General features: G+C 41.1%; 2 protein-coding genes and 1 non-coding gene across 3 annotated transcripts; all 3 read left to right on the top strand.

The window, feature by feature from the left end:
* Positions 1-52,883: 52,883 nt before the first annotated feature.
* On the top strand, positions 52,884-89,757 carry matn1 (matrilin 1). Its single transcript, XM_072246609.1, is given in 9 exon segments — positions 52,884-53,022; positions 53,025-53,142; positions 58,381-58,724; positions 70,765-70,987; positions 73,944-74,066; positions 76,608-77,012; positions 82,489-82,638; positions 84,213-84,299; positions 88,767-89,757. Coding segments are annotated over 9 exon segments (1,551 nt in total). The 5' UTR covers positions 52,884-52,977; the 3' UTR covers positions 88,823-89,757.
* An 8,777-nt stretch (positions 89,758-98,534) lies between these two features.
* LOC140190072 (nuclear inhibitor of protein phosphatase 1-like) lies at positions 98,535-135,288 on the top strand. The gene is given in 8 exon segments (XM_072246535.1): positions 98,535-98,556; positions 98,559-98,664; positions 114,551-114,611; positions 117,933-118,086; positions 124,985-125,202; positions 126,029-126,173; positions 127,448-127,512; positions 134,665-135,288. Coding segments are annotated over 8 exon segments (1,131 nt in total). The 3' UTR covers positions 135,025-135,288.
* On the top strand, positions 115,816-115,976 carry LOC140190326 (small Cajal body-specific RNA 1). The gene has a single exon (XR_011883588.1).
* Positions 135,289-144,179: the final 8,891 nt, after the last annotated feature.

The following is a 144,179-nucleotide window of genomic DNA, read 5'->3' as shown; positions in this document are numbered from 1 at the left end:
TAGTGAGGCCCATCTAATCTGTTAATTCCTGGTCATTTCCTTTTTACATTATTGAAGGAATTTTAGCAAAGTTTATGAAGAAAAGCTGTCCTGTTTAAAATAACTGCAATTAAATACTTATTGCTCCAGATGCCAACTTTTTAAAATAGTTCTGCAAGATCAGATATTAACTTTGCTTAATTTTAATTCATTCATGAGATGGGGTTGTCACTCGAAAGAACCACAATCATTGATCATAATTGTCCATGGAAAAGTAATGATGAATCCTAACATCCTTTTCCCTTGCTTGGATCTTCCAAGAGGACCTCAGCCTTGTCGCAGGATTTGGAGACTTGCGTGCCTCAATGACCCGCACAGCTATGTTGGCTGGAGTCAGGGCTTTATGCTTTGGCTCTTGGTCGGGTCACCCATGCCACACAGGTCAAAGGGTAGAGGACGGACTAAGAGTGGCCCACCAGTCCTCCAGGTTTGGGGGTTCGGCTCAGGGTTAACAACCTTGGCTGGTAAGACAACACTGCTATGGGAGCATCAATGAAGAAGTCTTCAACACCTGAATGCAATGGTATTCCTGAGTCTCCACCCGGGACAGGCATGACTCACAGTAGTGAAAACCAAGAGGAAGCTGCTGGCACAATGAAGGAAGCCCTGGACACTACCAGAGATGGAGGACCTTCATTGCTGCCCTGAACACCAACAGCATAGCAGGCAAGGTTCTTCTCTCTCCTTGCTTGGATATTGGATTCCAATATATTGTTTCCTTAAAGCACTGGGATTCAAATTGCATTGGCAAGAGACAAAATGGTGTGATGTGATTAGCACTGCACTGGACAGTAGACCTAGAAGTTAGTGCCATTAATGGGTTAATGGTGGTAGTTATAGGAGGGGTAGTATCATTTTCCATTTTACTGAACTCTAAATCTCAAGCAAAAGATACAGCTCACATTGTTTCACCACCTAGTTTTTACTGATAGTGATTTATTTCTTCTTGCAGAACAATGCTTTACTATTTCACATCATTGCTATTGTCAAAGCCAGTTTCCTGTTACTGTTTAAAACCTGAAGGTACAGAACTGGACCGCAATACTCCACCTAAATGCCTGTGTCACTACATAATGTCTGCAAGATCTCACAAACTCAAGTGTGGAATTCCATCCTCCTCCCCACCATTGACGATATCTTCAAAGGGCAGTGGCCCAAGAAGGTGGCATCCATCATTCAGATTATTAAGGACTCTCACCATTTGAAGCGTACCTTCTCTTGTTACTACAGGGGGGTACAGGAACCTGAAGACCCACACTCAATCATTCAGAACAGTCCTGTCCTGTCTATCACCAGAATGGTTCATGAACCCATGAGTGCTACCTTGTTATTCATTTATTTTGGCAATATTTACTTATTTTGCCATTTATAAGTAATTTGATATCTTTGTATTGTCCTGTGTCAGAAAACAACTTACTTCACATCATATAAGACAGTGAAAATAAACATGACTCTAATTCTCAGAAATTTGATAAGGGACAGGAAAAGGACTACAAGGCCTCTCAGGATTCCTGATGGCTCTCCTCAACAATCAACATCAAATACAAATCTATAATTTCCAGTCTATACGTTCAAACTGTAGCTTCTTCAATATCTAAGTGGAGGGATGGGTTAGTAAATTTGCTGATGACACAAAGGTTGGGGGTGCTGTGGAAAGTGTGGAGGGTTGTCAGAGGTTACAGCGGGACATTGATAGGATGCAAGACTGGGCTGAGAAGTGGCAGATGGAGTTCAACACAACTAAGTGTGACGTGGTTCATTTTGCTAGGTCAAATATGATGGCAGAATATAATATTAATGGTAAGACTCTTGGCAGTGTGGAAGATCAGAGGGATCTTGGGGTCTGAGTCCATAGCTGCTGCGCAGGTTGACTCTGTGGTTAAGAAGGCATACAGTGCATTGGCCTTCATCAATCGTGGGATTGAGTTTAGGAGCCGAGAGGTAATGTTGCAGCTGTATAGGACGCTGGTCGGACCCCACTTGGAGTACTGTGCTCAGTTCTGGTCGCTTCACTAAAGGGAGGATGTGGAAACTATAGAAAGGGTGCAGAGGAGATTTACAAGAATGTTGCCTGGATTGGGGAGCATGCCTTATGGCAACAGGTTGAGTAAACTCGGCCTTTTTTCCTTGGAGCGACGGAGGATCTGATAGAGGTGTATAAGATGATGAGAGGCATTGATTGTGTGGATAGTCAGAGGCTTTTTCCCAGGGCTGAAATGGCTAACATGAGAGGACACAGGTTTAAGGTGCTGGGGAGTAGGTACAGAGGAGATGTCAGGGGTAAGTTCTTTACGCAGAGAGTGATGAATGCATGGAATGGGCTGCCGGCAATGGTGGTGGAGGCGGATATGATAGGCTCTTTTAAGAGACTCTGGACAGATATATGAAGCTCAGAAAAATAGAGGGCTATGGGTAACCCTAGGTAATTTCTCAGCATGCTCGGCACAGCTTTGTGGGCCAAAGGGCCTGTATTGTGCTGTAGGTTTTCTGTCACTGGCAAAGCCTTCCCCACCATTGAGCCCATTTCGAAGGAGCACTGTCGCAGGAAAGCAGTATCTATCATCAAGGACTGCCACAATCCAGGCTATGCCCTCTTCTCGCTGTTGCCTTCAGGAAGGAGGTATAGGAGCTTCAAGTCCCACACCACCAGGATCAGGAACAGTTATTACCTCTCAACCTCTCAACACATGACATACAGAAATTCAAAAAGTGAAAAAACACCAGAGGAAATTGTAAAATGAAGGAACATGAACAGGAATGTATATCTTATTCATTCTGCTTTTAATTCATCACATTTCTGAAGTTTTTTCACTTGTTTAATTTCTATATGTTATATATTTTTGGAATGGCTATATCTATTAAGTAAATTGTTCTTGCTTGCTTATTCTTTTATATTATATCCAGAGGCTTACTGTGGATTGTCCTATCTGTATTAATGGATCAGTTATAATACAATTTGTAGGACTCTGACTCTAAAGCTGGATCAGGCTTGTATTTAAAGTAAGATATGGTGTCTTTTATGAGTTTGTGTTTTAAAGAAATATTTTGATGAATGATGTTTGCCACTAGATTGTGCTTGTGTAAGTAATCAGATTGAGTTAAACTGCTGAAGGATCCTGTAATGTGCTTTTGGTTTCTCTTGGCATTTTCTACATTCATCACCTTGAATTTGTTTGTCATTTATTATGTTAAACACCTAGCCCCGTGTATTTCCATAAGGAACCCCTCTGTTTCTGGGAAGAGGTCTCCAACTCTGAGCCAGGCGTCCTTGTCGACATGTAGTCTGGTCAGATTGTGGGGATGTCTTCCATGGCGGGTCATGCTCTTCCATTGGTTAACTTTTTCTTCTGTAGTGATGATTTCTTCATTTTTCTGGGTTGAGCTTTCACCTAAGTTTAGTGGTGTGTACTCCTTTCCAGAATTGCATATGCTCCCGTGGAGTACAAAATCCTGCTTTCGTTGATAAAAAATATCCTTGGAAGTTTTATCTGACTATTGTGTAAATTTGTCATGGTTGTTATTTCTCTTCCTCCTTCTGTCCTAGGTGTTGTTAATCTAAGAGTGTTTGAGTGTATATAGTGTTTTCTAAAAGTTGTCATTTCAGCTCTTATTTTTCTTAGTAAGTTTTCCAGATCAGTTTCGGACCAAGATACTACGGCAAAAGAATATGTTAATATCGGTATAGGAAAAGTATACATTGCCTTTGTTATATTTTACTATTGAACTCTGTTTAAGCCTTGAAGTAAATTCTGTCAGGAGTTTTCCCTTTATCACAATATAATCTATTTTCTTTGCTTGTTGATATTCCAGATACTTATATGTTTCATATTCATGCATTGGTTGTATTGTATCCTGCTGCTCTGTTTTATATTCTACTACCTTATTATGTTTTGTATCTTCAAAACATTAAACTATTTCAAAGGAAGACACAGGAGTCCAGGAATGTGCTTCCTTTAAGTGAGGCGCACAAGATTATTCACTTATCTTGAGCGATAACATTTTTCCTGATGAGGGGAGTCACTCGCTTGGCAGGTGAGACATGTGGCTGTGAAACAACCTCAGGTTCTGGATCCTCCTCCATGGTGGTTGTAGAACTTGACTCTGAGACTGCAGGAAGTGTTTCTGACAGTGGTAACCACCTTTCTTCTTCTTTCTTTTTCTTCCTCTAGTTTGTGCATCTTGATCTTGTGAAGGTGCACTTAATCCACTGGAGTATTCCCTTATTGTTCCTTTTACAATCTCTTCTCTTGGTTTCCTCATCCACAACATCATCTGACAAATCCTCTCTTTTTGTATCTCCATTCACTCCTTTCTTTTTGACCTTCCATTCATCCAGCTGGACTTTGGTCTTTGCATCTACTTCGACAAGCAGCTTTTTCATCTTACACTTGAAGTACTTGCAATAACCTTAATGCACGCGGAGTAGATTTTGGTACTTTATACTCACAAAAGCCAAATGCTTGCAACTTTCCGAAAGCTCCTTTATCTCTCTCCCAGCATAAAACCAAGCCACATTTCGCAAGCAACTGCCTGATTAACATATTACAAGCCTTCTCAGGTATATTGCCTACAAAAACTGTTGTAGTCACACCACTGCTTTTGTCACTTCTATACTTCCTCTGAGCATCATGGCCCTTCCTTGGTCCAATATGCTTTCTAACCAGAGGCACAGAGATTGGAACCAACACTTGCTTGCTCGCTGTTGAGGAATAGTTTATGGTGTACACAATGGAGTCAGTTGTGGCATCATTCAGTATCCTTCTTATTTTGCTTTTAGTTGGCTTCATTGCAGAGGATGTGACATGCAAATGGTGGATGGATTTCCGACCAAGTTGTGGTTGTTTCAGCCAATCACGTCCCTATAATGCTGGCCCTCCTGTTTTTACCACATACAAGCTCAATGTGATTTGTTGGTTGTTGTATTTCACTTTCGCGAATGTTATTCCAACATGAGTTACCTTTTCTCTAGTATAAGCTCTTAGTTGGATACCCACAGACTTCAGTTTACTATCTTTGAAATGCTGTTCAAACTCATTGTATGGAATGACTGAAGTAACTGAACCAGTATCTCAATCTATTTTAATTAATTTGTCATTTACTTCTGGCTTAAGCAATATTGCTTGTCTATTATTATTTTTCATATTGAAAATCTCAAGGGTACCCAGTCCTGCATTGCTCTCATTCTCAGATTTTGCATGCGGATTAGTGCTCTTTTTGAAACTGCAAATTGACCTATTAGCATTTTTTCTTCCCTGTACAGTCCATTTATTTTTGTCTGCCTGACATGCTCTTTGAATGTGTCCTGGTTATTGCACATGGTAAATTATTATTGCATACTGTATATCATTATTCTGTACTTTATTATTAGTTAATATTATTATTATTATTATATCTATTGTTATTATTTATTATTATTGCTAAGTGTGTTTTAAATGTTGCTGCTATAATAATTTCCCACTCGGGAACAATAACGTACTTATTATTATTATTATTACCTTGTTGCATTTTCTGTGAATTTCACCTTTGAACCTGCATTTGTTTGGAGTATGTGAGCGTCTGGCACAATATGTTTTGCTCCTTTCTGTTTAGACGTCGCAATTTTGTTCTTACTCACTTTCATTCCTGGCTGCACTCAATTGTGTCTCTGTCTGCCGTTTCCATTGAAACGCAATTTCAACTGCTCTTTTAAATGTGAGCTGTGCTTCAGTTAGGAGCCATTTTTTGAATGTTTTATTGTAAGATTCCACAAACTTAACAATCTCTCAGTGCATCACACAGCCCATTACCAGACTGACAATGCTCAGACAATCTCTTCAATTCATCCAGGTACGCTGAAATAGTCTCCCCTTCTTTTTGATTCCACTTATGAAACCTAAAGCATTCTGCAATCAACAATGGCTATGGTTCTAAATGTTCCTGCATTTCTTTAACAATATCAGCAAAGCACATTTCTGCTGGTTTTGCTGGAGTAGTTAATCCTCGAAGCAAACTGTACACCTTTAAACTCAATGCACTCAGTAAAATTGGTACTCATTTCTCGGCTATTTAATTTGCTTCAAAATACAGTTGAATTTTCTCACTATATAAAATTGCTATATGTTATGTAATCAAATGTATCTATCTTTCTGATGTAGCCAGCCATATCCGCTCTTTTTAATGATTATTATCTCCCAGTACTCACTCTTTATGAACCCATGAATCCTTACGTTTACTGACGATTTTTTAAACTCATTCGTGTCTTCCTTCCAAAGAGCACGTGCTGTGCTGCTTTATTTTTACTCAACAGACTCTGCACATACTAGACTGTGTTTTACCCCCCATTCCTCTCGCTGCATCATTTTTTCGTTCAAACATCTCACTGCACTTCAGCAGATCAATAGCCATCCTGAGTTTGTTTTAAAAACACCTGATAGCTAGTATTATGTTTTCCAACTTCAAAATGTTAAACTGATTCAAAGGAAGACATGGAAGTCTGGGAACTTTGTGTTTTCTTTAAGTGAGGCGCACATGTATCACGGATGACATATTAAAATCTGTCACGAGCCTTGTGGCCCATCAGGCCGGTGCTTACGCTGGTTTCCATGGCGTGAAGCGACTGAGAGTACGAGACTCCCCCTCCAGATAGGATGCCTTCTTAACCACAGAGTCAACCTGCGTAGCAGCTTTCAGTGTCCTATGGACTCAGACCCCAAGATCCCTCTGATCCTCCACACTGCCAAGAGTCTTACCATTAATGCTATATTCTGCCATCATATTTGACCTACCAAAGTGAACTACCTCACACTTATCATGGTTGAACTCCACCTGCCACTTCTCAGCCCAGTTTTGTATCCTATCAATGTCCCGTTGTAACCTCTGACAGCTTTCCACACTATCCACAACACCCCAACCTTTGTGTCATCAGCAAATTTACTAACCTATCCCTCCACTTCCTCATCCAGGTCATTGATAAAAATCAGAAAGAGTAGGGGTCCCAGAACAGATCCCTGAGGCACACCACTGGTCACCGGCCTCCATGCAGAATATGACCCGTCTACAACCACTCTTTGCCTTCTGTGGCAAGCCAGTTCTGGATCTGCAAAGCAATGTCCTCTTGGATCCCATGCCTCCTTACTTTCTCAATAAGCCTTGCATGGAGTACCTTGTCAAATGCCTTGCTGAAATCCATGTACACTACATCTACTGCTCTATCTTCATCAATGTGTTTAGTCACATCCTCAATATGATGTACGTATACATATTCACTTATTTATACGTATAACCCATAATAACTTATTTAAACAATCAAGAATGCTTAATCAGACTGGTGGAGGTGGATACAATAGGGTCTTTTAATAGACCCTTGGGTAGGTACATGGAGCTTAGAAAAATAGAGGGCTATGTGTAACCCTAGGTAATTTCTGAAGTAAGTACATGTTTGGCACAGCATTGTGGGCCGAAGGGCTTGTATTGTGCTGTAGGTTTTCTATGTTTCTGTGTTTCTAAGATTATTCAGGTATTACTGAAATATTAAATACACAACATAGCTCTTTCAGCATATTTAATGTTCTGCACTTTTCTGATACAAAGGCCATGTTTATATCTTTAGAAAATAGTTCTACTACTTTGTATTTGAATTAATAGTTTTTTTTAACTTTACTGATGAAGGAGCGTATAATTTCAAATTGTCCATGTATAGAAGTTGTGTCAAGGTATAATTTATCTGGTTGGTTCTTATTTGGTAGCCTATTTCCATCTAATTCAGTAAATTAGAGTGGATTTAAAGCTAGCCAAAACCATAGTAGGTTTAGAGTCACCCTGGAAAATGCTGTTATTATTATTATTATTATTATCGCAGTTTATGTTTTCTCAGCTCAAGCTGGTAAAACCTGAGGTATGGGCAGAGCCAAGCACACTCATTTTTCAATTGCTAGGAACTTTCAGACTATTACAGAAGTATTTAGTATTGTGGCTTTCTGAAGATTTACATAGATATTGTTGCACAGCCCAAATTGTTTAATGCTATTGTGTAGTGCCTTTGGGGTGATACCAGTTGTAGATATTACTATTGGGACAATGTACACCCTGTTCATGTTCCATAGTCTTTCAATTTCCTCTTTTAATTCAGCATATTTCTGGTGTTTTTTACTTACTGATTTCTGTAAGTTATGTGTGTTTGGAATGGCTGTATTTATTAAATAAGTTGTTCTTCCTTGTTTATCTTGTATTATTACATCCATACGGTTATTATGGATTGTCCTATCTGTAATAACTGATCGGTCATAATAAAGTTATTATTTTCTTTTCTTTTTGCAGTTGGATAGCTTGTTGTCTTTTGCCAATTGTTTTTTTGTCCATAGCTGTCACATGTGGTTTTTCATTGATCCTATTGTGTTTCTATTTACTGTAAATGCCCACAATAGAGTAGTATATGATGATGGCATATATGTAGCTTGATAATAAATTTACTTTGAACATTGAACTTTGTCCTCTGGCTCCACACACAGATTGCCCCTTTGGTCCTTGGTTTCCTTTTGTTCTGAATAAATGCCTTGGAGTTTACTTAGCTTGTGACTATAGGTAATGGAAAACACCTGAAGTTTCATTAGGTGAAACATTCATTGCAGGATATCTGGTGCCTGAACAGCTCTATAGCCACTGTATTTATCAGGTTGGCCCATTTGGGGTCCTGGTCAGTGATGATGTCCAGAATATTGGTGTAGGACTCTGCAATAGAAATGCCGAATGATGTATTTGGTTGAATTACAGAACATGTTGCAGAACAACGAATTGCCATTATATGGTGTCTTTGTGTATGACAAAATGTACCATATGGGGCTGATATTAAGCAACATTTGACACAGTCACGAGCAGATATTAGAAAAAATGATGAAAAAAGGAAAGTGTCATGTCAAGTTTCAAAAGAGGACTCTAGAGATGGAAATATTAGAAAAGCAATTCTTGAATTGAAAGCCTAGACACTAACATACACCCAAGTAACAATGGAGAAATCAAAACCAGGAATGTGTGAAGGGTTACAATTGAAGTAAAATGGCCTTGGAGGGCTGTTAGGCTCAAGGTGGTTGCAGTGTTAAAGAGCTGTGAAATCATGAAATATTTTGAAAGTGATGAGAATTTTTTAAATGAAGTTGGATCCAAAATACATTAACAAAAACAGACATTTGTTTGACAGATAGCACAGGACAAGTTTTGGATGAAAAGTTTATAGAAGGTGCATGATGAGAGAGTGGATAGCAAAGTTTTAGAATAGTGAAAGGTAATGATAACAAGATGACAAATGTTTATGTAATTGTTATCATGCTATTGTAATAACTATATATTATTGTCTGTGGATGTACTTCAGTTTAGTTATACCAATAATGATTAAAATATGAATACTTAGAGAATTTCTTTGTAGATCATCATTTAAGTTGCAAAAATAATGCAGATGTATCAATAACTGAAGACTTTTCTTAATAGTGTGATTGAAGCAGTGTTTCTGGATCTTCAGGAGACAGGTCACATATAAATGGAGTCACAGGAAGATATGGAATTTCCTGACAAAATAAAAGGTGCTTCATGATTTTAAGCTCGTTGCCGCTCATTACTCCGTCTGATATTCTCAGTGTGCTGCACAGACAGAGACCTACTGTCCCGAAATCCACTTGAAAACAGTATCAGCGAAGTTGGTTTGAAAGGTGCAAAAACAAATAGAAATTGTGGGCCATGTTCTTTATAAATTGCAAATCCCTGAAACTGTGTGTGGAAGGTATTCACTATTTTGATTGCTAGTTTTTAAGCAGTTCTCAGGCTCAGAATATGACTGAGTACCCTTTGACTACCTTTGCATTCCAAAGGTCTGCAAATACCTATTAGGCAAATAGAGGTACTGTTGCAGAATCTTCAGTGTGGTAGGAAGCAGTCATGGCCAGAGGAACATGATGCTGTTTTTTTGTAAAACTGTGAATATGAGTACTCACTCCTAAAATTCCTGCTTCAGAATTTTGGTTAAATTCAAGGAGCTTACTATGGTACAGTTCCATTTTTATAAGGAAAAGTTGTACTGATATTGAAGGCATTGTTTTCATTGTATTTTTTCAGTATGTCTGAGGCATTTTATGTTATTACAGAATATTAAAATGAAGTAATTTAAAATGTATTATTCGATGAATAAAAAAGTCAATTGTGTAAAGGTTCATAAGTATTCAGAACTGAACAATATACTTGTCTGTAATAGTTGTAGAGCACAAGCTGATAGAGAGTAAAATGGGAATAAAATTCTTCTTCCAATGACCTGGGATAATTCCTGCCTTTCTTTATAACTAATAGTTGGCATGCAACATTCCAGCATTGGAGGTCACACATTGTTCAGCTGCAGTTTTTGTGTTTTTCTTCAAGTTAGTTACTGAGCAACTACACTGTATTCTTCCGACATGTCAATAAGAAGTCTTAAAACCTGACTCAATAATAAAATAAACTTAAAATCCATTACTAGACCCACTTAATATTAGCAGCAGTATTAAATAACCATATATTTGTAGAACAACGTTCTGTCTACAATGAAAGCTTGACCTTTAAATCAGTCAATTTGAGATTAAGGTAGGTGTTTAAAAAAGAAATAGATGAATTTATTGTTTTATAAATTCTTATTTCTGATTAAAGTGCAGGACACATTTAATATTAATGTTTCATTGGCTTTCATATTTCCTCTCTATAAGGATTTCTACTGCTTTTAAGCTCTATTGTGCCTTGCAGGTATCCTTAAATAGAAATTCCAACGACCCGGGGCTTGCAATAAACTTCATATTAGCATTAATTTATTGAATCAAAACACTCACTATTGCAAAAGCTTAAAAAAGTGTGGATTGATATTCAAATGCTAGATCAATGGCCAAAAACAAAATCTGTAAAGGTATTGGTCCAAAAATAGCTGCGAATACCTGGGGTGAAACAGAGATGTGTATAAAGGCCAGTCAATGATAATCTAAAAGCATAATTGAAGAAAGATCAAAAAGATGCAGCCACAAAGGAAATAGTCGTACGGACTGCTGTGGTTTACCAGAAAGCCACAAGGAACTCACCGCAGTGGATCTTAGAGCTGTTGGTTTAAGTCATTTCATGTATTTATATTTGAATGCCATGATAATGATCTGCTATAATGTCAAAACTGTGGATTCCTAAGCATAACTAACCAAGGCAGCACATTTGATGTGAAGGAGAGACATTCTATTGATTAATAATGACAACCAACTAGCATCATAGGGTCATACAGCACACATAAAGGCCTTGTGGCCCATTGTAACTGCACTAACCACTATGACCAATTACCCTAATCATACCTACACACCCCAGTTCCATAGTCTTCTCTACTCGACTGAATCAAACATTTACAGAGATGCTTCTTAACTGCTTTGAGGGTATCTGCCTCCACACCACCCACAGGCACTGCATTCCAGGTTCCCACCACGCTGGATGAAATCAGTCTTCATCACATCCACTCCAAGCCTCACACTTCAAAAATATGCCTTCGGGCCATTTTTTCTGTGATTCCTTTCTCCACCCAAAAGAGACAAAATGTACATCCAGATTAGAACCCTGTCACCTTAACCAATGTTATTTCTGCTTCCACATAAAATTTCAGGAAGAAACACTCTAGCTTCATGCCAGCTTCCTTGAACAAATGACTCTTCTCTCATCAAAGTTCAAAGTAAATTTATTATCAAATGAGATTCATTTTCTTGCAGACATTCACAATCGAACAAAGAAATACAATAGAATCAACAAAAGACTACACACACACACAGAGCAACCACTCTGCAAAAGAAGAGAACATGTGCAAGTACAAAACTAAATAAATAAAACTGAGAACATGAGTTGTAGAGTTCTTGAAAGTGAGTCCAGAGGTTGTGTTTAGTGATCAGTTCAGTGCTGAGGTGAGTGAAGTTATCCACACTAGTTCAGGAGTCTGATGATTAATAACTGCTCCTGAACCTGGATGGTGGGGAGAGTTTTTCCTGTGATTGACTGAGCTGTATCCGTATTTTGGAGGCCCTTCCATTCTTCCGTAGTTTCCACACCAAGCTATGACCATATGTTAACTGTTTCTTTTTCTGAGGGTGCTACCTGACATGCTCCCTGCAATCTTACAAGTTTATTTTATCTCCTTTTCAATTCTGACAAAGGACCTTCAATCTGAAATGTTAACTCTGTTTTTCTTCCTTCAAGATTTTTATTAACGACCTGGATTTGGGGGTAGAAGGGTGGGTTGGCAAGTTTGCAGACGACACAAAGGTTGGTGATGTTGTAGATAGTGTAGAGGATTGTCGAAGATTGCAGAGAGACATTGATAGGATGCAGAAGTGGGCTGAGAAGTGGCAGATGGAGTTCAACCCAGAGAAGTGTGAGGTGGTACGTTTTGGAAGGACAAACTCCAAGGCAGAGTACAAAGTAAATGGCAGGATACTTGGTAGTGTGGAGGAGCAGAGGGATCTGGGGTTACAGGTGGATAGGCTAGTTAAGAAAGCTTGTGGGGTGTTAGCTTTCATAAGTCGAGGGACAGAGTTTAAGAGTCACGATGTAATGATGCAGCTCTATAAAAGTGTGTCCAGTTCTGGGTGCCTCACTATAGGAAGGATGTGGAAGCATTGGAAAGGGTACAGAGGAGATTTACCAGGATGCTGCCTGGTTTAGAGAGTATGCATTATGATCAGAGATTAAGGGAGCTAGGGCCTTACTCTTTGGAGAGAAGGAGGATGAGAGGAGACATGATAGAGGTATACAAGATATTAAGAGGAATAGATAGATAGAGTGGACAGCCAGCGCCTCTTCCCGAGGGCACCACTGCTCAATACAAGAGGACATGCCTTTAAGGTAAGGGATGGGAAATTCAAGGGGGATAATAGAGGAAGGTTTTTTACTCAGAGAGTGGTTGGTGCATGGAATGCACTGCCTGAGTCAGTGGTGGAGGCAGATACACCAGTGAGATTTAAGAGACTACTGCACAGGTATATGGAGGAATTTAAGGTGGGGGGTTATATGGGAGGCAGGGTTTGAGGTTCGGCACAACATTGTGGGCCAAAGGGCCTGTACTGTGCTGTACTATTCTATGTTCTATGTTAAGTACGGGCTGACCTGCCAAGTATTTCCAGCTCTTTGTTCTTGTTTTAGATTTCCAGCATCTGCAATTTTGCTTTGATGTTCAAGAGCTGGAGAAGTATCCAGATATAAACAAATGCAGTGCTTTGTGATATTTGCAGGGCTATGTGATGGCTAGCTGGATTTCTCTTAGATTAATCCAACACAGATTCATTGGGCTGAATGTCTTTGTCATAACCTTTCAGTAAATCTTTCAGTGTCCCAGATGGCAGGGGACAGGTTAACAAATCCAGTTCAAATATATCCTCTCTCCACTGGACCAGATTATTGAGCATGATAACCACAATAGTTGACATATCTGGAATAATTACTTTCACTCTTCACTAATTCTGCCTCTCTGCCCCTGTTAACCATTGGCTCTAGCTGCAAGACAGAGAGAAAAGTTACCATAACCTCACTTTAGTTCCAAAGAAAATTCTTCATTATCAAATAATATTTATATTAAATTGATCTAAGGCACCAAAATTTAAGTCCTTCTATTCCAAAGCAATTCTATACAGTAATTTTTCATTTGTATGGGTTGGAAAGAAATTACCATAAAATATATTGAAGATAAAAGTAAATACCAGACAGTTTAGGTAGCATCTGTGAAGAAGACTAGATCTTTCATCTGAGAAGAGGTCATTGGCTGAACATTAACTTTATTTCTCGCTCCACAGATACTACTTGACCTGAATAACATTTTCACAGAGAAGAATGTACAAACTCCTTACAGACGGCATCAGAATTAAACTCTGAACTCCGATGCCCCGAGCTGTGATGTCATTATGCTATCATGTTAGCATGGCTTGTTGTGTTCTGCGTTCTTCTGCCGAGCATTGGGGCGTGCGTGGCAGCCTCTGGCACACCCTCAGGTTGTTGGTCGTTGGTTGTTGACGCAAACAGCGCTTTTCGTTGAATGTTTCGATGCACATGTGATAAATGCATTTGACTCTTTGACTTTCTTATAGATCATCAAGTTGAGGCCTGTTTGGAAGAAAAAAGAAAACCATACTCCTGACGAAGGGTCTCGGCCCAAAACGCCGACTGTACCTCTTCCTATAGATGCTGCCTGGCCTGCTGCGTTCACCAGCATTTTTTGTGTGTGTTACCATACTCTTAGTGACGGTCTTAGAGTCCTAAGCAGTTAACAATAGCAAAAGAATCAGAAGGGAAATATTTAGTGTGAGACCATGAAATCATTTTGATTGCGCATATTCTGGGCATCAAAGTCTAAAAATTTCACATTGGCATGACTGCTGTTGTTAATAAAAATAATGTAATTAATGTTTGCATGAATAAATAATACTGATTCTGACATCAGGATTGAATCATAGAACTACTTGAACATAAATTCAGCTCATAAAGAACATAGTCAAAATGACTGATCCATATCCTTATTCAAGGTATAAACAGGTTTTTTAACTAAAGCAGTGAATGATAGCTGAGAAGAAGAATTTTTTTTGCATAATTCTGAAATAACTTACTTACTGCCCATCACACCACTGGTGTTTAGGGCAGCAGTGAAGGTCCTCCATCTCTGACAGTGTTCATCGTGTCAGTAGCTTCCTCCTGATCTTCACCACAGTCAGTCACGCATGTCCCAGGTGGAGACTCAGGAATACCGTCGCACTCAGTAGAAGGATTCGTCATTGGTGTTTCTGTAACAATTTTGTTTTACCATTCAGGGTTGTTAGCCCTAAGCTGAACCCCCGAACCTGGAGGATTGGTGGACCACTTGTAGTCTGGCCTCTGTCTTTTGACCTGTTTGGTATGGGTGACCCTACCAAGAGCCAAAGCATAAAACCCTGACTCCAGCCAGCATAGCTCTCTGGGTCATTGAGGCATGCAAGCCTCCAAAACCAATGACAAGGTTGTAGTCCTCTTGGAGGAAATCAGAAATGAAGTTTATTTTTTAACATGGTGAAATCTTAGCACTCAATATCATTGAACCTGCAACTTTAAGACCCTAATGGCTCTGCACCAAACTATGTTTCTCTATAGCTAAACTGGGAGATTAATGTGCATGATTTAATTGATATGAAATCATTACATCTATGAATAAATTATTGCATTTTATTCTTTACTGAAGTCTTTAATCCAAATTCTGAAGTTGATCTCTAATTGTTGAAGTATGAGTGTGTAGACACAAGTCATCAAAGTTAATTAGTCAATTACACAGTTGCGTATAGTAAATGCCTTAATTAATGCCATGCTCTGATTTTGTGAAAAACGTAATTCGTTATCTATGTTGCTGGCAGAATCTCGGATGGTGACAAGGTGATGTTCAGGAGAGAGATATACCAGCTAGTTGAGTGGCGACACAGCAACAACATTGCACACAACGTCAGCAAAACCAACGAGCTGATTGAGGACTTTGGAAAGGATAAAATGAGGGAAGACACACCAATCCTTATAGAGCGATCCAAATAGAGAGAGTGAGCAATTTCATGTTCCTGGGGACCTAACCTGGTCCTAACATATTGATGCAGCTATAAAGAAAGCAAGACAGTGACTTTCATTAGGAGTTTGAGGAGATTTGGTATGTCACCTAAAGCACTCGCAATTTTCTACAAATTTACCATGGAGAGCATACTGACTGGCTGGTATGGGGGGAGGGGCTACTGCACAGGATCGAAGTAAGCTGCAGAGAGTTGTTAAATTAGTCAGCTCCATCATGGGCACTAGCCTTCATAGTATCCAAGACATCTTGAAGTAGCAGTAGCTCAAAAAGGCAACGTCCATCATTAAGGACCCTCACCACCCAGGAGATGCCCTCTTCTCATTGTTACCATCAGGAAGGAGGTACAGAAGCCTGAAGGCACACATTCAGTGATTCAGGAACAGCTTCTTCCCCTCTGTCATCAGATTTCTGAATGGACCTTAAACCTATAAACACTACCTCACTACTTTCTATTTCTGTTTTTGCACTATTTATTTAAATTAACTATTTAATATACATAAATATATACTTAATGTAATTTACAGTTTATGTTATAAATTATTTTGTATTGCATTGTACTGATGCTACAAAGTTAACAAATTTCACGACATATGCCAGTGATATTAAACCTGATTCTGATTCATTATATGTTTGATGCCCTATCCATTTTCTGTGCAGTTTTTGAAAATTTATCATTTTCCTATAAAATAATAATCATTTTAGGATTATTTCACACTTATAATAAGGTGTATAAATATACTGACCACTTAGATTTTGACATCATTTAAGTGAAGTCTAGACGATCAAAAACATAGTCTCTTTATATTATGTTTCCTACCCAGACACCAGAATCAAATGATCTGGTTTTCTTCCTGCTTTTCCTTGTACTATCATGCTCTCCAAGGGTATGGGTAAAATCTGCACGCCAAAAATATCTAGTTGCTGCATAAGCTCCCTTTCAACAGTGCCATCAAGAACACACAGAAATCTTGTACTTGTCAACCTTGTCCCCCATTCAGATTCTAACAGCCACAGAGCAATAGACATTCTAAGGTCAAAGCCACAAAATGTTCCATGTATCGGATTACTTTTCCAACAGACATCTGAGGGTCAAAATTACAAATAACTTTTTCAGTAGAAATTTGTGATACGTATTTTAAGTTAACTTGCAACAGTGCAACAGCTGAATCGTTATTTTCTTCTCTACGGTCAGCCAGGTATTTTCATAAAAAACAGAACATTCAGATCTCTTTAGGTTCATTGACCACCACCTCCTATTTTTGCTGGTTTATGATTAACAATCCGACCTCAATTGATATTTTAGACATTATACACTATCATTATTGTTAAGTATACAACTGGCATTTTTTGGGGGGGCCAAACTGGAGAGAATTAGAAAGCAGGTGAGTGAATTGTAAATTGTAATTCAAAGCAGTAAACACAAAGTGATTTTAGTGATGTTCACTGGTTTTTAAAATAATACTTTTTATAAGATATGTACTTTTTAAGAGACCCATATTTTTCACACTCACTGGCAGAAAGCAGTATAGAAGCTAAACTAACGGTTTATTACCTTTCTCATTTTTCATTGGCTAAGTATTAACACATTACCCATGCGATGTAATTGTTTTAATTATGTAGTCTATTAATTCATCACTGAGGAATTTTCTTTATCTTATCTACTTTTATAGAAGTGCCATCTTTTATTTCTTTATTCCTTTGTCTTACACCTCTTAATATTAATTCCTCTCTTAACATCATTTCTCAGCTCTTTATTTAGTTTGCTTAGTACTTGTATGTATGTTTGTACCCTAAAATAAACTGAAATCTTGAACTAAGACAGCTCGCCATTCTTGACTCCTGAAAGAACTCTAAGGATCAGAAATTAAACAAAGATCCAACAGTGACTAGCAAGTACTAATTGATTTGTTGTTCCTGTCTGCGCCTTGGGTGGCAACTTTGCCGTTTCCTTAGAATTTGTCTGTTTCTTACAAGGCCAAGTTGCTATCAACGGTCAACCCAGCATAGATGGAAAGTGTGCAAGGAGCTGGCTGGATTCGAACCCGGGACCACTTGGCTCGAAGTCTGGTGCAGATACCACTGCACCAGCAGCTGGCTACTAATTGGTTTAGCAAGCATCATTCAATTTCATGGCTGGCTATCACCAGTTTAAGCTAGGTGGCACTAATTAAAGTTTACTATGCACTTCTTAGAGTGGCACTTAAGGTCAGTATTGTAAATAATCATAGTTAGACATTTTTGGTTTCTGCTTTCTGGCCAGAAATGGTCCTCCAAAATTCCCTCTCTTCGTTCTCCCTGCCATTCTTAAGGCCACCAAAACCCCATATCTGTCAACAATTGATCTGTGATAAAATTAAATTGCGACCCTCAGCCAAAGACTTCAAACAAAAAAAATCACAGGTTTATGACACACAAAGACATCAGCACGTTGTGTTCGTGCCTCATGTGCTACCCAGTTTGATCCTCACTTTTCAGTAGAGCTGGAGTTTTGCCGGTGCTGTAAAGTTCAGATCTCCAACTATCCAACTGCTTTATTAAAGCAGACTGGGAACAGTTAAATTAGGTCTGATATGCCTCTTGCTATAAAGCACTTTTCAGTCTACTTACTTTCAATGCTCAGTGCTTTCTTCTTGTTTTCCATTCTCTCTGCTTTCTTCCCTATCTCATCTTTCATCGAGATCTATTGTCATTCCTCCCAACTTCTCAGTCCCCACAGCAGGTTTTCCTGCTTTCTCTTCATGCATCCCTATAATTTAGATCAAAGTTCAAGGTTCAAAGTAAATTTATTATCATAGTACATTTATGTCACCATATAAAACCCAGAGATTCATTTTCTTGTGGGCATATCCAATAAATCCATAATTGAATCAATGACAGACCAGACCAACCAGTTCAACCAGTTTGCAAAAGAAAAAAACTACGCAAGTAAAAAATAATAATAATAATAAGTATCAAGAACATGAGATGAAGAATCCTTGAAAGTGAGTCCATAGGTTGTGGGACATTTCAATGGTGGTGCAAGTGAGGTTGAATGTAGTTATCCCCTTTGGTTCAGGAGTCTGATGGTTGAAGGGTAATAACAGGTCCTGAACCTCGTGGTGTGAGACCTTAGGCTCCTGAACCTTCTTCATTTCAAGTTGTGGAATCTTTATTTCCTCTGCATGCCATTATTATGACAGCTCTTGTCCAGCTCTTGGCTCCATCCCTCTCCCTCCTGTCTTCTCCTATCATTTTGGATCTCCCCCTCCCCCTCCCACTTTCAAATCTCTTACTAGCTCTTCCTTCAGTTAGTTCTGACGAAGGGTCTCGGCCCGAAACGTCGACTGTACCTCTTCCTAGAGATGCTGCCTGGCCTGCTGCGTTCACCAGCAACTTTGATGTGTGTTGCTTGAATTTCCAGCATCTGCAGAATTCCTCGTGTTTACATTATTATGACTCTGTTTTGTTTCCTTTGGATACCTTCCTACTCTCTGGCTTTGATTGTCCAGAGCTTCTACCTAGCTCACTTTCAGTCTAGATTTTATTTTTTCATTTCTACCATCTAAGTAAATCCTTTCCTATGACTGAGCTGGTGGTTAGCTACTTAAGTAGTCAACATTCTGATGAGCCCAATTGCCTCTTCCAGAATTAAAGTTTTCTACCTTTCTGGGTAGGCTTAATCTCAGATCAGTCAGTCCAAGAACAGTTTGTCCATTTCCTTGAACTTGCATTTACTGGTCGCCTTTCAAAGTCTTGGAAGGAAACCATCAACAAACTTATTTGGCTCTCGTCTCAAGCATTGTAATTCATATGTTTTCAGCTCTCAGTGTTAGATAACTTCTTCAAAGTAGTTTATTTTCTGGCTCACTTATTTCCCAGCTACTGTAAAGGTCTTCCACTGACATTCATAAACAGATGTAGCTACACTTGTCTATATTATAGGTACGTTTCATTACATTGTTAAATGTCAGTTTATGACAAATTGTCTAACACCTCCACAATATTGCTGGCTAACCAAGTTATTTTGGGAAGGAATTGAGCACTTTGGGCACTCTTCACATACTCAGTGTGTCACAGGATATTGTTGCTATATTTTGTAATGTACAGATCTATTTCTTCCAGCACAATGACTCCCCTTAGCCCTAATTATTGACTGATAACTTACCCATATGCATTGATTCGTAGCTCTCTCTACAAAGTGAATATACAAGTTAACCTCCTCTGAGTGCATGCCTTTATTCATCTGATACATAGTTGTACAGACACAACAAATTGACGATGAGTACAAACCTGAATGTCAGTGAATATCACCAATTGTGAGATGACAGAGAGAGACAGCGAGAGGAAAGAGAGAACCAGTACAGACAAGGCAGTCACAGATGCTAGCACAGGGATGTTTGAGTGACAGTGCACAATACACAATGAGAGACGTACAACTAGCAACGCTAAAGTGAAAATAACATGACGATGGCCTTTGTTGGGAAAGTTTTCACATTTGATAGTGCTAATGAGGACTGGGAATGGTATATTGAGAGGGTTGAACTGTATTGTAGTGCTAACAATGTGGATGAAGAAAAGAAAGTCTCCACACTTCTTAGTTTAATGGGTGCTAAAACATTAGATTAGATTAGATTATGAAGACACTCAGTCCTTGTTTATTGTCATTTAGAAATGCATGCATTAAAACGTTCCTCCAGAATGATATCACAACAAAAACACAGGACAAACCAAGACTAAAACTAACAAAACAATACAGTCCCTTACTAAATTTAGTAACTCCTGAAAAGCCAGCAAGCAAGATGTTCAACAAAATTGTTGAAATTTTTCAAAATCAGATGAGTTCAAAACCACTAGTTTTAGCATAGGGATTTAGATTTCACAAAAGGAACCAGTCAAAGGATGAAAGCATTTCTGAATACATTGCAGAACTGCACAAACTTTCCCAATACTGTGACTTTAGAGATGGACTTTCTGATGCATTAAGGGACAGGCTTGTATGTGGCATGCATAGTCAGAGCACTCAAAAAAGGCTACTGTCAGAAAGAAACGTAACCTTAGAGTGGGCATTGACCATTGCAATGTCAATGGAGACAGCAGCAAAAGATGTGTCAGAACTACAGAAAAAGAGTTTAGAATGTGAAATGTACAAAATGGCCATGAATGGTGCAAAAAGGCAAAAATGCTATTGATGTGGCAAATCCTCTCATGATGCAAATGATTTTTGGTTCAAAGAAAAAGCTTTCAGAAAGTATCACAGACAAGGCCACATAGAGAGAGCGTGCAAGTTCGACAAAAAGCACAACTAAAGAGAAAAAACACACAGAGTGAAAAATTTCAAACACAAAACTAAACGAATGCATAAAGTGACTGAAAGTGCAACCGAATCAGACAACACAGAATCTGACAAAGGTGAGCTGTCATGCCAAGAACTGGAAAGAATTACTGAAATCAATCGCAAAATCATATAGATCAAAACAGATATATCTGGTGTAAAACTAAAAAGGGACCTGGATACAGGGTCAGCTTTGTATGTAATTTCAGAGGATGACTACAACAGACTGGTTTCTGAGCTACCAATAGAAAAGACCTCGGTGATACTAAAGACAGGAGAAATACAGGAGAAAATGTGCCTCCCCAAAGACAAACAGGAAGTAAATGTGACGTACAGAGGAAAAACACAGCAGTTAGAGCTTTATGTGTTGAAAAGTAAAGGGCTAGCACCATTTGGACATGAATGGTTGAGAAAAATCAAAGCTCTCAATGCGTCATCAACTAGCAACTGCAGCCCAAATGGCAGCACTAACCAGAGACTGCCACACCTGCTTAATGCTAATGAGATGTTTGAGAAGGGAATTGGTAAACTCAAAGGCATGAAGGACAGAATTGAACTGGAGGAACAAAACCAAGATTCTATAAAGATTCTATAAAGCGTGTGGAGTGCCTAACGCACTACTTCCCAAAGTGGATGCTGAACTTCAGATCTTCGAGGCATCTGGCAAGGTTGAGTGGAGCAAATGGGCCACCCCTTTTTGTCCTGCTGATCAAGAAAGAAGGCCAGAGCTGCTCGCAAATGCGGGAACTTCAAAATGAGCATCAACCCTGTGCTGCATACTGTGCAGTATCCCCTGCCGTGAATAGAAGACATTTTTACATCTTTGGCAGATGGTGAGAAGTTTTCAAAGACTAACTTGTTACGATTCTATCTGCAAATGGAGATTGAAAGGTAAAGCAGGAAGTTCCGCACAATCAACACTCACAAGGGACCATTCCAGTATAATCACTTCACCTTTGGCGTTACATCAGCTCCAGCAATTTGGCAAACAGCGATGGACCAAGTGCTCCAAGATATCCCAGGAGTACAACGTTACCTTGACGATGTCATCACGGTGGCAAGAATGTCGAAGAGCACCTCCAGAACCTTGGTCAGGTGCTTACCAGGCTGAACGAGTACGGTCTGTGTGCAAAGAGAGAGAAATGTGAGTTTTTCAAGAATGAAATCTCATATTGTGAACATGTCATTGACAAGCAGGGCTTACATAAGTCATAAGAGAAGATTGAAGCAGTGCTATAGGCACCCAAACTGGAAAGTGTCACAACTCGGGCCTTGTAAACTACTACCACAGGTTTCTCCCAAATCTTGCTACGGTGCTGCACCCATTGAATGCACCGTTGCAGACAGGAGCAAAGTGGGAATGGTCAGAAAGATATGAAAGAGCATTCAAGGAAACAAAGTGACTAACAACATCAGATGAACTGTTCACCCATTTTGACCCATCTCTGCTCATCAGACTGGTGTGCAGTATTTCACCTTATGGCACAGGTACCATTTTGTTACACACTATGAAAGGTGGATCTGAACATCCGACTGCATTTGCTTCATGATCACTGACGAGCTCACCTCCTCACCGACGAGCTCAGAATGCAACTACGCACAAATCAACTGAAAGGCCCTTAGTCTAGTATGGGGGGTAAAGAAGTTCTACCACTACCTCTACGGACAAAGGTTTACTCCAGTGACAGACCACCAGCCCCTTGGGTCCATTTTCAATCCCAGCAAGGAAATCCCAGTGATGTCTGGTACCCAGTTGCAACGTTGGGCACTTTCCCTAGGAGCCCACTCTTATGACATAGAGTTCAAGGATACCAAACAACAGAGCAATGCTGACAGCTTGTCACATTCTCCACTGTTGACAACTGAAGAAGAAAAGTCTTCATTCTGTGACCCAGCAGAGGTGGACCAACTGTCGGTAGCAAATGCTGGAATACAAAGAGAAACAAGGAATGACCCAACATTGTCAAAAGACACCACCATGCAAGGATAGCCAGCTCATGTTAATTTTATGTTTTCAGGGTTCTTAGTGAGATGAGACCAACTGTCGGTATTTCAAAGAACCCAGTTGTGTGGATCTTGTGTTGTGGCTCCCTCTAAAATGCGCACTAGAGTGTTAGAGGATCTGCATGAAGGACACCTGGGTACAGTCAAGATGAAGAGTCTCACCCAGAGCTATGTGTGGTGGTCAGGAATAGACAGATTGAAGACCTAATCAAAAGCTGTTTGGGATTCCACAAAGTTCAAAATGCACCCCCACCGGCACCTTTCTACCCGTGGGAGTGGCTGTCTTCACCATGGCAAAGAGTGCATATTGACTTTACTGGGGCATTCATGAACTCCATGTTTCTGATTGCTGTGGATGCTCATTCAAAGTGGCCTAAGATCATATCAATGAAGCCAATCACGTCAGAAAAGACTGGTTCCGCTCAGGAGGTTATCTTCTCAAAAAGTGGCTTACCCAAACAAATTATGAGTGACAACAAACCAGAATACACATCAGAAGAGTTCAGACTATTCATGAAGGAAAATGGCATCAAACATTTCAAGTCAACTCCTCACCACTCAGCAACCAATGGGTTAGCTGAAAGGAACACACATCAAAGTTGATGGTGAACGCAGCAGGCCAGGCAGCATCTCTAGGAAGAGGTACAGGCGACGTTTCAGGCCGAGACCCTTCGTCAGGACTAACTGAAGGAAGAGTTAGTAAGAGATTTGAAAGTGGGAGGGGGAGGGGGAGATCCAAAATGATAGAAGACAGGAGGGGTAGGGAGGCTTTTCATTCCAGGACGAGGGAGATGTCCTTCTTTTTTAAAGAAAGGGCCTTCCCTTCCTCCACCATCATAACTCTGCTCTCAAACGCATCTCCCCCATTTCACGCACATCTGCTCTCACTCCATCCTCTCGCCACCCCACTAGGAATAGGGTTCCCCTGGTCCTCACCTACCACCCCACCAACCTCCGGGTCCAGCATATTATTTTCCGTAACTTCCGCCACCTCCAATGGGATCCCACCACTAAGTACATCTTTCCCTCGCCCCCCCGCTCTGCTTTCTGCAGGGATCGCTCCCTACGCAACTCCCTTGTCCATTCGTCCCCCCCATCCCTCCTCACTGATCTCCCTCCTGGCACTTATCCTTGTAAGCGAAACAAGTGCACCACATGCCCTTACACTTCCTCCCTTACCACCATTCAGGGCCCCAGACAGTCCTTCCAGGTGAGGCGACACTTCACCTGTGAGTCGGCTGGGGTGATATACTGCGTCCGGTGCTCCCGATGTGGCCTTCTATATACTGGCGAGACCCAACGCAGACAGGGAAACCGCTTTGCTGAACACCTACGCTCTGTCCGCCAGAGAAAGCAGGATCTCTCAGTAGCCACACATTTTAATTCCACATCCCATTCCCATTCTGACATGTCTATCCACGGCCTCCTCTACTGTCAAGATGAAGCCACACTCAGGTTGGAGGAACAACACCTTATATTCCGTCTGGGTAGCCTCCAACCTGATGGCATGAACATTGACTTCTCTAACTTCCGCTAATGCCCCACCTCCCCCTCGTACCCCATCCATTATTTATTTTTATACACACATTCTTTCTCTCACTCTCCTTTTTCTCCCTCTGTCCCTCTGACTATACCCCTTGCCCATCCTCTGGGTTCCTCCCCCCCCCCCCGTCTTTCTCCCTGGGCCTCCTGTCCCATGATCCTCTCATATCCCCTTTTGCCAATCACCTGTCCAGCTCTTGACTCCATCCCTCCCCCTCCTGTCTTCTCCTATTGTTTTGGATCTCCCCCTCCCCCTCCCCCTCTCACTTTCAAATCTTTTACTAACTCCCTCCTTCAGTTAGTCCTGACGAAGGGTCTCGGCCTGAAACGTCAACTGTACCTCTTCCTAGAGATGCTGCCTGGCCTGCTGCATGCACCAGCAACTTTGATGTGTGTTGCTTGAATTTCCAGCATCTGCAGAATTCCTGTGGTTAGCTGAAAGGTTTGTCCAAACCTACAAGAAGTTCATTAAAGTGCTGGACAAGGAGGACATTTCTTTACAGCACAGGATGGACAACTTCCTTTTGGTGTATCGGAACTCTGTTCATGCGACAACAAATCAAACACCTGCAATGTTGTTCATGAACAGGAATCTGAGATCTCACACAGACCTCCTGAAACTAGATCTACGGTGGGAAGTGCAGAGTAAACAGTTCAGACAGTTGCCAAGTAAGTCAGCAAGGAGCTTTGAGGTTGGACAGGAAATCCTAGTGCATGATTACTGAGAAGACAAGTGGACACCCGGTAGGATAGCTACAAGTACCCGTGGATATCGGTGATCGTACATGGAGATGTCATGTGAACCAGACACTGGATGCCCAGCTGAAGAACACACCTGGGTCATCTGCGTCCAACAAGACGGACACATTGCATCCACCAGACTTACCTCTCTGTGATGACCATGTCACCAACAGAACGTAACACCTGCAAACAGAGAAAGTTGTCTTTGACAAGACACCTGCCAAACCTGATGTCCAGAGGCACTATCCTGAAAGAAACAGAGCGCTACCCAAAAGACTGGATCTTTAGTATAGTGAAGTTAGTTATGGACTGTTATTTTTTTAAAAAATCAAGAAAACACTGCTATTGTGAAAGCATGTTTATTTGAACACGGTCTGTTAAAGGGAAATTAATCTTTTGTTACGTGCACAGTTTTACATTACACTAACCTAAAGGGGGAAGAAAATGTAGTGCACGGATCTATTTCTTTTAGTGGAATGACTACCCTTAGCTCTAATTATTGACTGTTTATTGACTGATAACTTGCCCGTGCGCATTGATTCGTAGCTCTCTCTGCAGCGAATATACAAGTTAACCAGCTCCGAGTGTGTACCTTTATTTATTTAATATGTAGTTGTGCCAACACAACAACTTTTCAGTCAAATTCATAATTTTGATGACATTTTGGTTTTATGTTTTGACCTAAGAGGTGTTTCTTAGGTGCACTTTGAGACACAGATCTGTGGCTGACATTGTTTTTATTTTCAGGTTACAGGATAAGTGCTGCCTGGGTACAGTGTATATTTTCTATAAATAATATTATTATCCGGGTTAAAAGCAAATGACACCTTGTTTTCTTGGATTATTGTCTACAGTTTTCCTTATAGATGCCTTAATCATTAGATACAAGTATTCCCTGAGTCTAGTAGGTAGACTTCATAGAAACATAGAAATATAGAAAACCTACAACGCAATACAGGCCCTTCAGCCCACAAAGCTGTGCGGACCATGTCCTTACCTGAGAAATTACCTAGCGTTACCCATAGCCCTAAACTTCAGGTTATGAATAATATTCCACTCGTCTTTCCAAAATTCTTTAATGTTTAATAATTGCTCATTAAAATGTCTCTTGTCTTCAGAAGATTGCAAAATTCAGACCATATCTGGAAAAGTATTCCAAAGGCACATCAACATATTTTGCTTCATTTCTTGGTGGCGGGTAAGGTCCCTATGAAATCTATTTGTCCACTTTGCCATTTTTTTCCACTAGTTGTGTCCCAATTGTACATTTCAGATATGCATCTGAAATTTGCCACATTCTTTCTCTTGAGGGCTGTGGTACAAGTACAAATGGTAACTTGCTACCCCAACAGCACTTATCACTTGCTAAGAGTGGACCAAAAAATATTACCTCCTATCATAAGCATCCCAATTACAGCAGACAACACTCCGAACAAAAACTTGACTTAGCGGCATTGCCAACAGTTACAGACGGTGTCATACAGTCAAGGTAGAAATAGTCATATGTCAAAGTACAAATAATTTTTCACAAAAGATAAAGTTTTGTAAATGCAGTCATGGTACACGCTGAGGTCTAAGTGAAGGGATAAGGACATTCAAACCGTTTCTGAAGTTGGTCTTTCTTTTCTTTGCAGTGTCATGTGATATGAGGGAACGGAATCAGGAAAAGGCGAAACTGGAAATTCGATGTTACGCCGTTTAACGGACATGAAACAGCCTGACCTACCCGGTTTCACACCGACCAACAGTTCGGTTCGTGGTCCAGAGGAAGGGGAGCGAACATCAACGAGGAACATGGTGCGATTCTTCTCCAAAATGTACCATGGCAGCCACAGGTTCCTGTGCTGCCATGTCCGAACCGGGAGCATCATCCTGACCGCCTCGTACACGGTGAGTAAGAAAAATGAAAACAAATTAATCTAGTGAGGTAAATGTGAGGAGAATCTCACCGCATGAGTGAGGTTAGTGAAGTAAGGGCTTGAAGCGCCGCCGTTTTATAAATTTTTACCAAGGGTACATTTTAAAAACCTTTCGGCAAGCATAATTTCGTTTTAAAAGTAGGCAACTAACAATAAAAAAGTAAATTTTGTGAGGAAGACGGTTTATTTTTGAAGTTTTAAGAGTGCCGGCCTTTATATTCCCTTCGTTGGCCTTTTCCCGCCGAGTGCAGCGAATAACGGTCCTTGGACGCGCGTTCCGGCTAATTTAGAAAATTGAAATGTGTTTAAAACATGAAATTTAGTTTTTTTTAAATGATAACACGTCTTTTCAATATGGCTATACGTGGATTGCACCTATTTTTGACCCAGTATTGCAGCAGTTAAATATATGGTTTGTTCAATTTTTTAAGTTGATCTCCCATGGTGATCCCTAAAGGGGATCAGACGCTGAGATACTTATTTTCTAATACTTGGAGTTGTGAATATTGTCTGCTATTTATCAGCCCTTTACTAGGTCCTGCTGTAGACTACATCATGATCTGCCGAGTTGAGAATGAAATGAATTATTATACACTCATCAGTGACAAAATTGCTAAAGGTATAGTTGGAGATAGGTTGGTACTTGGAATTGGTTTATTATTGTCACCTTACCAAGGTACAGTGAAGACTACAAGCTTGTCTTGCAAAATGTCCATACAGATCAGATCACTAGACAGTGTACTGAGGTAGAACAGAGTAAAACAATAACAATGCAAAATAAAGTGGAACAGCTATAGAAAAAAATGCAATGCCTGTAACCAATAAGGTGCAAGATCATAAGTAGGTAAGTTGTGAGGATAGGAGTCTTAACTTCTGGTATGAGGGGATTTAATAGTCTTAAACCTCAAAGACCTCTATAGTAATATGACTTGGCAGTATACGTGTGCACAGTTAAATGACCATAAACTGAATTTGAACTTCAAAACAATGTTGGCAATTATTGAAAGAAGTACTGATTCACTTTTGATTTGTGGTACGGCTGTCACTATCATTCTGTTAGAGACTTCAGCCTTTAAAATGTGAAAATTCTCCCTGAATGTAGCAATATAAATTTGTATTTGTGCAAAGCCATGTTTTAATGTAAAATTAAGCCCTCGAGCAGGCATACACTTTCAGGTGTTATGACTATGACTATAGAAGTGTAACTTGAGCTATATAAGTAGGCTATTTAAGTCTTTGGTGCTTTAGGTCCTTTCATCTGGTGAAGGTGATCAGTGCTATAGGGAGAATCATTTAATGCTTAAACAAATCCTGATCTTTGGGGTATACCTCAAAACAAAATCTGATTAAAGATTTTTACAATGTTGAAGTGACTGGAAGAAATCCAGTTAATTTTCTGAAATGGTAAGATTATAAGCCTCTACTATGAAGTCCAAGAACAGGGAATCTATATTTTTAGACCTATCACACACTACACCAGCTGCTGACCACAGAGGTAAAGTTTCCTTTGATCTGTAAAAGGAACTTGGCAAGCACTTTAGAGAAAAAGTCATTGGCAGTTATTGAAAGAAGTGCTGATTTACTTTTGATTTGCGATACGTTCAAAGTAAATTTTATTATCCGAGTGTATATATGTCACCACGTTCAATCCTGAGGTTCTTTTTCTTGCAAACATACTCAGCAAATCTATAGAACATTAACTATAACAAGATTCAATGAAAGATCAAGTAGAGTGCAGAAGACAACAAAACTGCGCAAATACAAATATAAATAAGTAACAATAACGAGAACATAAAATAACAAGTATGGGTGTCACTGTCGCCCTCATAGAGACTGCTTCTTAGCTTTAGAATCTGAGGATTTTCCTTGATTATAGCATCAAAGGCTGCATTATTGACTTGGTCTGTATTTGTGTAAAGCCATGTTTCAAAGTATACTTATGCCCTCAAGCAGACATAAAAGATCCTTGGGTACGATGAAAAAACAGATGCATTCTGCTCAGTATTTATCACTCATAATACATTAAATCTGTACATTATCTAATTGCATCTTTGAGGATCTTGTTGTGTGATGTTTCACTATTTGTGTCTTGCACATCTTAACTACAGCTGCAAATTGTAATCCCTGCATTGCCAAGAAGCACCACAGGCCATTCAGATAGCATGAGATGGGATCAGCTTGGACGTTGATACATATTTTTAATATCTTTTTGTCATATGATAAACCCAAGATGCTTGCATGCAAATCATTGCCATTATATTTAATGAATTTTTAATATGTTGAAAAATATTTCTGCCTTGTGTGTCTACAGCAGACATCTAGAATATCTTCCTCCCAATATTCCCTCTGAATCTGAATCAGAATCAGGTTTATTATCACCAGCATGTGACATGAAATTTGTTAACTTAGCAGCAGCAGTTCAATGCAATACATAATCTAGCATAGAGAAATCATAATAATTAATAAAACTTAATAAATAAACAAGTATCAATTATGTATATTGAATAGATTTTTTTAAATGTGCAAAAACAGAAATACTGTATATTTTTTAAAAAGTAAGGTAGTGTTCAAGGCTTCAATATCCATTTAGGAATCGGATGGCAGAGGGGAAGAGGAGGTGTGCGTGTGTATGCTCACACACATCTTTTTCTAATAGCGCACAAAGGAATTTAAACTGCACACAAACTAGTTGGCTTGTTAAGTATATTTCACAATCGTACACAAGCACATTTCCTTTTCCGGTTTCTGATGTGGACAGTGCTGACAACGTGGAGTTTGCCATGATTTCTCTGCCGATTTTAGAACTGGCTTATTTATACTGTTATTGAATAAATTATTGATTCACTATGTCAAACTCTAAAGAAACAAAGGGCATGAACCGCAAGAGAACTGCTTGTTCATTTAAAGCAGAATGGCTTATTATCCTTAGAACAGCTTCAGGTTTACTTCCAAGTAAAAATTTAGTGTGCACGTTATCAAATGAGCAAAAAATTGCACAGCACAAGATTTTTGCGCACACTGGTGGTCATTACAAATTAGAGGGAGCTTCTATTTCAAATGAAAATTTGTCTGCTCATCTCTCATTTTTGTGGATGTTTGATAACTGTCTGCAGAAGATCCCTCCCCACTTTTTGTTGAGTTCTTGAGGAAGAGTTTGCTATTTTCTCTCAAACAGGACAGCTGAATGGATACATGTCCACTCTTGCCCAATGTTTGCCAAATGACTGCTATTAATGTACACAAATGCTTTGTATTCTGACAGGTCATTTGGACAGTAATGGCTGGATTTGAACTAGTGAGATTATTCAGGCCTGAGTCAAAAGTAGATGTTTCTTTGATTGGTTTGCATTTCAAAGGTGCTTTTCACAGAGGTAAGTAAATGTTTTGTGTGCTTTATCTGGATTTTTAATGCAGTTTAGGTGAGAAAATCTTCAAAGCTTATTTGCAAGTGAACTGTCCATTTCTTCTATAATTGTGAACTATTTGGAGAAAAAAAAGTTATACTAAAGTGACTAGTTTTGGCAGCAGTTATTCAATTAAATGAAGGTTGATAAAGCTGACCTGAGTAGCCCTGTAGCCTATTCAGATCATTTCTACTCTGTTGAGTAACCTTTTTCTTGGCCCCGGTAAGCACAAGTTTAAAAATCTGCTAGTGGTAAAACATATAAAACAGCTTGAGGATTTAAGTACCTCTGACTCTGAGTCAAAATTGTAGGTTTGGAGACCAATACATTATCCAGACTGACATTTTAATGTAGTATTAGGAAGGTGCTTTCCCATCAGAGTTTCTGATTTTTGGATGGGATTGTAAACTGCAATCCCACCTGCCCCTTAAGTGAGTTAAAAAAAATTTCTTCAGCAATATTTCAATGAATAGCATGCATTTAGAAATAAAGCACAGAAGCAGGCCCTTTAACTCAACTGACCAAGAAGCCAATCAAGTTTGGCTGATATCCCTTTTAAACATTCCTATCCATGTATCTGTCCAAGTATCTTTTAAATACTACTATAGTGCCTGCCTCAACCAATTCCTCTGGCAGCTTCTTCCCTATGTACATTATGTTCTGCGAGAAAACATTATCCATCAGGTGCCTTTTAAATCTTTCACTTCTCACCTTAAACCTATGCCTTCTAGTTTTTGATTTGGTTAACCTGAGAGGAGAAACTGTACATTCACCTTATCTATGTCCTTCATCATTTTATATATCTCTATATGGTCACCTCTCAGTCTCCTATGCTTCAATGAATGAAGCCTGTCCAATCTCCTTAACCTCGAGCTCTCAATTACAGGCAGCACTCATCTGAATTGTCTTTGCACTCTTTCCAATTTAATGGCCTCTTTCCTGTTGCAGGGTGACCAAAAATGTACATAATATTTACGTGCATCCTCACTAACATTTTGTACAACTGCAATGTGACGTTCCAACTCCGGTACTCAGTGCCCTGATTCGTGAAGACCAGCATGGCTGACACTGCCTTCATCACTCTGACACCACTTTCAAGCAATTACGTAATTTGTTGTACAGCACTTTTCACTATGAAATTCTTGCCCAGATTTGATTTCCCAAAATCTGTATGTAACCTAATGGGCGTTTAAGGGAACCTAATCTCTCCTTGGCCACCCTTTTGCTCGTCCAATATACCTGTGGAATCTCTTCAGAATTTCCCTGGCTGTGCTTGCCAGAACCATATCATGCCCACTTTTTGTCCACCTGATTTCCCTTTTCTGTGTACTCATCGAGAGATTCATTTGACCCTGCCTGTCTAAATGTAATCCTAAAGTATGCCTCCTTTCTTTATCCTGACCATTTTTCCAATGTCTAGGACAATATTTGTCCCTAAATTAACATTCCTAAAGGATTGCTATCAAAGCTTTCCTGCATTTCATTTAAAGCACTTAAGGACCATCCTGTGGTTGGGAAAGGTGCTATATAAATGCCAGTTTTTTTTCTTTCAAGTACAATTTCAGTCCTAACCTAAGAATTATTAAAATTTAAGCTAATTAATCTATTGCATTGACTAACTCAATTAAAATGTAGTTCTGTGGATGGGACTCTGAGTAAAATTGAATTATTGTCACTTTGCTCTAAAATCGAATAGTAGTCCATTACTCCTCGGTCGGTGTTCCATTTACAGAATGCTGACATTTCTCACAAACAATTTCTATTAATGTATAAAAATGTACTATTGTCTTTCAGTGGATAGTTGTGCATCTCTTATTCTTGACATTTCCCTAACTGCTGTCAGCGGCTTAGGAGTTTATGGAATTATTAAGGTAAGGATCTGTCAGGTTTAGGGTAAAGTTGGGAAGAAAATGTCTGTAAATATTCAGTTTAAATTGTGCAAAGCCACAAACAGTTTTATATAAGATAAAAGCTATATTATCATCAACTAATACAACTGGTAAGATTACCAGGATGAAAAAGCTATGAACTTTTTAATCATGTTGGGGGCATTTCAAAGATGTTGGGCTACCAAGAAAGACCATTGAAGTCAGGGGTTCCCAACCTTTTTTTTTAATGCCATGGAGCAGTACCATTAAGCCAAAGGTCTGTGGACCCCAGATTGGGAACCCCTGATCTAAATTAATCTGGTGCAAAGCTATCTCTGTAGAATGGTAATACTTGGCCTCCATTTTTCTTATGGGTAGAATTCAACAGGGTATTTAGCTTTCAATAATACTAGAATTAACAACAACAAATGGTTCAGCTTTGTTGATATCCTTCACTCCATTTGCAGCAAGGAAGATTTCCCATTGGCCAATCATTTTCAAATGTTCATTTTATTTAAAAAAGTATCATCGTCACCATCATCAGGTGCCATGCCCAGTTTGAGCTTTGACTGCCATGGCCCACACACTCCTGTTTCGGGTCAAGTAGATCAATTCATTGGTATTCATTTCCAGTTCTCTGGCTGCTGTCTCCATTATCGTTTGCCTTTGCCTTCCTCTTTCTTTCTTCCCTTCAATCTTTCCCATAATTACCGTGCATTCTAACTCCGCTTTCCTAATCGCATGTCCAGTGAAATCATGTAGCCTTTTCATGATCTCATACATTATTTCTCTTTCTGTGCTTGCTCTGTTCATGACATCCTCATTAGATATTCATTTTGTCCATGATATTGTTTGCATCCTCCTCAAAAACCATATCTCTGCTGCTTCAATTCGTTTCCTCATGTTACTAGATATTGTCCAACATTCTGAGCCATATAACATAACTGGATAAACGTAACATTTCAGTGCTCTGAGGCGAGTTGTCATGCCTAGTTTAGTGTTGGTCAGTATAGTCTTCATTCTCGTAAAGGTGTCTTTTGCCATCCTTATTCTTCTTTTGATGTCCAAGTCGCACCTGCTGTCTGATGTCACCCAGCTTCCTAAGTAGCAAAAGTTCTGTACTTGTTTTACGTCTTCCCCGTTTATTCTCAGCCTGCAGATAGGATTCTCCTTCTTTTTGGATATCACCATACATTCTGTCTTTTTGCAATTGATAGATAGACCCATTTTTGCACTTTCAACAATTATATCAATTAAGTTTTATAGTTCTTCCTCCGTACTTGCAATTAACACAGTGTCATCCGAATATCTGAAATTATTGATGTATAAAAAAGTATACATCTCTGAAATTCTTCAATTCTCAGGGTAACCAGAAAGAAAAGAAGGCAGTAGGAAAAGAAACCCCCAAATTCCACCTCCTACACAAAAACCGAGCAAAATGGATCAGCCACATCAACCCCAAAATCCCACCTCCAGCACAAAAAAAATGAACAAAATGGATCAGACACATTGACCTCCCCCTCCAAATCCCACCTCCAGCACAAAAAAAATGAACAAAATGGATCAGGCACATCAACCCCCAAATCTCCCTCCCCTGCACAAAAACATAACTGAGAAGATTGGGCGATAAAACACAGAATATAAAAACTATGAGTGGAAAAAAAATACTTTATCGTCCAAGTCTATATCCAAAGCACAGAAAAAACCTGGGCAACACTCCCACAGCGGCAGGCTCTCCCCTCTCTGGCAGCGTAGCAGAGCGATCAAAAGACAGACAGCCGGTGCTCACCCTCTTCAGTGCTTCATTTGCCCTTATCACTTTCATCGGCGAATAATGGAAGCTTTAATCGGTGAAATGGAGTCAAATATCAGCTTGCACCCCGTTCCGCAGTATGCCCACTACGAGGTTCGCGCATGCCGCCTCTGTCTCCTGGAATCTTCTCAGAGAATGCAGAGCAACTCCCAAATGATCTCCAAACTTCCAGACTTACCTCGATGCTTCACTCACCCTTGTTGCTTTAAACGGTGAACAATGGAAGCTATAATCAGTGAAATGGGATCAAACATTGGCGCACACACCATCCTGCAGGCTTCTTGCCACAAGGCTCACTCACACTGCCTCTCCCTCCTGAAATCTCGGAGACTACAGAGCACTGAAGCACCCAAACGATCGCTAAACTGCAAAGTGCAGTCTCCAACAGCTCCAGAATCACATCCAAGACAAGAAACAAATGTAAAAGAAGTGAAAAAGATGGTTCCATGATCTATCCAGAAGATGTTGATCTAAAGAGTGTTGTACGCAGTTGGGGATTTTAATTCCAATTCCAATTCCAATCCCCACTTCCCATTCCGCAACGACCACGATGAGGTTAGAGGATCAACACCTCATATTCTGTCTGGGTAGCATCCAAACTGATGGCATGAACATCAATTTCTCTAACCTCTGGTAATTTTTCCCTCTCCTCCTTTCCTCTTCTTCTATTCCCCGCTCTGGCTCCCTTCTTACTTCCCTTCTCCTCACCTGCCTATCACCTTCCCCTGATTTTCCTTCTCCTTCCCTTTCTCCCATTATCCACTCTCCTCTCCTATTAGATTCCTTCTTCACTGCTTTACCTTTTTCACGTATCACCTCCTAGCTTCTCGCTTCATCCCCCTCCCTCACCCACCTGGCTTCACTTATCATTCTCTAGCTTGTACTGCTTCCCCTCCGCCCAGCTTATTTTGGCTTCTTCCCCCTTCTTTTCCAGTCCTGATGAAGGGTCTTGGCCCAAAACTTTGACTATTTATTCCTTTCCATGGATGCTGCCTGACCTGCTGAGTTCCTCCGGCATTTTGTGTATGTTACTCTGGATTTCCAGCATTTGCAGAATCTCTTGTGTTTATTATCTGTTCAGCTATCCGTAAATTCAGAGAATTATGTAGTTTACTTGACTTTCACCCCAGCCATGAAAACAGATTGTCCAGAAAATTACATATGTGTGGCCTTAATTTGTTTAAATTGTCAAGAATATTTCCAATTTTACAACAATGTTTGCATTTCAGAATACTTGATTAGCTAGTTAAGCTAATCATGAAAAACTCTGTGATTCTAGAATGTGAAGAAGAAAATTGCATTTAATGAACTGGCATTTAAAAAATTGATTTTAATGTACTGACATTCAATGATTTTGAGGACAGGGTCAAGATACTTAGATTCAGTGGTGGATTATTCCTGACCACCCACCACCCACCACCCCCACCCCCTTTCCCCCATGAATACCTTGAGTCTGTATCTAGCTACTAAAAAAACTCTCAACCAAATAACAATCGCCTAACAGCCATCTTCTAATCCTTTAGAGATTATGAAAAGAAATGGCGGGGGGAGGGGGGAGGAAGTGAATTGTTTCAAAACTATGTGCCTAGTGATCTAAGTTTTGTCTGCCTTAAAATATAACCGTTTTTCTTTCTAAGAGAAAGCACTAAGGTGTACGGGTGTCTGCAATTAATGAACACTCAAGATTTAAGTGTGGCTGGTTTTGTGGGTAGGACGTGTTTCTAGTGCAATAACAAAGCATATAGTACCTATATGTTCAGTGACCACTTGATTAGGTACAGGAGTGGAGCCCAGTGTGGTCTTCTACTGCTGTAGTCCATCCAACTTCAAGGTTTGACATGTTGTTCATTCAGAGATGTTCTTCTGCACATCACTGTTAAAACGTGTGGTTATTTGAGTTACTGTCACCTTCCCACAGGCTTGAACCAGTCTTCTCTGACTTTCTGTGTTAACAAGGCATTTTGCCCACAAAAGTGCTGCTCACTGGATGCTTTTTGTCTTTACACCCTTCTGTAAACTTTAGAGATTGTTGGTACAAGAAAATCCCAAGAGATCAGCAGTTTCCAAGATACTCAAACCACCCTGTCTAACGCTAACAATCATTGCCAGTCAAAGTCACTGAAATCACATTTCTTCCCTATTCTGATGTTTGGTCTGAATAGCAATTGAACCTCTTGACCTTGTCTGCATGCATTTATGTTAGGGGTTCCCAACGTTTTTTAATGTCATGGACAGATCCCAGACTGGGAACCCCTGTTTTTTGTATTAAGTTGCTGCCATGTGATATTTGTATTAACAAGTAGGTGTACCTAATAAAGTGGCCTTGAAATGCTAGAATATTTTGCATGCGTACTTATCTCATAGTCCTTAAATTTACTAACTTTTACACTTATGGGGAATGTATTACAGTTACAGTATTGATATCTTCCATTTTTACTTTCTGACCTAGTACTATACGCATTTTCTGATTCCATTCATAATTTACCTGGTAGTGGACTTCATCATCTATTGCATAGAAGTACTTGGCATCTTTGTTGAGCTACCAGAATATATGCATATCACGCATTATGTTCAAAATGTGGTAAGTGCCTATGTTTCTTGTGATTTAAATTGAAAATGAATGCTTTTGGTTCTTCACTAGATTGTGGTTAATGTCTGGGGTACTGTTCTCCTTTAGAAATGTATCACACATTTGTCAGAAAGCCACCTTCTCTGTGTTCTTGCACCCCATTCTATCTGCTGTTACATTATTATTCCATGGGCATATTCCCTGCAATTTCTGGTTGAATTCCTCCTGTACTTCCAGCTTACTCTAGTGCTCATGTTTTCCAAAACAAATCACAAGTAGTATCCCTTGTGACTGAGAATGATTGTGATACCTTTTTGGCCCAATTGATTTTTGTAGTCTCCCGCAAAACATCTTTTTTGTTCATTGCTATCTTTTGGTTCAATCCTGTTGTAGAAGGAGCTCTTGCAGGGTCTTCTTTCAATTGACAACTGACATCGGAAATTGTCAGTGACTATATCTTGGTCTCCACCTATCTTGCATATTTTCCTCCATCTGAAGGTGAGATAAGCAGGTAACAAATGTACTCCTGGACCTACCGTCACTTTCTCAATCATTCAACAGTGCTGTCTTTTCCTTTGGGCAGGTAGCAAAGCTGGGAATAGTGTGTCCTTTTTGGGAATCTTTTGTGGGACAGGCAAGCTGTAAGGAGTTTGTATGTTTGCCCCATGACAGTATGAGTTTCCTCCCACAGTCCAAAGATGTGCCGGTTGGTAGGTTAATTGGTCATTATAAATTGTCCTGTGATTTATTAGGGGTTCCTGGGCAGCACGGTTCAAAGGGCTGGAAGGGCTTATTCAGCACTGTGTCTCAATAAATAACTAAATAAAATTAACTACATGACCTGCCAAATATAGCCAACAAACTCCCCAGGGAAGTGGAGCTAATCTGCAGAATCAATAGGAAACTATTCAAACTACTGGGACTAAAGAATCATTAAGTATTAATTTCCTTCATTTGAACAAAAACAGAATGCAATTCACTTTGCCGTGTCTGACCCTTACTCTCTAGAGAAGCTGATTCCTCACAGTCTGTTCTCAAACTGACTTAGAAATGTGGTGGGTTTATCTGATCTTGAACCAAGTCCCTGAACATATTACTTCCTATATCACAAAATAACTACTTCCAAATGTGTTTTAACACACATCTCTATTGCACTTCAGGTGACCTACTGCTGAACCCCTCTTCCACATTTGTATCCCTCCAGCCTGGAAGTAAAGATGCAGTGATCGTATCCTAATCCCTGTTAGGCCCTGCACGTTTGTCAACACTGTGGTAGTAGATTTCTGCTGATTCAGTGCCTCTCTTTTTAAAATCTCAACCTTGTTAAGATCATCCAAAACTTTGCTGTCTCCAATCCTGCAACCCTGCAATCCTCCAAGAACTTCCTCCAATTTAGCTACATATGTTCTTCCTCCATATTAGTGGTTTCTTCAGTTATCCACGTTCCCCAAAGTGAAGTTCATCTGCTCCTCATTTCACTCTGATACACTTAATGGCTACCTTTTTTTGTTGCTCCCGTTTATCCGTTTTAGACTTGCTGTTAATTTCCACTTGTACAATCTTCACTCCTGTGAAATAAGATAGAATTAGGCCATTTGGCCCATTGAGTCTGCTCTGCCATTTCATCATGGCTGATCCATTTTTCCTCTCAGCCCCAATATCCTGCCTTCTCCCTGTATCCCTTCATGCCCTGACCAATCAAATCTGTTAGATCTTTTCCTTACATTAAAAATGACACAAATACTGGTTTTTGAGATTTCCTTAAAGGTACGTAATCTCAAATTCTTGATTTTACAATTGGATTGGGTTGTTCTGTCCTTGCGACATAATGCAGGGATTCTAATCTTAAAATATATCTTGGTACTGTGTTGCAGAAAAAAGAAATGCTTACCACTTCTTGTCTGTAATTATGGAATTTAGTTGCCCAAGTGGAAAAAAAAATCAACTTAAAGTGGTTCACATGTTTATTTGATCACAGGGAATCTTTATGGCTGGTGTACAGAGGGGATATTCATCCTATCAGGCTAGGTTGGGTTTGACTACCACTGAGTTACAGTGCCCATAATTAGTAACTCTGTTAAACTGTTACTGTATTAACATCCAAAGGAAGAGCGGAATGAAGAACTTGTGCCATATTTGTGTGACTTGTATTTTTAAGTAAATGATATTTTTCTTGCTAAGTTTTATTTCCCAGAAAGAGATGCTATTTCTGGCCCAGGCTCCAGCAAAGCAATGGTTATGTATTCACTTATGTTCTTAACAGTGATGCTTTTGAAGGTAAGAAATACAGATGTTACTGAATGTAAAACGTATGTTGGTGTCTTGATAAAACTATGTTAATCTGAACAAATTTGGAGATAATCTATTCTTTTAATAGTTTACAATGTATTACATCATATGGAAGCAACAGGTTGGTGCCAGTGGTAAACTAGATGAATTGTAAAGTCCAGTGATTAAGTCTACAACAGCTAAATGTCCTTCTGTGTCTGGTGTTAGTATTATCGTTCATCAAATACTGTAACTCCGAAACAGCGAGCTGTTGGCAGAAGCAACACCTCTCTCCTCCACGTTAGGAAGAGAGAGAGCCTGTGGCATATCAGACTGTCCGGTGAACAGTAATTTTTGATGGACTCTAGATCATGGTCTCTTTGGGGGCTTGCTGTTCCTTGCATAGTGGGTGGGGAGGGGGGGGTGCTGAGTGGGGAGGGGGGGGTGCTGAGTGGGGAGAGGTTGATGCTTTTGCTGCTGCTTGTGCGTGGGGTGAGCAGTATTTGGGAATCTAACGTTTACCTGTCATTTATTCTTTGGGGTTTTTCTTCTGTTTCGTGGATGTCTGGAGAGTAAGAATTTCAGGTTGTATACTGTATACATTCTCTGATATTAAATGGAACCATTGAACCATTGAATCTCTTACATACTACTCCATATTTCTAAATATTCATCTAAACAGCCTTCTGAAAAATAATATAATGTGTGTGTCTTAGTTAATGTTTTCTTTAAAACTGAAGAGCCACTTGGCCATTCAAAACTTTTTGAAAGCATCGTGGACTACTCGTGCTTCTCTTTCTGGAACCTCTTCAAGTCTTTTCTGCCATCTAACATGTCATTGGTGATCTATTATTCACTGCACTAACCTGCTTTTTCTTTAACCCACTTAATATCAAAAAATTATCAACCTTTGCCTTGAATATACTCATCCCTCTTGGTTAAATAAAAAGTCCTTCTTGGGTAAAGAAAAATCCAACACTTCAGTTCCTCCAGGTGAAGACATTTTCCTCTCTCAGTTCTGAATGGCCTATCCCTCATTTGGATAGAATAAATGCTAGTTGTATCCACTCCATTAAGGGGAAGCAACAATTTTATACCTACCTTGTCAAGCTCAGTAAAAATTTTGGTACTTTTCAACAAAATCATTCTTTCATTCTTCTAACCTAGAAGTCTGATCAAACGTTCTTCAGGGGAAGCAACTGCAAATCAGAGTTCGGTCTAGTGAATCTTTGTTGAATTCCCTCTATGCATGTATATCCTTGGGTAGGAAGATCCAACCTGTGCACGTTTCAGGCATGGTCTCCCTTACGGTCCTATATAGTTACAGTAGTACATTATTTCAGGATGAATTGAGTACTAGAACAAGAGGTTACTACTGATGTCAAGGTAACTCTGAAATTCCTAGTTTTTTCCTTCTCCTGCTTTTGAGAATGAATTGGATTTCCATTTAACTCTGTTTCTTCTGGAAGAAATGTGTTGGCGCGTGGCCAAGTGGTTAAGCTGTTGGTCTAGTGATCTGAAGGTTGCTAGTTCGAGCCTCAGCTGAGGCCAGCACGTTGTGTCCTTGAGCAAGGCACTTAACCACACATTGCTCTGCGATGACACTGGTGCCAAGCTGTATCGGCCCTAGTGCCCTTCCCTTGGACAACATCGGTGGCGTGGAGAGGGGAGACTTGCAGCATGGGCAACTTCCGGACTTCCATACAACCTTGCCCAGGCCTGTGCCCTGGAAACCTTCCAAGGCACAAATCCATGGTCTCATGAGACTAATGGATGCCTATATTTATTTCTGGAAGAAGGGAGGCAGAAAGGAGTTCTTTCTGTGTAACTACAGTGTACCCTTGCATTATGGCTGTTTGAATAACAGAAATTTTACCCCTGTGCAAAACCACAAATTACAACCAAAAATGTGGTGGTTAGCACAATGCTTTGAAGTATAGCAATCTGGGTTCAATTCCCACTGCTGTTTAAAGGTTTGTACATTATCTTTGTGACCACGTGGGTTTCCTCCAGTTGCACAGTTTCCTCCCATGGTCCAAAGACGTACCGGTGTTGGTAGGTTAATTGGTCATTGTAAATTGTCACGTGATTAGGCTAGGTTTAAATCGGGGATTGCTGGGCAGCATGGCTTGAAAGGCCGGAAGGGCCTGTTCCATGCTGTATCTCAATAAATAAATTTTTGAGATACAGAGTTTATGTGCGGGGTGGAATAACCAAGTAAAACAACCAATTTTGTCAAGGGTTCACATTTATGGATAAATCACAATACATTCTGCCATAATGTTGGTGTGTGCTGTATAACCTTTTCATTTCTAGCATAATCTAGGAGAGTCATTTTAAATATAGATTTTGGAAGAGCCAATTGGAATGAAGAGATGCACAAAGTATAAATGTCATCGTATAGTTGCATGAAATGCTGTCTTTTACAACTGTAAATTCTAAGTGAAGTCTTAGCTCTTTTTTTGGAACAAGTTGCAAAGTAGAATTAATGGTTGCTGGAATACTGGTATTCCAAGTCCTTTCTGTCTGCCTTTAGAGTAAGTTATCTACTAGATGTATTGAAATACAGCAACACTTCAAGTGTTCTGATGATTGCCTACAGTACTGAAGGAGACCTTTTTGGATGATTGGACTAATTTTCCATATAACCTATTCTTGCATTGCCATCAACTCCCCTCGATGCCCCTCATCTACCCATTGAGCTCAATTTACAGTGAGCAGTTAACCTACCAACTTGTATGTTTTTAACCCTGGAGAACTACAGGAAGAACATTCAGTCTCCATACAGCACCCAAGGTCAGGTTTGAACTTGAGTTACTGGAGCTGTGCAACAGTAACTCCAGTAGGTGTACCACGGTACTGCCCCACTGTGGTAAATCTAGGACATGCATCTGTGCTTTTCCAGTAGAAACTCTCAACAAAATTTCTTTTTAATATCTTGATTTATCTAATAAATCAAGTAAGATGTTTTACTGAAGCACTACGGGCAATGGACATGTCATGCAACTTCCTCTGAGAAATCAAATAGTTCGTTTTGTGAATAAACTTTTTTCTCAAATGGAAAATTGCTCTTTACTTGCAATATCTAATAAGAAAAGAACATTCCAAAAGATTAAAATACAAATTAATTCTCAACTACACAAACTACTTGTTGTTTATCTGCCACTGCAAAGTTCAGAAACTTAACAGCACCAAATTTAAAGAGATTAACATGTTGGTGCCTACCAAACCATGTACTTTCATTTACTGCTAGGCAATCTCAAGTAAAATTATCAAGCTGTTTTTTTAATCTGCCTAAGTTCTGATTTTACGGGAGTAAACAAACTAAAGTCTCTTGTGTCTCTGTACTGTGTCTAAGTATTGTGATCCAAATAATTTTCTGATTTTTGGCCCTAGTGGTATTTAATCAATGCTGTATGCCGATGCTTCAAGTTTATTAAGGATTTGGAAAAACAGAGCAGCCTGGTGGACACTCTCCTTGATCTTCGTTCCCGGGTTTGTTGAACTTGATGATCAATAAACTGGAAATAGATGAGTATATTAAATGTGCTGCCTTCATTCATTGGGGGTATGACCAGTAGTTGTACTTCTCATTACAGAGGTTTTGTTTTGAACTATTTTTTTAAGTATGTGGTCTGCAAGTAATAGTACTTCTATTAGAAACTAAGTGCATGGTGATTTTGGCTGTGAATTATGTTGATGTGAACCTGCTGGCTAGTGTTATAGGGTTTGTTTTTATGAAATTGTTAAGAATTTGTGGTAGTGCGCATGGTTAAACAGACAGTAATTTGCCCATTATTAGTAAGATTTTTAATGAAAACTTTAGATTGCTGTACATCTCTCAACTCTTCCCTTCCTTCTGGAAGCTAAAACAGAGAGATCGGATACCTACCCTACTGGCAGTCTGTCATAGTGGCATGTACAGGATGTGTGTTACTTGAGCATCAAGGTTATAGTAACAACGCCAAATGATGAAATAGAGCCATTCAGTGAACCTGACAACCGCAAGGATTCCTCGAGGTGTTCAAAGCCACCTCGGCTTCATATGTGTGGTCAAGAACCATCTTTGGGGATTATGAGACCTTACATGATTGGTCAATCACACTAACAGGAATAGTTTAAAGGTAGCTTATCAAACAGCAGCTCTATCCCAACTGACGTTCAGATTCCAATCTGAGTCCTTGTCAACATAATTTTCACTCTTGCGATTGTCTTCATCTTCGCTTCGCCGTTCCTTTGCGTGCCACTACCATCGTTCCATCTATGTGAACTCATTGCTGTCATCAACATCCGATAGGCATTTCCAGTTTGTGTTAATTTTTAATTTTAATTTAGCCCTGTTAGTGATGGATAAATACAGCACAATCTCTGAGGCTCGCAGCAGAGAAGCCTTGAATTCTAATCCTGCTAAGAAACAGAAACTACAGAAGGTGCATCAGTACAATGTAACATATGTGGAGTATGATTTTATTCCATTCTTGTTAGATCAGGGATGCCCCTTATGTCTTATTTGTAACACTGTACTGTCTAATAGAGCTGTGAAACCATCAAGATTGCAGGAACAGTTCCATAAAAGACACCCTAAAAAGGCTACTTATGGTACTACTCAGTTCCAGAAGATGAAAAAAGCATTTGAAAAATGTTGCATACGAGTCATTTGCCAAGAAGGCTAAAAATGACGTTGATAGTGGTCTCAATACTTCTTATAACATTTCCAAAATGATAGCAAAGTGTGGGAAAAATCTCGTACAATTCGTGAAAGATTAATAATGACTGCTGTATCAGAAGTATTCACCACTGTTCTCAAAATGGATACCAGTGTTTTAAAATCAATTCCTTTGAGTAGTAACTCTGTAGCTCGTCATATTGATGAAATAATTGAAGACAATATGTATAACTATGCAGAGAGCTACAAGAAACAGAATTTGGGATACAACTGGATGAACCAACTGTGTGAGACAATGAGGCATTGCTAATAGCATATGTACGGTTTATCAAAAATGGAAAAGTTTATGAAGAGATTCTCTTTTGTAAAATGTTAAAAACAAATATCAACGGAGAATCAATTCACAATGAGCTCAAAATGTATATTGAGGATAAAAGTATTCTGATTAGGAACATGATTTCTTGTGCAGCAGGTGGAGCACCATATATGACAGGTCACCATGCTGGTTTAATGGCATCTATGAAAAAAGAAATTCAGAATCTCTTTGCGTAATCAATTGTGTAATTCTTCATCAACATCTCACAGCCAAAAACCTCGACCAGCGAATTTCTTTCAAGCATAACTCTTGTAATATCTACTATCCATTAAATAGCAGGATATTTTACCAGTTATGCCAAGATAACAAAGGGAATTTTGAATGCTTGCTTCTTCACACTGAAAGGCTGCTGCTTCTAGCATTTCTTTGATCTTTTTGACAATGTGGTTGAATTTTTCTTCAAAGTTGACAAGAGCTTGGGAAACAAGATTGAACTTCTATATGGAGATGTGGCATACCTAGTCAATCTGTATGACAAAATGAACATTCTATATATGAAACTGCGGGGTGAGAATTTCAATTTAATCCCAGCAAAAAGTACAGTGTAATTTTTAACAGAAAATTGGAAATATATAAGCAAAACATCAGGAGAAGAATGTTCTCACAGTTTCCCTGCATGGAAAGTATGGCACTCTCTTTCACAGACGGTACTGCTTACACCTGCAGTCACTGAAGAAGGGTTTTCAGAATTGATTCAAGGATTTCAACAATCTGGAAATTCCGAACTGGGTAATTAATCCACTACTTTGCAAGGTGGAAGAGCAGGAAGAGAATTTGTAAGAAGAGATCATCAAAATTCAGAATGATGAAGCAAAAATGTTTTTCAAAAATGTCAGCTTTTGTGGTACGTGGCTACACTGTCATGCAAAGTTTCCTGGTCTTTGGAGAAGAGCTAAACTATTCATTGCATTTCCATCCGCTTTCCTTGTTGAAAGAGGCTTCAGTCCAGTGAACCACATACTGACAAAAAACAGAAACTGCTTGGTCATTGTTACATGTGGGGACTTGAGGCTTTTGGTGCCACAACTTGAACCAGATATTTCAACTCTTGGTAAAAGACATCAACCTCAACGATCACATTGATATCAAAGTTGTTGACAGCACACAGGTACTGTGTAAGCTAGGTTTAAAGACAAATAAAAATTTAAAGCAGAATCATATGGTAGACATGTTTTTACACTATGGGGGTACAAAAAATGTATTGTGCCTAAAAGGGGTGTTGGCAAGAATGAAGGTGCTTTAGGGGGACATTGGGCTAAAAATGGTTGGGAAACACTGGGTTAAAGGAAGTGTGAAGTGGCATTGGGAACACATGGAAATGATAAGTGCCTGTTCAATTTGGAAGCAATTTATGTTTTTTGGATATCAGTAAATTCCCTTTGTTTAGTACATAGTTTCAGTCTTGAAGATGTAAATTATTTTTTTCTTGGGTTTTTCAAATAGGAGGCATCTTCGCAGGGAAGTAAACCGAAAAATCAATAGTGAGTATAGTTTAGTTTAGACAGTTATTAAATTACTTAAATCATGTTTTAAAAATCTGCTGATGTATATGATTTCTTATTTCAGGATAGCTATGCAACTGTAGTGTATTAACAGTATTTGTTTTATTTTGGTCTACATTTGTTTACATTTGTGCTATTTGAAATGCATTTGTTTCATGGTTCTGTTGAACCAATGCATTTTGTGTTTACAGGTTCTATCATGATTCGTTTTGGTACATTGACTTCATGATAAACTGTAACCTTTTGAGAAGTCCGTCCATTTTTGCACTTGCATGAATAGATTCATTCTCTCATTAGTTTAAATTTTATTCACTAATATTGGTGTGTAATGAAAAGTTATTTCTCATTCAGACCCAGCTACCAGCAAAAACAGATATCATGAAGTTGTGATTATACGAGGAGGATGCAAAGAAAGCACTGGAATTGCCATTCAAGGGATCTCCACCTTCCTATACATCAATGTAATTTACAGTGGCCTGATGTGAACATTTACATATTCAGTACCTATGAAAAATGTCAGCAATATTGTACTCAGCTTTGAAAGCAATATTCCATTTGTACTGAATGTGTTTTATAATTGTAACTTGTGAATTTTGAGAGTTTTGTGTTGTGTAAATAGAAATAATAATCTCAAAACCTACACAAGTGGGGACAGTTTGGGTTCTTATAGAATTGTCCATTGTACTTGTTTACTTGCTAATTCTAATACAGCAATTGAAACCAAGCTTGTGTGTGTAAATAGAGTTAAAGCCAACTAGCCGTACTGGGTGATGATTATCCATTCCTGGATGCTGCAGGTGTTTTCCAGATAGTTTGATAGGTATTATTTTAAACAATGAGAAGCTACCTATAAATCCTGAAGCAAAAGCAAGAGAACCCTAGAAGCGGCAAGCAGATACAGCTGGCTATTCATTATTGACAGTGGAATCCATCCCACAAATTCTAGACCAACTAGTGTAACTCCTTTTAAAAATGTTATCAAAAAGTTATTGGGAATGAATTTTGAGTGGATAATAACTGCACAGCTTATATCTTTCCCTTTTCATGTACTAAAACATTGCCCCACGGGGCACTGTAGTTTTTAAAACTAATACTGCTTTGTCTCCAATAATGTCAGTCATCAATCACAATTGGTATGTTTGCAGATATCAGATTTTGTAGCAGATGAAAGTTTCATTGGATTTTTGTTTAGTAGGAAACTCTCAATCAGTTACCAACTGTGACACAATGCAACAGAACACATTTGTCAAGTGAATTCCTTGTGAAGCAATTCTTATGAACCAGCTTCTAACTGCTAGCTGAGTGAAAGCAGACCTGAAACATTATAATCTGTTCATTCAAAGTAATAAAGCTGCTCATGTTTGAATGACTGGTATTAAAGATAGTTATTAAATATTTGTGCTATTTATTGCACATGATAGATCAGCAAGGCAAAACAAGACCATCTGAGCTGAGAGCTTTTCTGTAATACTGATTTAATTCCTGGTGAGTTTGGATCAGAAAGAAGGGAGAAAGATTACTTTGTGTTGGTTATTTTGAACAAAAAGTTAAACCACATCTTTTGATCATATTTGACTTCTGCAACATGTTTATAAGGGAAGGGGTATGGGGGAATAGGAAAATCTGCTCCCTTGAAGTTTGATGTAGTTAAATCTTTTTCCATTTAAAAGTTCTATTTATGAAAGCTTCACTCATTTTCATTATCTATCACAATTTTCTGATTGGGTGTATTTTAGTGTTAAGAATTTATATAAAGAGCAATTGTCTCGTATTTTACTGTTCTCTGTTTATTGCCCAACGCTTTCAGTTTTTTATAATATGCATATAATATATACATTCAGTGAAGTAATTCTGATTATTAAAAGTCCTAATTTATCAGTGGTATAAACCACTTCAAAAGGAGCGTTAGCTTTAGAATTAGTTTTTAATTGTTCAAAACCCCTACCTTACGAAGAAAAAGGAGGAGCATTGAAATGGTTAAGACTTGTAAGCTTCAAATGTGTCATTTTAGTTTTGAACTGTAAAATTGTGCAAACAGAATGTCATTTTTTCCTTGTGTATTTGAAGATTCCCTATAACTTTTTGTTATCTGTGACCTCACATTTAGTGCAATCATAACAAATGATTTTTTTAATGCTGGCTCTTCTGTAAAATGTGCTTTTTCCATAAATAAATTATACAATCAATACAATTTTGTTTGTGTTGTGTCTATAGTTTTTGAATCGTGTAGCTTATCGTAAAGGAAAGACCCTTATGTAATAACACACTAATTATATATTATTTATGTTATTCCTATGTTATGTTACTAAGAAAGGAGCTATTATCTTCCATTGTCTGACAAGCTGTTCAGTTGATTTCTGTCACAAACCACTATTAGGAAAATAGTTACTGGTATTTTGACATTCCTTAATATTTTACATGCCTATTACAGGTGCATAGAATTTAAGTGTCTGGTTTGGGTGCTTTTGGACATCTAGGGGCAAATTACACCCAAAATTACACTGACTTTTATAAAGTAATTTACATTCCCAAGTTTCTGATCAAAATCAATTTCACATTTAAGATTTTTAAACATGTAAAATTCTTCCAACATATCTGTGACGATTATAGTATTGTCTTTGTTCCAATTTACTGATTTTCCTTGACATCTGACAAAGTAGTGTTCAGCACAACGCTTTACAATACCAGCGACCCGGATTCAATTCCTGCCGTTGCCTCTAAGGAGTTTGTACATTGTTCCCGTGACCGTGTGAGTTTCCTCCCACAGTTTAATCACCTACCGATTGGTAAATCAGTCAGTCATTGCAAATCGTCCTGTGATTGGGCTTGGATTAAGTCCGGTGGGGGGAATGATGGGTGGTGTGGCTAGAGGGGTCTATTCCGTGCTGTATCTCAGTAAATAAAAATACATTTTAAATACATTAGATGCCCCAGTGTTTTAAGAATGATTCCACTAGCTGTATGTTTGACCATAAAGCGATGTACGTTTGTACAATCTACTAAACTAGGAAAAGGTTGCATTTTCTTTTGAAAACTAAAGTGTCACCATTACATTTACTTAATGATAAATTATTTCCTTAATGCATTCAGAACCAACCTGAAAAACGTGTTTGTTCTGACTTTTCCTTGCTGCCAACTTGCATATTTGTAATATATCTTTGAAATTTAATGCATCCGGCCACCTGGGCACTTTTCATTTGGATTCCAGTCATTTGCCTAATTTGTTAGATGAAGGTCGATTTAAGATTCTGGTCAGTCTCCAAGTAGGAACCTGATGGAGTCAGAACTGTTATACTTGGTGGTAATGAGGGGTTGAAAATCAGGGATTTAAAAAGGGCTGGAACTGTAGACTCCAAAGGTGAGAAGTGGTGAGAGTCTATTGGATGGAGCTTTAGAGTACTAGCCTGAATGTGCTTAGTTATCAACTAACAATGTGATGCTAAATCCTAAAGTATTACAGGTATCCCAATCATTCAAAGCACTGTAACTGTAATCGACAGCTGCCATTGACCATAAGATGTAGGAGTAGAATTGGAAACCATTTGCCGCGTTGAGTCTGCCCCACCATTTCATGATGGCTGATGCATTTTCCCATTGCCCCAATCTCCTGCCTTCACCCCCTGTGTCCCTTCGTGCTCTGACTAATCAAGAATCTCTGCCTTCAATATACCCAATGACTTGGCCACAACGGCCATTTGTGGCAACAAATTCCACAAGTTCCTCATTCTCTAAAGAAATTCCTCTTCATCTCCAGTCTACAAAGGATGCCCCTAAATCCTGAGGAGGTGTCCTCTGGTCTCAGACTCCCCCACTATGGAAAACATCTTCTCCACTTGATGGTAATCCCAGTTTTGAGAATCAGGGATTTAAAATGAGCTGGAACTGCAGACTCCAAAGGTGGGATGGGGTGACAGAGCCTACTGGATGGAGTTTGAGTACTTGGTCTGAATGTGTTTGGTTATTAAATATCAGGTTGACGCCAAATCCCGAAGTGGTGCAGGTATCCCAAACACTTACTGATTCCACGGTAACTGTGGCTGTACCCCATACTGTCAACAGCTGCCATTGCTTTTTCATTTCTCTACCAAATCAACTTTGAGCAATAGAAGGTGCAGTTGTTGGAAAGGCAGAGGTCTGGTTAGATCCTTTGATCAATTATACATCAGCAAACATAGAAAGTTCGGCACCTGCACTAAAACTACTCTCTGCCAGACCTTGAAGCGTGCCATTTAAGGAACCATTTCTCACAGAGACCATTTTTCACAGTTGAAGATCTGTTGTAAAGTAAATTCTTGGAAAAGGACCGGAGTAAGTAAATATTTACTAAGTCGGAGCTTGTTCCTGCGTTAATCAGTAGTGGTCCCAAATGCTGGGTATGAAGCAATGTTGTGTTTGCCTTGCGGGTTTGTCAGATTTCACGGAATATTTGTTGAAATTGCATTCGCTGGAGCGTTCGGTGTGTGTGTGTGTGGTGGTGGTGGTGGGGAACGGTGGTGAAGAGTTAAACATTTTAAACACCCCATTCAGACCACTTGTACTTAATAAAGTTCATGTCTCCGTGCTACAAAAAAAGAATATAGAACATGCAAAAAGCTATTGCAAGATCTTAGAACCCAGAGCTTCCGGCGATCGGAAAAGGCGACGACGGCCTGGTGTTCCCGCCAAACAGCAGGGCGAGGGGCCGAATATCATCCAAAACAGTGAAGGGTTTGTGAGGAGGTGGGCTCCAAAATCACCCGCCATAAACCATCCGGTTTTCAGGCTCAGGGTGAATGTTGAACTGTACGAAGTGCTTGAAATAAATTTATTCACGCAAGTTCAGCACCGGGCATAGCCTGTTAATGGTATGCAGCGAGGGCGGGAGCACGGATGCTCCCCTGCAATATTAATACCACACACACCCTGCATCAAATCTTGTTGTTGTGCTCTTGTGTCAAGTATTTATATCGAATAGGGGGAAGCGGAATTCTTAAAATCTACGGTCGTCTTTAAATGCGGTCACATGGACCCATTTTTCGAAAAAAAATTCTCCGCGTCTTATCAGAATCAGGTTTAATATCTGTCGTGAAGTTTATTAACTCTGTGGCAGCAGTACAATGCAATACCTGATAAATATAGATTTTAAAAAAAACTAAATTACAGTAAATATATATATCAAACAGTTAAATTAAAAAAGTAGTGCAAAAGCAAACTTTAAAAAAGTAGTGAGTATAAGAGCTGGAAGAGGTTGTATAAGGCATTGGTGAGGCCGAATCTGGAGTATTGTGTTCAGTTTTGGTCACCAAATTACAGGAAGGATATAAATAAGGTTGAAAGAGTGCAGAGAAGGTTTACAAGGATGTTGCCGCGACTTGAGAAACTCAGTTACAGAGAAAGGTTGAATAGGTTAGGACTTTATTCCCTGAAGCGTAGAAGAATGAGGGGAGATTTGATAGAGGTATATAAAATTATGATGGGTATAGATAGAGTGAATGCAAGCAGGCTTTTTCCACTGAGGCAAGGGGAAAAAAAACCAGAGGACATGGATTAAGGGTGAGGGGGAAAAGTTTAAAGGGAACATTAGGGAGGGCTTCTTCACACAGAGAGTGGTGCGAGTGTGCAATGAGCTGCCAAACGAGGTGGAAAATGCGGGTTCTTTTTTAACATTTAAGAATAAATTGGACAGATACATGGATGGGAGGTGTATGGAGGGATATGGTCCGTGTGCAGGTCAGTGGGACTAGGCAGAAAATGGTTCTGCACAGCCAGGAAGGGCCAAAAGGCCTGTTTCTGTGCTGTAGTTTCTATGGTTTCTAGTGTTCATGGGTTCAATGTCCATTTAGAAATTGGATGGCAGAGGGGAAGAAGCTGTTCCTGAATCGCTGAGTATCTGCCTTCAGGCTCCTGTACCTCCTTCCTGATGATAGCAGTGAGAAGAGGGCATAATCTGGGTGGTGGGGGTCCTTAATGATAGATGCCGCCTTTCTGAAACATCGCTCCTTGAAGATGCCCCGGATGCTACGGAGGCCAGTGCCCGTGACGGAGCTGACTGACTTTACAATTCTCTGCAGCTTACTTCGATCCTGTGCCCCCTTCCCCACTACCCCCCCCCATACCAGATGGCGATGCAGTCTGTCAGAATGCTCTCCTCATCTGTAGAAGTTTTCGAGTGTTTTAGGTGACAAACTAAATTTCAAACTCCTAATGAAATAAAGCCGCTGTGTTGCTCTCTCCACGGCTGCATCGATATGTTGGAACCAGGTTAGATCCTCAGAGATCTTGATACCCAGGAATGTAAAAATTCTCGCTCTCTCCACTTCTGATCCCTTGCTTGTGTTCCCTCGTCCTACCCTTTCTGAAGTCCATAATTATTTAAACGGTTTGTCGGAGATAACGAGGGAAGGGGGGCCATTGGCAGGAGACAAACTTCTAGATTTATCAGCCGTGCGCCGCTCTTCACCATTTAAGTGTTCAGACTAGTAAACTGTGTTTTAAAGCGTTTGTTCCCTGCACCCTGACCAGTCTGGAGACTGGGATGCAACCACAGAGGAGAATCATTTAGTTAAAATATGGAAGTCAGTCAGTCCCCCTCTCCCCTCTCCCCCGTGAATAACGTGGATAGGCTGCACAGTAAAAGGCCAGGGTCTCCAAATATCTGAAAGACGGGTAGTGCCGCAAAGGGGAGACGAAGGCGAAATTGAAAATGCAAAAGAAAACGAGCAACGTTGCTGGAGTAATAAGTCAAATTCGGGCTGATCGAATCGGCAAAACTCACAGTTGCCGATTGCAGCTAAGTCACACTTAACCTCAGTGAAAATAATTAGTCAAACAACTGTATCGTCCCAACCCCTACAGAGAAAGTTTATTTGCTCCTGATGGGAATGGGAATGTTCCACTCAAATAAAATAATCTCCAGAAAGCTGAATAACTATGTAGTTCTGAGCAGTGTTGCTTCTGCTGCTATATCTTATGGTCTTATGGTCATGGTTTTTGCGAGACGGAGTCGCCCGCTTTCTAATTAGATCCCAACACGGTTGATTGCAATAACTGTCAACGGGAAAAAAATGTTAAAATATAAATTATTGAGAGAGGGAGAAAAGCGTAAAACCAATGGGCTTAAAAATAAAACGCATTCAGAAATCTTTATCGAGACTTCTATCGGTTGACAGAGGAGGTTGATGTAAGATCAGTCAATCGACTATTTTCCTGACCTTCAGCCTGTTTGAGTCTATCCGTCTTCCTGGCTGGATCATTCCCCCTATCTATAAACCGCGGCGGTCCAGAAGACGCTGGGGACTAAAACTTTATCAAAGGGTTCAATCTCAACGCATTTCCTGGAACTCGGTGTGTGTGTGTTTCACACGTGTCAGGCTGCGTTCCAGCCTCTGCGAGGGGTAGCATGTTAATACCTGGAGCCGGCCCCGCTCTCTGCCACACTGCAGCCCGATCTCCTGTAACCGCTCGCTCAACAAGATGAAGGGACTTCTCACTGGGCTGCTCCTTTCCGCCTTGATCCTAGTTCAGGTTAACGCGGTGCCTAATCTTAAAGCAAACCCTCCGGCAGGTAAGAACTACGTTCACTAAAAAAGTAGAATGTCGTCGGTTTCTTATGTACTTTATAGACTCAACATTAAGTATAGTAAATAACCAGTGTTTATGCTTTCTTCAAATTTGTGCTTAAAACTTTTCACCTTTTTTTGAAGAGATTTTTGCATCCACACCAGTACTGTACATTCCTGATGGTATTTCAATATTATGCTGGAATTATAAGTATGGAAATTTAAACATAGAAGAGTACAGCACAGGGACAGACCATTCAGCCCACAGTGTTGTGCAGTACTAGCTAAAATACAAATCAAAAACACCTAAACACTAATCACTTCTACCTATTCCTCCATATCCCTCCATTTTCCTTACATCCATGTGTCTATCCAAATGTCTCCTAAAAACATCTAATGTATTTACCTCTACCATCATACCAGGCATCCACCACTCTCTGAGTAAAAAACTTAGCCCTCACATCACTACACCTCCCCCCCCTCACCCACCTTTAATGCAAGCCTTCTGGTATTAAGCATTTCAGCCCTGGGAAACAGACACTCTCTGAAAACTCAATGCCTCTCATGATCTTGTAAACCTCTATCGGATCTCCCCTCAGCCTCCGCTGCTCCAGAGAAAACAACCCAAGTTTATCCAGTCTCTCATAATAGCACATGCCCTCTAAACCCAGGCAGCATCCTGGTAAACCTCTTCTGCACCCTCTCCAAAGCCTCAACATCCTTCCTACAGTGGGGTGACCAAAACTGTACTCAATGCTCCAGATGTGGGCAAACCAGAGTTTTAATAAGTTGCAACATAAACTCCTGACTTTTGAACTCAATGCCTCAAGCAATAAAAGCAAGCATACCATAAGGATTCTTAACCACCCTATCGACCTGTGTAAACACTTTCAAGGAGCTATGAACTCGTGTTGTCTTTTGTTCGAAGTCTTCAAATCATTCTTCATGCAGACTACACTTACTGACTAAGAGGTTTTAGTTGGAGTTAGTTGCAGATTCTTCCTCATGGTATCACTGTCACTTACTAAGACTTTAGCAGCTCCTTCAAGGTGTATTGTACTTGGCATCTAAACTCAAATAACTAGAACTATTCTAATACATAGAAATAAAAAATAATTTTAGTAAAACAGCAACTTGTCTGAGTTAAAGTGTTAAGAAAGTAGAGCTAACTTCCTGCAAGCCTATTAATAATGCCAAATCATTGAAGAAAATACTTACATACGATATGGATTAAAGATTGTAAACGTCAGATTTACAAGTTTAAAATATTCTAAGCAAATAGCCACCAATGTTCATAAAATGCTGAAGGAACTCCAGCATCTTGTATGCTTTGCTTGGATTTCCAACATCTGCTGATTTTCTCTTGTTTCTGATTGAGTCACCAATATGGTCACCCTGATATGAAACAGCAGAAGTTCCACGTGTCCATATTTGTACCATAATACACAAGTTACTCCTCTGTTTCAGTATAAGGTGCCACCTTTGAAATTACTAGTTTGATCATGTACAATGAGCAGGAAATGGAGAATTATCACTGGAACTGACCTTTGCGTGTCCACCACTTGATAGTTAGATAGACCGCAGCTTGTGACAACATTATCTTCTTTGCCTTGTAGCTATGTACTATTAACATAAAAGTTATGATTAACTATTGGATCTCAGCTACTCGTATCTTCAGTGTTCCCAATTACATTCTCAACTTTCACTTGGTTGGTTGTCTCATCCAAATGTTGCGAACGCCCATTAAAATCCATCTTTACTTTTAATATGGCTGGTTCCTACCAAGTTCCCAGATGTTTATCTGTGTTTTCTGTGGTTCTTGGTGCTTCACCGCTTCACAAAGAGCAGACCATTATGTCACTTTCCTCTCAGTTCGCGAATGATTTTGAGTTGATGGGCTTGGATGTGCAAAGCTGAACTTGATCTTTCTAAGATAAACTGTTGAAAGTAGTTTTCTTTGGAATTGGATATTGTTAGAGCGTTTTTTTAAGAGTTAGCACATTTGGCAAATAACTCCAGCGACTGACTTCAGACGCAAATATGAACTGTGGATGGAATCTAAAATGCAGCTCTGAATGATGGGTTCCTTAGAACCCGGAACCATAGTTAATTGGATGACCTGAAAATGCTGATTAAAACTTAATTCAGATGTCTGTGGTGTGGGTATGAAGTGCAAGGTGTGAAGTTTGTGTGTAGTTCATAGAAAATATTGTGGATGCATTGTAAATATGGAATTGTCATTTGATCTTTAGCACATAAAATGTCACGCCGTGTTGGGTCAGGCAGACCTTGTTCCTCTGAAGTTGGTCTCAACATAATGCCTTCTCTATCTCACTTTGTTGTCTCATAAAGAAACTGCTTCATATCTATTACTACTTCTCTCTGGTGACTTTGTTCACAGGTATCATGCTGTGTTCAACCCACCTCAGTAGAATTCTACGTTCATGATTGTGTCATTTTAAAACAGATTGCAAACACTGTACAATCTCTTGAAAAGTAAAGCCTGCTTTTTAACCCTGTTATTACCCTTGTTGTTGTCAAAGGTAATATTACTGCTGGTCCGTACAGTCCAGATGAGAGTCCATACAGTTGAAGCGGAGACACATTGGATTCAGTCTGGTCTGATCCAGCATTTGCAGATTTTCTCTTGTTTGTGATTGGACACATCTGCACTCTGTTAAAGTCACTTGTTGTATTTCTGTATTTTCTTTAATTCATCCTCCTCTGTTCAATTTCTTGAAGGCAAACCAAAGTCAATGCCATGGGTAGTGAATTAATGGCCTGTGCATCACCTGATGAAGCAAGTTCCATGTTTACTCAAAAACTGTGCTCGGTTGCGAGGGACGATCACGAATTATTCTCTGAGTACTTAAACTGAGAAAGTATAAGGTTTCCGACCCTAATGATGTCCACTGGTCCTTAATGAAAAGTCCGCAATCATACAGGATGAAGGCATTTTACTGGCATACTCTTTATATTCCTTCAGTATTAAAGCAAAAGGGCTGGCCTTGGCAACATTAGTGTTGTTTTGATAATATAAAGTATCACTTATGCTTCAGATACAGTTTTGGTGCATAAGTACTTCGCTGTTGCGCAAATTGCAAAGGCCAGCTTGTTCCATCAGTCTTAACTGTAATCTTTTATGCTCCTTCCATGTTCCCTTATTATATGGAAGGAGGCCGTTTCAGGCAATCGACTCCATGCCAGCTCAGAGCATCAGCTCCCCATTTCTTTCCCCCCACAAAACCATCCTGTATTGTAGGGTAATGTACCTAATTCACAGCCACCGACATGGAGTTGGGGTTCACGTTCAGAGGTTGGTCTGACATGATGACGTGATTAGGTGAAGTTTTGTACGGCGCGGTGTGTTCTGTGTTTGGAAAACAATGAAAGAGTTGTTATGGTTTCCCTTCAACTTAAAAAGCCTCTGCTGTTTTATTTGCGAAAGTCTCCACTATCAACTTCCCCGGAGTTTATCACTCACCTACACATTAGGGCTTGAATCACCCTACATCTCTTTACGATGTGGGAGGAAACTGGGGCACCCCTATGAAACCCACCCAGTGTAAACTCTCTACGGACAACACCGGAGATTAGGGTTGGACCCGGGATGCTGGAGCTTTGAGGCAGAAGACCTATCCAGCTGCACCACTGGGCCACCCCAAATTAATCACAGAAAGCATTGCTTCATTCAGAGTCCAATACTATGTAGGCTGCGGTGTTGGTTTGATGAATATGGATATGGCCCACTGCATATTTCTAGTACTTCCTGTGAATGTACCATGTGAGGAGAGGCTCAATCAAGGCTGTATTATTTGCCTCCGTGCTCACCGTTTAGACCCAGATGTTTAATCCAACTGTTAGGTGATCAAAAATTTAATAAAAAACAGGGCTGATGGAAATCTCATGAAATATTCCTGCAGAGATCTTGTTCAGAATTGGCAATACATCTGAAACCAAACCTTAAGAGGAGGGAAAAAAGATTAATATAGCAATAAAGGAAGAATTTTCTTACCAAAAAAAGTGGTAATAATACACCAATATTTCTCCAGAACATCAATCCAATAATAGAACATTATAAATCTCCATACTTTCACTTGTGAGTCCATCATTATGCATTATGAATAGTCACAGAATCATTGAGAAGAACATCACAGAAACAGGCCCTTCAGCCCATCTAGTCCATGCCAAAATCTCTATACCTTAATTTTACAGCCATGATATTTACATCTTTTAAATCTTCAAACTAATATGTGTATTTTTATTTTCTTAATTACATGTTATTGTACTCATGTTTTCTAATCATGTAATATTTTTCTCCCAATTCTTCAACAGCCTTTGTAAAAATCACAGGCTTAATGCTTAGAGAAAAGGACTATGCTTCAAGCAGTAAGATAAAAGCTGGAGGTGCCAGAAATGAGGAACAGGGAATCCATGTGTCTATGAAGCCACCAAGTGTTGGACTTCTGCGTCACACAATAAAAATAAAGTTTTATTTTTCTGCAGCCCGCCGGTGGTGTAGTGGCGTTCACACTGAACCTCAGGGCAAGTAGTCCCAGGTTTGGATCAGCCAGCTCCCTGCATGCTTTCCGTCCACGGTGGGTTGAACAAATAAAAATCCAAATGGAACGGCAAGTTTGCCGCCCGATGTGCCACAAGCCATGGAAAGGAACAATAACTCCTTATCCATATTTCTGTGACAAAGAGTACAAGAATCACAGCTAAAGTAGTGGAACCAACTAGTCCCTACAGAGCACAAATGTGGAATAATTGTGCACTTGTAGAGCGTCTGATGCAGTCTGATACTTTAACTTATCCGAGTACCACCAATGTTGCAAAGCGAGGTCCTTTTGCTTCTACACTGTAAATATTGCTTCAAAGAATATACCAATGGTTTACCTCAACCCTGTATTATGGTAGATCCTACACTGTGGTTAGAACACAAGCAACCACGCAATTACTCATTTTTTTTCATTTTTGAATCCCAGACCCTAGTAATTTTGCTGATACATTACTGATAATTTCCCCCAATTGTTGTCCGAACTAATGGAAAGTTGTAATTGGATTGAGGACAACATTCAAAACCAAATTTGAAAATAAAATGCATAGGACCACTGACAGAAATCAAACAAATTCTGCAAGGCCAAAGAACATATTATACAGAAAGATACTTGACTCCCAATTTTGTTTCCACCTACATTTTGCCCTTTTATTTTTACACCTTTCTTTATCTCCTTGTACAGGTCTTTGTCGAACTAAACCAACGGATCTGGTCTTCATCATTGACAGCTCGCGGAGCGTCCGCCCGAAAGAATTTGAACAGGTGAAAGTGTTTGTATCCAAGGTGATTGAATCCCTTGACATTGGCCCAAATGCCACCCGGGTTGGACTGGTCAACTATGCCAGTACGGTCAAGAACGAATTCAGCCTCAAAACACATCGCACCAAAGCCAGCCTCCTGCGAGCTGTTTCCCAGATCGAGCCCCTTTCTTCGGGCACCATGACCGGCTTAGCCATCCTATTTGCTACCAATGTTGCTTTCAGTGAGACTAACGGGGCACGGGTGAAACTCAATGATGCCAGCAAGGTAACCATTGAAACGTTTTTTAATGAAACTGTCTGAAACAATAATATTTTGATGACATTTGACTTAATTTTCTTTTTAGTGTAAAACTAAACTCATTTCTTTTAAACTAACTGGATTACGACTAGCAGGGCTTTCCATCTAGCCTGATCTTATTTGAGGGTTGAGTGGATTTTTCTAGTGTAAAGACCAGCAATAGGTTTTCATCATTCCGGGAATACTTCAGCATTCTCGTCAAATGGGCATCGGGTAAATCTGCTTAATCTTACATCTTTATGTGTACCTAGACTATTGGAAGTTTTAAGACCATAAAAGGAGCAGAAGTCGGCCATTCAGCTCATTTAGTCTGCTCCGCCATTTTATCATGAGCTGATCCATTCTCCCATTTAGTCCCACTCCCCTGCCTTCTCACCATAACCTTTGATGCCCTGGCTACTCAGATACCTATCAATCTCTGCCTTAAATACACCCAATGACTTGGCCTCCACTGCTGCCCATGGCAACAAATTCCATAGATTCACCACCCTCTGACTAAAAAAATTTCTTTGCATTTCTGTTCTGAAAGGGCGCCCTTCAATCCTTGTCATGCCTTCTCGTACTAGACTCCCCCATCATGGGAAACAACTTTGCCACATCCACTCTGACCATGCCTTTTAACATTCGAAATGTTTCTATGAGGTCTCCCCTCATTCTTCTAAACTCCAAGGAATACAGTCCAAGAGCGGACAAACGTTCCTCATATGTTAACCCTCTCATTCCCAGAATCATTCTAGTGAATCTTCTCTGTACCCTCTCCAACATCAGCACATCCTTTCTTAAATAAGGAGACCAAAACTGCCCACAGTACTCCAAGTGAGGTCTCACCAGCACCTTATAGAGCCTCAACATCACATCCCTGCTCCTATACCCTATTCCTCTAGAAATGAATGCCAACATTGCATTCGCCTTCTTCACTACTGACTCAACCCGGAGGTTAACTTTAAGGGTATCCTGTATAAGGACTCCCAAGTTCCATTGCATCTCAGAACTTTGAATTCTTTCCCCATTTAAATAATAGTCTGCCCGTTTATTTTTTCTGCCAAAGTGCATAACCATACACTTTCCAACATTATACTTCATTTGCCACTTCTCTGCCCATTCTTCCAATCTATCCAAGTCTCTCTGCAGACTCTCCATTTCTTCAGCACTACCGGCCCCTCCACCTATCTTCGTATCATCAGCAAACTTAGCCACAAAGCCATCTATTCCATAATCCAAATCGTTGATGTACAATGTAAAAAGAAGCGGCCCCAACACTGATCCCTGTGGAACACCACTGGTAACCGGCAGCCAACCAGAAAAGGATCCCTGTATTCCCACTCTCTGTTTCCTGCCAATCAGCCAACGCTCTATCCACATATGTAACTTTCCCATAATTCTATGGTTTCCCGTAAACCAGGGAACAAAGTGATATCAAATGTGCAACAAACTATTTGTTGGTTTTTGAAGTTTTTGAACATTTGAAGTTGCTTGGTTCCTTAAGGTGCAAGTAACCTTGCCTTGTACCAGCTTTGTTGGGCCTTGCTCAGATCATTTATCATTGGTACTCAATTCTAGTCATCTCTTCATTCTCCTCCTCTTGTGCAGAATTCTCAGAAAAGACTGTAGAGGTGCTGATGGCCATGTAAAGCTTCTGCTAGATCTTTCAAATGTAATACATGTTTGCGGGTTTATTGATAATTGCTCCCCTTCTCATCCAATACCCAATGTGGATTATCCAACAGTAATAACTAAATACCAGTGACTACAGGGACTCCTTTGTCTTGTATGTGTTACTGCCTGTTACGCCATTGGCATTTAGGGCAGCGATGAAGGTCCTCCGTCTCCATCACAACCTTTCTTCATCGTCTCAGTAGCTCCCTCTCAGTTTTCACTAATGTCAGTCTTGCAAGTCCTGGGTGAAGATTCAGGAGCACCGTCCCAGATGTAGAAGGATTCTCCATTGCTATCTAACCATATAACAATTACAGCACGGAAACGGGCGTCGGCCCTTCTAGTCCGTGTTGAACTCCTACTCTCACCTAGTCCCACCGACCTGCACTCGGTCCATAACCCTCCATTCCCTTCCTGTCCATATATCTATCCAATTTGGCTTTAAACGACAACATCGAACCTGCCTCAACCACTTCTGCTGGAAGCTCGTTCCACACAGCTACCACTCTCTGAGTAAAGAAGTTCCCCCTCATGTTACCTCTAAACTTTTGCCTTTTAACTCTCAGCTCATGTCCTCTTGTTTGAATCTCCCCCACCTATCTTCGTAATAGTTTTGTTTTACCAGTCAGGGTTGCTAGCCCAGAGCTGAACCCCTGAACCTGGAGGACCAGTGGACCACTCTTAGTCTGGACTCTACCCTTTGACCTGTTTGGCGTGGGTGACCCTACCAAGAACCTAGGCCTTGACTGCAGCCAACATAGCTCTCCGGGTCATTGAGGGACTCAAGCCTCCAAATCCCGACAAGGTTGTGGACCTCTTGGAGGTTTGTCCTATATGACAAGATAATTAAGATAATGACCCGGATCTGGGCCGTACCCTCCAAATATCCGGACCTGCCTCTCTGGGTTTTTTTGCACTACCTTACTTTCCATTTTTCTATTTTCTATTTATGATTTATAATTTAAATTTTTAGTATTTACTATCAATTTGTAATCCAGGGAGCAGGAAGTGCAGAATCAAATATCACTGTGATGATTGTATGTTCTAGTATCAATTGTTTGGTGACAATAAAGTATAAAATATAATTTCATTTCTATATCATCCCTAATTCAACCTCACTTCAGCCTCTGGAACACATGTTCATGCCAAGTACAGTATTACTTATATACTTGTTTATTCCAAAGCTCTTCTGACTAGAATTCCGCAGTGTGCAAGTTCTTTATTCAGTTTTGGCATGAAGCGATTTTCTTCAACTTCAGTTTTGTGATCCTTAACAAGTATAAAAATGAAAATTGACTTTCTTCTCTCATTTCAGCTTCCATGTAGCCAGTGTTAAAAGCAGGCAGTCACAGCTAGTAAGTGTAGAGTCTGACTTATTTTCCTCTGCTACGATGGCTCCATAGAACTAACCAAGTTAACATTTCCGTCTTTTTTTACAACCATAACCAAATGTGAGTAGATGAACAGAAATATAAATTAGAATGGTGGTGAATATTGGTAGCTCGGGTTGAGGCGTTTGATGTTGTGGTACTCGACATGCTTGCTCGTTAGCTTGCAGACGTTTCATCACCAGTGAAGGTCTCATTCTCAGTGTGCAGTTGTTAGGTTTTCTCTCTGGGAGTGGTATGTTTATATAGCACTCCCCATTCACTTGCCTCCAACCTGATTGACTACCCCTTCAGTTGACCCTTGAATTCTATTGGTTCACATTTCCTAACAGCCAAAGAAATGTGAGCCAATGGAACTCAAAGGTCATCTGAAGGGGTAGCCAATCAGGGCCGAGGCAAGTGAACGGAGGCCAACAACTGTGCACTGAGGATGTCACCTCCACTGGGGATGAAACGTCTGCAAGCTAATTGCCAGGCTCAGCGAACAGCTCAACATCTGAAAAATAAATTATTGTTGATGCTTAAAATCTGTAATAAAACAAGGAAGGGTCAAAAACACACACCAGGTTAGCCAGCATCTACGGTGAAGTGAACCACAGTTCAAGGTGATGGCTTTTCACCAGGACTCTTACAAAATAGCTTTTACCAGAAATTCAGGTTCTCTTCGCCAGTTTGCAATCTCTCTCTCTCTGGCTATCCATCCCATAGGATGATGATGGTTCCTTTCAGTAGAAAGGAACAGCATGTGCGTGAGTGGATTTTAGGTGAGTAGGGGGTCGCACAGGTCCAGACCCACCCTCTCGACATCCCCTCCCGGATCCAGCGGCATGGTGGGGTCCAAGACGGCTGGGGGAGGTTCTGTTGCAGTGAATGGCCAGACCAAGCTTCGATGCAAGGGATGCCCTTTCCCCGCTTCATGGCAAGTGTCTGCTAGATGGCCGTTGACCCTACGAGAGGGTTCATCCGCCCTTTGACAGGTCTTGTTTTTCGTCCTGCAGGGTGTCTAGCCACCCTCCTCACCAGGCAAGCCTGGTGGGGGGGCCGGTTTAGTCGCTGACCACCCGACCATGCGACATGGGTTGCACGGTACCAGCAGCACTCAGACCAGTGACCTGCAATATGTCCCGCTCTATCACGTCCTCAGAGTTGCCATTGTGTCGTGGAGTTTCCCTGAGAAATATTTTCTAAGAATTCTGGTTCTCATTTCACTTTAATCAAGCTTTGAAAGAAGGATCTCTTTCAAATGGTACAAAAAAACAAGCTGAAAGTAAAACAGAGTACAAAGAGGCTCCAGTCATAGTTCTAGAGGGGGACTGTCTGAATAGAGCATAATGTACGTGCTGTGTGAAATTGTTTGACAAGGTATGTCGACACAATATTGAATGAAGTTACAGTTACAGAAGGATTAGTGCTTTAAGGAAACATCATTTTAAAAAAATTACACCAAAGAATAAACGGCGTACATCTGAAGGCAGTTAATCTAGTATTTAATGGTACAGGAGATAGACAGTAGCAGATGGAAATGTAGGAAGGCAAGAAACTTCAACAAATCTTGCTTCTTTTGCTCAAATGCAACCAGCTAAACTCAGCCGCGTGGGCACCAGAGACAGGCTCCTGCTAGGAGTGTATTATTGGGAGGGTTATCCTGGGTTCATGGACTTTTTGCCTAGATTTATTTATCTACTGAGATACAGCACAGAATAGGCCCTTCAAGCCACACCCCCTCGGCAATCCCCCAATTTAACCCTCGCCTAATCTCGGGACGATTTACAACAACCAGTTAACCTACCAGCCGGTACGTCTTTGGACTGTGGGAGGAAACCGGAGCACCCGGAGGAAACCCACGCGGTCGCGGGGAGAACGGACAAACTCCTCACAGGCAGCGGCGGGAATTGAACCCTGGTCATTAGTACTGTAAAGCGTTGTGCTAACCACTATGCTACTGTGCTCCAAGGATAAAAGTCCTCAGAACAGCATAGTCACTGTCAAGTCTCGGCTGCTAGAGAAATAAGCAGAACTATTTCTAAAGTGAAACATTCTTTAGCGATAAGTAAGAATCCATGTCTTTATGTACTTAAACGTTGACTGCAGGCACAACTAACTGTGAATGGAATTTTACTATCACTAATGGGTAATAACACCTCAGAGTGTTCTGACAGCTGAGCAAACTGTAGAGAGTCAGGGAAAAGTACAGAACAAAAAAACAGGCCCTTCAGCCCATCTGGCCCATGTCCAGCCATTTACACTGTCTGCTCCCTTTGACCTGCACCCGGACCATAGCCCTCCACACCCCTATCATCCATGCACCTATCCAAACTTCGCTTAAACATTAAAACTGAGCTCGCGTACACCACTTGCACTGGCGGCTCATTCCACACTCTCGCAAACTTCTAAGCGAGGAAGTTTTGCCTCATGGTCCCCTTGAGCGTTTCACCTTCCACCCTTTACTGGCGACCTCTGGAGGTCGTCCCAACCAACCCCAGTGGAAAAAGAAAATCAAGTCACAAACAGGAGAAAAATCTGCGGACGCTGGAAATCCGAGTAACATACACAAGATGCTGGAGGAACTCAGCAGGCCAGGCAGCATCTAGGAAAAGAGTACAGCCGACGTTTCGGGCCAAAACCCTTCGGAAGGACAACCCGACTGTACTCTTTTCCTAGATGCTGAGTTCCTCCAGCATTTTCTGTGTGTTGCTCAGTGGAATGAGCTTGCTTGCATTTTCCTGTCTGTACCCCTCATAATTTTATATACCTCTATCAAACTCCTTCCAATCTTCAGTGTTCCAAGGAATAGATTCCTAACCTATTCAATCTTTCCTTATAACTCAGGTCTTATAACTCACTACTGAATTACTTGAACGGAGATGCTTCCTAATCCAGTTAGGATTTTCCTAACAAAAATAGGTTATGAAAGCAATATAAATGCCATTAAAGGAATTTGTCTCTTTACAACCCAACCTCAGTGCTCTAATGAAATTCAAAATTTTCTAAACTTGCTAACTTGCTAAAGTTAAAAAGAAATATGCGGCGGGTCAGCAGAATGTCCCTGGAGAGTGACATTTCCAGGTCGACAATATTCAGAATCTCTTCTGATGTGAAGTTTCATTCATATTCAACTGGACAGTTGTCACAAGACAGTGTTGGAAGCATGGTGTTGGGGATATGTATTGATAAAATCAATACCAATTTCAAACTGAGGAACTGGGTCTAAAGGAAGGGAGAGAAATTTAGAATCCCAAAGACTACAGTACTGTGCAGAAATCTTTGGTGAGTGTATGTATGTGTGTATATATATATATATATATATATATATATATATATATATAGAACTGTAGTAATTTTGGAATACTGGAGTGGGAAGCACCAGAGAGACATTCTGTAATGATCAATGAACCACTTGTTTGGAATCAAATGACCTTGCTTGGTGTCTCAGGGGTGTGTCTGCACCCCTTGCCTCTGGCACTTCTCTGCCACCTGTCCCACACCCCTCCCGCGGCACTCCACCCTCGCTATTCTCAACATCCTTTGTTCCCATCAGATTTACAGACTTGCTCTCTGCTCCACGTTGACAGATACAGGTAGTGTGCAAAAGTCTGAGGCAACCCAGCAATATATATTAAGACCTTTGCACAGTGCTGTCTGTGCAGGAAGAGAAAGTTAGGATGAAAAGCAGTGAAAAGGTAAGGTGTATAAGATTGGAAAGAAAAGGGATACATTATTAAACACTGGTTAAGAGTTGTCAGAGCAGCATATTGTGTAAGAAGAGGTAAACCAGTAGGTCAAAGATAAGGTTCTGGGAAAGAATTATTTATACAAAGGTGTGAGTCTTGATCCCAGTAGAAATGGATTCAGGGGAAAGAAAAATTACACAATGTGGGATATTTGTAATTAGGTAGGGGAAAAAACAGGATACAAATAGGAGAGAAACACCACTCTAAACCAAGGGTTTTCAACTTTTTTTTGTGCCACGGACCAATACCATTAAGCAAGCGGTCTGTGGACCACAGGTTGGGAACTCGGGCTCTAACTAGTAGTTAGTTAGTTACTGGCTTTTAGGGTAGCAATGAAGGTCCTCCATCTCTGTCTGTCCTTGGCCATCTTCTCGATTGAGCCCCTGGTGTGGTTCAGGGACCTCATTTCTGTGTCTATGGAACAGCGCCAAGTTGTCTTTGGTCTCCTGAGTTTCCTCTACCCTTCAGCAGTCCAATGAAGTTCTGTCTTGATGATGGAGTTGGCCTCTCTTCTCATCACGTGCCCAATCCATCTTCATTTCCTCATGACGATTATGGCCATGTCCTCTTGGTGACACTGAAGGAGTAGGGCGTGGTTGGAGATCTTTCTTGGCCAGAAAATAAAGAGGATCTTCTGAAGACTCATGGTGTGGAATGACAGCAGCTTGGCAAGGTCTCTCTCTGTCATGCGCCAGCATTCTGACCCGTACAAGTGTGGACAGAACACAGCTCAGGTACAGCTTCAAATCGTAGCATTGCGGTAAATGGATACCTATCAGGGAAAATAAAATTCTGAAGGTCAGAAAAGGACCTGTATGCTGTCATTTTTTTCTCTCTTGTGTTTAAATTATGAGAACACTCAGTCCTCTTTTATTGTCATTTAGAAATGCATACATGCATTAAGAAATGATACGATGCTTCTCCAGTGTGATATCACAGAAAACAAGACAGACCAAAGACTACACTGACAAAACCACATAATTATACCATATAGTTACAGCAGTGCAAAGCAATACCATAATTTGATGAAGAACAGTCCATAGGCACAGTAAAAAAAAAGTCTCAAAGTCCCCTAGTCAATCGACTCCCGAGTCCCCGATAGCAGGTGGCGAAAGGGAGAAACTCCCTGCCATAAACCTCCAGGCACCATCAACTTGCTGATACCTTGGAAGCAGCCGATCACAGCCGACACTGGGTCCATCTGTCCAAAAACTTCAAGCCTCCGAGTAGCCTCTCTGATACAGCCTCCCGAGCACCATCCTCTGCCGGACACCTTCGACCTCTCTCCAGCCGCTGAAACACGCAAAGCCAAGGATTTCGAGGCCTTCAGCTCCAGAGATTCCGGTTACCACACAGTAGCAGCAGTAGCAAAGCAGACATTTCAGAAGTTTTCCAGATGTTCCGCTATGTACTTATGTCTGTCTCCATCAAATCAGGATTGTGCACGGTCCCCTACTTGACAGATAACAGATATTCATCACCGGAGAGGCTGCGCGCGCTGTCGTCGCACCACCATCTTCTCCCAGAATTTAAAGTGATAACGAATAGCTGGGATAGGTCCACTAGATGTTTTGAGTCTTAGACAGATTTATAGTTTTATCATTTATTGTGAAATTGCTGTTGGAAGACAAAGACCACAATTTCTTTGAGATAGTTTTGGAACATCAAGATATCCTTGTGAATCTGTGGTTTGTGATGTTGATGGACAAGAAATTGTCATCAGTAACCACACACACAAAATGCTGGAGGAACTCAGCAGGTCAGGCAGCGTCAACGGAAATGAATAAACAGTTGACATTTTGAGCCGAGACCCTTCACCAGAACTGGAAAGGAACGGGGAATAAAAAGGTGGGGGAGGGTTAAGGAGGATAGCTGGAAGGTGATAGGTGAAGCCAGGTGGGGGGTGGGGGGAGGTCAAGGGCTGGAGAAGAAAGAACCTGATTTGGACAACAGCAGAAGAAAGGGGAGGACGAGGGGACCCAGGGGGAGTTGGTAGGCGGGTGAGAAGAAGTGGAATGTCAAAGTGAGGGATAAAGGAAGGGGGGAGGGAGGAAAGAAGATTTGTTCATCGGAAGGAGAAATAGATACTCATGCCATCAGATTGGAGGCTTCCCAGACGGAACACAAATGTTGCTCCTCCACCCTGCTAGTGGCCTCATCTTGGCAAAAGAGGAGACCATGGATCAACATGTTGGAATTGGAATTTTAAAAGTTTGGCCACCGGGAAGTCTCACTTGTGGCGAATGAAGCAGTAATTACGGTTTCATACATCAATTAAACTCATTTATATCCTGCGCAGGAAGGTCTAAATGCACAGAGAACATAGTTCATGTATCAGGCTGATGGTACCAGATGCTTTACAGTTGTGGAACAATTGTTATATTTCTATATCGGAGAACTTAAGATAATTTTACTTTTGAAGTGCATCAGATTAACCTGCTTTCATAAACTGAACCTTGAAAATTGTAAAAGCCAGATTAAAAATTTAGCAAATATTTGATTTTCAGGTGACTGTGGTAGAAATATGTAATAAAGCAGAAAATCTTATCTGTGCTCTCAGCAAGCCAGGCAGTGTATGTGGGAGAGAAACCAAGTTAATGTTTCCAGTCAGTGTTTTCTGATCAAGACCCCTGATTGAAAGCCATTGACCTAAATACATTAACTCTTTCCTTTGCCACAGATGCCGCAGGACATGCTGAGTATTCCAGTGTTTTCTGACTTTATTTCAGATTTCCGGCGTCTGCGGTATTTTGCCTCCAGTAAAGTGCCTTGATTCCTTTGGAGAAGGCTGCAAATACAGAAGGCAGAAGCTTAGAGACCACCTTCAGGGTTTTTACATGGAATTTCTAAACTGGCAGTAAAATTTAGAGTGTATAAGGACATAAAATAGTTGTCATTGCTGCTGCAAAATCAAGGACATTATAAAGGCTACACTTCCTTTCAATGCCCTCACATAGGCAGTACCTTTGGGGCCCTCTACTGGGCACTTGCATCACAACAACCAAATTGGTAGACTCAGTATGTTTTCCAAGTGTCCTCAAAGAGCATTAAGAATCAGATAGTGTACCTAATGTAATTACTTTGTGATTGAAAAATCTCCGGGAAAAATATTCTACCAAGGTGTAGTTACCCCACCTCACCAGCACTACATACGCATCACCTAGTGTCACTTTATGCACATACAATCCATCTATGTGTATAACAGTCGTGTTTTATAGGGTCGTTTTTATATTTGTATTTATAGTGGGTTTTTTTTGCTCTTTTATTGCTTTCTTTATGCTTACTGTGGTTTTTTTCGTGTTGCATCAAAGCCAGAGTAACAATCATTTCTTTCGCCTTTACACCCAAAGAAAGACAATAAGCAATCCTGAATCTGGATGTTATTTATTTATTTATTTACTGAGAAACAGTGTGGAATCGGCACTTCTAGCCCTTCGAGAGGCACCGCTCAGCAGTTCCCCTGATTTAATCCCAGCCTAATTATGGGAAAATTTACAATGACCAATTATCCTACTGACTGATACATCTTTGGACTGTGGGAGGAAACTGGAGCACCCGGAGGAAACCCACGTGGTCATGGGGAGAATGTACAAACTCCTTACAGGCAGCGACGGGAATTGAACCCTAGTTGCCTGTACTGTAAACCGTTATGCTAACCACTATGCTACCATGCCGCCCACCCCCACACACACACATTGAATCTACTAAGTTTTCAGTCTGGCTTTCACAGTTTTCAAATTTAGTTTTGTGAAAGGAGATTAATTCCGCGTTAGATTAGATTAGATTATGAGAACACTCAGTCCTCTTTTATTGTCATTTAGAAATGCATACATGCATTAAGAAATGATACAATGTTTCTCCGGAGTGATTTCACAGAAAACAGGACAAACCAAAGACTAACACTGACAGAACCACATAATTATAACATATAGTTACAGCAGTGCAAAGCAATACCGTAATTTGATGAAGAACAAACCATGGGCTCGGTAAAAAAAGTCTCAAAGTCCCCGAGTCAATCGACTCCTGAGTCCCCAATAGCAGGCGGCAAAAGGGAGAAACTCCCTGCCATAAACCTCCAGGCACCGTCAAGTTGCCGATGCCTTGGAAACAGCCGACTGCGGCCGATACTGAGTCCGTCCATCCGCAAACTTTGAGCCTCCAACCAGCCCCTCCGATACAGCCTCCCAAGAGCCATCCTCTGCCGAGCGCCTTCGATCTAGCCCCGGCCGCTGAAACACGCAAAGCCGAGGATTCGGGGCCTTCTGCTCCGGAGATTCCGGTTACCACACAGTAGCAGCGGCAGCGAAGCGGGCATTTCAGAAATTTTCCAGATGTTCCTCCGTACTGTCACGTCCATCTCCATCAAATCAGAATTGTGCACGGTCCCCTACTTGACAGATTACAGATATCATTCACCGGAGAGGCCGCGCGTGCTGCGTCACGTCGCCATCTTCTCCTCCATCTTCTTCTGCATGCTTCCAAAGTAAAGTTATATTAAGAACTCCAATATAGAAATACAACTGTGACACATTCAATTCGATTCAAGTTCAATTGTCATTCAACCATACATGAACACTCATGAATAGAGCCAAACGAGATAGTGTTACTCTGGGGTCAAGGTACAAAACGCAGTGCCAGCAGTCACACACAGCACAAAGCACACACAAGATAGCAAGCACAAATGGTGTCACAATCACAATCCCAAAACTCCACCAATCCACAGTCGACTACAATAGAGCCCATCTCCCGCCAAGCGAACACTGGGGGGGTAGCACCAATTCCAGCATGGACAACACACCACACCGCCTCCTGGTGGAGTGCACTGGCAACAACGGCCCCCTCCTAACCATATAGAATATCAGTAAAGTACAGCAATGCAGAATATACATGTATGTAGTCCGGGCTGGACGCCACACCATGCTGGCCCTACATCTGGTACAATCAGTCTGAAATATAAACTGTGTTCTTTGTGAGTCTCTTCCAAAGAACTGTATCCTTGCTGTTACCAGTTTTATTTCAAGTTAGACACTTTAGAATAGCATTGACTAAAGTTACAGCAATTATGACTTGATAACGGTAACAAATACTAACGTACAGTAACTGCTTTTCTGGTTTCACTTTATTCCCACACATAAACGGGTGATACGTGGGGAAGACCACCCACAAACTCAGTCCATTCATTTGCAATCAATGCAAGGAACGTGACCAGCTTTATGCCCATTCTGCCCTAAGGTTGCCATCATTGTGACCGACGGCCGCCCCCAGGACCGAGTGCAAGACGCTGCCAACCACGCCAAGCAGAAAGGCATTGAGATCTTTGCGATTGGTGTGGGCAAGGCAGAGATGAACTCCCTGCGTGAGATTGCCAGTGAACCCCTGGAAGACCATTTGGACTACGTGGAAAGCTACAGTGCCATAGAAAAACTTTCCAAAAAGTTTCAGGAAGCTCTTTGCGGTGAGTAAAACGGCAAAGAATATGTGAGATCTCAGCTCAGTAGGACAGACTGCTTCACCTTAATACTTGTGAGGTTATAACTCAGGGTCACAATTGTCAGTTAGTGCTTACACCAGTCTCGTACTAGTGCAATTCTTAAAAACAGTATTTTTATGTATTATCATCATCAACGTTATGTGCTGTGTCATATGACGTGGGCGATCATGGTCTTCTCACGACCATGGTTGTTCTTGGCAAATTCTATCAGAATCAGAATCAGGTTTATTATCACCAGAATATTGTTATAGAAATTTGTTAACTTAGCAGCAGTTCATTGCATACATAATATAGAAGAAGAGGAAAAAAAATAATAATTAAGAAATAAATAAACTGCAGTATATGTATGTTGAATAGACTAAAAATCGTAGAAAAACTGAAATAACATATATTTAAAAAGTGAGGTAGTGTTCACGGGTTCAATGTCCATTTATGAATCGGATGGCAGAGGGGAAGAAATGGTTTGCCATCGCCTTCTTCTGGGCGGTGTCTTTACCAGATGCGTAACCCCACCCATTATCAATACCCTTCAGAGATTGTTTGCCTGGCGTCTTTAGTTGCGTAACCAGGACTTGTGATCTGCACCGGCTGCTCATACGACCATCCACTACCTGCTCCCATGGCTTCACGTGACCCTGATCTGGGGGCTAAGCAGGTGCTACACCTTGCCCAAGGGTGACCTGCAGGCTAGTGGAGGGAAGGAAAGCATTACACCTCCTTTGGTAAAGACATATCTCCACCCCGCCACCCAATTTTTATGTACATTGTTCATAAAATACTGTATGTTTGCTTTATTGAAAGGAACTTAATGGAATTTATATCATAAACAGGGCATACACAATACCCCTTAGGTACTTTGTAACATAGTGCAACAAAACTTGGATTTGGGATTCAAAATCTTTTATGCATTCAAATTTTACAGCTCGGAGTCTCCTTCACTGTTACATTTTGAGATACATAACAGGAGACCAGAAACCAACTACGTGACTTTAAAAAAAAAATTGGAATTTGGGGTTAATAGAATATTACACAATAAATTCCTACATTAGCTCTTAAATTCATCCATTAAAACTTGCAGCTTCCTTATCTAAGAAAGGATGTGCTGATATTGGAGAGGATTCAACAAAGATTCGTGAAAATGATTCTGGGAAGGAAAGGCTTGTCACGTGAGGAGCATTTGACGGCTCTGGACCTGTAGTTGCCTGAATTTAGAAGAATGAGGGGGGGGGGGGTCTCATTGAAACCTATCAAATGTTAAAAGGCCTAGGTAGGGTGTGTATGGAGAGGTCCTATGGTGGGGGAGTGTAGAACCAGAGTGAACAACCTCAAACTAGAGGGATATCCATCTAGAATAGACACAAGAAGGAACTTCTTCAGCCAAAGGGTGGTGAAACTGTGGAATTTGGTTCCACAAGTGGCTGTGGAGGCCAGGTCATTGGGTGTATTTAAGGCAGAGGTTGATAGATTCTTGATAAGTCGGGGTGTGAAAGGTTACCGAGAGAAGGCAGGACAATAGGATTGAGAGGGAAGTGGATCAGCCATAATTAAATGGTGGAGCAGACTCAATTGGCCAAATGGCCTAATTCTGCTCCCGTATCTATGGTCTAAAAGTATCTCTCCCTATAGTTGGTTATCCTTCAAATGTGCTTGTTTAGAGTATCTCTGCTTAGAGTTTCAGGTACACCAATAAGGGAAGTAACTTTCCTGATGTTCTGTCACAATTCTGCTGATGTTGTGGCTTTTGGGTAAATCACTCTTATTTTTCTAAAGGATTTGGACAGCAAGATCACTGTAAAGCTAAACCAACATGAAACCGCCCTGGGTATTTGGGGAAGGTTAAGTACATTAGAATGAAATTTTTTTTTGGTTGAGGTGGTATTATCTGTAGGAGAAATAAAGGAATTCCATTTGAACTGACTATAATAGGTGATCCAACAGAATTAAGAATTGGTAGATGTTGACCAGCCTTGTTAAACATGAGAAAGAAATATCATTAAAAGGATGAGATCCAAGATATTCTGACACATTCATGGAGCTAAGTGTTAACATTAATCCAGCTATTTGCTGAATCAATATTAAAAGTTGCTGGCCAACTTTTATCGATGTCCAGGAGAGAGCATACTGACATTTGGAATGACAGTGTGGTACTCTACCTGCAGCAAGACAGATAACAAAGCACTCCAATGGGTTACTAAGATGGTTCAGCACATCCTTGGAACTCAACTACTGGACCTGGAGACAACCTAAAACTCTCGATGCCTACGACAGACTCACAACGTCATTTAAAGACCCATCCCATCCCAGACACCATCTGTTCAATCTCCTGCCATCTGGTAGGAGATACAGAAACATCTTAGCAAAGACGTTAAGACTGAAAAACAGCTTCTTCCCAAAGGCTGGTGTGCGGCTGAATAAAGCTACATCCCGGCTTGCCAATGGTCTTTGAGTGTCATGGACTGCCAAAGACACTTGTTACATGTAAATATGGGATTTCTTTTAATCAAGTTGTTGTAAATATCTGTTTTGCACAGACTGGAGTAACACTGCAATCTTGCTGGCTTTTGCAATGACAATAAAGTTCTATCCTATTCTATTCCACTCCAAGAGAAATGCGGCTGCTGGAAGAGGAAAAATCAGATGGAGCTTGGATGCATGTGGTTGGTTTGAGAAGCTATTTTTGTGGGATAGACATGAAGGGAAGACAAGACAAATACCTGACAACATAAACGGAATCAGGGACTGAGGCACTAATGCCACTGAGGGGTTTGAGCAGTCTGCCATGTATTTAGTTGTGGGAATTTTCGGGATTACTGAAAAAATATTGCCTGTATCGAAATTTTTTCTTAAAGTTTTTATGGCTATCTTGGCATTCAGAAATAGCTTGCATGCCCTGTATGATAATTGATATGCTGTCTTTCAGTTGTGGATCTGTGTGCAAGTGGGGATCATGACTGTGAACAGATCTGCATCAGTACTCCTGGCTCTTACAAGTGTGACTGCAAAGAAGGGTTAACGTTAAACCCAGATGGAAGAACATGTGGAAGTAAGTCTTTGGCTTAAAAACTGGAAATTAGCTAACCGCAACTCCTTCTTGCCTCAGTTATATAGATACATGTGCTATGCATTTGTCTGTGCAACTATATAGTTAAAGTTCAAAGTAAATTTTATTACCAATGTACATATACATCAGCACATAAAACCCTGAGATTCTTTCTCCTGCAGGCATACTCAGCAAGTCTATAGAATAGTAACTGCAACAGGATCAATGAAAGATCAACCAGAGTGCATAAGACAACAAACTATGCAAGTGCAAATATAAATAAATAGCAATAAATAATGAGATCATGAGATAAAGAGTCCTTAAAGTGAGATCGTTGGGTTGTGGGAACATCTCAACAGGTGAGTGTGGTTATCCTCGTTTGTTCAAGAGCCCAATGTTGAGGGATAGTAACTGTTCTTGAACCTGGTGGTGCAAGTCCTGAGGCTCTTGTACCTTCTCCCTGATGGCAGCAGTGAGAAAAGAGGCTGGATGGTAGAGATCTTCGATGGATGCTGCTTTCCTACGACAGTGTTTCATGTAGGTGTGCTCAATGGTTGGCAGAGCTTTACCCGTGATGTACTGGGCCAAATCCACTACCTTTTGAAGGATTTCCCACTCAAAGGCATTGGTGTTCCCATACCAGGCTGTAATGCAGCCAGTCAATACACTTTCCACTTCACATCTATAGAAGTTTGTCAAAGTTTTTGATGTCAAGCCAAATCTCTGCAGACTCCTAAGGAAGTAGAGGTGCTGGTCCCACAAGCTTTCAGTTGTTAGGGTGGAATCTGAAGTTATAGTATATGGCAAATAATAATTTCAACAGCAGCCAGTCTTCAGATCTGAATGTGAGTTGTAGATTGAATTTAAAATGTAGCTCTGAACAACGGTCTTCCTGGAGCTGCAGACTGGGGTTGATCGCAAACCAGAAAACAACCCAGAGATGTCTGCATATGCATGAATGCAACTTGGAGACAGTAGGAATTAACACTCATCTAGGATGTGTTGGTGTGAAGATCTACATGTTTGAAAATTGTATGTAATTCAAAGAAAGAATTGTAGATTAATAGTAAATATTGGAATTGTCCTGCTGTTACCTTTGATCTTTAGCATATAAAAATGCCATGTAATATTGGGTCAGGCAGGCCTCTTCTTCCAAGAGTATCTTGAAGGCTGAATAAAGACTTCTATATCTACCAGGTCATTGTCTCTCCAATGTCGATGTTCACTGTTGCAACACCACTTAATGGTAGAATAGGTCTGTATGCAAGCATTTGTTTTATGGCTACATTATTTTAAGGTAAGGTTTGTTCTCCATGCTATACTCTGCTACACTATCTTAGACAGGCACATGGACATAAGGAAAATGGAGTGTTATGGGCTGTATGGGAGGGAAGGGTTAGATTGATGCTGGGGTGGATTAACATAGGTCAGCACAACATTGTGAGCCAAAGGGGTTGCACTGTTCCATATTCTATGTTCAAATGCAACAGATAATTAATTATTTACACCTTAAATCCTAAGAGTAATAATACTTTGTTCATTCGTTACGTACCATGTCTTATGACATGGGCAATCACGGTCTTTCCATGACTGTGATTGTTCTTGGCAATTCTTTCTACAGAAGTGGTTTGCCGTTGCCATCTCCGGGGCAGCGTCTTTACAAGACAGCTGACTCCAGCCATTATCAATTCTGTTCAGAGACTGTCTGTGGTCACATAACCAGGACTTGTGATATGCACCCGATACTCATACGACCATCCCCCACCTGCTCCCATGGCTTTACATGATCCTGATCTGGGTGGGGCTAAGCAGGTGCTACACCTTGCACAAGGGTGACCTGCAGGCTAGCAGATGGAAGGAGCGCTTTACACCTCCTTTGGTAGAGACGTATCTCCACCCCACTGCCCAATAACGATATTTATAAAGTGTAAATAGCAGCACTATTCAATATAGTGTGGGCACGTGGCCAAGTGGTTAAGGCATTGGACTAGCGACCTGAAGGTCGTGAGTTCGAGCCCCAGCTGAGGCAACGTGTTGTGTCCTTGAGCAAGGCACTTAATCACACATTGCTCTGCGATGACACCAGTCCCAAGCTGTATGGGTCCTAATGCCCTTCCCTTGGACAACATCGGTGTCATGGAGAGGGAGACTTGCAGTATGGGCAAGTGCTGGTCTTCCATACAACCTTGCCCAGGCCTGCGCCCTGGAGAGTGAAGACTTTCCAGGCACAGATCCATGGTCTCGCAAGACTAACGGATGCCTTTTTTTAAATTCAATAGATGAACATAAACATGCACTAGATTTTCCTTTTGTAAACCGGCAATGTAAATTGTGCCACCCACACAGAACACTGATCTCTTTTTAACTTTAAGTTATTACTTATTCATGACTTTTCAAAGAAAAGCTATTTCAAGAACTGCATTATTCTTCTAAATTGGAAATTACAATTGTTACATCGGCTGCCCTTGGTCCTGAGAACGGGAATGGCACAATAAAAAGTTAAATTCTGTATTTATTAATCCCTGCTTTTAATTTTCCTCCCAGCTTGCAGTTCAGGAGCTGTCGATTTGGGCTTCGTTATCGATGGATCAAAGAGTGTGAGGCCCGAAAACTTTGAGCTGGTCAAAAAATTCATCAATCAGATCATCGATTCCCTCGACATTGGCGATCGGCAGGCCCGGGTTGCTCTTGTTCAGTACTCGAGCTCGGTCAGGACAGAATTCCCCCTCAACAAGTTCAAAACGAAGCAAAGCATCAAGTCGGCGGTCAAGAACATGGAGTACATGGAGAGAGGAACAATGACAGGCCTGGCTCTGCAACATCTGTCTGAAAAGATCTTCGTCCCGTCACAAGGAGCACGAGAGAGCATCCCAAAAGTCGGCATTGTCTTTACTGATGGGCGCTCACAGGATTATATTAATGATTATGCCCAAAGGATCAAAGATAAAGGTAACACTAGAAAAAAACCCGTTAAGATATCCTATGGGAGGAACTTGCAAGACCATGGGGAAAGAGTTAAGACATTCTTTTTTTCTTTCTTTTCTTCTTCTCTTCCTTTCTTTCTCCCTTTCCTTCCTTCTTTTCTTCCTATCTACCTATCTATCAGCCCTTTCAGTCCTTCAAGCCATACTGCCCATCAATCCCCTGATTTAATCCTAGCCTAATCACAGGACAGTTTACAATGACTAATTAACCTACCAACCGGCTGGTCTTTGGACCAGAGCACCCGGAGGAAATTCACCCGATCACAGGGAAAACATACAAACTCCTTACAGGCAGCAGCGGGACTTGAACCCGGATCACCTGTGCTGTAAACCATTGTACTATGCTACAGTGCCACCAGACATGTAACTAGTTGGATAGACCTACCAAAGTTCAGACACAAGCGCAGTCCTCTACTATGTTCTGCAATCAAACTATACTGGTCCTTTCTCCGTGCTTTATTTAAGTCCCTTAACTAGTATTTATCTACAATTAAGATATTGACTGCTAATCTACTCCCTACCTGCTGTGAATTTCTCATTTGAGCTCAAAATGTGATATCTAACTCAACATTCTCTCTCCCCTGCAGTCAGATGAAGCTAAAAGCTGCTTAGGGAAACAGTTCCTTAAAATAACCCATAAGACCTTAAGACCTTAAGATGTAGGAGTAGAATTAGGCCATTTGGGCCATCAAGTCTGCTCCATTATTCAATCATGGCTGATCCTTTTTTTTTCCCTCCTCAACCCCAGTTCCTGGTCTTCTCCCCATAATCTTTGATGCCACATCCAATGAAGAACCTATCAAGCTATGCCTTAAATAAACCTGGCCTCCTCGGCTGCCTCTGGTAACAAATTCCACAAATTCACCACCTTCTGGCTAAAGAAATTTCTCTGCATCTCTGTTTTGAGTGGATGCCCTGCTATCCTGAGGCTATGCCTTCTTGTCTGAGACTCCCCCATCATTGGAAACATCCTTTCCACATCTACTCTGTCTCGGCCTTTCAACGTACAAAATGTTTCAATGAGATGCCCCCTTATCCTTCTGAATTCCAGTAAGTACAGGCCCAGAGCCATCAAGCATTCCTCATAAGATAACCCTTTCATTCCCAGAAACATTCTTGCAAACCTCCTCTGAATCCTCTCCATCTTTTCTTAAATGAGGAGCCCAGAACTATACACAATACTCAAGGTGAGGCTTCGCCAGTGCCTTATAAACCCTCAGCATCACATCCTTGCACTTGTATTCTAGACCTCTTGAAATGAATACTAACATTACATTTGCATTCCTCACCACCAACTCTACCCGTAAGTTAACCTTAAGGGTGTTCTGCACAAGGGCTCCCAAGACCCTTTGTAGATCATGTTTTTTGGATTTTCTCCCCATTTAGCAAATAGTCCGCACATTTAATTTCTACTACCAAAGTACACGGCCATGCATTTTCCAACATTGTATTTCATTTGCCACTTTCTTGCCCATTCTCCTAACATGTCTAAATCCTCCTGCAGCCTACCTGTTCCCACTGTGCAAAAGTTACAAGCTGAACTCAAACAATTTGGTGCAAAAATTAACTTAAAATAAGTCTGCAAGTAATAGATTGAGAGTCAATAAAAGGGTTGAAATTTGTTTTCCTGGAGATGCATTTTGGGGGCTGATTGTAGACAAAGAAACACTCCATTTGACCACAGAAGCCTGCATATACATGAATGCGGCCCAAAGTCAGTTGGAATTAACATCTATTTTGGGTGTCTGGAGTGTGGGTGTGAAGAAGGAGATGTGTGAAAGCTATATGTAATTCAAAGGAAGCATTGTAGTTACATTACTATAGAATAGTCCTGCTGTGCCCTTTGATTTTAAATGAATTATTTATGGACAGTAATGGAATGCAAAATGTTGACATGAGCAAATAATAATGTACAGGCATCCTTTTCCATTGACCTCCACTGCAGTGCACTCTGTTACCTTGAGTATTGTGAACAGTTTTGGGCTCCTCATCTTAGACGAGATGTGCTGGCGTTGGAGAGGGTTCAGAGGAGGTTCACAAGGATAATTCCAGGAATGAAAGGGTTATCATATGAAGAATGTTTGATGGCTGTGGGTCTGTACTCGCTGGAATTTAGAAGGATAAGGGGGGGATCTCACTGAAAATTTTAGAATGGTGAAAGGCCTAGACGGAATAGATGTGGAAAAGATGTTTCCCATGGTGGGAGAGTCTAGGACAAGAGGGTACAGCTTCAGGATAGAGGGGTGTCCACTCAGAACAGAGATGCGGAGACATTTCTGTAGCCAGAGGGTGATGAATTTGTGGGATTTGTTGCCACGTGCAGCTGTGGAGGCCAGGTCGTTGGGTGTATTTAAGGCAGATAGGTTCTTGATTGGACATGGCATCAAAGGTTATGGGGAGAAGGCCGGGAAATGGGGTTGAAGAAGAGAATAAAAAGGATCAGCCAGGATTGAATGGCGGAGCAGACTCGATGGGCCGGATGGCCTAATTCTGCTGCTATGGCTGTGGCCCTGTGGTTACAAATACATAAGTTTGTTGGCTTGCTTCCTGGTTTCCACGTGTGCAGGAGACTGTCTGGGTTGTCACGTTATCATGGCAGTCATGGAGCACTTTGGCTTTAGTGACCGTAGTTCTATTAGTTTTAAGATAGTGACGGAAAAGGACAAGACAGGTTAGTGTCCTAAACTGGAACAGGATTCATTTTGGGGCAATTGGACAAGATCTAACACAGGTTCATTGGATGAGTTTGTTTGAATGGTAAGTGAAAGGCTTTCTTACACTATACTTGTGAAACCCATTTTTTACCGGGCCTCTCTTTAGATGCAGCTCGTTAGCCCCTCGCTAACAGCCGTCGGACTCAGCAGTGAGAAAACCCCCCTTCTCAGGCTCCGTATGTCTAGGGTAGATATGACTTGGGTTACCACACCTGGGAGGTTGGGATGTCTCACCAACCCGAGCCCCAGTCTGCGTGAACACTGTATAATTACTGCCCCATGCAATTGCCCATTGGCAAGAAATAACAGACCATACATGGCATACAATTAGAAAGAAAGTATACTTATAAATGGTAACTTAACCAAACTTATATTAAAGAAGAAAGAGAAAAAAAGAAAAAAAGCAGAAGGACCCATCATAACTAGAACAGTCAAATGTGCGCAGGTCGGAGCTCAGATCTTTCAAGAGCTTATTGTCCGGTGTACCAATGGCACCAACTCCTCTTCACTGATCACCAGTAGGATTTTCCTTCTTGGACTCCATCGAGTTGCGCATTCTTGTTGGATTGAATCCTACGGCCAGTTCTCTCAGGCTTCTTCTCTCTTTATCTCCCGCTGAAAAAGACGTCGACCCACCTCAGTGTCCATCATAAAACCTCTCCACCCAGCGTTTTCTGGAACCTTCTCCCAATTCCACCATCCTGATTGGATGACACGACACTCCTAAGCAAGGGCATCACAACCTCTTTAATGGTAACCCAAACACTACTAGCAGAACACACTGCTTCTACAGAAACCCATTAAATAAAATACCCCACAACATTAGCAGTAAATTCTTAGCCAGGGTGTTACACTTGTATTATGAGTGTGATATCAGGCGTCCAGAAGCAGCACGTTCTTACTCAGGTGAAGGGTAAACCAGACTCATTTTCTAAATTAACACACACAAAGAGGAAAACACACACAGATGTTGCTTTCTTCAAAATTTGTCAAGAATTCCTGTGTTGAATAACATGTTTAGAAGAAACCATTGATGAGAAAATCTATCATGTTATCATTCCTGTACATTTTAATAAGTAAATGCATTTAATAATCTGTATGTTGTTCCTCTCCGCGCCTTGTGGCGCATCGGGTGGCAGCCTCTTTTGGTTTCCTTAGCACTTGTCTGTTTTTAAGAGGCTGAGGTGCTAGCTCGATGCTCAACCCAGTACTGATGGAAAGCGTGCAAGAAGCCAGCCAGATGTGAAACACTTGTCTTGAAGTTCAGCACGGATGCCACTACACCACCAGCTGGCTGACCTTCAGCATTAGATTTGATTCAACTGAGAGAATTGATATAGACTTTGAATTTGATATTTCCACCCAAGCCATGGCTCCCGAGAGCAGATAAATTGATAAAACCGAGGCTTTGAAACCTTTTATGAATGGCACATGTTGTCATAACAAACACTTTTGCTCTCTAAAGAAAACATGTCAGTTCTCTGTGTAGAATGACAAACATCCTAAATGTCTGTCACTACCATTCAGATTTTGTAGCATCGGGTTTTATCTACCACAGTCCTTTATTTCCATTCCTGTGCAATCATTGTATTCTATCAATGTGCCCCTTTCACAATATCTGCATCCTCCCAAGTCCTCCAATCCTCAAGGTCCTTTGACAAGCCTGCCACAGAAAATAATAACCGATGAATCAGCCTGAGAAATCAGGTTGGAATGGCAGCACCTTATATTCTGTCTGAGTAGCCTCCAATCTGATGGCATGAACGTCGATTTCTCGAACTTCTGGTAATTGCCTCCCCCCTTCACCATTCCCCATTCCTGTTTCCCCCTCTCAACTCATCTCCCTACCTGCCCATCACCTCCATCTGGTGCTCCTCCCCCTTCCCTTTCTTCCATGGTCTTCTGTCCTCTCCTATCAGATTCCCCCTTCTCCAGCTGTTTCTCTTTCACCAATCAACTTCCCAGCTCTTTATTTTGCCCTCCCCCTCTCCCAGGATTCACCTATCACCTGCCACTTTGTACTTCTCCCCCACCACCTTCTGACTCTGGCTCCTCCCCTTCCTCTCCGGTCCTGAAGAAGGGTCTCGGCCCACAACGCCGACTCTTTACTCTTCTCCATGGATGCTGCCTGGCCTGCTGAGCTCCCCCAGCACGTTGTGTGCATTGCTCTGGATTTCCAGCATCTCTCATGTTTCAGAAATCCACATAATGAAGCTGCACAGCCCCTTCCAGGGATCAAATCCGGCCAACACTTCCAACAAGAACCAATGAATGGGGATGAGAAAGCAATTCCCCTGATTTCCTTGTTCCAAAGACACAAAGCTACTCCTGCTCCAGATGAAAAAAAATGGTGAACTGCACCCAGTAGGGATTGGACCTGTGAATCTGTGGCTCTAGTGTGTTGAGCATAATTATATATTTCATTATTGAATAGCATAGGAGCATCCATCTTTCTCTATGTTCCTTGATCCTTGGGGGTTTTCAACCATTTTATGCCTTGGACTCCTACCATAACCAAGGAGTCCATGGACCCCGGGTTGGAAACACCTGCCTTAGAATTTAAAGTTTTTGTTCTTGACAATAGTTAGTGGCGGGACAATACCAAGTTCATGTAACAATACAGGCAATACAAAAATGGTAATACTTTCCCCTTTTGGGCTCTTAAGTAACAAATAGCGGAGAAGATCTTCAAAATGCAATCAGTGATTCATTCTTATATGTTTTCAGGCATTAAAATGTTTGCGATTGGAGTGGGGAATGCCCTGGAAGAAGAATTAAGGATGATTGCTTCAGATCCAGTCAAAGATCATTACTATTATACTGCAGATTTCAAAGCAATGAATCAAATCGCAGACAAATTACAGGTTAAAATATGTGGTAAGTTTTTTTTTGAAAATAGTTCAGTATTGTATTTTAATTTCTCTAAGTCTGGATTTTTCAGACTAGGAAACTCGGTAAATACTGCTCTGCCCTCATCCCTGGGCAGAATCTTGGATTTCTGAGCATCTGATAGTGGGAAATAATTGGAATTGAAATATCGCCAACAATTTAATCTTTTTTTTTCACAAACAAGAGAATATCTGCAGATGCTGGAACACGCACAAAGTGCTGGAGGAACTCAGCAGGCTTTTCTGAAGAAGGGTCTCGGACCGAAATGCCGACTGTACTTTTTTTCCATAGATGCTTCCTGGCCTGCTGAGTTCCTCCAGCACTTTGTGTGTGTGTTGCTTAATCCTTTTTATCGTGCATTTGAAACAAGTGTAGAATCACGTAGTGTGTATCTGAGGAATTGATTAAAACCTTTTCAAGTTGGAATAATCAGGATCAGATTTAATATCACTGACACATCTTTGCGGCAGCACTACAACGCAGCACATAATATTAGAGAAAAAAGACTGAATTACAGTATATTACTAATTATTAAATAATATACTGTAATATAAATTAAATAAGCAGCACAAAAAACAGAAATAAAAAGTAGTGAGGTAGTGTTCATGGGTTCAGTGTCCATTCAGAAAATGAATGGCAGAGGGGAAGAAGCTGTTCCTGAATCATTGAGAGTATCAATCTCATTTCAAACACTGTGGAAATGTTTATAAATGCTTTTATGGTAAATGTTCAATTAAATTTATCCAAATCAATTGCATGAGTGTTGTTGGATGCCAGATGCTACCCAGTGCTGGATCTATGTTAGTTTTCAGCAAAGCTGTCACCTCTCGACTGACTACAAATTCTGCCACAATGTGAATGCACTGACATATCACAGATGGGAAGTGTCGTAGTAGACGGACTGAATGAAAACTGCATGAGATAAATTTTGCTTCAAGTGTCTAGGGAGCAAAAAAATCTTCAGATACAAAATCTGAGATAAGGGTGGAATATATTGGACAAACTCATCAGAACAGTCAACATCTGTGAAGGAAAAAAAGTTAACATCTCAGGTTAATGACTTCGTAACAGAACAGTTCTTATAAGGAACTAAAACATGACTTTAACTGAAACATGCCTTTTTATTTTGTGTTTTATAATCCGTGTTTTCACTCATTTTTTTGCTGCAGTTTGCACAATATTTTTTGCACGTAGGGGTAGGAGTGGGGTTTGATGTTTTTCTCTGAATGGGTTCATTCCATGGTTTGTTTCGTGGCTCTCTACGAGGAAGACAAATTTCAGGGTCGTATGCTGCATGCATACTTTGAAAATAAATATACGAGGAAATTTTTCTTTCTTTCTCTCCCCACAGAAGTTGCCTGAGCCACAGAATACTTACAGATTTAAGTAATGTTCGCTTTGCTGCAACTTCATTACAATCGGTGGGGAAATAGCACAATTTTCCAGCATCTGAGAAGTTTTACTTACCGATAAATATCTCTACTGGGATCTGCAAACGTGATTCACAGAGAAGTTGAAGAGCATTGATATTTTTCCCTCACGTATCTTCTTTTTGCTTTCAGTTGAACCTAAAGACCCATGTGCCTGCGAGTCACTCGTGGAGTTCCAGACAAAGGTGGAGAAAATAATTAAAACACTGACGTCCAAACATATCCTTTTAATCTCTCGTGCAGTTTATCTGTACATTAATATATTATACATAGATACTAATTCATAATAACCTAACATTTCTTGTTCCTGAGCTCCGTCTACCAGAACAAGCGCGATCTCCGAGTAGCCACCCATTTTAATTCCATTTCCCATTCCCATTCTGATATGTCTATCCATGGCCTCCTCCACTGTCGTGATGAGGCCACACTCAGGTTGGAGGAACAAAATCTTATATTCCGTTTGGGTAGCCTCCAACCTGATGGCATGAACATCGACTTCTCAAACTTCCGGTAATGCCCCCCCCCCAACTCCTTCACCATTCCCATCCCCTTTTCCCTCTCTCACCTATCTCCTTGCCTGCCTTCACCTCCCTCTGGTGCTCCTCCCCCCCCTTTTTTTCCTTCCACGGCTTTCTGTCCTCTTCACCCCTTCTCCAGCCCTCTATCGCTTTCGCCAATCAACTTCTCAGTCTTTACTTCATCCCCTCCCCCTTCAGGTTTCACCTTGCGTTTCTCGCTCCCCTCCCCCCACCTTTTAAATCTACTCCTCAGCTTTTTTTTTCAAGTCAAGTCACTTTATATTGTCATTTCGACCATAACTGCTGGTACAGTACACAGTAAAAATGAGACAACGTTTTTCAGGACGATGGTGCTACCTGAACAATACAAAAACTACACTGAACTACGTAAAAGAACACAAAAACTACACTAGACTACAGACCTACCCAGGACTGCATAAAGTGCACAAAACAGTGCAGGCATTACAATAATTAATAAACAAGACAATAGGCACAGTAGAGGGCAGTAGGTTGGTGTCAGTCCAGGCTCTGGGTATTGAGGAGTCTGATGGCTTGGGGGAAGAAACTGTTACATAGTCTGGACGTGAGAGCCCGAATGCTTCGGTGCCTTTTGCCAGATGGCAGGAGGGAGAAGAGTTTGTATGAGGGGTGCGTGGAGTCCTTCATAATGCTGTTTGCTTTACGGATGCAGTGTGTGGTGTAAATGTCTGTGATGGCGGGAAGAGAGACCCCGATGATCTTCTCAGCTGACCTCACTATCTGCTACAGGGTCTTGCGATCTGAGATCGTACAATTTCCGAACCAGGCAATGATGCAGCTGCTCAGGATGCTCTCAATACAACCTCTGTAGAATGTGGTGAGGATGTGGGGTGGGAGATGGACTTTTCTCAGCCTTTGCAGAAAGTAGAGACGCTGCTGGGCTTTCTTTGCTATGGAGCTGGTGTTGAGGGACCAGGTGAGATTCTCTGCCAGGTGAACACCAAAAATTTGGTGCTCTTAACGACCTCTACAGAGGAGTCATCGATGTTCAGCGGAGAGTGGTTGTTCCGTGTCCTCCTGAAGTCAACAACCATCTCTTTTGTTCACATTCAGAGACAGGTTGTTGGCTCTGCACCAGTCCGTTAGCCGCTGCACCTTCTGTCTGCATGCTGACTCATCGTTCTTGCTGATGAGACCCACCACGGTCGTGTCATCGGCGAACTTGAAGATGTGGTTCGGGCTGTGTGTTGCAGCACAGTCGTGGGTCAGCAGAGTGAACAGCAGTGGACTGAGCACACAGCCCTGGGGGACCCCGTGCTCAATGTGATGGTGTTGGAGATGCTGCTTCTGATCCGGACTGACTGAGGTCTCCCATTCAGGAAGTCTAGGATCCAGTTGCAGAGGGAGGTGTTTGGGCCCAGTAGGCTCAGCTTTCCAATCAGTTTCTGAGGAATGATTGTGTTGAATGCTGAACTGAAGTCTATGAACAGCATTCGAACGTACATGTTTTTTTTGTCCAGGTGGATTAGGGCCAGGTGGAGGGTGATGGCAATGGCATCATCTGTTGAATGGTTGGGATGGTACGCAAACTGCAGGGGGTCCATTGGGGTGGGGGGGGCAGCAGGATCTTGATGTGCCTTCTGAAGTCCTGACGAAGGGTCTCAGCCCGAAACATCAGCTGTACTCATTTCCATGATGCTGCCTGGCCTGCCTGAGTTCCTCCAGCATTTTGTGTGCTTGTTGTTCCTTTATAAGCCTTGTGGCACATTGGGCAGAATTTTTGCCATTTTCGTACCATTTTTATGAGGCCAATTTGCTAACTTGACACCATACCCAGCATGGACAGCAGGATGGAAAGTGTTGAAGAAGCCAGCTGGATTCCAACTTTGGACCATCTGCCTCGAAGTCTGGTGCTGACACCACTACATCACTGACCAGCTTATACCTAACATTGAGTTTCAGAGAAAAAGAATATGCAGAGTTGCGTTTTGAACTTTTATTGCAGATTGGCTAATATTGTTTGCAATTACCCTGCATTCTTGATAACAATGGGTGATCAATTGTGGATATATTCATTAGCTGTCCTCTCAAGTTGCCAGCCGGCAGCTTAGAGGCATCCACACCGGACTTCGAGGCGAAAGGTCCCAGGTTCAAATCATTGCACACTTTCCATCCGTGCTGGGTTGAGGGTCGAGCTATCAACTTGGCCTCCTAAAGAAACAGACAGTGCTAAAGAAATGGCAGGAGGCCCTCATTGCGACACAAGGCGCGTCGAGGGACTCTCAAACATTTTCTGAGATTATGGAGGCCAGATGTGAGTTCTTTGCCGGGATGTTGAGGTAAGGTGAGGAAACCAGCAAGAACAGTTGCTTATTTTTTTGGGGGGGGGGGTACATCTTCACAGATAAACTGCAAGGCTGCTTCAAACAGAGCTTCTGGCCACAAGGCACCTCCTGTGTGTGAAGAATCCTTGGATGGGAATCTGCCGTGAAGACTGAAGCCTTCGAGAGTAGAGAAGTAACACATAAATCCAGAGGGAAACTTCCATATTTCCAGGAGAAGAAGCCCCAAATGTCATGGTGTTCTTGGAGGTCATTGTGTGAGAGGGTGGTGGTGCTGCTGCATCACTTCAATGGGCAAGGTCTCCAAATTTCAGAAGCATATCATAATTGGGGTCCTGTGTTGGGGGTGGGAACTAGATACGTTTTTAATGGTGGAGGTCAGATGGTGTTCAGAGGTATTTAAGGTTTATGCGGAGGGTCAAGAAGAGATGGAGGTGCTTAATGGGTTGGATGCATGGGATCACCCAGTTTCCTCAAAATAGAGCGGGCCATAGTGTGAAAACCAACACAATAGTACAGTAGATTGGAAAAAGCACAAATGAACCTCTGCTTCACCTAGAAAGACCGGGTCCCCAGATGGTGCAAAGGGAAGAGGAGGAAGAACAGGCCTTGCACCTTCTCTAATCGCAAAGGAAAGTGCCACACCATGGAGAATGGTGACCGAGACAGAACGGCAGCCAGGGAGTCGAGACGGGAGTGACGCCTTGAAAATGCTCTTGGGGAGGATCGAGAAGAGGTAGAGGAGTTTAATGGGAAGCTTGTTGGGCGATTGGAGGAGGTGCTCCAGCTCCCCCTGCACACATGGAAAGCAACACACACAAAATGCTGGAGGAACTCAGCAAGTCAGGCAGCATCTATGGAAATGAATAAACAGTTGACATTTCAAGCTGAGACACTTCAGCCTGTAAAGCTACCATGTTGTTCTCCCTCGTAAATAGGATTTTTAGTTTGGTTTCAATAATATATTTCCTAAGACCAGGTTGACAGGGTGGAGATATGTCTCTGCCAAAGGAGGTGTAAGGAGCTCCTTCCCTCTGCTGGCCAGCAATCAGTTTCATCATCATCACCATTATGTACCGTGTTGTATGATGTGGGGTCATGCTTGTTCTTGGCAAATTTTTCTACAGAAGTCGTTTGTCATTGCCTTCTTCAGGGCAGACCCCAGTCACTATCAATACCCTTCAGAGATTGTCTGCCTGGCATCAGTGGTCGCATAACCAGGACTTGTGATGTGTACCAGCTGCTCATATGACCATCCACCACCTGCTCCCATAGCTTCACGTAACCCTGTTTCGGGTTGGGGGGGGGGAACTAAGCAGGGTAAGGAGGTGAGGCAGTGGGGGGAATGAAAAAGAGGAGCACTGCCAGCACTCATGTAAGATTACAACATGTGTCTCACTTTTCAGAAGGCTTACTGATATATTTTTTAAATTCATTCATTTACGGGATGTGGGTGTCACCAGCTAAGCCAGCATTTATTGCCCGTCCCTAGTTGCCCTCGAGAAGGTGATGATGAGTTGCCTTCTTGAACCGCTGCAGTCCCTGAGGTGTGGGTATACCCTCAGTGCTGTTAGCGAGGGAATTCCTTGGTCTTGACCCAGTGACAATGAAGGAACGGTGACATGTTTCCAAGTCAGGATGGTGAGTGACTTGGAGGGGGATTTCCAAGTGGTGGTGTTCCCAGGTATCTGCTGTTCTCGTCCTTCTAGATGGTAGTGGTCGTGGTAGATAGTACTGATATATAGTTTAGTATTGATTCATTTAAAGTTTTACACCACTTTTGCCTAAACCACTATATTTCAATATTTTGACTGCCATGCAGTATGGTCCTTAACAAATTTTTGCACTAGGTGCCTTCGGAAAAAAACTGGCAGCTCTTGAGAACAGTCTTCTTGTCAAATAGACACCGCTGCACTTTTCCTGACAACTGTTGACACCATCAAGTATACTGAAAACATGCTTATTTAATATACAGGGGCATCTGAATTACTAAACAAAAATGCTTTTATTTTAAAATGTCTAGACTAGTTACCTTCTCCATATTAAGAAACCCTCTAACAATGTTTCCCAACCTGGGGTCCACGGACTGCTGGCTTAATGGTATTGGTCCATGGCATAAGAAGGGTTGGGAACCCCTGCCCAATAACAAGAAGTGCAGTCACTTTCATTTGGACAATGCACTATGAAATAAGCTGGAAACACTGAGGCTTCTGGTGAAATATTTTGTATATTAATGGAGAAATATGCTAAATATAAAACTAAGTCAAAATTTGATTTGTATTTATATAGTAATTTACTTGTTTGATACTAAAATTGGCAGATCAGTCAACCATTTTTACCCCAAGCTCATGTATTTTGTCCACTGGCTAAATTAAAAGTCTCATTAAAAAGAGCATATGTTCTGAAAATAGTCTGATACACAGGAACAAACTTCCACTGTGTTCCGTTCTTATGTGAGGCGAGCAGTTAAGACGTGCCATATTTATAATTTTTTGGACAAACCCAAGGGATGAAAGTTTTTAAAATTTGTGTGCGGCCAAAAAAGCAGAACACGAGTGTTTCACCTGCCTATTGCACTCCTCTCCTGATTGGCTATCGAAGGGGAGCGTAACAAGTGAACAATAATATACCATCTTCTTCATGCTCGTGACCAGAGATCTGTTTCGAACTCAAAATGTCTTATGTGTGCCTTTTAAAAAAATTCAGATATTTATATATTTAAGAAGAAAAGGTATCATGGAATCTTCAGTTTTGTTAAGATGTTCTGTTTTGTCACTTGGTAAAATTGTATCGTGTCAGGAAATCACAGGAAAATAAAAGTGGCCTAAAAAGTTCAAATGTTGCCCTTCATTCATTTTGTTCTTTCGTGATATTGTTGGACGCTAGGGTCCCAGGATTAAAATGTCCCATCTTTCACACTGAGAGCTTGAATTTAAGACTGATAGAAAGAAGACAGCAATCGTTATGTTTTGTAAGTTCAAAACACTTAACTAATTCAAAGGAAGACAGGAGAGTCCGAAATGCAAGTCTAACTTTGAGGTTACTTCAAGCGAGCAGCGTACATATCACGTGGTAGCATGAGGACGTGTGTCATTCACATATTTATACATATATTCCGTAATGAATTATTTAAACAAATAAGAATGCTTAATCAACCATTATCTATATATAAGATTACTCAAACTTCACTTCACTATTAAATACACAAAAGTAAGTTCATTTTCATTTCAATGATTCCCAGAACAGTACTGTCAAATTTTCAAACTGGAGCACAATATTGATCTAATGCAGATTCTTGCTGCTGCCAGCTGGGATCTTAACTTTTTCTACAAGGGACAAAAAACTTAAAGTGTTGGAAAAACTTAGCAGGCTAGCCAACAGTTCTGGATAGAGATGCAGAATTACCACTTCAGGTCAAAGACCCTTCTTTAGAACTGGAGAACAAAAGGAATAGAAGGGAGATGGGTCCAGGAAACAAGACTAATTTCCTTACCAACACCTGGAAGAGCTTGAGAACCTTGAACCAACAATCATGGGAAGGGTCTGAGACTGGGAGTCAGAAAATGCTGGGTGCCAAGACTGGAGAGCATAGTGTGCAAGCTTTGTCTTTTGTCAAGCATCTTTTTTGCTACATCCCATAACAAACAACAAATAACTCAGAGAGGATCAATCATAAGTACATTTATTTTATGTGCAGTAAGGGGAGGCTATCACCGCACAACCACCGGTGAAATGCAGTTCGATTGTCAGGCCTTTAAATAACACCATCTCAGGGGCCTCACCGGTGCCTTATAAAAGCTCAACATTGCATTCTTGCTTTTATATTCTAGTCTTTTTGAAATGAATGCTAACATTCCATTTGCCTTCCTCACCACTGACTCAACCTGCAAATTAACCTTTAGGGAATCCGGCACGACGACTCCCAAGTCCTTTTGCACTTCAGATGTTTGAATTTTCTTTCTGTTTAGATGTGATGAAATAATCTATAGAAATGGCATGCAAAAGCTTTCACGTGACAATAATAAAGCAAATTATCACGTCCCAGTCACGATTTCACCTTTCCCTCTCCTGTCTGATTCCACCCGCCAAACAGCCCTCCTCACCCAGATCAAATTCCCCCTTGCCATCTCTTGCCGCACTCCTCCCCATCATCCCAACTCCCTCTCCCCTCTACTCCTTCAGTCCAGATGTAACGTCTTGATCCGAAATGTCGACTCCCCATTTCCCTTTTACAGGTGCTGTCTGCCTCCAACAGTTTGTTTGGTTTTTTTTTTGGCTGGGATCCAGCTGCTTAGACGCCAATAATTTGAATGAGGGGAATGATGAGTAATATGTTCAAGCCTTCTGACAATGCAAAGCAGCATCGACTCTCGGGAAGATGCAAAGAGACTATCAGGGAGACGTAAACAGATTAAACGAATGGGTAATAACTTAGCAGATAGAAGATAAAAATAAGAAGTCACACATAAAAAAAAACAATGCACTTTTAAGTAGAGAGATTGAAGCATCGCCCCTTGAGGTTGTCCTGGATGCTGGGGAGGCCAGTGCCCATGATGGAGCCCACTGAGTTTACAACTCTCTGCAGCTTATTTCAGTACCAGACAGTGATGCAGCCAGTTAGAATGCTCTCTGCAGTACATCTGTAAAAAATGATGAGTGTCTTTGCTGACACACCAAATCTCCTCGAACTCCTAATGAAATATTGCCACTGTCGCGCCTTCTTTGTAGCCGCATCGATATGTTGGGTCCAGATTAGATCCTCTGATCCCTCGATGAGGACTGTTGTGTGCTCCCTCATCTTATCCTCCCTGAAGTCCACAGTCAGTTCTTTGGTGTTACTGACGTCGTTGCTGCAACACTACACAACTAGCTCATCTATAATCGCTCCTGTACACCATCTCGTCACCATCTGAAATTCTGCCAACGATAGCCGTGTCCTCAGCAAATTTATAGATGGTATTTGAGCTGTTCCTAGCCACTTAATCATAGGTGTAGAGACAGTAGAGTAGTGGGCTGAGCACACATCCTTGAGGTGCACCAGTGTTGGTAGTAAGTGGTTAGCACAACGCTTTACAGTACAGGCGACCCGGGTTCAATTCCCACCGCTGCCTGTAAGGAGCTTGTACGTTCTCCCCGTGACCGCGTGGGTTTCCTCCGGGTGCTCCGGTTTCCTCCCACAGTCCAAAGACATACTGGTTGGAAGGCTAATTGGTCATTGTAAAATGTCCCATGGTTAGACTAGGATTAAATCAGGGGATCGCTGGGCGGTGTGGCTCGAAGGGCCTAATCCATGCTGTATCTCAATAAATAAATAAAAATAAACAATAATTATCATCAAGGTGGAGATGGTATTTCTAATCTGGACAGACTGTAGTCCTCCAGTGAGGAAGCCTAGGATCCAGTTGCAGAGGGAGGTACAGGCACCCAGGTTCTGGAGCTTTTTGATCAGAACTATAGGAATGATTGTGTTAAACACTGAGCTGTAGTCCATAAACAGCAGCCTAGTATAAGTATTAGTATTTTCCAGTTGATCCAAGGCCTGGTGAAGAGCCAATGAAATCACATCTGCTGTAGACCTATTGTGGCGATAGGCAAATTGCAGTGGGTCCAGGCCCTTGCTGAGGCAGGGGTTGACCCCAGTCATAACCAACCTCTCAAAGCACCGTAGATGTGAGTGCTGACAGGTAGCATCCTGACGAAAAAGGACTTCGGAAGTTTTGAGAGGAGGAGACTTCAATCAGGTCCACTGCCGAAGATACAAGGTAGCAGCCGGTCAGTACAGCAATAAAGAGCTTTCACCAGTGACCAGTCAGCGTTTGGGATTGATTATCAAGAGCAAATTAAAGGAAGGCAGGGGCAAGCACTGTGGCCATCGTCATGGCAACGCTGTAGTCAGAGTGGTGGACCTTGAGGCTTTACTCCTCGAGGCTGCAGGGAAGAAAAGGAAAGGAAAGGAAAGAAGAGAAAAGCTCAAGTTTTTTTGTTCTCTTCTTTATATCTGCCAAGCCAGAACAGTAGAGATGCCAGGCAGGATAGCGGAATGCTCCTCTTGTGGGATGTGTGAAGGCAGGGAGACCTCCAGTGTCCCTGCGAGTACATCCAGCTGCAGCTTCTAACAATCCATGTTAAGGATTTGGAGCTGGAACTGGATGAACTCCGGGTCATTCGGGAGGCTGGGGTGGTGATAGATGGGACTTATAGAGAGATAGTTACACCCAAGGTGCAGGACACGGGAAACTGGATGACAGTCAGGAAGGGGAAAGGGGTTAAGGACCAGTGCAGAGTACCCCTGTGGCCATTCCCCTCAACAACAGGTATAGCACTTTGGATATTGTTGGGGTAGATGGAGCTCATCAGCCTGGGAAGGCAGTCCATCTAAGAGAGGGAGAACTCTGAATTCAAACCTCCACTGCCTTGCGGCCATACCCACTTATGGGAAAGGCTTCGGGAGTAAACCCTGAGGACAAATCTGGAGCTGGAGTCCCTAAGGCAGTCCGACGTTGCCTTCAACCTCGTTCTGGCAACTCCTGCGATGTCACTGGTGCCAAGCTGTATCAGCCCTTGCCCTTCCCTTGGACAACTTCGGTGTCGTGGAGAGGAGAGATTTGCTGCATGGGCAACTGCTGGCCTGAAGCAAGACTTTCCAGGCGTAGATCCATGGTCTCGCGAGACTAACGGATGCCATCCATTTTTTTTGGGGGGGGGGGGTATGACCTAACAGGGGAAAGTCGTAGTGGGCAAATCCCTGGCACTGAGTCTGCCTCTGTCACTCAGAAGGGAAGTGGGGAGAAGAGGTATGCTGTGGTGATCGGGGATTTATTAGTTAGGGGAATGCATAGCAGGTTCTGTGGACGAGAACGAGATTCCCAGATGGTACGTTGCCTCCGGGATGCCAGGGTCTAGGATATCTCGGATCGAGTCCTCAGCATTCTTAAGTGGGAGAGTGAACAGCCAGAGGTTGTGGCCCATTTAGGTACCAATGACACGGGTAGGATGAGTGATGAGGTTCTGCAAAGGGAGTTCAGGGAGTTAGGTGCTAAGTTAAAGGGCAGGACCTCCAGGGCTGTGATCTCAGGATTGCTACCTGCACCGCAGGCTAGTGAGGCCAGAACTAGGAAGATTATGCAGTTTAATAGGTGACTAAGGAGTTGGTGTAGGAGGGAGGGCAGAAGATTTTTGGATCATTCGGCTCTCTTCCGGGGAAGGAGGGACCCGTACAGAAGGGACAGGTTGCACCTGAACTGGAAGAGAACTAACATCCTCGTGGGAAAGCTTGCTAAGGCTGCATGGTGGGGTTTAAGCTAGAGTTGCAGGGGGATGGGAACCAGAATGCCAGAACAGTTAGTGGAGAGGTTGTGGAGGCAGGTGTTGGGAAGACCTCAGACAAAGTTAGGAATCAATTGGTTGAGCATGGTGCAACTAGTGACCTGAGCTACATATGCAAGAAATATCATAGCAAAGGCAGATAATAGTGCTGAAGATGAGGTAGCTGGCTTACAAGCAGAGGTACTGTATAGTGAGGAGAGGCAAAATTGTAGTTAACAAGATGAATTGCAATGTAAAAGGCAGACAAAATCGAGAAGGGTGAATATAGGACTGAAGGTATGGTACCTGAACGCACGCAGTATACAGAACAAGGTAGATGAACCTGCAGCACAGTTGCAGACTGGCAGCTATGATATTGTAGGCATCACTGAATCGTGGTTGAAAGAAGATTATAGCTTACTGTCCAAGGATACACATTGCATCGAAAGGATAGGCAGGAAGGTAGAGGGGGTGGCCTTGTTGTGTTGGTAAAAAAATTAAATCAATCTTTGGAAAGAGGAGACATAGGGTCGAATCATTGTGGACCACAAGGGTAAAAAGACCCTGATGGGATTGTATATAGACCCCCAAACAGTAGTAAGGATGTGGCCTACAGCTTACAATGGGAGACAGAAAATGTACACCAAAAGGGTAATGTTACAATAGTTATGGGGGATTTCAATATGCAGGAAAATTGGGAAAACCAGGTTGGTGCTAGACTCCAGAAACAGCTCATGGTTGAGCCCACTACAGGATCAGTTATTCTGGATTGGGTGTTGTGCAATGAACTGGAATTGATTAGAGAGCTTAAGGTAAAAGAACCCTTAGGGGAAAGTGATCATAATACGATCGAATTCACCCTGACATTTGAGAAGGAGAAGCCAAAGTCAGATGTATCAGTGTTACATTGGGGTAAAGGGAATTACAGAGGCATGAGAGATGTGTTGACCAGAATTGATTGGACAAGGACACTGGCAGGGATGATTGCAGAGCAGCAATGGCTGGAATTTCTGGAAGCAACTTGGAAGGAATAGGATATATACATCCCAAAGAAGAAGAAGTATTCTAAAGGAAAGATGATAGAACCTTAGCTAACAAAGGAAGTCAAAGCCAACATAAAAGCCAAAGAGAGGGGTATATAATAGAGCAAAAATTAGTGGGAAGTTAGAGATTGGGAAGTTTTTAAAAACCAATAGAAGGCAACTCAAAAAGGTCATTATGAAGGTAAAGATGGAATACGAAAGTAAGCGAGCCAATAATATTGAAGCGGATACCAGAAGTTTCTTCAGATACATAAAATGTAAAAGAGAGGTGAGAATGGATATCAGACCGCTGGAAAACAATGCTGGAGAGGTAGTAATGGGGGACAATGGCAGATGAACTGAATAAGTATTTTGAATCAGTCTGTGGAAGACACCGTCAATACAGTGGAAGTTCCAAGTGTCAGGGGTCATGAAGTGTGTGATGTTACCATACCTAGAGAGAAAGTTCTTGGGAAACTGAAAGGTCTGAAGGTAGATTAATCTCCAGGACCAGATGGTCTACACCCCAGAGTTCTGAAAGAGGTGGCTGAAGAGAACATGGAGGCATTAGTAATGATCTTTCAAGAATCATTAGATTCTGGAATGGTTCAAGAAGACTGGAAAATCCCAAATTTAACTCCACTCTTCAAGAAGGGAGAGAGGCAGCAGAAAGGAAATTATAGGCCAGTTAGTCTGATTTCAGTGGTTGGGAAGATCTTGGAGTTGGTTATTAAGGATGTGGTTTCAGGGTACTTGGGGGCACATGATAAAACAAGCCAAAGTCAGCATGGTTTCCTCAAGGGAAAATCTTGCCTGACAAATGTGTTGGAATTCTTTGAAGAAATAACAAGCAGGTTAGCCAAAGGAGAATTGGTTAATGTTGTCTACTTGGATGCTTAACAAGCTATGAGCCCATGGAATCACAGCAAAGATTCTAGCGTGGATAAAGCAGTGGCTGCTCGGCAGGAGGCAAAGAGTGGGGATAAAGGGAGCCTTTTCAAGTTGGCTGCTGATGATTAGAGGTGTTCCACATGAATCCGTGTTGGGATTGATTCTTTTTACTTTATATATCAATGAATTGGATGATAGCTTTGTTGCAAAGTTTGCAGACAATATGAAGACATGTGGAGGGGTAGGTAGTTTTGGGGAAGTAGAGGATACAGAAGGGCTCAGACTGATTAGGAAAATGGGCAAAGAAATGGCAGATGGAATAGTGTTAGCAAGAGAATGATCATGCACTTTGGCAGATGAAAAGAAAGGTTTGACTATTTTCTAAATGGAGGGAAAATACAAAAAAATGAGGTGCAAAGGGACTTGGGACTAAAGGTTAATTTGCAGGTTGAGTCTGTGGTGAGGAAGGCACATATAATGTTAGCATTCATTTCCGGAGGACTAGTATATAAAGCAAGGATGTAATGTTCAGACTTTATAAAGCACTGGTGAGGCCTCACTTGGAGTATTGTGAGCAGTTTTGGGCCCCTTATCTTAGAAAGGATATGCTGAAACTGGAGAGGGTTCAAAGGAGGAAATGATTTCAGGATTGAATGGCTTGTCATATGAAGAGTGTTTGATGGCTCTGGGCCGATATTCACTAGGATTCAGAAGAATGAGGGGTGACCTCATTGAAGCCTATCAAACGGAGAAAGGTTTTGATAGAGTGGATATGGAGAGGATGTTTCCTTTGGTGGGAGCAGTCTAAGACCAAAGGACACAGCCTCAGGGACCGGGGCGTCCTTTCAGAGTGGAGATGAGGAGGAATTTCTTTAGCCAGAAAGTGGTGAATCTATGGAAGCCAAGTCATTATGTATACTTAAGGCAGAGGTTGATAAGATTCTTGATTGATCAGGGCATGAAGGGTTACAGGAAGAAGGTAGGAATTGGGGCTGAGAGGAAAATTGGATCAGCCATGAATGATGGAACAGACTCAATGGGGCCAAATAGCCTAATTCTGCTCCTATATCTTACGGTCTTATTTCTCTCCTCTTTTTAAAAATCTATTGTTTTATCAACTGCTCATTTTTTTCTTACTTGACACTGTTAACGTACAAGCAGGCAATTTTGAAGAATGTGAGGCATTGGACTAATTCAATGTATAGGTATTACCAGTGGATGAAAGTGTAAAAGGCTGCTGACTGAAGTGATTGCCAGTAATCATCATAAAGTTTTTGTTTGCCCTTGACAGCCCCTGTTACCATCTTCTCATTACTTTACTGGAGGCAACTATGACGCCATCAGAACCACACTGACAGTGCAGTCAACCTGAGCTATTTGCCTCAAAAAGACAGCTGGACCCCCAACACCCAAGACATGCCTTATTCTCATTGCTACCATCAGGAAGCGGGTACAGAATCCTAAAGACACACACTCAACCATTCAGCAACAGCCTCTTTCCCTCTGCCATCTGATTGCTGAATGGCCATGAAATCAACAAACAATACCTCACTATTTTTTTATGTTTAGCTTTTGCACTACATATTTAATTTACTTATATATATATAACATACTTACTGTAATTTTCTCTATTATTATGTATTGCATTGTACTGCCGCTGCAAATTCCTCAAATTTCACACCATATGCTGGTGATATTAAATCTGATTATGATTCTGAGTTGTAATATTCAGCCTCCAAAGCCTGAAAGGCGGCTATTTCTTCCTCCTTCAAATCCTTTAACCATTGCATGGATTTACAGCAAGAATTGAAAATACACGTGGACTAAGATGTTAACTGTCCTGTGCTATCACCAGCAGGATCATCAGTTGATCTGCCACCTGTCTTCAGGAGTTTCGGCCCGCTTATGATCAAGACTCCTTCGAGGTGGTGGGCCAGCAGTGCTAAAGCACCACCTCCCACTGGTGAGCTTAAAAACTTGGCATCTGCCTCTATCAGAGTTGTTGGTCATTTCCATCCAACAGATAGTCTGCTCTTTAGGTGTCTGTGCAACTACTGAAGGGTTTCCGAAAGATGTAGACACTGCCTGACTATCTGCCAAACTAGTAGAAATTCTCAGCGTGCCGAGCAACATCGCAGGAGAAGTCAGGGGTTTGTAGTTCAACCCCCTCTCCCATCCACCTTCTAACTCTGACTCCTCATCTCTTTTCTCTCTCTCTCCGTTCCCGATGAAGGGTCTCGGCCCGAAAAGTCGGCTGTTTATCTTTTCTATGGACGCTGCCTGGTCTGCTGAGCTCCCCCAGCACTTTGCGCGCGCTGCTCCCCGCGGTTGGGTAAGTGAATGACACATGACTACATTTCCCAGCGGGCAATGCGGCGATGACCTGGGCGCGTGCGCATGAATGGCTTGCGTCGCCCGCCCTTTCCGCTAATGACCCAGAATCCGGAGCGCGCCGCAGCTCTCACCCTCTCGATGTGATTCAGATGCAGGCGATTCAGATAAAACCCGTGTTCGAGTGTCCGACATGGTGAGTCCGCGGCGTTGCGGCTCGAGCTCGGGGGTGTGGCGCGGTGTTTGGTGCGCTGGACGCGGAGGCCTCAGCGGTGAATGTGGTCGAAGTTGACCGTGGGGCCTGTTATGCTAGGCCGCAGTGTGGCTCTCCAGTGGCGATGGGCGAGGCAAAGCCTTCTGCTCCCTCCCTCCCACCTTGCATTACTCCATCTTATCTGCAAGCCCCTTTATCTCCCTACACTCTCCAATACATTTATCTTAGCAAGTCCGCACACCTACCCCTTATCGTCGCAGCCTTTAATCCCTATCCTCATCCCGCCCCCAACACCACTGTTCTCTGTCATGTGTCTTCACCACCCTCCCCCCCCCCAACCTTTGCCTTGAGTCTACTATAGAAAGCAGACGATTTATTGTTTGACAGATTGCAAACATGGATTCTCAGGTTGAAGATTATCACATTCTTCTCTGCAGCCCCGTAATTTATTTTTGGGATAGGAATAATCTATTGGTGTGCTGAGTGCAGGTGGCACCTGCGATTTGTAGGAATAGTGGACAGATGTAATTGTGTGGTTTGGAATCCATATTGCATCAATCAGTATGTTTGGACTGGTGTATATAAATGCCAAGGGAGAAAGTTTCCTTTGTGCAGGGGTGCCCAACCTTTTTTTTTATGCCATGGACCAATACCATTATGGAAGGGGTCTCTGGACCTCGGGTTGAGAACCCCTGGTACTGTTTGCAGCAGTCAGTATGAAGTTAATGGTGGAAATGTGTGACAAGATGGTGGGAAAATTTTATAGGCTCCAACGAAGAAAGAGAGGTCAACATTGCTTTGTTTTGTTAACAAATTCTGTACTCAGGATTATTTCTGGATTTGATTCCAAAACTGCATTTTTAAATGATTGGGAGATTATACTTTATTTATATTTCTCAAAGCAACTTGATCCTAAAGCAAATGTAATTCATCGGACGGGGAAGGTCTTGTTATTGTGCTGTGTCTGTCAAATAAATGTGAAAGCACAGGGTGAAGATACAGAGCAACAATACTTCTCCAAAGACAAATGCTGCTTTGATGTACGTTGCTAATCTTGGACGGACTGCAAAATTTTGCCAGTCAAATAATGAATAGATTGAGCTGGGTTTCTGTGCCCCTGCTCTAAACTCTGTACTCTTTCAGTGATTTTATGTTTTCTCCATTGTTCTGAAACAAACCCATCAGAACCCAGCAATGCTATGCTTTCAAAACCATATCCTTTCCATTAAAAATAGCCTGACTTCTCCACCCACAACTCAACCCTCACCTACCTGAAAATAAATGTAGAGGGTTAACAACTTTCCAATCAAGTTCTGCTTTGAGAGTCCTACTTCAGAGACTTCAATGTGTGTTTAAGATGTACTTCTATTTTGTGGTGGCCAATCAGTTAGTTTTTGTGCGAGGGAGGGGTTGGAAATTTTTGTTTCTTTTTTGTGCGGGGGTGTTGATGTCTTCTTTCAATGACTTACGTGGTTTTTCTGTATTTCGTGGCTATCTGGAGAAGACAAGTCTCAGAGTTGTATTCTGTATACATACTTTGATAATAAAATGAGCCTTTGAGCAATTGTTAGATTCTCTACAATATCCTAAGTAGTGGAAGCTGCTATGTAAGTGCATATTTTTCTGGTACTCTACTGTTTTTTCCTACATTACCTGCTGTCTCCTCTGTATCGGGCCATCTAGTGAATACTGTTTTGCTGGCTTCTAGATTTTTCCTACAGGAACTTCAATTTGTTTTTGTGCTGCAGTATTCTTTCCCTTTGTATGTGCTGATTTTGTGTGTAGGGGGATGATATTGGGCAGTATCATATCTATAGATTCAAGTGTTTTAGTCTAAATGGTTTTGACTTTCTCTATCTCCAGGTCTCATAGGACTTACATTCCTCCTACTCTCAACTCCTAAGCATCACCCGTTCTCTTTAGTTTATGAGCAGTGCTTGTGATCTTTGTCATCTATGCTCTTAAGTTTCCAAATCTCTTCCATCTTTTTGGTCTCCCAAAGAAATCACCCCGCTGATCTTTGCCAGCTTGACCCAAGGTTTTCGATGCTGAATTGCTTTAGCTCAATGCTACCATCAGGAAGGAGGTATAGAAGCCTGAGAGTGATTCAGGAACAGCTTCTTCCCCTCTGCCACTCGATTTCTGAATGGGCATTGAACCCATGAACACTACCTCATACTTCCTTTATTTTTGCACTGCTTATTTGTGATGGTTGGCATCCGTCTGTCTGGAAGGACAATGGGTGGTGGTGATGATCATCATCACAAGCCTGGGCGGGAGGTATGGAGATCCTGAGATGGCCAGTCGTCAAGATCCCCCTCTCAGCCTCACTAGTGTAGTCCAAAGGAAAGCTTATTATGAAGCAATAAGTTTGGCACCAGCTTGGCTGCAGGAGCCACTGGAATGATGTTCACTGATGTCCAGCCATCTTAAAGGCTCCACTCCAGATTTGCTGTCAGGGTTTACTCCCGTAGCCTTCGTCTCTCCCGAGGCAGTGGGGCTGTTTACCCATAGCTAGGTATCTGGTCCACGAGCACCAAGGTGTGCCCAGATGCCGGTGGGCCTGCGTGCAGGGGCCAGACCACCTCCTCTGTAGTTCAGTCTGAATCTGAAAGGAGTTCAGTTTCTGTGTGTTGCCAGTGAGGAGGCACTACATGAGGCTTGGCGTTGGAGAGGCTACATACTGGCAGGGAGAGACTCACACACTCAGCTCTCCTTTTCGCAAGACTACTTAACTATTTAATATAAATATATGTGCTTACTGTAATTGTTTTTTTTTCTATATTTATCATTTTTTGCATTGTACTACTGCTGCAAATACAACAAATTTCATGACATATGCAAGTGATATTAAACCTGATTCTGATTATGCGTCTTAAGAAATATTTGTGATAATCTTGCCTTCCTCTTTTTGTTTTAATTTTATTGTTGCCTTCTGAGCAATTTAGTTTTTATTACTAATTTTTTATTGCAACACCAACAAATTACATTCAATACAACCAGTTGCCAATTACATTTTGACTGTTTATCCCAGCCACCCCTCCCCCTCCAGCCACCCCTCCCCCTCCAGCCCTCTCTCCCCCCATCCCTTTCCCCTCCACCAACCAACTGAATAGTAGTACATACACAGACAAAGTATTCCTATTTTAACAGAAGATATTTTAAGTTAGATATCAAATTTGTCCGCATTAAGACTGTGTTTGGTCGTGCATCATCTTCTCTTGCTGATGAAAGTTCCAGGTAAGAAATGTGCAAAAAGCTCTAAAGCCAGTGAGTATTTGAAATATCATGGGGAGGTTTTCAACACTGGACTACAATCTTCTTAGCTGCAGTCAGGCCTGCCAGCCAGACTTTGTGTGTTTTTTCCATAAGGGAAAGATGGGAGTCATCATTTAGAAGATATACAGCGGGGTCCATTGGTAATTGAACCCCCGTTAGTTCTGTAAGAGTACTGATAACCTTCCCCCACAAACCAAAAACCCCTGGACATTCTGAGCAATTTAGCTTTTGATTTTCCTGCATTCTGTTGTGGTCGTAATTTCACTTTCACTGCTGTGCACCTTTGGAAAGCTTTCTTGCTTCAACCATTGCGAAAGGTTTCAGTCCTTGAGTTGTAGGATATTCCCATCATCCATATGAAGCTTGAGTTTTTCTCCATAATCATCTCGACAACCTTTAGCCAAGTCGGTGCAACCAGATAATGTGGTTTAATAGAAAACAAAAAGACGCTGCTCTGAAATGAAAACAGAAGGTACCCAGTATGTTGGGCAAAACCTGTGGAAAGAGAAACAGTTCAGTTTTCAAGTCAATAACTCCATTGGAACAATAAAAGGTTGTTGATCTGAAATATTGATCCATTGTTTCCAGAGATGAAGTTAAAAGATCAATCCCAAAAAAAGGAATCTAATTGGAGAGGGAGTCAATTATGGGAGGAAGGGAAGGAGGAGGGGCACCAGAGGGACATGATGAGAAGAGGTAAGAGGCTACAGTGAGGAAATGAAGAAGAGGGAAGCAGGAAGGCAAAAAATGTGTAAATTGGGCATTCCTCCTTCCCCAGCCCTTTGCCTTTTCCACTTATCACCTCCCAGCTTCTTACCTCATCCCCTTCCCCACCCGCGTGGCTTCACCTATCACCTTCTAGCTTGTCTTCCTTCCCTCCACTCCACTTCCTTATTCTGGCATCTTCCCCTTCCTTTCCAGTCCTGATGAAGGGTCTGTGCCCGAAACGTTGACTGTCTACTCATTTCCCTAGATGCTGCCTCTGTGGTAGAGTCTGTTCTCGCAGTGTCTTGGACTTCCTTTCCTCTTGATCAATATCTTACTCCAGCAAGACCCTTGAGGTGGTTGTGTGCAATAGATAGATACTTTATTGAACCCAAAGGAAATTACAGTGTCACAGTAGCATTACAAGTGCACAGATATAAATATTACTAGATAAGTAGAAATAATAAAAAATAAGTTAATACAAATAGTCTTGCAGGAGGGGTTCATCACTTTCCTGGCTATTGGTTGACTCATTAAAGAGCCTAATGGCCGAGAGTAACAATGACCTTGTATAGCGCTCTTTGGAATAGTGCCGTTGTCTTAGTCTATTCCTAAAAGTGCTCCTCTGTTCAGCCATGCAGAAGGTGAGAAGCATTGTCCATAATTGCCAGGATTTTCTGTAGGGTCCTTTGTTCTACCACAGCTTCCAGTGTGTCCAGTTTGACTCCTATGACAGACCCAGCCTTTTTAATCAGTTTATTGAGCCTGTTGGCACCACACGTGTTGATGTCATTGCCCCAGCACAGCACAGCATAATAGATTGTACTGGCGACAACAGACTGTAGAACATGTGAAGGAGAGGCCCGCATACTCCAAAGGACCTCAGTCTCCTCAGGAAGTAGAGCCTATCTCATATTAAAAGAAGTGACATGCAGAAACCATCTTACAACCCTCAGTGAGATTTGGAACCTAGAAAACAGATCTGAACTTCATCCTACTGAACTAGGATGCTTCAATGTTGAGTTCGGCAACTTCTGGAATATGGTTTTGCCACTATGGCCAAATAATCATGGCAGTTGGAGTCACCCCCTTTGAGTTGAATAAATGCCTTTTGTTACTTCAGCCTCTATTACTGAATTGTTGCATGTGCCCTAGCTCTGTGAGTAATGGACAGGGCCAAAGGGGAATCCTGCTCTAAATTTTGAGCAATCTCTCATCAGGATTCCATCAAGTTATGTGCTTTTGAAGTTGGTAGAGGTTTTAGATGAAAACTATGAGATTAAGAGGCGATCTGATGGTATTTCTTCACACGCAATTATTGGAGTCTGAAATGTAGAAACACTTGGGGAGGTGTCATTAATGAGGAAGGAGTAAGGAAAATTAACTCCAAAGGAACATGTACACAAATTAATGACTATGTTGTGAATATGGTATGTTGGCAGATGACACGGAAGTTAGTAGTGTCACGGTTCAGAAGGTTGTCCCTGATATAGACCAATTGGAATGTTGGTTCGAACAGTAGCAAAGGGAATTTAATCCCTGCAGGTGGGAGGGCATGCAAGGACATCACTGTAAAAGGTAGGTCCCTGGGAAAGTTAGTGAACAAAAGGACCTTGGGGTACAAGACCATGCGTCACTATAAGTGGCAGCATAGGCAGGTAAGGTGCTGAAGAAGGTGGATGGGGCTTTTGACTTCATCGGCTCTGTCATGGGATGTGAGCTGGGATGTTATGTTCCAACATTGGTGAGTCCTCTCGAGTACTGTGCATAGCTCTGACTGCCGTGCTACTGATTGGATGTGATTGAACTGGTGATAGTGTAGAAGCAACTCTCCGGAATGTTGCCTACATTGGAATATTTGGTTATTAGGAGAGATTGGATAGGCTAGGTTTAGAGTCATACAACACTACGGCACAGGAAAAAGGCCCTTCTAGTATGACTCTAAACCCAGCCTATCCAATCTGTAGCATGGCAGTCAGAGCTATGCACAGTACTCCTTGTGAGGACTCACCAGTGTTGGAACATAACATCCCAGCTCACATCCCATGACAGAGCCGATGAAGTCAAGATGCTGAACCATTAACCTGCCTAGTCCCATCGACATGGACCATAGCCTTCCATATCCCTCTCATCCATGTGCCTATCTAAATTTCTCCTAAATGTTGAAATCAAACTGGATCCACCACCTTTGCTGGCAGTTCGTTCCACACTCTCACTACCCTCTGAATGAAAATGTTCCTCCTCATGTTCCCCTTGAACATTTCACCTTTATTCCCTTTACTCGTGAGCTCTAGTTGTTTCTCACCCGACCTCAGTGGGGGAAAAAAAAGGCTCATAATTTTGCATACCTCTATCAACTCTCCCCACAATCTTCTATGATCTAGGGAATAAAGTACTAACCTTTTCAATCTTTCCTGGTAACTTCCTCAAAAAAACTCTGTAAGATTGGTTAGATGTGACCTACCATGCAAAAAACCAGGTTGACTCTCCCTAATCAGGCCTTGTCTATCCAAATACTCATATATCCGGTCCTTTAGAATACCTTCCAGTAACTTTCCCACTATTGAGCTCCTCAAGTCCTGACAGCATCCTTGTAAATTTTCTCTGCATTCTTTCAATCTTACTTGTATCTGTCCTGTAGGTACGTGACCGGAACTGCACATAATACTCCAAATTAGGCCTCACCAATGTTTCATACAACTTCAACATAGCATCCCATTTCCTATATTCAGTACATTAATTTACAAAGGCTAATGCCAAAAGCTTTCTTTATGAACCTATCTACCTTTGTCGCCACTTTCAAGGAATTATGGATCGGTATTCCCGGATCCTGCTATTCTGCTACACTCCTTAGTGCCCTACCACTTACTGTGTAAGACCTGCCCTGGTTGGCCCTCCTGAAATGCTACATCTCAAGCTTGTCTGCATTAAATTCCATTTACCATTTTTCCCCCCATATTTCCAGCTGGTCTCGATCCTGATGCAGCCTTTGATAGTCTTCCTCACTGTCCACTGCACCCCTATCTTGGTGTTATCCTCAGATTTTCTGATCCAATTTATCACACTATCATCAGGATCCTTGATGTAGATGACAAACAGCAGACCCAGCACCAATCCCTGCAGCACATCACTAGTCACAGGCCTCCAGTCAGAGAGGCAACCCTCGATTACCACTGGTGGCACAATGACATCAGCACCGGACTCCAGAGCGAAGGCTCCCGAGTTCAGATCCAATTCGGGCCACCCCCCAAGCACGCTTTCCATCCGTGCCTGGTTGAGCATTGAGCTAGCCACTCAGCCTCGTTTTTAAAAAAAATGGGTCGAGTCAGGAATGTTCATATCATGACCCGGTTAATCCAAAAGGAGACCAATCCTGACACCACGTGGCAGACAAGAATGGCTGGCTGACTGGTGTGACGCACTAAAAAAAACACTTTAGCTTTGCCTGCAAAGCCAATGTCTAATCCAATTTACTACCTCATCTCGAATACCAAGCAACAAAGGGACCTTGTCAAATGCCTTGCTGAAGTCCATTTAGATGACATCTACAGCCTTACCTTCATCAACATTCCTGGTAACTTCCTCGAAAAACTCTATAAGATTGGTTAGACATAACTTACCATGCAAAAAGCCATGTTGACTCTCCCTTATCAGTCCTTGTCTATGCAAATACTCATATATCCGGTCCTTTAGAATACCTTCCAGCAACTTTCCCACTGTTGATGTCAGGCTCAGTTTATAATTTTCTGGCTTACTCTTACAGTCTTTCTTAAACAACAGAACAACATTAGCTGTCCTCCAATCCTCCGGTACCTCACCTGTGGCTAAGGATATTTTAAATATCTGCTAGAGCCCCTGCAAATTCTGCATTTGCTTCTTGCACGGTCTGAGGGAACACTTGGACAGGCTTTGGGGATATAACCACCTAACTTGCCTCTAGGCAACAAATACCTACTCCTCTGTAATCTGCACAGGGTCCATGAAGTTGATGCCATTTTACCTTACTTCTATAGACTCTGTCTTGTCTCCTGAGTAAATACAGAGGCTAAAACCCATTTAAGATCGCTCCCATTTCTTTTGGCTCCACACATAAATTACCACTGGGATTCCAGAGGGCCAATTTTGTCCCGTCCAATTTTGCTCTTAACATATCTGTGGAATCCCTTAAATCGTCTTGTCTGCTAGAGCAAACTCATACTTCCTTTTAGCTCTCCTGATTTCCTTCTTAAGTGTTCTCTTACATTCCTTGTACTCCTCGAGTACCTCATTTGTTCCCACCATTTTTTAATACACCTTTTTTGGATACACCTTTTTTTTAAAAAACCAGGGCCTCAATATCTCTCGAAAACCAAGGTTTCCTAAACCTGTTATCCTTGCCTTTAATTCTGATTGGAGCATACAAACACGGTACTCTCAAAATTTCACTTGAAGGCCTCCCAACTACCAAGTACACCTTTGCCGGAAAACAACCTGTCCCAATCCACGCTTGCCAGATCCTTACTAGGTGATCTAGTATCACACTCTCTCTAGTTGGGATTTCTATGTACTGATTAAGGAAACTTTCTTGAACACATTTCACAAACTTTTTCCCATCCAGCCCTTTTACAGTATGGGAGTCCCAATCAATATGTGGAAAGTTAAAATCACCTACTATCACAGACTTATGTTTCTTGCAACAGTCTGCAACCTCTGTACAAGTTTGCTCTTCTAAATCCCGCAGATTGTTGGGTGATTATATATAATCTTATTAACATTGTCATCCCCTTTCTTATTCCCCCGTTCTACCCATAAAGCCTCACTAGATGAGCTCTTTAAGGTTCTCCAGTCTGTCTCCAGTTCTCCAGTTTTGTCCTGTCTGAGCACTGCTGTGACATTTTCTCTGACCAGTAAACACCACTCCTACCCCTTTAATCTCTCCCGCTCTGTCGCATCTAAAACAACAAAACCCTGGAAAATTCAACTGCCAGTCCTGCAACTGAGTCTCACAGTGTCATAATTCCATATGCTGATCCACGCTCCATGTTCCTGGAGGTTCTATACTCTATTTTAAGCTACAATACTCTTGCATTGAAGTGTGCGCAGCTCAGAACATTAGTCCCACCATGCTTAACCTTTCCTTTGTATGCAGGCTTAACATATTTCCACAATCACTCCACTATCTGTTCTGGTGCTCTGGTTCACATCCCCTTGTGAATCTAGTTTAAACCCCTCCAGGCAGCAATAGCAAACCTTTCCACTAGGATATTAGTCTCCCACCAGTTCAGGTTCAAACCTTCTTTTCTGTACAGGTCCCACCTTCCCTGGAGGAGAGCCCAAAGATCCAAAAATCTTACGCCCTCCCTCCAACACCAACTTCTCAGCCATGTGTTAAACTGTATGATTTTCCTGTTTCTGGCATCACTGGCATGTGACATGGATAACAACCCTGGAGGTCCTGCCCTTTAGTTTAGCACCTAACTCACTGAACTCATTTTGCAGGACCTTGTCACCTTTCCTACCTATGTCATTAGTACTGATGTGGACCACCACCTCTGGCTGCTCACCCTCCCACTTATGAACGCGGAGAACTTGGTCTGAGTTATCCCTGACATTGGCACCCAAGAGGCAACATACCACCTGGGTATCTTGTTCTCGTCCACAGAACTGCCTTTCTGTTACAATGAACAGTAAGTCCTTTAACATTACAGCTTGTTTCTTCTCTTTTCCCACCCCATCACTTCTGAGCCACAGAGCCAGACTCAATGCCAGTGACCTGACTACTGTGGCTTTCCTTTGCTAGGTCACCCCCCCCCCCCCCAATCAGTATACAAAGCAGCATACCTGTTGTTGAGGGAAACGGCCATGGGGGTGATCTGCATTGGCTGCTTACCCCTTTTCCCCCTCTTGATGGTCACCCAGTTACCCGTGTCCTGCACTTTGGGTGTAACCACCTCCCTGTTTGTCTTGTCTATCAACCGAGTGTTAGAAGCTGCAGCTGGATGCACTTCTTGCAGGTAGGATGGGTTTTCCCTATCATGGAGGAGGCTGAGAGGTGGCCCAATAGATTGAGAACACAGAACATGGAGCAGTACTGCATAGGAACAGGCCCACCATTTTGGTGCCAACTATCATGCCATCTGAACTAACCTATCTATATCCCTTCATTCTCTGCCAGTTCATGTCCTTAACTAAATGTCTCTTAAACATTGCTATTGTATCAGCTTCCACCACTGCCAATGTAATCTGGACGCGCACACACACACACACACACACCCTCCTGTACCTAATTAAGTGGCTACTCAGTGTATGTTTGTAGTCTTCTGCTGCTGTAGCTATGTTAAGGTTCGATGTGTTGTACATTCAGAGGTGCTCTGTTGTTGTAACATATAGTTATCTCTCTGAGAATTCAAAAGGAAAAAAATGATCAAATTTGGAATAAATGGATTGAATTTATAACCCCAGAGCGAGCAGACTTTAGATGACTCTCCTAATGGTTTATATTGTTTGTCTCACCAACATAGTAATAGTGTTAACGTAAGCACCCTTGGCTCGAATGCTTACTGTTCTTTTTTTTTGGAAAATGTGGAATTAACACAAGTAAAGAAAAGATCTGGGGAAATTTTGGACCAGAAAGAAATGGACCAGAAGAGATACATGGAAATTAGTACTCAACCAGTATTATTAATATTTTTATAACAAGTATTATCATTATTTAGTTTAATAGAGTGGAATTACAATTGCACATGAACATCTATTTGAGTGCCTAATTATTTTCTATATTATCTCAATGTGTACTTGTGAATGTACAAATTAATATAGATTTACTCACATAAAAACTGGAAAAGGTTATATATGTAAAAAAAAGTTTGTGTATTACTTGTGAATACCTTATCCAAATAAAAATAAAATTTAAAAAAAAGTAACATATGGTTATTTGAGTTAGTGTCATCTTCCTGTCAGCTTGAAACAGTCTGGCCATTCTCCTCTGACCTCTCATTAATAAGGCATTTTCACCCACGGAACTGTCGCACTCTGGATGTTTTTTTGTTTTTTTGCACCATTCTCTGTGAACTCTGGAGACTAATGTGTGTGAAAATCCCAGGAGATCAGCAATTTCTGAAATACTCAAACCACCCTGTCTGACACCAACAATCATTCCACAGTCAAAATCACTGAGATCACATTTCTTCCCCATTCTGATGTTTGGCCTGAACAACAACTGAACTTCTTGACCATGTCTGCATGCTTTTAAGCATTGAGTTGCTGCCACATGAATAGTTGTTTGGTTATTTGCATTTACGAGTCTCTAATAAAGTGACTACTGAGGGTATATACATTATACTTACAAGGTTTCCAAAATGCTTGCAACAACCTACTTACTGGTTCCTTATAAATCTACACAACAGTGTACCTAAGAGAATAGATGCAGTTTTAAAGACTGCATCATAGCAAATATTGATTTTAGTTTGTTTACTGCTTTTTATAGTGAATTTTTTGATACTTAAACTTTTCATTGCAGTATTTTTTTAAAACATCTCCACCTTACAGAATTTTTTTTTTACATGTGACTTAAAACTTTTGCGCAGTACTTGTTGATACATCCCACCCTGAGGTACCAGGCAGACAAGCCGTGTGTCTGTAGTGTGAGCGCATGGGATCCAGCCCAAGGCCCCTACCGGACTGCCAACACTGGCACCCCTGTGCCACAATGGGGCAGAGCCCAAATGCTTCCCAGTGTCGGCTTCGGGCTTGGTGGCGTCCTGCTGATTATTGCACCCAGGAATGTATCTTATGCAATAAATAATGCTTCTTAAATCTCCTTTAAACTTTCCCCCTCTCACCCAATGCCCTGTAGTATTTAACATGGCCACCATGGGATATTGGGAATAAGGCAAGAGAACATTGGAGAACGTTGGAGAATTAATGAGGATATCTGAGGGTAAGTGTGTGACTTGTAGAAGGAGTCAGGAATGCAGAAGAGTTGTTGGAGGCAGATATCTAGGATGCTTAAGAAACTTCTAGAGAAGTACGTGAATCTCCAAGGCATAGAAGTTTGAATGTGGAACAATGGGAGTAGCACCAATATAGTCACAGTTGGTGCTATGGATTTACTGAGGCATGGACTTGGATTTGTACTTAAAGAATTTGAGTCATTCCTGTGACAGGTTGAAGCAGTTTTTTTTCCTGAAGAGAGAGAGACAAGTTTACAGTATTATGGTAACGTTTTGATGCTGGTATTGGTATCTGTAAGATTGTGTCATGGTCTGAGAAAGGATTCAACCCCATGCCTGTCACATTTGGATATTCAGGGATGTGATTACCCTGAAGAGAGTGCGAAAGAGTTGTCTGAATTGGCTGTGTGAAGGAAATGCGTGGACTGGCTTGTTATCCGTGGATTGATAGAGGCTGACAGAACATAAATAGGATCGATAGAATCTTTTATCTTTGTGGTTAGTGATATTAAAAATTATCCTTCCAAGTGGCCCATTCACTTCCTCCCTCACCTCTATTCAGTGCCCCAAAACTGTCCTTCCAGGTGACGGAACACTTCACCTGGGTCATCTAGTGGCCCTGGTGTTCCTGATGCAGCCCCTCTACGTTGGTGAGAACTGTCGTGAATTGCGGGACCACTTCATGAAGCACCTCCGCTCCATCTGCCAAAAGCAGAACTACGTTTTAATTCGCATTCCTGTTCAGACATGTTGGTCCATGGCCTCATGCCACGATGAGGTGGTGGAGTAGGAACACCTTATATTCTGCCTAGGTAGCCTCTGACTTGATGGCATGAGTATCAATTTCTCCTTCCGGTAATTTTTTTCCCCTTCCTGCCCCCCTCTCTTCTTTTCCCCATTATAACCTTTCACCTCTTCTCACCCTGAGTCCCGTCCTCCTTCCATTTCTCCTATTGTCTACTCTCCTCTCCTACCAGATTCCTTCCTCTTCAGCCCTTCACCTTTCCTACCCACCTGGCTTCCCCTTCCAGCTATCCTCCTTCCCCACTTCCACCTTTTTATTCATCCCCTTCCATATCAGTCCTGAAGAAGGGCCTTGGCCTGAGACGTCAACTGTTTATTCATTTGACCTGCTGAGTTCCTCTTGCATTTTGTGTGTGTGTGTGTGTATATATACACGTACAAAAATAAGGGCATAGATTTAAGATGAGAAAGCAGTTTTAAAGGGGATCTGTGGGGGAGGGGGTTTACTCAGTGCTGGAGGAGATGGTGGAATCAGATACAATCATTGTTTAAAATGATTTAAACAGGTAATTGAGTAAACAGGACATAGGAGCATACTGACCAAATGCAGGCAAATGGAGTGTTGTTGAGAATAAAGGTTGTCATGATGCTTGCAGAAGAGCCCATTTTTGTGTTTATGACTATGGCTTTACTATAGGAAACACTGATTACTTAACCTTTTTATCATTACCATTGACAGTAAAAAGTGGCAAGACAAACTGCCAGAAGAAAATAAATATTGAAGGACAAAATCACGGCTTAGCTTTAATAAAGTGATTGAAACCCATCATTAACTGCTGTCACGGATGTAACAGAAGCCATTCACCGCAGGTAGCTGCAGAACGTTTTAACTAGCTGCATCAGTATACACACTGTCAGCGTGTGCAAGTCTTCAGCTACACCAAGTCGGTTCCTCATCATCATAGGCAGTTCAACCTACTGTGAGAGTAGTTTCCATTATGATTGATCTGCCTTGAGGTCCATTACAATTGGCATCGGAGAGCAGATTGTTTTCATAGCAGAAAACAGCAAGACTAGATTGATGGGAATAACCAGGAGATAGATCAATATGCAGGGTGTTACTGGACAGGGGAGAGCAATCAGAATCAGGTTTAGTATCACTGGCGTATGTTGTGAAATTGGTTAACTTTGCGGCAGCAGTATAGAGCAATATATATTAATAGAAAACAAAACTGAATTACAGTGTGTGTGTGTAGAGAAAATAGAATAAAAACAAAGAAATTTTTAAAAGTTTTTAAAAAAGAAATAAAAAAGTAGTGAGGTAGTGTTCATGAGTTCAATGTCCATTCAAAAATTCAATGGCAGAGGGGAAGAAACTGTTCCTGAATTGTTGAGTTTGTGCCTTCAGGCTCCTGTACCTCCTTCCTGATGGTAGCAATGAGAACAAGGTATGATCTGGATAATGGGGGTCCTTAATGATGGATACTGCCTTTTTGAGGCATTGCTGATTGGAGATATCCTGGATACTGTGGAGGCTAGTGCCTATGATGGAGCTGACTAAGTTTACAACTTTCTGCAGCTTATTTTGATCCTGTGCAATGCCCCCCCCCCCCCATACCAGATGGTGATATAGCTAGTTAGAATTCTCTTCACGGTACATCTATAGAAACTTGCGAGTGTTTTTTGTGACATAGCAAATCTCCTCAAGCTCCTAATGAAATATAGTCACTGTCGTGTCTTCTTTTAGCTGCATCGATATGACGGGCCCAGGATAGATCCTCAAATATATTGATATCCAGGAACTTGAAATTGCTCATTCTTTCCATTCCTGATCCCTCTGAGGACTAGAAAATAGATTAGCCAAGAAACACATGACCTAAGAGAAAATAGATTTGAAGGCCAATAGCAGCCAAGAAACACATGACCTTTTCCAAGAATGGGAATCATTTCCAATTCCACTTGAAAAGGTACCTCAAAGACCTCCTTGACCGAGATCTGATCTTTGAAGTTGTTTGGGACTTTATTTCACAGTTTGCTATGCTATATATCACAGCTTTGGCCCTGCCGCAACCCAACAAGATGTTGCAATATCCCAGCAATTGGCTATAAAATGAGGAATTGGGAAGAGCACACAATCCCTTCTAAAATACAAAAATAAAGAAATGCTTGTGTCAATATGAGATCTTTTCTCTCTCCTCTGGGAAGAAGAGAGCATCCCAGGGTATGTCAGATATAATTGTGATCAAGGAAGGAGATGTGTTCAGTTGTAATGTGTGATTGGTCTCCTTGCTTTTATTCTCAAAGGAATTCCAGAGGAACTCTTGGTTATCTCCTCCAGAGTTGCAATGTGTATTCCATCCATCAAAACGTGCCAATGTGGTAATTCCAAGAAGAGTGCATGTAGCAAGATCAACCACAAATGGCTGCCGTTTGGTATCCTAAAACCCTTCAATTGAAAACAAAAACAGAAGAGGGAAACACGCAGGAGGTCAGGCAGCACCTTTAGAAAGGCAGTTAATATTCAGGTCAGAGACCCTTTGTCAGGACTAAAATTTCCTGAATTATCGAAGATTCCTCAAATTTAATACATCACCATCCTCCATTTACTTCACAGTAAGATACAAGCTGATGTCCCTCAGTGGATTCCCAGATAGCCAATCTTATCCCTCATTGAAATAAGCAAAGCTGTGACTCTGCACCAATTCTCATCTCATTCCCCTCAATACAATACAAACTTTACCTCCAGTGATCTTATTGAACTAGAACTAATATACAGTGTGTGCCTATCTTCCACACTTTGCCACGTAATTACAGTGCATTGGCTAGAAAGAATTTGGTTTTTCATCTGTTCAGGAAGGCTAGTCTATAGATGGGGACTTTTGAGTGGAATGAATTTTGATTAATGCTACAGAGGATACAAGAACTGTAACAACTTCAAGGTTTGAAAGCTCTAATTTGTATCAAGGAAATAGCTTAAGTTGATAGTTAGGATTTAGCTTCAAACTTGTTGGCTAGTTTTGCTACATGAAGTGTTCAATACCTTTGCTCGCAGAGATTTTATACGGTAGTGACCCTCTAAATTGAACTAGATACCTATATTTCCTTCTTGTAAGGTTTTGCCTGCAGTCGTAAAAAATTGATTTTGAATTTGAAAATTTTATAGATTTTGGACAAAACATTGTAACTTGACATCTTGTTTTAAATTCCAGGGGAGGGAAGCCTCCACCGGGACTTCATTTGGATGTTGTGAAAGGGGACAAGCTTGTCGAGGTGAACATTTGTAATTTCTTGTAGATTTTGTTCTGTGTATAATTCCTTAACACACATACCACAGCAATTATATTAGTTATGATGGCTGAGATTGTCTGGTGATTGCTATGCCTAAAATGCTGAATCCATTCTGATTTGAACTGTAATTTGTGAATCTCTGTTTAACTGTTTAGAAATATTTGAGGAATCTAGATGAATGTTTGAACAGGTTAAAATGCCATTTTAAATCATGGTCTAACATTCACTGTTCCTACTTTCATTGTAAATTAATATGAGCAGTGCTCTGGAAATTTAAATTTCTCTTTGATTCATGATCTCACACCCCTCTAGATACTCCCCAATGCTTTTATCAATCCAATTCAAGTTTAATTGTCATTCAACCATACATGAATACAGCCAAATGAGATAGCTTTACTCTGGGGCCAAGATACAAAACACAATACCAACAGTCATACACAGCACAAAGCACACATAGCATGTACAAGATAGCAACCAGAAAAAGGTATCAGTAAGATAAAGCCAAACTCAAGCCACAGAAATCGGCATTCAACCACATTAGAGTTTCTCTTCTGCTGAGTGAACACTGAGGGGCAGCACCAACTCCAGACTGGACGCCACGCCACACAGACCCCTATGGAGCGCACTGGCTGTGACACCACTCTCCTGGTGGCTATAACGGGCGACACCAAGGCTTGAGGCCTAGTCTTTGCACATATAAAATAAAAGCATATGTAGGATATTATTAAAGTACAACCACACTTGTTATTATACTTATAATATTTTCCTTCTCTAAACCCAGCCTTTGCTCATCTAGACTCCACACTCTTAAGTTCACCTCTTAAGTCAGAGGTTTCCAACCTGGGGTCCACAGACCCCTTAATGCTATTAGTCCATGGCATTAAAAAAGGGGGTTGGGAACCCCTGCCTTAAGTGTACTGTAGGTATCTCTACTTCCAAGGTGTCTTTTAAGTTCTACCTTAAACCCCATCTTTATCTTGGGTTAACCTTGTGAATATCTCAGTCTCTACCTTTACATCTTTTTTATGACTATTCTGTGAAAGATTTTAGAGTTATCCTTTGAAAAAGGGTCACTGCATGAACCCTTTTGTTATGAAGATCATTTGTTCTTTTTTTTTACCTGTTTCTGGAAATATTTTTCTGTTTGCCTGGATCTGAAAGAAAATTTTTGTGTTTAAAGATGATAATGCACCAGATACTAACCTGGCTATCAATGTCACAGCTCTGATCGATGCTTGAGACAATCCATGGTGGTTGGGTCCAAGTGGTGCTAAATCAAAGTAAGCCTGGAGAATATTAACTCAGCGTATGGAGAAAGACCATGAGATATAACTCAGAGGCACATTTATTAAAAGAACTGTAGTTTGGTATTTGTACAGAATTACTGGAATGGAACATCTATGAATGTTCTGTGTTTTTATTTTGGAAGAGCTCAAAATTTTCATCCAACAACATGCTGAAAATAAAATTGGTAATTGTCAGCAGTGACCTTGAGATATATATATATATGTAGAGAGAGAGAGAGAGAGATATGAACCAGTGGTTTAGTTTCTTAAATATTAGCAAAAATGTAAAAAAATAAGCAAATTATAAAAAAGTATTTGACTCATTCAGTACAGGGAAAAGTATTTGAACTCCGAAAAGGATTGGGAGGGGAGATAAAATTTAGTGAAGAGGGGAAGAAGTATTAGAATGTAAAACTTCGAATGCAGGACACTGATTTTTAATGCAGTAACGCATAACTTGCAGTTTCTTAATCAATGAGGGATTCGTGAGATTTTCAATCCTTATTTACTGCCCGCTACGCTGCTGGCATTTAGGGCAGCAATGAAGGTCCTTCATCTCCAGTGGTGTTTGGGGCTTCCTTCACCATATCAGTAGCTTCCTCTCAGTTTTCACTACTGTCAGCCATGCAAGTCCCGGGTGGAGACTCAGGAATACCATCACATTCAGATGTAGAAGGGTTCTTCTTGCTGTTTCCATAACAATCTTGTTTTACCAATCGGGGTTTTTAAACCCTGAGCTAAACCTCTGAACCTGGAGGACTGGTGGTCCACTCTTTGGCCTCTACCCTTTGACCTATTCGGCATGGGTGATCCTACCAATAGCCAAAGCAGAAAGCCCTAACTCCAGCCAACATAGCTGTCCGGGTCAATGAGGCACACAAGCCTCTAAACTCAGCAACAAGTTTGTGGTCGTCTTGGAAGATTTGCAATCCGCTGAGTTCAGAATTCTTGGCTTTCAGTGTATCCCTTCCTTATTGCCGATTGATGAACTTTTTTTAAACCCGCTGGTTTTCAAAAGCTCGTGTAAAATTGTTATTCTCCCGATGAATGCTCTACTAATATCAGAAATTTGAAATTAGAAGACATTTCAAGGGTTAAAGTAATAAAATGCAGAGGACTAGCTGGCTCTCTCATAAAGAATTACTAGCTATTGCAGTGCTATACAACTGCAGTGCAATTGTCAGCATGTTTTGAACGTGCATGTTTGTACAATGCAGCATGGAAGTTTAGAACCCAGGGAGGTCAGTCAATGACAGATATGAAATCTTGCTCTAGTCTGGACTGCAAATTCAGTGGCGATTCAATAATGTACTGAACTGAGGGATCAGATGCGCTTTCCATCTGGCCTCTTAGCTTTGGAAAGTCACAACTTATGCATCATTCATCTGAATTGGATTGTTGACCTTCAGCTAAAAGGTGAGTAGCTGGGTTTTGTATTTTGTTTTCATTAATTTTGGTATTTCTAACTTAACGTGAATGTAATTTTAAATGCACTTAGTCATTTTAGTAAAACATAAAGGCCTTCTGACACTACAGGTTGTCAGGCCGTCAGAGGTCAGCAGACAGGATCCGGTTTTCTCCCTCTGCAGCCTACTTGCTGCTTGTGGCCTGCTGTGTCTTGCTGAACAGACAAATGTTAACAGCTGAGCATCTGCTGAAGGTACCTGCAACTGTCAGGATCCCAGGAGACATGAAGATAAGATGTGGGTCAAGTTTCAAAATTTCAAAGTGCATTTAATATCAGAGTATGTATACAGTGTCCAACCTGAAATTCGTCCTCTTCACAGATATCCACGAAACAAAAAAAAACATAGAACGATAGAAACATTGAAGCCTCAAAATCCTTGCCTGCTAATCTTTTTTTAAATTGTATATAATAGTCTAATTTACAGCCTGAACAAATAATGAACTAATTTTACCACGTACTATAATCTTTGTGAGCAGATCTGGGAGGGCTAAACACAAAAAAAAGTTTAAATAGCGCAAATTTTAACATGCATTCTTACTTTTCCTGCAGAAACTCATCATTGATGAGAAAAAATATTACCTCTTTGGAAGGAATCCTGACATATGTGATTTTACCATTGACCACCAGTCCTGTTCAAGAATCCACGCTGCATTAGTCTATCACAAACATTTGAAGAGAGTTTTTATCATAGATCTGAATAGTAGTAAGTGTTATTTTATATGAAATTATGTTATGGAAAATGTTTGCAGTGTTTACCTTTAAAGAATTCTAGAATTTACAATTTAAAAGCTATATTACAGCATAAAGATAAATTTGAGTAATATACATTCTAAGATCACACACACTAAATTTTAAAAGATATGGTAATCCAGCATCCTATTATGCTAGCTTTTGTCTACATTTGAAACATCAGAACAATGATTGTTCTCTCTCTCCCCCCCCCCCTTTCCAGTAATCATACAACAGTTCAGTTGAGTTGTTCTCCAATCTTGGCTATCCATTTGCATCACCATACGAGGAGACACCTGTTCATTTGTGGCATGTCCTCTGAATGCTTGGCCTTTACATACTTATCAATCTGCTGATTGGCCATCATTACGGAAACTCAATTGTAATGTAGGGAGGGGGTCTCGTCGCTGATAGTTGTGTAGTACACCTCATGCGTTATGTTCTGGAATTTTGTGCCCACATTGGCTTGTAAATAGGATCAAGGTCTAATTGTTTGTTTACAGAACTGCAGAAAATCATGCTTCTAGGACTTCTCTTGCATGCCGTATGTTCACTTGCGCTATGACTTTTCACTGGTGCCCAGTCACATTTGTACCGCTCTCTATCTTCATGGGTAGAGACTAGGGAGAGTCGGTCATACCACCTCACAGCCGGTTGATGTACGTAGACCTTGTGGATAGTATTCCGCAAATGAACAGCACACTGTTGATATCTCCTCGTATGGTGATGAAATGTTTGCAAGTGGATTGCTAAAATCAGAGAACAACTCAACCCAACCATCAACCATCCAAACTACACAGTTCTTTCCAACCATACGACAGTGTGAATAGTATCTTAAGTTGGAGCCTCTCTCAGTGCTAGAGCACCCAAGTAGAATGAGAATATGTATGACCTTAACACACTAGCAAATGATAAGTAATTAATTGAACTACAAAAATCCTAAGACATCATTATTCACAGGGACAAAATTTACAGTGCCATGAGGAAGGAATAAAGATGTGGTATTAATAAAATAGGCCAGTGGAAATCTTTATAAGAATCCTCAGCCACATAGCCACCACCAGTGCTGTCCAAAGCTATAATTAAAGCTTCTGAAATACCACTAGATTTCTTCAAATCTTGACACCTATCTCTGGGAAGATGACCCTGTATCAAGACATTGTGGATTTGCTGTTAATAGTTTTGAACCTTTATTTGTTAAGAACAAGATAAGATTTTATGTTTGTGGAATAACTTACAAGAAATATTTTTAAGTGCTGCCCACAAATGGTTAAGCATGACTGCTAGGGCAAAGGAAATGTTTTGCAGATTCAGATTTGTGTTTTTACTACTTTGAAGACCACATATCTAGATTTTATGTTTTTTTTTGCCTGCTACATGGTTTTCCTTTAAAATGTCCTGTAAGTGCCTCCCCTTAAGCTTAAAAGATATGAAGAAATTTTGCACAATCTTGCCACCTCCATCGTATGACAGGCGATCACAGTCTATCTATGACCATGATTGTTTTTGGTAAATTTTTCCAGAAAAGTAGTTTGCCATTGCCACCTTCTGGGCAGTGTCTTTACAAGACGAGTTTGGAGATTGTCTGCCTGGTGTCGGCGGTCGCATAACCAGGACTTGTGGTATGCACCAGCTGTTCATACGACCATCCACCACCTGTTCCCATGGTTTCATGTGACCCTGATCGGGGGGGGGGGGGGAGGGGGGGGGGGGGCGGCTAAGCCGGCTCTACACCTTGCCCAAAGGTGATCTGCAGACTAGCAGAGAGGAGGAGTGCCTTACACTTCCTTTGGTAGAGATGTATCTCCACCACACCACCCTAATTCTCGCTGATACATAATGATTGTTTCTCTAACCATTAGTTTCCACCTTATAATCTTTTCGAGTGCTGCTTTGAAATATTTTATGCAGAACGTAGCACTTTCTGAAACAATACATCTTTTGAAACAAGAAATCAATGAACCACAGGTGCATTTTCCAGTGTCTGCAGACACAACTGTTTCTTTTGCTCAGCCCTACACATTCAAACATTTAAAACACATGTTCATTCCAACAGGCAAACAGCTCAAGTACATTCAAAGGTCAATTTTAGTGTTTCAGTATGTTAATTTGGAAATGAAAATTTAGCATGTTCATATCATTTTGAACAGATGTCTTGAAACTAGAGGGGTGTGTGCGTGTATATATGTATATACATATACACACATAAAATACAGTGTTAATTATGATTTTTACTAAAGAATTTGCATCAAAGGTGATAGAAATACTCTAGTGAATGTGTTGCCTGGTCATGCTGTTTTACCTGCTATATATTAAAAAAAAACTTGCCACTGTACAATCATTTTACTCCTTACTGTCCCTGAGTATCTGGCAGTGACCATCCTTCCCCACATCATCATCACTATGTGTCATGTCATAGGACGTAGGCATTCACGGTCTTCCATCTGTCTTTAATCTGAGAATTTCTAATAAGCGCTTCAAAACTTTTGCCTGTCTGTCCCTTGATGTAACTCGTGAATGTCATGCACTATCAACTGCAACCTTTCCTTCCATCAATTTTTCCTGTTACTGCCGGATGCTTGAGCTTCCCTTTCCTCAGTACATGTCCCGGAAATTCCAGCTGACATTACCTGATTGATGTCAGTTCTCTTCTTATTCCAGCTTTTCGCAACACTTTCTCATTTGTTACTCTGCCCTTCCACGATATTTTCAAAATTCTTCTTGAAAAACACATATTGCTTTTATATTGTGCAACATTTCCTTCCATGTACTGGTTCAAAAATTCCATTTCATAATCCAGTCAGCTGCAGCTGCCCTCAAATTGTAAAATTTGTGGAATATGTTGTCCTGTCGTTGCTTTAACTGCATTTTTCTTGTAATACAGCCTTGACCACTACGTCTTTTATCCCCCAGCTTATGTGTATTTGGTAATTGCATTTGCACAAGATGTCCGAGGGGTGATTGATAAGTTCATGGCCTAAGGTAGAAGGAGTCCATTTTAGAAAACCTAGTGTAAACGTAACTTTGCTGGATCAAATAACGACAGCACAAAAAGATTATTACTTATCTTTTCACCTGTTTATTTCTTCGAGCTCAGCCAGCGAGTGAACTTGGACCCGACATCAGGGAGAGACCCTTTCTCATCTCCCCGGCGGTTCTACAAGTTCACTGCCCGATGTCAGAATTGTCAGAAGTTATAAGGCCACCGATACAAAAGAACAATCAGTTTGATAACCATTCCGGTCAAGTCAATGGACTATTGATACAAAAGTACAATCAATTTGTTAGACACTCCAGCCACCTTAATTGAAAAAAGGAATGTCCTACCTGGTTTGCTAGAGCCACAACTTAATGACAAAGATAAGAACATCCGTCAGATTTGTGCTTTAATTAAGGAAGGAATGTTCTGTCTAATTTCCATCAGTCCTGTCCAAGGTGTGAAAAGCCCAGAGACATCTTATGTGGATCTGGGTGAACTTTAACCCTTATCTTGCTCCAAAGAAGGCAGCTGTGAGACATTATTCAAACACACTGCAGTCACAGACATAGTACTGAATCCATTGTTTGCAGGAATCTGAGAATCCCCCATTCCCTTAAACTTTATCATTAGCACATTTATTTTTCAACATAGTCCCCTCCTACATTTACACACTTAGTCCAGCGGTCGTGGAGCAAACGGATCTTGGACCTCCAGAAAGTGTCCACAGCAGGGGTGATTGATAAGGTCGTGGCCTAAGGTAGAAGGAGATGAGTTATACAGCTCTCATTTGAAATTAATAACTCAGCTCCTTCCACTTCAGGCCACAAACTTATCAATCACTCCTGATGAGTTATTAACCTCAAACTTTCTGCATAATCACTCAAAGAGTTGAACTGCATGTGCATGTAATGAGAGCTGTATAACTCATCTCCCTCTACCCTAGGCCACAAACTTATCAATCACCCCTCGTAGAAATCTTAGGTTAGACCATATTTAGAGTATGTGTACAGTTCTGGTCACCACATTAGAGGAAGAAGTGTAGGAGAAATTCATTAAAATGTTTCATGTATTTGAGAATTTTAGCTATAAGGAAAGGTCGGAAAAAAATCAGATTATTTTCTCTGCAACATTGGAGGCGGGTATATAAAATTGTGGGTATAGGTTTAGGTGATCAATCTTTTTCCTGGAGTAAAAATCTCAAATATTCAAGGTTGTAGCTTTAAAGTTAGGAGGGAAAGATTAAGGAAGGTATGTGGAGCAGGTTTTTTTAAGCAGCAGCTGGTAGGTGCCTGGTGATTGTGGCATTATGGTGTATGGCTTTATAGTGTCTGGTGATTGTGGCATTATGGTGTATGGCTTTATGGTGTCTGGTGATTGTGGCATTATGGTGTGTGGCATTATGGTGCCTGGTGATTGTGGCATTATGGTGTATGTCTTTATGGTGCCTGGTGATTGTGGCATTATGGTGGGCCAAAGTGTCTGCTCCTGTGCCATACTGTTAAGCTTGTGGCGGCCAAAGCAAATCAAATCCAAAACAATTGCTGCTGCTGGAGACCCCACGGTTTTGTTGTACTTGTGTGACCTGGCCTCTTTCCTATAACGATTGCTCCAAAAATCGAGGATAAGCATTCAATCCTTTATTAACAATTAGCAAATATACAATCTTAGGGGTCTGTATTGGGGCCACTACTGTTCACATTGATTGTCAGTGATTTAGATAATGGAATTGATGGCCTTGTGGCAAAGTTTGCGGATTATACAAAGATAGGTGGAGAGGTAGGTATTGCAGCAGGACTTAGACAAATTGGAAGAATGGGCAAAAAAGTGGCAGATGGAATACAGTGTTGGGAAATGTCTGATAATGCGTTTTGGTAAAAGGAATAATAGTGCGGACTATTATCTAAATGGGGCAAAAATTCAAACATCAGGGGTGCAAGGGCACTTAGGAATCCTCCTGCAAGATTCCCAGAAGATTAATTTACGGGTTGAATCTGTGGTAAAGAAGGCAAATGCAATGTTGGCATTTATTTCAAAGGGAATAGAATATAAAAGCAAGGAGATAATGCTGAGGCTTTATAAGGCATTAGTCAGGCTGCACTTAGAGTATTGTCAATGATTTTGGGCTCCATATCTCAGAAAGGGTGTGTTGTCATTGGAGAGAGTCCAGAGGAGGTTCACAAGGATGATTTTGGGAATGAAGGGGTTAACATATTAGCAGCATTTGGCAGCTCTGGGCCTGTACTCACTGGAATTTAGAAGAATGCAGGGGGATCTCATTGAAACCTGCTGAATGTTGAAAGGACTAGATAGGGTGGATGTGGAGAGGATATTTCCTGTGATGGGAGTATCCAGAACTAGAGGACACAGCCTCAAAATTGAGGGGCAACCTTTTAGAACAGGTAAGGAGGAACTTTTTCAGGCAGAGAGTAGTGTATCTGTGGAATGCTCTGCCACAGACTGCGGTGGAGGCCAAGCCTGTGGGTATATTTAAGGCGGAAGTTGATCGCTTCCTGATTGGTCGGGGCATCAAAGGATATGGCAAGAAGGCAGGGTGTATGGGGTTAAGTGTGATTTGATACTCAATGGGCTGAATGATCTAATTCTGCTCCTATGTCTTATGGTCGCTTCTAAGTGATGAAACTTAAGTGTACCCAAGTGCAAATTAAGTGGAATTGAGCATCACTGAGCAGTCAGTAAAAGATTTGACATCCAGCAGTCCCCAGCTACTACAGACTGCAAAGAACAAAGCATGAAGACATAACTTACTCCCTTCGCTTTAACCACACCCCCACACAAGTGTCTAGTTACTATAATAAACACACAACACAGAATACAATGCGGATAGAGAACAGATACCCGGCTCATAACTAGGGAGGCACAGTGGTAAATTCTGCTGGATAAATAGTGAAAACAAATTATCGCATTTATTCAAAAGGTTTTTACTTTTTTTTAAAAACTAAACTACAGAGGATTCTGGTCCCAATTAAGCGGCTGCCGAAGTTTCATGGAAATAGTTAAAAAGATATATAAGAAATACAAACTGATTAACAAATTATGCATTTAAATGAAAGAACTAATTAAAACACTACCAATACTACTACAGTACTATAAAAATGTGTATAAGTACCTAATGCTTATTGACTGAAGAATTCAACTGTGTCGCGTTCTTTTGACTGTAATGAACAAAATCAGCACAGACACCAAGTGTAGATAACGGACTACATTTATACAATGCTGTTGATGATTGCACCCTCCAAATCTTCATTTTCATTGTTACATTCAAGATGGTTGTCGATATCTTCACATTCTTCATAGTTACTAACTTGTTGAAATAGTGAAGTCGTTTCAATTTCACTACTGGCTATTTATGGCATCTCCCAAGTCTGAATGCTTGAAATTGCAGTGAGCAAAACCATTCTGAATTGTCTTACTGCTATTTCTCATCAACATGGTAATAAAATCACTGATTTTTGAAGACAAACACATGTAACTGACGCTATTTAAAAACCTCACTTGAAGCACAGTGTTGTGTCTTAACAGCCGCACAAGTCCACTCAACTGATGCTAGTTAGAAGCTGTGCGGCAAGTCTCCTGTCCCAAGTAAGTGAAGGGAATCCTGGCTATTTTCTTGATTAGTTTTTGTTCTTAGGAGTTGTACCAAATAAGTGGCTGCCCTGATTTACTGATGACCCAATTAACTAGAATCCACTGTATTACCTAAATGGAATGAGTTGTATCATCTTTTTCTCTTCCCCTTTCCAACCCTTCTTTTCTACCTAATATCAAAAATAGGCTGCAGAATAATTTGCTTCAAAGTGATTTTGCATTTGACCAATCAAATTTATTTCTGCATCAAGAACTAAATAGGTTTTCATATGCACTTATGTTGCAGCTCACGGTACATATCTGGGGCGCATTCGTTTAGAGCCCCACAAACCACAGCAAGTTCCCATAGACTCCACGTTGTCATTTGGAGCCTCAACACGAGCGTACACACTACGCGAGAAACCACAGACAATGCCCTCCGCAGTAAAGGGTGATGAAAATGCTGTGGAAGATGATGAACTAAAGGGCTTATTGGGTTTGCCTGAAGAGGAAACGGAACTTGATGTGAGTCCTGATTCAGTGTTTCTTCTGCTGAGTGGTATTGATTATTACTAATTAAAGGAAATAAATCAGTTTTTAAATCCATGTAGTTATGTTATTCAATGACATCAACAGATTCTTATTGAATTGGGTACAAAGTTATTTAATGGTATGTATGCCTGGTGACCATGACTTAATAAGGTGATATAATGCGCTATGTAATGGGGACATAATGAAGAACTACAATTTCTTGAGCAATAATTTCAAATTATAGCAAAATGGCATGCAGTTGCCAAAGTTTAGTCTACCTCGCTCTGTTGGAATATTAGAAAAAAGTTCATGCTGGTTCATCAGTTGGATTTCTGCACTGAAAGGGTTATTTTCTGACAGTCGCATTGGTACATATTTAGTAATTCATATGAGTTTCAATTGATGTTTCTGTCAGTTTTAATTTATTGGCTATTGAAATTTAAAGAAATCTTTTCTAAATTAGAATGAACGTTTACTCCACTATGTGCTGAGCTGAGGCTGCGAGTCTGCTCTGGGCTTCATGTCTACAGGCTCCATTACATTTACTCTGCTATGTGTTGAATTGAGGCCGAGGCTGTGGGCCTTCTCCAGCTGCTCTCTGGGCTTCATGTCAGCAGGCTCACTTTCATTCTAACTGCTATTTGCTTACTTATTGTTTGCACTATTATTTTTCTCTCTCTGTCTCTCTACACATTGGGTTTTCTCCTGTTTTTTTTATGGGTTCTTGTTTTGTGGCTGCCTGTAAGGAGATGAATCTCAAGGCTCATATTATAATGCTTTGATAAATGTACTTCAAACTTGAACTTTTTTCTTAACTTAGAATCTAACAGAATTCAATACAGCTCATAATAAAAGAATATCAACGCTGACAATTGAAGAGGGGAACTTGGAAATACAGAGACCAAAACGTAAAAGGAAAAGCTTCAGGGTGTCGTTCAGTGACGACGAAGAAATAATAAACCCAGGTATTCCCATCTTTTACTTTTTCCATTTCTGTCACTTGAAATAACATGCACGTTGGGTATTTGACATACAAAGTACACGGCTTAGACTATAGTGCAAACTGTGGGCTTGTGGACTACTCCAGCTTGATATTGTTGTGAAGATGCCCTTGACTAGCAAAATATATTATCTTGGATATCTTCAGCAAGACATGAAGCAATTTGATGTTTTTTTATCAAATTTGTGAGCTAGTGCATAGTACATGCAGAAGTATCACTGTTTACATTGTTAATGTCAAGTTCATTTTGCTACTTCACCTAATGCAATCAGTACATTCCCTTTTAAATCACTTAATCTTTCCTCCTTTCACCTCAATTTCTGCTTTTGGTAGTTTGCTTCACATTCTAAACATTCTGGCCAAAAGTTCAGAATTCCTTAGTTGATCTATCAATGGCTTTTCGATTGTGGCTACTAGATCTGGACTCTCTTGAGCTTCACTTGCCTAGAGAAAAGAGCAGTCTGCTTCCTGCACTTCTCTCTGTTCTTTCATCATCCCATGTCAAATTTCTTTTTAACTCTCTCCTTTAACTTGATATCTTTTTTAGATATGATAACCACAAATTGTACACAATGCATTGTGGTGTAAAATGTGATTCTAATTATTTTTCTGCAATTCATCTCTACATCTCCAGAGAAAATTGTGCTTGCATGTTTTTGTGATGTGGTCATATTAACCACAATTTGCATGTAGTCTTCTTATTTTTTCCAACTAAAGTACTGTACCATTGTCATTCAACTTCATTTAATGTTTTTATATTTTGTTTCACATCTTCATTATTGGTTATAGGTGTCACTTGCAAAAGTTTCATTAGTATTTTTGATTCCTAGATCTAAATAATTTGTTGCTATGGCATGACTCTTGCAGTGCATATAGCTAATATCCCTTACACACACACATTTGCCAGGGTTATTGTCTAGAAATGGCATTTTGTGAAATGCACATTTGTCAATGCAGTAAATTAATCAGCTTTAACATTTTAATACCGATCTGATGTAGAGGAAAATGTAACATTATAAGCTATTAATTCTTGAAGCATATTTTCAATAAGTTTGTATTCATGTCAATGATTAGTAGTCATCCTCAATGCCTTCTGGACAAATTGGCATTTTTGTGACTAAAGTGACTACAAGAAGAAATTGCGAAGCTCCTTTAGAGTGATCCTAAATTGGTCAAGTTTTTTTTTCTTCATATGTCTTGAACTAATAAATTTTTTTCCTATCCTCATCCCTTTTGCAGAGGATGTTGATCCTTCAGTTGGTCGCTTCAGAAACATGGTTCAAACAGCTGTAGTTCCACTCAAGGTAAATTAGCCAATGCATGGTTTGTTGTAAGTTTGTCAGACAACAATGAGTTTATAAATTAACTCACTGTTTCTGATTAGTTATGATAAAGTTGACCTCGCTGATCAATATCCATCAACTTTACTTAAAATTTTTATACACCTAAGTTCTCATAGCAATGCTTGCTTGCTTGGTCTTTAGCTGCCAATGGAGAATCAGCCAACAATGACCTCTCATCTCCATCGTCTTCTGAGGTCGGTTCATTGATGTTTCGGTAATCCATTGTATCCGTTGCACAGGGGATTGGCCATTTCAGCATCACTAGAGCTGTTAGCCGGCCTTGCGCATTTCCACCTCTCATGACTGGGATGAAGGGTTGGACTTTGAGAGGCCTCATAGCTACAGTTGTGTTAATTTTATTATAGCATGGAACAAAGAAGAGCACAGCACAGGAACAGGCCTTTTGGCCCACAGTGTTGTGCTGAATCAGCTAAAAAGGAAATCAAAAGCACCCAAACATTAATCCCTCCTATCTACACATTGTCCATATCCTTACATCCATGTGTCTATCCAAATGTCTCTTAAAAGCCTCTGTATTTGCCCCTACCACCATTCCAGGCATGCACCGCTCTGAGTAAAAAAACTTACCTCTCATATCCCCCTTGAACCTAACCCCTTTCATCTTCAATGCATGCCCTCTGGCGTTAGACATTTCAGATACTCCCTGTCTACTCTATCTGTGCCTCTCATAATCTTATAAACCTCCACCAAATCTCCCCTCAGCCTCTGCTGCTCCAAAGAAAACAACCCAAGTTTATCCAGCCTCTCCTGATAGCACATGCCCTGTAAACAAGGCAGCATCCTGGTGAAACTCTTCTGCACCCTCTCCAAAGCTTCAACATCCTTCCTATAGTCTGGTAAGCAGAACTGTATGAAATACTCCAGATGTGGCCTAACCAGAGATTTATAAGGTTGCAACATAACCTCCTGATTTTTGAATTCGATGCCTCGACTAATAAAAGCAAGCATTCTATAGGCCTTCTTAACCTGTGTAGACACTTTCAAGAATCCATGAACTTGAACCCCAAAATCTCTCTGCTCAACAACACTGTTAAGGACCTTGCCCTTAACAATGTACTGTCTCCTTGCATTTGCCCTACCAAAGTGCAGCACTTCACACTTATCTGGGTTAAACTCCATCTGCCTTTTCTCTGCCCATATCTTCAACTGATCTATATCGTGCTGTATTCTTTGCCAGTCTTCTACACTATCCACAACTCCACCAATCTTGGTATCATCCGCCAACTTAGTAACCCACCCATATACATTTGCGAGACCCGACGCAGACTGGGAGATTGTTTTGCTGAACACCTACGCTCTGTCCGCCAGAGAAAGCAGGATCTCCCAGTGGCCACACATTTTAATTCCACATCCCATTCCCATTCTGATATGTCTATCCACGGCCTCCTGTACAGTAAAGATGAAGCCACACACAGATTGGAGGAACAACACCTTATATTCCATCTGGGTAGCCTCCAACCTGATGGCATGAACATTGACTTCTCTAACTTCTGCTAATACCCCACCTCTCCCTCTGTCCCTCTGACTATACCCCTTGCCCATCCTCTGGGTTTTTTTTTCTCCTCCCCCCTTTCCTTCTCCCTGGGCCTCCTGTGCCATGATCCTCTCATATCCCTTTTGCCAATCACCTGTCCAGCTCTTGGCTCCATCCTTCCCCCTCCTGTCTTCTCCTATCATTTTGAATCTCCCCCTCCCCCTCCAACTTTCAAATCTCTTACTAACTCTTCCTTCAGTTAGTCCTGACGAAGGGTCTCGGCCTGAAACGTTGACTGTACCTCTTCCTAGAGATGCTGCCTGGCCTGCTGCGTTCACCAGCAACTTTGATGTGTGTTGCATCTACATTTTCATCCAGGTCAGTTATATACATCACAAACAGTGGAGGTCCCAGGACAGATCCCCGCAGAACACCACTAATTACAGACCTCCAGCTCGAATAAGTCCCTTCAGCCACTACGCTCTGTCTTCTATGTGCAAGCCAGTTCTGAATCCAAACAGCCAATTTGCTGCAGATCCCATGCACCTTAATCTTCTGGATTAGCCTCCCTTGAAGGATTTTGTCAAATGCCGTACTAAAAAAGTCCATATAGACAACATCCACTGCCCTAGCCTCATCAATCTCTCTCTCACCTTGTCAAAAACTCAATCCAGTTGGAAGGCACGACCTGCCATGCACAAAGCCATGCTGGCTGTCCTTAATTAGATCATGGGTTCCCAAATGCTCACATATCCTGTCCCTGAGAATTTTCTCCAGCAGTTTCCCTACAACTGACATGAGACTCGCCAGTCTATTGTTCCCAGGATTTTCCCTGTTCGCCTCTTAAACAGAGGTACAACATTAACCATTCGCCAGTCCTCCAAGATTTTGCCTGCGGCTAGAGAGAACAAAAAGTTACTGGTCAAGGACCCAGCAATCTCGTCTCTTGCCTCCTTCAATAATCTGGGGTAAATTCCATCAGGCCCTGGGGATTCCTTAGGAGTACTCCTAAGGAGGCCCAACACTTACTCCTCTTGGTCCTCCATATCAATACTGAAGCAAAGTTCTCATTAAGTACCTCACTCACATTCTCTGCATCCAAGCAAATGTTACCCCCTTTATCCTTGAGCAGTCCCACCCTTCCCCTAGTTATTCTTTTACCCTTGATGTATGTGTAGAATGCCTTAGAATTCACCTGAATCCTACTTTGCCAGGGGTAGGATTAGGGATCATGGTCCTTCCCGGCTTTCCTAATTCCCTTCTTTAATTTTCTAAGTTCTTATATACTCCTCGTACCTCATTTGATTCTGACTTCCGAAACTTTACATACTTTCCCTTTTACTTCTAGACTAAATTCATCACCTCTCTGGACATCCAAGGTTCTCTTATCTTTCTATCCCTGTCCTTCTAACAGGAACATACCTTTCCTGTCCTCTGCAGTTGATCTTTAAACATGTCTGATGTGGACATGCCAGAGAAAAGGTGTTCCCAATTAATAATTCTTAGTTCCTGCCTAATTCCCATTGTAATTTGCCCTGCTCCAATTTAAAACTCTCCCACAAGGACCATACCTATCCTTATATATAGCTATTCTGAAACATAAGTTGCTGTGGTCACTGTTCCCTCGCTGTTGAGCACACTGGCCAGACTTATTACCCAACACCCGGTCCAGTACGGCCTCTCCTCTCGTTGGACCGCCCTGCTGGATACACTTAACAAATTCAGCCCCATCTAAACCCTTGCACTAAGAAGGTCCCAGTGTATATTAAGGAAGTTGGAATTTTGACCCCCCCCCCTCCCCCCCCCCATGACAACAACACAACAACCCTGTTATTTTTATGCATTTCCTTAATCTGTTTCTCAATGTACTGGAGGCTATTGGGGTCTGTAGTACAATCCCATCAATGTGATTGCACCCTTCCTATTCCTGAGTTCCACCCAAATGGACTCAGTATCTGACCCCTCCATTATGTCTCCCCTGAGTGCAGCTATGATACTGCCCCTGACTGGTAGTGCAACTCCACCCCCTCTTGTATCTTTTCTAAAATTTCGAAAACCTGGTACATTAATTACCATTCCTAGCCCCCTCTCAACCAAGCTTCAGTAATAGGTACAACATTGTAGTTCCATGTACTGATCCATGCGCTAAGTTCCCCATTACCCATAATACACCTTGCATTAAAATAAACACACTTTAAACTCTCCGAACCATCGTACCTGTTACTTTGATTTTGCCTTTCATCCTTGACATCTACCTTCTGGTCCGGTCCTTACTGACCTGAGGCTCCAGTTCCCAGCCCCTTCAAAGCTGGTGGTTTAAAATCTTCCAAGTAGCATCAGCCAACCTCCCAGCCAGAATATTGATTCCCCTCCAATTCAGGTGCAACCCGTCCCTCTTGTACAGGTCACTCCTTCCCTAGAAAAGGTACCAATGATCTAAGAACTTGGACCCCCGTCCCCTGCACCATTTCCGCAGCTACTTATTTATTTGCGCTATCACCTCATTTCTACCTGCACTAACCTATGGCATAGGGAGTAATCCAGAGATTACAACCTTGGAGGTCCTTCTCTTCAGTCTCTTTCTTAACTCCTATATGCTCACTGTATAGGTCCTCTTCCTCTTTTCTGCCTGTGTCGTGGATGCCAACATGCACTACAACCTCTGGCTGCTCCCCCTCCCCCTTGAGAATATCCTGTAGCTGCTCGGAGTTTCTTCTGCAGCCACAGAATTCTTTTTGTCCCCCTAACTATTGAGTCCCCTATAAGTACCACACTGCCTGACTTTACTCTTTCCTCTTGCCCTCAGATCAGAGCCAGCCTGGCAGCTACTGCTGCCATGATCTGATGGGTCATTCCCCCCCCCCCCCCCCCCAGCAGCATCCAAAGAGGTATACTTGTTGCTGAAGGGAATGGCCACATGGGAACCCTGCACTGACTTCTTAACCCCCTTACCTCTCTGGATGGTCACTCTTCTACTGTCCGAAGTCTGTACTTTGTATGTCACCCCCTCTTGGAAAGTCTGGTCTATAATATCTTCAGCCTCCCAAATGATCCTGAGTACATCCAACTCCAATTACAACTCCTTGACCCAGTCAGTCAGGTGCTGAAGTTGGGTGCACTTCCGCAGATATAGTCATCAGGGAGACGGTCAGGTATCTGGAATTCCCACATTTGACAGGAGGAGCATTCTATCCTGACTACTCTATACCAAAGAAGAAAAAGGGTTGCCTCTTAACTATGCCTTCGCCCTGCTCATACCGAAGCCTGTTAAGCCAAAGCTTAACTCTGACCATGGCTGCTCTGCTTGAGCCTACCCTCCTTTTATTTACAACTGAAGTTAGGCCTCTGATGCCAACACTTTTCGTGCCTGTGCAGTCTGAAGCAACTGGCCTTCCCCAAATCTGCTCCTTCTTTCCTCTCTCCTGACATCTGTAGGGCTCTGACACCAAAACACTGTCCTCTCACCTTAGCCACTGAGAAAAGTTACTATATTTAGACTGTATAATTAATTAGAATTGTAAAATACTAATGTATTTTTGGAACACCCATAAATAAGATACTTTTAAGCAATGTTCCCTTTAATTTTTAGTAGTCAGTGTGCACAAAAATCTTATGTTGTGCAAATTTATTTCCTGTGATAAAAGTATGTGCGCACTGAATGCACACATAGCTCAGTTTATGTAAGTTTACAAAATATTTGACATAAAACTGCACAGAATAACAACAAAATAACATACATATTTAAGTCACACACAAAAAATGCTGGTGAACACAGCAGGCCAGGCAGCATCTATAGGAAGAGGTACAGTTGACGTTTCGGGCCAAGACCCTTCATCAGGACTAAGTGAAAGATTTGAAAGTGGGAGGGGGAGGAGGAGATCTGAAATAATAGGAGAAGACAGGAGGGGGAGGGATGGAGCCAAGAGCTGGAAAGTTGATTTGCAAAAGGGATACGAGGCTGGAGAAGGGAGAGGATCATGGGACGGGAGGCCTAGGGAGAAAGAAAGGGGGGAGAGGGATAGAGAGAAAAAAAAGGGAAAGAAAGAAAAAAAATCATAATAAATAAGGGATGGGGTACGAAGGGGAGGAGGGGCATTAACGGAAGTTAGAAAAGTCAATGTTCATGCCATCAGGTTGGAGGTATTTAATTTTTATCATATTTAAGTCACTCAGTTATTTTTTCTCTCTCCTGTCTTTGGCATTTACCCATTCTTTGTAAACTCTATCTCGACCAATAGAACTTCTATCCCATTGATAGCTTTTGATTCTCATTAACATATCCAAATGACATTCACCTAAACAGTTTCTCAGCTTGTTTTTGAGTTGATTCATTAGGCTAAAACCTCGTTCACAGTCCGCACTAGACATAAGAAAGGTTCCCCCAATGTCCATCAACTGTGCAAGGTCGCAAAACTGTTCATTTTGAAGTACAAATGTCACCATTTGAGCAAAGTTTGAAATCGGTTTTGATTTAATTTTTTTCTTGCACGGAAAATTTGAACTCATTAAACTGTCTAACTATTACAATATTTTCAGCTAGAAAATCATGGTATTTTAGACATAAGGCATTAACTTTTTCTTCGCCAAATGTTAAGTCACAATCTGCAATAGCAGAGAAATCAAAAGCTGACCATTCTTGTACCTCAACTTTGATCTCCTCTGGGTTTGATCATTTTCGCTCTCGCTCATCTGCACTCAACTGTAACATGCGTAGCACTCCTGTAACGGGTAATGACAGGTTGTGTTGCCTGAGCTTTTATACACCGTCCAAATGCGATTTACTTGCCAAATGTTGCTTCAAAAAGTCAAGTTTCCAAATATCATCCCACTTCTTTCCACTAGCAAATTCTCCAGCAACTTTCGCATCACGACAATATAAACAGATAACTCCAGTTTCCGAATTATACATAAATATTTCTCGTAGCTGAACGTTCGTGACCTCATGAGCTTTTGGTGTAACAGTTTCTACTATTTTGTTAAGCCATTCAACTTTAAACAAGGTTGCAGTTCTTTTGCACTTCACAATTCGACATAGTGAATCAATATTTTTTCCAATAAAAACTTAGTAAGCAATCTACAGGATTTGAAACAGATCTTTCTAAACTTTACGAGATGAACACTGTCCGCCAAACATGGCTGTCGCCGTGATGCAGCTGTACAAACCGGAACAGCATAGGTGAGGTGACGTAAATTAGTGATGTGTATTGTGGTGTTTGAAAAACCGATTAACTAGTTAACAGAAACAGTTAGCTAAAAGATTATTTTCAATAAGTATAATTATTAACTACTACATTATTTTAGGTAACTAACCTTTTGTGTGCACATTAATTTCCTTTGTGTGCTGGTTAAAAAATGTGTGTGCGTGCGCACACGCACACAGCTTAGAGGGAACTATACTCTTAAGTATTACATCATTCCTTGTATTAAATGGTACTGTTTAAACTACTTGCTCTTTAAGCATCAGTAAGTTAATGCTTTTCCTTATTCACATCATTGTCACCTAACTAATTGCTTAACCACAGCATTTAGCCTTCCTATATCATGATTCCTTCAGTACTGTGAAAATATCGTTTTGAGGTTTATCAAAGACTAATTGTGTTTTCTTTTGAAAATTACAGAAGAAGAAGACAGAAAGTCCCAGTTCACTGGGTTTGGAAGATGGAGTTGCTAGGCGTATACAGAATTTCCCATTCAATGCTGGTTTATATGGTGGCCTCCCTCCAACTAGTGGCGACTCTGCATCTCAGCTACACGGCAATACAATGGGCACAGCTATGATAGGAGGACTGCCTATGCCATTCCCAAATCCTGCTCCCGAAGTGGACTTGGCACCGGCTGTGGTACCAGCATCTGTGACTATAAACCCCGTTTCAAACCCAGGCGTTTTCAATGCAGAATCTGTTAATGAACCGAAGAAAAAGAAATATGCCAAGGAAGCCTGGCCTGGCAAGAAGCCTACTCCGTCATTGCTTATTTGATAGTCGGTTTCTTTTTTTATATATAAAAATGAAATAAAGTCACCTAGGATTTAAGGACCAAGAGGGGCTTTCTTTTAATTTTGTTAATATGCCCAAAAATTTTTACAAGCTTTGTACAGATGTTTGTACATTTGTGTAATAGGTTTGGCCTTTCCAACATATACTGTTAATTGCTTTTTACTTCTAACCTGTATTTCAGTGTAAAATACATTTGGCATTGCCACTTTGTTAGACTAAAGTCACATAAACTATTTTTCTGCCATGTGTGCTTTGTTTTCATGTCTAGATTAGGGTAATAGTTGAGGCATTTCACTATTTTATAATTTGTTTTAAGTTTAGTTAAAAATAAAGAGAAGTAAATAAGTAATGTTAGCTGTACACTGCAGAATTGGGTCATCGATTAACATTCAGACTACAATTTTTATAGCTAATGTGACTGCTCCGGGGAAAAATTGCAACACTTGAATAGCAAATTTACACTGTAGATGTAAGTTTGCAAGATGAATAAACTCTTCTCAGGCTTCCAGCCGGGTACAACTATCAATTTTAACCAGTGTTTCAATGACAAACTCTGCCATCGTCACCTATTCACCTGGAAGCCGAGAAGAGTATATTTGGCGTATACACCGGGAAAGCACTAGGTACTTTTTCAAATTTGTGAGATGTTGTACCACATCACATTATTTTCCCTTTTTATGATTTTCTCTGGTTACTTGATACATCATAACTATTTTACACTATTCCAGCCTTGCCCATTTTAATCATGTGTGATTATATTTGAAAGTGATGTGTACTAGTTGCAGAATGCTATTGACATTTAATTGCTGGAACGCTATTTTTCAAGTTATTTTAAAGAAAATTTCGTTCTAAAGACAGGTAATGTTTTATGGGCTTTGTAGTCTGTTTTTGTAAAGTGGGGCCATTGTACTTGTGTTTATTCTAAAGTGATCAGTCATGAAATTAAAACTACTCGATTTTTTTTTGGGAAACAAATTCCTCTGTAAAAAAATTACCTACATTGGTGTGTGCTGAATATGTAATATTACCCACAGCTCTTTGTATTTTAAATATCTAAGCTGTCACCAGTGTGCCTTTTGAGTTGAGAAATATTGGGTTAATTTTGGAGTATTTACCTGCCCATCACATTCTGGTGCTCCTCCCCCCTTCTCTTTCTTCCATGGTCTTCTGTCCTCTCCTATCAGATTCCCCCTTCTCCAGCCCTGTATCTCTTTCACCAAACAACTTCCCAGCTCCTTACTTCACACCTTCCCCTTCTCCTGGTTTCACCTATCACCTACCACCTTGTACTTCTTCCTCCCCTCCCCCCACCTTCTTACTCTGACCTCTCTTCCTTTCCAGTCCTGATGAAGGGTCTTGGCCTGAAGTGTCGAATGTTACTCTTTTCCATAGAAGCTGAGTTCCTCCAGCTTTTTGTGTGCATTTCTCTGGTGATTTGTGTAGCTGAGAAATTAGCTTATGTTTTTCCATTTTTTAAATTAACTTTTAAATATAGATTGTGGTTTAAAAATTAGTGTATGATGCCAAGAATTCAATCTAGGCCATCACTCCTGTGGTCAATGATACACTTCTAGAGATCGAATCTTTCCAATGAGAGATTAAGCCAAGGTGTGGCACTGCAGATAAATGTAAGGCATTATTCAACGAAGGGATTGCAATTTCTATCATCCTGGCAGAATTTATCCCTTAAACATGATCTGTTCACTTAATTCATTGCATTGTGATGCTGACTATCTGCAAATTGGCTTCTGCATTACTTCACAACAGTGACTTTCCTTCAGATTTGTACCATTGGTTGAGTTGATTAACCATGCTACATAAATGCAAGTTTCTTTACAAACTTGGTTTTAATAAATGCACTGAAATCTCTTGCCTGTTACACAGCTGATGTTTAGGACAGCAATGTAGATCTTCCATGTCTGGTGGTGCTCATTGTGTCTGTAACTTCCTCTCGGTTTTCTCTACTGTCAATTGCCCAAGTCAGGAATACCGTTGCACCCAGATGTGGAAGGATTCGTCATTGCTGTTTCCGTAACAACAATTTGGTTTTACCAGTCAGGGTTGTTGGCCCTGAGCTGAACTCCCGAACCTGGAGGATCGGGGGATTTGTTTTAATAAATTTACTGAAATAGAACTGCAAAACTATCAAGTCAGCCAGTTGAGTTAAATGATCAGTCACTTTTTGAAGATTGTTTTGTATTTAAAACAAACCAGGATTGCTAAGACAGATGTTTAGAATTAGTTTGATTTTTCATTATCTTGAACTCTGATATCTTTGGAAATTAATCATTGTAGGTTGAGACTGCAGCTGCTGTAAATGGACAACTAAAAAGATGGAATTATGAACTAGGTGTGTCAATATTAGTAGTGTGTCAATGTAAATGATGGATTTTTGAATTGCTGTTTGATTTTGTGTATTGCCAACCAATTCATTTTTTAAATTTAACTGTGACCTGCTCAGTCTTGTTGACATTCACTTCAGAGCTCATGAGTCATTGGGCTGTTCATTCCTAATTAAAACATTAATTTAGAGTATTTTATACTTTGTATCTTTCAGCTGTGGAATTTTACGAGCTGTGACGAGAGGCTCTTCTTCAGTGAGGAAACGCTGAAGTATATACCATTTCTTGAATAAAGAAACATGCTTGAGGCACATAATGGGATAAGAAGTCCTTGCCCAGCATTTGGTTTTCAGAGTGGGAGTAATCATTTGTAATTTATTTTCAACTATACTTTTAATGAAAGATGGATCCTGCATTATGAGAAATGGGGAAATATAATCAGTAACCTGTTGAAGAACTAAAATATAGGATGGTAATGATATGAATCTCTAAAATCCTGCACTGTAGGCCAATTGGAAAGGTTCTGAATATGCATTTTGATTTGATATTAATGCACAGTGTTGTTTCTTGCAGAATCAGGTTTAATGTCACTGGCACCTGTTGTGATATTTGGTGTCTGCGGCAACAGTGCTTTGCAATGCATAATAATAGAGGGGAAAACTGAATTACATTAAGTGCAAAAAATAGAAATTAAAAAGTAGGTTGTGTTAATGGGCTCAATGTCCATTCAGAAATCAGATGGCAGAAAGGAAGAAGCTGTTCCTGAATCCTTCTGTGCCTCCTTAATGATGGACACTGCCTTTTTGAGGCACTGCTTCTTGAAGATGTCCTGGATACTACAGAAACTAGTGCCCATGCTATAGCTGACTAAGTTTACAAATCTGCAGCTTATTTTGATCCTGTGCAGTGTGTCCCCCCCTCGCCCCATACCAGACAGTGATGCAGCCAGTTAGAATGCTCTCCACGTAGAAATCTGTAGAAATTTACGAGTTTTAGGTGACATTCCTCAACTCCTAATGTCGTGCCTTCTTTGTAGCTATAATGATATGTTGGGTTCCAATTAGATCCTCAGAGATATTGATGCCCAGGAACTATTTATTTAGTAATATAGCAAAGAACAGATCCTTCAACTGTTACTAGTGTATAGACTTAATGTATGGAAATTGCTAGTGCACTGGTATTGTAGTGGTTTGCAATTTAGTCAAGTACAGTTGGGGGCTAAGACATTGCTAGTTGAGGATGAAAGAACTGAAGAGAAAAAAAATTGTTAAACTTTGGTTTTTCTCTGAACAATGTGCATTTGTTGTGATATGCAATGAACATAGAATAGTTCAGCACATTACAGGTCCTTCGGCCCACAATGTTGTGCTGACCCTCAAACCCTGCCTCCCATATAACCCCTCCCCACCTTAAATTCCTCCATATACCTGTCTAGTAGTCTCTTAAACTTCACTAGTGTATCTGCCTCCACCACTGACTCAGGCAGTGCATTCCAGGCACCAACCACTCTCTGAGTAAAAAACCTTCCTCTAATATCCCCCTTGAACTTCCCACTCCTTACCTTAAAGCTATGTCCTCTTGTATTGAGTAGAGGTGCCCTGGGGAAGAGGCGCTGGCTATCCACTCTATCTATTCCTCTTATTATCTTGTACACCTCTATCATGTCTCCTCTCATCCTCCTCTCCAAAGAGTAAAGCCCTAGCTCCCTTAATCTCTGATCATAATGCATACTCCCTAAACCAGGCAGCATCCTGGTAAATCTCCTCTGTACCCTTTCCAATGCTTCCACATTCTTCCTATAGTGAGGCGACCAGAACTGGACACAGTACTCCAAGTGTGGCCTAACCAGAGTTTTATAGAGCTGCATCATTACATCGCGACTCTTAAACTCTATCCCTCAACTTATGAAAGCTAACACCCCATAAGCTTTCTTAACTACCCTATCCACCTGTGAGTCCACTTTCAGGGATCTGTGGATATGTACCCCCAGACTGCTCCACACTACCAAGTATCCTGCCATTTACTTAGTACTCTGCCTTGGAGTTTGTCCTTCCAAAGTGTACCACCTCACATTTCTCTCAGTTGAACTCCATCTGCCACTTCTCAGCTCACTTCTGCATCCTATCAATGTCTCTCTGCAATCTTCGACAATCCTCCACACTATCTACAACACCATCAACCTTTGTGTCGTCTGCAAACTTGCCAACCCACCCCTCTACCCCCACATCAAGGTCGTTAATAAAAATCACAAAAACTAGAGGTCCCAGAACAGATTCTTGTGGGACACCACTGGTCAATCCTCCAATCTGAATGTACTCCCTCCACCACGACCCTCTGCCTTCTGCAGGCAAGCCAATTCTGAATCCACCTGGCCAAACTTCCCTGGATCCCATGCCTTCTGACTTTCTGAATAAGCCTACCGTGTGGAACCTTGTCAAATGCCTTACTAAAATCTATATTGATCACATCCACTGCACTACCCTCATCTATATGCCTGGTTACCTCCTCAAAGAACTCTATCAGGCTTGTTAGACACGATCTGCCCTTCACAAAGCCAAGCTGACTGTCCCTAATCAGACCATGATTCCCTAAATGCTCATAGATCCCATCTCTAAGAATCTTTTCCAACAGCTTTCCCACCACAGACGTAAGGCTCACCTTCTGTAATTACCCGGACTATCCCTACTACCTTTTTTGAACAAGGGGACAACATTTGCCTCCCTCCAATCCTCTGGTACCATGCCCGTGGACAACGAGGACATAAAGATCCTAGCCGGAGGCTCTGCAATCTCTTTCCTCACCTCGCGGAGCAGCCTGGGGAATATTCCGTCAGGCCCCGGGGACTTATCCATCCTAATGTATTTTAACAACACCAACACCTCCTCTCCCTTAATATCAACATGCTCCGGAATGTCAACCTCATTCATATTGTCCTCGCCATCATCATGTTCCCTCTCATTGGTGAATACCGAAGAGAAGTATTCATTGACGACCTTGCTCACTTCCGCAGCCTCCAGGCACATCTTCCCACCTTTATCTCTAATCGGTCCTACCTTCACTCCTGTCATCCTTTTTTTCTTCACATAATTGAAGAATGCCTTGGGGTTTTCCTTTACCCTACTCGCCAAGGCCTTCTCATCCCTCCTTCTTGCTCTTCTCAGCCCCTTCTTAAGCTCCTTTCTTGCTTCCCTATATTCCTCAATGGACCCATCTGATCCTTGCTTCCTAAACCTCATGTATGCTGCCTTCTTCCACCTGACTAGATTTTCCACCTCACTTGTCACCCATGATTCTTTCACCCTACCATTCTTTATCTTCCTCACTGGGACAAATCAAGAACCCAAGGATGTCGGAGTAGACCACTTGGCTTCTCAAGCCAGTCCTGCCATTCAATCTGATCTATCCCAGATCTTAATTCGCCTGTTCCCTCAATGTATCTACCTCCACTTTAAATACTTCTAATAGCCTAATCTCTGCTACTGAGATACTTTATGGTTCAACTTTAGCTGTTTTTTTTTTCCCAATCTGAAGTTGAACCATAAAGTTAGGCCACTGGGCTAAAGTGAAATATGCCAGCTCCCTCCCCCACCCCCACCCTGTGTCTCTGAATTCAGTAGGTGTAGCGTTTTGAGAAGAAACAGCTTTGTGACTTTACCCAAATGTTGGAAGTCTGCATTACTAGTATCAAGAAAATACATAGCACATTAAATATTAAATCTAGGAATAGCTTGTAGAAAAACTTAGCCAGTCGAACATTTGTGGAAAAAGAAACCAGCTACCATTTCAGGCCAATGATCCTTCCTTGAAGCGGGAAGAAAATTGGAGGATTTTATGTTCTCCAAGGAATACAGAGGCATTGATACAGAATAAAACCAGATGAATAACGTACTAAATGTATAATCTATTACCTGATTCCTTCCTCTTGTGACTGAATAGTATGTATTTTTGACAAAACTGTGAAAGGACATGTTATATTATCAATTGTTGCAAATCATTTATACAATCTTTAACACGATGCAAATACTTTTTAAAACTACTTTGATAATCATTATTAGTGATAGCTGATGGATTGTTTCTTCATACATGTGTAATCTACTCACTGGACTGGTATGCAAACTCAGCTCGTTAGCTAGCTCAGCAGTGAAGAGGCCACCTCTTTGTGTGTGTGTGTGTGTGTGTGTGTGTGTGTGTATATATATATATGATATAATTTGAGGTTTAACCAAACACGAATGTCATGATATTCCGATTAAAGAAACCTCAATTTGAGCAAATGCTGTGTAAACACTGCCCATACGCAATTATAAGCTAGCAAGAGGTAACATTGTACACCACATAAAAGTTTTGAAATAGAGTATATTTACCAATTTTAGTTTTATCAAAGTTATTAAAAGAAAAAGAAATAAAAAGGGGCCCATTACAGTTGAACCAGTCTAAATGTGCACATGACTGTTGGAGCTCGTCTCTTCCAAATCTGACTATAACTGTTACTCAAGGCACTGAACTCACATCTACGTGAAAGCACCTGCCACAGTCTGAACTTCCCTTGAAGTCCATCTCGAACAACCTGGCTCTCTCTCCCAGGAGTTTTGGCCACCCTCCTTGGAGCTATTCATCTGCACAAAGCACTTCGTGTAACAGGACTCTCCTTTCCATGGCATCTACCCTTCTGACCCACTCTTCAACTCCCACCAAAAAAAAACCCAGATCAGACTGCTGTCTGTCACAAATCTCTCTTTCTAGAATGTTCTTCAGCTCCCACCATCTTTATTAACTGTCACAACATTCCTAAGCTGAACAGCAGGGTTTCTTTAGCCAAAACCAAAATATTCTACCAGCAGGACACAGCTTTTCCAGAAAACTGCTAAAATGAAATACCTACAGCATAGCAATAGAAATCTTAACCAGGTCTTAACATATTAGTTGAAAGGACACAAGATCTCCACAGGTTGTGGCAGGGTCTATTTTTGTGAACAGTTCATAACCAGGACAGTCAAAAACACAAATGGTCCTCAGGCAGCAGAAGATACTTGCAGTCCAAAATCTGCAGCCAGCAAATTCATCCTGCCAGGTCTCCCAAATGCTCATGCAGGCTTTTCACAAGTTCAAGGTTCAAGGTACATCAAAGTATGTATGCAGTATACTACTGAGATTCATCTTCTCCAGACAGTCACAAAGCAAAGAAAACCATGGAAGCTATTCAAAGTATTCATAATCTAGACAGGACCTGTACCCTTTACTTAGCAGGCTTGTTTACAGCAAAGTTTTTATATTCTTGAGAGTGAGTTATTTAGTTATTTCTATTTGTTTACCAGCTATGGTTTGAGTTTCAGTTAGAATGAGAGGTAATTTGCACAATAGGCAAATCATTCCAATCATTAACTTTTGAATCAACTGCCCACTAAAGTAATTTGTCAGCAAAAAAAAACGTTACATTAAAAAGTTCTAAAACTGTGTTAGTTCAATGGCTCAATTTAATATCAGAGAATGTATACAGTATACAACCTGAAATTCTTGTTGTAGACCTCCATGAAACAAAAAAAAATCCCAAAGAATGAATGACAGAAACATCTGACCCTCAAAGCCTCCCTCCCCATTTGCACTAGCAGAACAATTTAAGTGTTTAGTCTAAAGGTGAATAAAATAAATTTAACAAATTTTTAGTTTAAAATAATGGCTGAAAAGGTAAGCAATATTTACTTTTCTATGAGCTTGAGAGAAAGTGTCAGATGTCAGAGTGAAGGAGTAGGTTAGTGCTGAAAACCTCACGTAAATGACCTGGGAGCATGCAGAAACCCAGTGTAAATGGCAGAAAGAACGCACCATGTCACCGATTGCACACTCATGTATCCTACTGGATACCCCCTAACCCGCTGTGGAAAAGTCTGTGGTTTCAAATGTTGGCTCTATCAGTCACATTGGAACTGGAGTATAAGCAAGTCATCCTTGAACTTGAGGGCTCTGCAAAGTCCAAAGTAAATTAATGTTCAAAGTACATATATGTCACCATATACAACCCAGAGATTCATTTTCTTACAGGCACACTCATAACAGAATCAATGAAAAACCATACCAACAGAGTGGACAACCAGAGTGCAAATAGCAACAATGTTCAAATACAAAAAGAAAGTAAGGAATAATAGATCAATAAGCAATAAATATTGAGAAGAGTCCTTGAAAGTGAGTCCATAAGTCATGGGAACAGGTCAGCGTAAAAAGCATAAGATGGGACTTAAACTCAAAACTGGAACTGGTTCAAGCTATCCTTGAACCTGAAGCTCAAAGTAAATTTATGATAAAACTACATACATGTCAAAAAAAGGATCTAGTGCTTTCCCAGCATTCAGACTCATAAACTCTTCAGGAGAGACAGACGACAGGAGTTGAGTATATCTACCACTGGACTAGACATGCCTAGACATCATCCCTGATGAAGATGTTGGAGTTTGTCATTGAAACATCAGTTAAAATCGACACCTGGATCTGGCTGGAAGCCCGAGAAGAGTTTATACGTACATCTATGTCACCATATGCAACCCTGAGATCCATTTGCCTGCAGGCATGCCTATAATAGAATCAATAAAAGACCACACCAACAGGGCGGACAACCAGTAAAAGTCAATGAACTGCAAAACCAAAAAGAAAGAAAGAGAAAAGAAATAATAATAATAATGATAATAATAATAAGGGGGAAGAGGAATAACAGACATTAAAAATCTACACAACAGTCAGATAAAACTTCTAAATATACTTTCATCAATGAAAACAGGAATCAGAACTCCACGCACGCATATG

This window comes from Mobula birostris, chromosome 29, assembly GCF_030028105.1.
Source record: "Mobula birostris isolate sMobBir1 chromosome 29, sMobBir1.hap1, whole genome shotgun sequence".
Taxonomy (NCBI): domain Eukaryota; kingdom Metazoa; phylum Chordata; class Chondrichthyes; order Myliobatiformes; family Myliobatidae; genus Mobula; species Mobula birostris.
The sequence above is the reverse complement of the archived record's forward strand: the minus strand, read 5'-3'. Positions and strand labels throughout refer to the sequence as shown.